The 144,179-nt window shown below is 40.3% G+C and overlaps 3 protein-coding genes across 5 annotated transcripts; all 3 read right to left on the reverse strand.

The window, feature by feature from the left end:
- Positions 1–5,232: 5,232 nt before the first annotated feature.
- Positions 5,233–102,470, reverse strand: LOC129770087 (uncharacterized). Of its 3 annotated transcripts, none has more exons than XM_055772714.1 (9): positions 102,428–102,470; positions 101,470–101,629; positions 83,077–83,437; positions 79,971–80,108; positions 59,297–59,431; positions 51,254–51,401; positions 23,024–23,293; positions 22,530–22,940; positions 5,233–10,517 (listed from the first exon to the last, which is right to left on the reverse strand). In XM_055772714.1, the coding sequence occupies exons 3-9, from the start codon at positions 83,279–83,281 to the stop codon at positions 9,641–9,643; spliced, it is 2,184 nt and encodes a 727-aa protein (XP_055628689.1). In that variant the 5' UTR covers positions 83,282–83,437; positions 101,470–101,629; positions 102,428–102,470; the 3' UTR covers positions 5,233–9,640. The 3 variants fall into 3 exon arrangements, with proteins under 3 accessions (XP_055628689.1, XP_055628688.1, XP_055628690.1); XM_055772713.1 differs by having other exon boundaries at positions 101,470–101,718; positions 102,428–102,468; XM_055772715.1 differs by lacking the exons at positions 79,971–80,108; positions 83,077–83,437; positions 101,470–101,629; positions 102,428–102,470 and adding an exon at positions 59,687–59,741.
- Positions 102,471–114,543: 12,073 nt separating this feature from the next.
- On the reverse strand, positions 114,544–124,822 carry LOC129770133 (intraflagellar transport protein 172 homolog). The gene is made up of 3 exons (XM_055772777.1): positions 124,730–124,822; positions 122,628–124,669; positions 114,544–117,757 (listed from the first exon to the last, which is right to left on the reverse strand). Exons 1-3 carry the CDS (start codon positions 124,766–124,768, stop codon positions 114,616–114,618), a joined length of 5,223 nt encoding a protein of 1,740 aa, XP_055628752.1. The 5' UTR covers positions 124,769–124,822; the 3' UTR covers positions 114,544–114,615.
- An 11,805-nt stretch (positions 124,823–136,627) lies between these two features.
- LOC129767646 (regulation of nuclear pre-mRNA domain-containing protein 1B) lies at positions 136,628–138,448 on the reverse strand. Its single transcript, XM_055768745.1, has 4 exons — positions 138,114–138,448; positions 137,417–138,033; positions 137,217–137,360; positions 136,628–137,149 (listed from the first exon to the last, which is right to left on the reverse strand). Exons 1-4 carry the CDS (start codon positions 138,262–138,264, stop codon positions 136,997–136,999), a joined length of 1,065 nt encoding a protein of 354 aa, XP_055624720.1. The 5' UTR covers positions 138,265–138,448; the 3' UTR covers positions 136,628–136,996.
- Between the last annotated feature and the right edge of the window lie 5,731 nt (positions 138,449–144,179).

The following is a 144,179-nucleotide window of genomic DNA, read 5'->3' on the forward strand; positions in this document are numbered from 1 at the left end:
ATCTCACGCCTCCACGAAGATCATATGACGACATTTTTAGATCGGGCGTGAACTGGAAACACACACCTGGTCTTGGCTCCGAGAACGGGTGTCGAAAGTGGCTAAGTGAGGGGGTGCGAGCGAGTCAGAGCGCTATATCTCTCCCGGGGAAGGCCTCCCGGGTCATGGAGGCCTTGCCAACCCGCTGTCTCCCGGGCAAAGGAGATACACCCAGAAAATGGAGCTACGTTCACGAAGAATACTCAGAATGCGATCGCCCGAGGAGGGTCCCCGAACTGGAGCTGGTCCTGGAACGGGCGTAAGAGCGAGCGGCCAGCGGCTGGAGGGCGATGTGCAAGAGCGGGCCACCAGCCGGGTTCAACCCGAAGAGCTACCGCCACACGGAAACAGCAGCCATCGACATCACCAACGAAACGCTGCGCCTACGAGGCGTGTTGCGACTGTCAGACGACAGTCGTCCACACTTGTGGGTACTACTAGGCGACGGATCATGTGGACACATGAAATGAATGAATTCGTGATCCGCGCCTATTACATCTGCACTGCTTTGGAGACGGACATGAGCGGTCGCCCTCGAATACTCGCAATGTTCGAGGAAGCGTATCCAGAGTTCGTCGGGAGGCTTGACCAAAACGCGATGAACGCGAGGCGTAGAGCGATTGTACGCAACAATATGCTCTCCCAAACGCAAGTCGACGAGATCAAGCAGCAGGTGCAGAGAGAACTAAGCTCCAGAACAAGCAGAGCAAGCGATGTGTCGAGACGAAGTTCAGTACGGCTGAGCAATTCATTCGCGAGTGGGGCACGCGAATCAGCACCAGTGGAGGCCACAGTACAACAACCCCCTGAGCCGGAAGATCCACAGCCAGATCAACAACTACTACGCGATCTGGTCTTCCATTACGACGAGGCGATCTCACAGTTCCGCGACACGGACCCTTTGTCGCGCCCCAGGATCCCGAAGTTGCAGCATTCCCGCAGGCTGACAAGTGCAGTAAAGCTCATGAACGAGCACGTTCTTCCGCTGCACTTGGTTGATGCTGAGAACATGGAGGAGCTGCAACTGAAAGTTTACTGTGCTGCTGTGGCGACCGCCAAAAGTTTAGGATACCGTATTAGGCCAAGAGGCGGACTGCTCCAACATCTCCGTGAAAGGCGTGAGCCTCCATGGCGAAGGAGATTGGAGCAACGGATCCTAAACAAGCGCGCCGCAATTGGAAGACTGATGGCGTACAAAAGAGGCAGCAGATCGGCGAAATTATGTCGCCAAGTTGCTGTGATCGTGCGGCCTACTGAACTTCGCCAGCTGGGAGCTCACCAGCTGACGGAAAAACTCGACACACTGGTACAGCAATTGAGCGTCCTAACTAAACGGCTGAAACGTTACTCTGACTCTGCAAAGCGCCAGGAACAAAATCGGATGTTCAGAGATAACGAAAAAGCGTTCTACGACCACATTAGCGACGAGAAGCCCGACTACCGCGAAGGTTTGCCAGATATTAGCGATGTGACGAACTTCTGGGCTGGTATTTGGGAGACCCCAGTAGAACATCGCGACGGGCAAATGTGGTTAAGACGGGAGGAGGAGAGTTGTGGTGAAATTGGAGAGATGCCAGCTATCATCGTCGGAGAGAACGATGTCCGCGAAGCCTCGCGGTACCTGAGGAACTGGGCAGCACCGGGCCCCGATGGTGTCCAGAACTTTTGGCACAAGAAGCTGACCGTCGCACATCCAAAGATAGCTGAGTGCTTCAACAAGGTGCTACGTGACCCACACAACCTTCCTGAATTCGCCACCCGTGGCGTCACCTTCCTCCTCCCGAAAGACAGCAACACATTGAACCCATCAAAGTACAGGCCGATAACGTGCCTATCGAGTCTGTACAAGATATTAAGCAGCATCATAACCGCCAAAGTTTCTGCCCACTGCGAACAACACCATATCATCGCAGAAGAGCAGAAAGGATGCAGGAAAAATACGCATGGCTGCAAAGACCAGGCCATCATCGACGCAGCCATAGTCGGCCAGGCGGTATATAACCAGCGGAACCTAAGTATGGCCTACATCGATTACAGGAAGGCTTATGACTCCATACCTCACTCGTTTCTCGTCCGGGTATTGGAGCTCTACAAAATTGATCCCGTCGTCGTTAGGTTCCTGCAGCATGCGATGAGGCAGTGGAGTACGTCTCTGCACCTCAGTGATGGGGAAAATGTGTTGCAGTCTAGAACGCTGCAGATAAAGAGGGGGATATTCCAAGGCGACTCTTTCAGCCCGCTTTGGTTTTGTCTGGCACTGAACCCCCTCAGTAGGACGCTCAATAGAAACGGTCATGGCTATAAAATAAGGTATGGCGACGGCGCCCACGAAGAAGTGACCCATACCTTTTACATGGACGATCTCAAGGTCTACGCTGATTCACGTCAGCGTCTAGGTGTAGCTATCCGGGTTGTCGAAGACATAAGCAGGGACATCTGTATGGAGTTCGGCCTCGACAAGTGTCGCTGTGTCCACCTGCTGAAAGGACAACTTACCGAATCCGGAGGCTACGAGGTCTATGACGGCGAGTTTATAAGAGACATGGTTCGTGGCGAATCCTATAAATATCTTGGATTCCGACAGCTCACCGGGATTCGCCACTCCGACATCAAGACGGAGCTGCGAGACAAGTTCTTGAGTCGAGTGAACTGTGTCCTGAGGACTTTCCTCAACGCGGGGAACAAGGTACGCGCGATCAACACATTCGCGGTTCCCCTGCTGACCTTCAGTTTTGGTGTAGTCAAATGGAGCAAAACTAACCTAGAGGACCTTGAGAGGAGGATGAGGAAAGCATTCAAAGAGGCCGGAATGCACCATCCTCAATCGGCACTGGAGAGAGTTTCACTACCACGCAAAGAAGGGGGACTTGGAATCGTCGACATTTCTGCACTGTGTGTTGCCCAGGTACGACAACTGCGCGAGTACTTCGCAGAACGCGCCAACCAAAACGCGCTATACCGGGCTGTCTGCGCCGCCGACAGAGGATACAGCGCTCTGCACTTGGCGCAAGCGGAGTACCAACTCAACTGCAATCTGCAGACAGTGGAGGAAAAGATTGCAGCTTGGAAGCAGAAGGCAGTGCATGGTGCCCACCCCCATCAACTGGACCGGCCACACGTCGACAAGGCCGCATCTAATCTGTGGCTAACGCGTGGTGAACTCTCTTCAGTAGTAGAAGCCGACATGATAGCCATCCAGGACAGGATAATGCCGACGAGAAACTGCAGGCGGTACGTCTGGCATCAAGACGTTGATGACATTTGCCGGATGTGCCATCAACCAGGTGAAAACATAGAGCACATTATGGGAGGCTGTCCCGTTTTGGCCAACGCAGCCTACACCGAGCGCCACAACAACGTGGCCCGTATTGTTCATCGACAACTGGCGCTCCAATGTGCTCTACTGGAAGACAACGTACCAAACTACCGGTACCTGCCTGCACCTGTCCTGGAAAATGACCGTTTCAAGCTGTACTGGGATCGCACTGTTCTGACCGACCTCTCGATCCACCACAACCGCCCAGATATAATGGTTTACGACAAGAGCGACCGCAAAGTCACCATCATCGATGTCGCTATTCCACTGAACCAGAATCTGGAGGAGACCCACGGTCGCAAAATCTGCAAGTACCGACCATTGGCCGTGGAGCTCAAGGAACTGTGGGGGCTAAGGGAGGTCCCAAGAATTGTTCCAGTCGTTCTCTCTGGAACTGGAATTATCCCGAAGACACTTCTGGAAGCGCTAAAGGTGTTGAACATCGAGAAGGAATTGGCCGGCATCCAAAAGTCGGTCATCCTTAGCACCTGCGCGATTGTCCGACAATTCCTCGGTCAGGACTAAAACAGCACGAGCATGCAGATACGTGCATTCCGCAGAGCCTAGTCCCCCTTTGGCATTCAGAAGCCCGGGGGCAGGTGAAAATTCTGGCTAGGTTCGCCTAGTTAAGAAGTGAGATAAGTCTGCCAAAAAAAAAACTACTTGCTAACGCACACCAGTGCGATGATTGCGGTAACGGCTGCTGCTCGATCGGATGATTGCAGACGCCGCTGCGATTGTGCACTTTTCAGTCCGGTGCTCGTTCTCACGTTCTCACTCACAGCGATTCACACGAGATGCACCAGTACAATTGAACTTAGCGATCGGCTGATCGCGTGTTGGGCGCTCAGCACAAATGAAATGTTGTATCACACCACTAAGCGCGTTCTTCCACACTGATATTGTGTGCGTGCGACTGACCACCGTGTCCGACTCCAATTTGCGATGGCGATGAATTGGCGAGAAATGAAAGCCAGCCACTTTGGCAGGCCTTGTTGCGGCTTCTCCACTCGCTGATTGCGAGGTTGAACACAATGTCCACAAGACCACGGTAAACGCGTGATAATAAAAACACCAGGGCGAGTAAGGTTAATAACAGCTTAAGCACTCGATCACGATTACAGGAACGCGAAAGTAAACGACTGATTGCTTGCGCTGTCCAGACTTGAATGATGAAGAAAGTAATTGTCGTTCTGGAATTTTGTATGTGATTAGGTTTCGCTTGCCCGTAGCAAAACTTCCTCAACTAAGGATGACAGCCGCGCTTATCTCGAGCATGTATTGTTCTACGAGCACAAGAATGAATCATCAAACAATTATCGTCAAATGATTCTAAAATAAAAAACCATTTCAGGGCGATCAAACTGGTAGAATGGTAATTTCAAAATTGTCGTAGCATTATAAAATAATATCCGCAGTTATAAACAAGCAACTTGAATTTTAACCACAGCGTAGTTCTACGTCAACAATGCGGTCGTGTCTTGAACACAACCTCCTATATTTTTTTTGAAATCGATTATTTTATTGTATTCGTGGTTTTCAATAGAAAGATTAAAATAAAAAAAAACAAATCGTATTTGTGGTCTCAAAGTTATTTTGTTTTTTTCAAAATTTCGAAATGCCAGAAAATCTATAACATTTTTTTGTACTGTGTATTTTTTTATTTTATTTTTATTATTAGATATTTGAAAAAAAAACAGTTTGAAGATATTTATCAATCTAGAAAAGCCGTAAGAGCACATTTAAATATGAATAAGAGTAGTACTGAATCTCTAAATCCCAAAAAAAAAATTTCAGAATTTAAATATTTTTTTTAGTACTAAAATTTTTGATGAAATTTTTTTTGATAATTTTTCTTGATACACCGTGGTAAGATGTGGTTCCCGGAATAAATCGCCACAGAAAACGACTGCAACAGAAACCACCGCTTATAAAATGTGTAGTAGGCTATAAATATTGTGGCGCGGTATTGTATTTCAAAACAAGAATTAACCGGGCAAACGTATCGCCCCAGGCAAACGTAACGCCCCGGGCAGACGTATACCGTCCGACGCTCGCTAGAGCTCGGTCGGACATTGCTAAAGGATCGTATCCTATGTTTCAAACTAACCGGGCAATCAGTGGATCCCAGGTTTGCGTGCGAGACACCGCCGCTTCCGACGGCGGGTCGGCGGTGGACTCGGATTGCGTCATCTTGGCGGCATGGGCCGCCTCGATTCCTTATCCTCGCCAAATGGGGACTTCGTCCCCATTACATTGTCCTCAGAATAAATTTCGAAAAACGAGAACAAGAGAATAAATTTATAATAGAAATGTGAGGCACATGATGTTTTTCCCGCGCCAAATATTTCTAGCCTACTACACTTTTTCTAAGCGGTTGTTTCTGTTGCAGTTGTTTACTGTGGCGATTTATTCCGGTCACCGTAAGATGTACATTCAGTATTTTTTTCAAATTTTTATCTCGGATTTATTGAGGATGGCGTGAAATAAACGAAAAAGTACGTTTTTCACTATAGATCCTACGTCAAACCACGTAGGGGTTCAAATAAACCACCAAAATTTCTTATTCAATATCCTTTACAATATTTGGTATACAGCTAGTGATTTGGTTTGGGGGCACTTTTTACTCCCTTACCTAACCACTCTTTGGAAATATAAAAAAAATATTTTTTGATACCGCGCAACACTGAAAAAAATCTCAAAAAAATCACACATATCTAGGAAAGCCGTAGAAACACATTTAAATATGAATTAGAGTAGTACTGAATCTCTAAATGTCAAAAACAAAAATTTTCAAAATTTCAATTTTTTTTTGGTACTAAAATTTTTGATGAAATTTTTCTTGATACACCGTAGTAAGATGCACATTCAGTATTTTTTTCAAATTTTTATCTCGGATCTTTTGAGGATGGCGTGAAATAAGCGAAAAAGTACGTTTTTCACTATAGATCCTACGTCAAACCACATAGGGGTTCAAATAAACAGCCAAAATTTCTTATTTAATATCCTTTACAATATTTGCCATACAGCTAGTGATTTGGTTTGGGGGCACTTTTTACTCCCTTACCCGGCCAGGCCCTTTATCTTGGCCTATCGATGATTTGTCGATATACTGACGGTTTCGTTCATATGCTTAAATGCTTCAAATGTCACGACCAGAGAAGACAGACGGACATTGTTATCGTACGGTTCCAGGGGTGAACCTGTATCATAAAAGTCAAATAAACAACCTCGACAAATTGAATGCATTTCAAACTAGTCATATTTCTCAGCATCACAACACAAATAATCCTACCTGTTTGCGTCGAATAACGATAAACAGTGCCTCGAATGTCCGAAGCACCACCGGCAAGGGGATAACATCAAACAATCCAATGCCCACCCACATAGCGAAACTGGCGAGCGATGATAAATGAATCCGCCTGTCACCCTTCGGCGGTTATCACCCGCTTGGTTAGCCACGATGGATGACTCGATTTTTGCCATCGTGTTTTCGTGGGGAGAAGGAAAAATGTTTTTCCGACCGCAAACGGTGGCCATTTTCCGATATAAGCTGTGTTAGTTGGGCACGGTGGGTTCAAGGTAAAATGAACATCAAACCACACAATCGGTTTGATATGTGGGTGTTTTGATGTGTCCGTACTTCAAGGATACTGTTGATTCATTTCATTTTTTTTTCTCGTGGAAACATAGAGGCAAAATTCCTCAAAACATCTTATATTCCAATATTTCCAACCCTCCATGTGGAGATTCCAAACTGCAAAGAAACGTAGCAATAAAATCTGTGGAAAAACGACAGATTCAGTAATCCGTGGAATCTTTCATTTCTTTTTTCAATCCCCCCAATGCCACGTTCACCCGTATTGGTGTGGCGAAGCACGAGTTAAAAACTCATTGTTCAATTTTTTTTTCTCCATTTCATCTAGGGGTAACTTTTACAACACCCAGATGGCATCACAGCTTACATGTGGACACATATAAGTGGCTCTCGAATCCGCTTGTTTTCACCCCATTGAACAGAGAATTCTTGTGACAGATTTATTTCCACTTTTTGTCGCTATGTTCCGAATCACTTTGGTTTGTCGGTTTGTGCTAGACTGGAAGAGCTCAGCATATTGCCACAAACATGTCTATTGGTTATGGTTATAGTACTTCGACACTTATACTTATTTTTTGGAGGTTCCTAGGGTTTTCGCTATTTGAATTTTTATAGGTCTATTAAGACTGTTTTCATGCTGCGCTTTCCATTCATTTAATCATGATATCAGTGTTGGCCGCAGCTACCACAGATAGGGGAAAGGCGGTAAAGACGGACATCTTAAGTAAAACTTACTTTTTTCGCGAATTTCGAATCAATATTTTGAGAAGCTATTAGTTAGTTAAGTTAGACGCATTTTTCATTTCGAACCAGCATTTAGTATGTGAAGTGTGTCAATTTTCGTAGTTCCTGATTCGAGTGCTATTTCTTTCGTACTTCTCATAAAAATATCTTCCAAAGGCTTCGTTGAACTAGTTTTATTGAACGCATGCTCATTAAAGCACACATGTTGGGTCTGTGACAAATGAAGTAAGTTGCTTACGTTTCAAAAACATTCAGTTACTGTACAAGAATGCTCATAAACTCTCTCGAAACTTTGTAAATACATCCGAATATCGATTCAAAGTGATGGAAAGAGTACTGTAAAGCTATTGAATCCGGACACTTTCTCATTACATTCAATATCTTACCTTAACATTTTTTGCATGTTGAATTAATATGACTGATTGTTACTATTATATCAATTAAGTGTTATGTCAAGCATAGTACCTAGCTGTTGACAAGAAAATATCAAAAATAAAAACAAATATTTGTGTCTCACAATTCTATGGCCGGAATAAAAAACACATTCAGACGATGATTTTAGATCCGGACGGATCAATAGTTAATGATGAAGTTTATTTTTGAAGGAGTTGCATACGAGTATGTTACAAACCCTAGAAAGTATGGATCAAAGATTTTCGATCTGGGAGACCACTGAGCTAGAGAGTACACTGGAAGATCGGATTATAAAACGCTACTCCTCGACGAAAAAGATGCAGCAGCATTCTTTTCAACGAAGGAGGAAAAATTATCGTGGAGTGAAAAAGTTAGGAAAAGTCGTCAAAAATCTCTGAAAATTGGATACCCTCATCTCAGCAAAGTGGATCAATAACATTGAAAGAAATGTTCTACTTTTCGGTTTTCGGTTTAATTTCAGTGGAAACACGGGAACATGGAAAAATACTTCTTTGTAAAAAAATTTGGCTGATTATTCCGATAAACAGTATATTGAATTGTAAGAAACTGTATTGAAGTTTTGGGAAACATGAGTTTCCAAAAATACAATTGAAGTTCTGTCCATGTCCGTCTTACCCCCACTCCCCTTAGTAGTGGTTGGTGATTGTTCGATCGATCATTCAATCTTCACGAATTTGTGCATTATTTCCGGATAAAAATGTGACTTCAAAGTAGAACACATTGCAAGCCGGATAAGTAGTAGAAATTTTTCAATATAGAGAACCGTGATCATCGGTTGAAAACTGAAGGTGAAAAATTCGTTCCATTGTAATTGCTACAGTTGCCGCCAAAGCAATTGAATCAGAATTTTAGATTATTTTTTCGGGAATGATGTTTTTGAGACCATGGGAGACATAATTTCGTAATAGATACAGAAATCTACTTGAATTTTCGATAAGTTGTTTCAATTGACAGCTCTTGGTGAAGTCCGACGTCTCTCCGGTTATGTAAATGTCCCAAACTTCACTTGCACATTTTTATCCAGAGTGTTTCTTAAATATGTTTTCAAACAAATGTCCCGCTGCGTACATTTGCCATAGGCCAATAATGCGACGAATTAAATCAAAATAAGGCTGGCAGAAAACGATGATATAAACCATGCCGGTAATTATATAACAACAACATCGTTCTGCTATCTATATTTGTGTTATCCCAACAATTCCAACCCCATCCAATAGCATCGACTAATCTGTTTCGGACAAATCTCGTCGCCACTCAAGCGAGGAATCAGGACACAACAGTGCAGCCATAATCTGATGAATACTGAATAAATAAACAGACAATGGCCTCACTCAACCCTTGTCATGGTAATTAACTTCTCTCGCTCATACAAACGCCTACACCTTAATAGTGTTATTACCACTTTCTTCTTCCTGACCGTGCATAGACTTAACTCTAGTGCCAACATCGTCACATTTCTTTTCACACTTTCATCCATTGCCTCTCGTTCATCACCATCACCAAGTCTTCTAGTCAGTTCTATTGCCCTCGACCGTCACCAAAGATGCTTCCTCACTCTCCACACTTGCACTTGCATTATAGATCACCGTGTCGTACCGTTGAATAGAGCTATTGAAATTAGTGTCCTGTATCCCACTGTCTTCTTTATCCGTTGAGCCTTCGCCCTGCTGGCTGAGCTCGGCGAAGCTTCCATTTCCGGCGTCATTTCGCGCCGGCGATGTTCGTTCGGCAATCTTGTCCGGGCTCGTATGGACGCTTGCAATCGCCGGGGAAATGTCAGCGACCACACTGAATTTGTTCAGCCCCAAACTCTCCCCCACCGGGCAGAGATCGTCACTTTCCTGCTTTCCACTTAACCGTTCCTGAGGTTGATGCTCATCTCCGCCAGTGTTGTTGAATTTTGAAAAGTTCTTACTGCGTCGCTCGTATATCACCTCAATCGAATCATATTCATCGTCGCGTGCGTGATGGAAATTAGGATAACGATTACTTCCGGCAGCCGTGGAAGCCTCATACTCGTTGCCGGAGCTACTGCTAATAACGTAAATCTGATCGAATTCGTTGCTCAGTTTCTTGCATTTGATTTTCGGCTTCGGTTTGCGGAAGCTTTTCGTCGAATTGCTTCGATAGAGGAAACGATTGGTCTTCTCAGCACCCAGCGGTCCATCTCCTATCCGGCCTAGGACAAGCGTATCCGGTCGATTGGATTTGTCGTTGGCGTGGGTCGAGTTTGTGCGCTGTTGACTGCTGGCGGACGCCGTCGCTGTCATGTCGTGCAGCACCTCTTCCAGCTCTGGACTTTCTTCCTCGGGCACACACGGTTCTAAGCTCGATTGGCATGAAAGTTGACGTCCGGTTGGATCGGAGCAAATCGATGGCTGACTCCTGAGAAAAGAGGGGAAAACTGTGAGTTAGCATCTGTTTAATTTCATTATTGAAAAAAAAACAAATAGTATGAATAACGTGGCGTGGCAAAGTTCAAGAAGTAATTATAGTTTCAGCAACGACAGGCAACAAAATGGTACCATTGGTTTCTGAATTTTTTTCCAGTCACCGACAAGTTCGTTGCCATTAGCATAGCAAAAATAACCACAATCAACAATACAATTTCCTTCTTCGGAATGAGCACGAATATTAGCCTGTTGAGTCTCCATAATCTGAAAACGGAGAAAACAATGTCCATTCGGTCGATTCATCCAGTCAACGGCTATATATAGCTATGGCACGTAGACTTTATATCGTCCCAAACACCCGTCCCGGATTGTTGGGCAGTGGCAGCATACAAAACTATTCCGCTCTTATCATGATCTTCGGGAAGGCGACAGCCAAACGGACAAATCACGACAACAAAGCAAAAACCACTGCGTGAAAAGTCGTATTTCAGTCTTTTTTGTCCACATCTTTGATAGTGGTGTAAAAGTTCCACGACTCCGATAATAATGGCATTTTATTTGGGGGTTAGTCAACTTGGCTTGGGGTTTTCTCGTATGGGAAACTGTTGCTCATGTAGGTATGAGGTTCGCACCTGCTGAAATTTGGGATGTGGCCAAAACATATCGACCACTCCGAAGCGGTGGGTGTGTGCGATGAAGGTGCGTTAGCGAGGGAGCGGAAAATCATTCTTAGCGCAGGAAAATGGTTTTTGCACACGCAACGGAACCAGTGATTTCCTCAAAAAGTAGCTATTCATAAATGTGTCTCCGATGGATAAGATATTCTGAAGAGGTCAACACTCTCTGCATTCAAGAGGGAGGCGGAGTACATAGCAAAAATATGCATGAGTAACGATAACTCCAAAGACTAACTCCAAAGCGAACGATGACGAAAATCTTCTACGAAGTAACAGAATCGAAGATGAGCCATAGAATTCCAACAATCTCTGAAATTATCCACAATGAGATTCCTCATGACTAAATTCAGACCGCGTTACGAACAGCTTCCATCACTCCGACAGCTCCGAACCAGGAGCAGGAGACTTGATTCGAGGAATCCAGGGTATGGTCACTGGCCGGCACAATCTTCAGCTCGTGTAGAGTTGTCATGAGCTGTGCAATCTTTGGCTCTTGTTGACTGATCAGTGGACTAGACAACCTTCGGTCCGTGTATCTGTGAGTGTGTGTGTGTATTGCCGCGACGAAGTAAAAGTTTATAGATCGGATATGAGGGATATGAAACAGGGATACAACGAAGGAAACGTCAATGAACGTTGACATCGGCGTTTCTGAGGAACAGGTATATATGAAGTAGAAGATCAGGATCACGGCTACCTAAGATATCCCAAACGGGAATATCCGATTGTCTGCCTTGTGCCCTGAATATTCTGGAGAGCTGAGCAGGGCTCTGCATAGTCATAGTCTACTGAGCATCTGACTGACTATATCCGTATTCAGTTAGTAATGTCTTTTGGTTTCTTCACGCAGTTTCTCCGCCAAAAAGACTAAACAGTCGGTCGGACGTTTCGCTATCTTTAGCTATCCTCTACCAACTCGACTATATAATTTCATTCTTCCCAGTCAAATTGTCCTCATTGCATTATGAAGTGACTTCCCCCAAAAAGGAATTCGTTCCTCTCTTTCTCTCTCCCATGTACGTGTGCATGCATCGATGCTCGAGTTCAACGTGGTTTGACATACGCTACAGGTGAGCTAGATTATAATGTATCGTACACGAAAATTACTCACACGTATAAAATAGCGTGCAGTGTGCGTGCGCTGTTTTGCACGCTATTTACTGATACTAACCCAAGGACCTTTATAGCATACTTGATAAATGTCTAAGTTCGTTGGTTTGAATTCACGATGGGTAGACAATAAACCGTCCATTGATGCGGTAACTTCTTTTTTGCATAAGAAATCATTTTTTAGTTCCTATATGGACGTAAAAATAAGATTGCGTACGCGGATATAAAATTAGTGTCAGGGAGAAAAGGAAATGTGGATTGAAGTCAGTTGAATGAAGAGGCAGATTTGTATTCATTAGTCTCGTCAGTTAAAATAACCACTGACTGAACTAGTTCACCAGTCATCCTCACTAGTAAACGCTAGTCAATTCATTTTCTAGTCAAGTCACTTTTTGTTGGCGGCGACTGCCGAAGTAGTTCTGGTCGAAGCGAAGCTACGGAGAGTAGAGTCGGTCTTCATTTTTCGCCTTCGAAGATTTCGGGCCCTGGAGCTGAGAGCGGGCAGTATGGAACCGGACACACGACCAGACAGCATGCTCGATGTCGTGGTAGCTCTCGCCACAATCACAAAGATTGTTTGCTACGATCCCAATGCGATAAAGATACGCGTTTAGGTTATAGTGATTGGACATAAGCCAAAATATCACGATAATATATATATATATATATATATATATATATATATATATATATATATATATATATATATATATTAATAATATAGGAAACCGATTACTCGCGGTCGACTTGAGTTTAGAAGGGTGACATATTTTTTCTTCAGGAATAGGAGGAGATATGAGAATATGTTGACAATGATCTCACTCACACTCTCAATCACACTCATCACACTCAATTCTTAAACCTATCTTATATATTATATATATTTGGCATAAATTTTTTTAAACCACGATTTTCTGTGATTTTGGGATTTTAAAAACAAACTTAAATTTTAACGTTTGTGATACCAGTAAATGAAGCCCGAATGAGCTAATATTTTGCATAAGGTAAATTATCGTGCAAATCAACATTTCGTAGCAAGCTCCGAATGAAAAATAACTATTTTTATTGGCACCCAAAACCATACTTTTCGTTTCGTGCTCCGAAAAAAACTTTGATTTAATTGGGTCAAACAACCGGAAGTCGGAGTCGGAGTCGGTACAATTTTTCCAACTCCGACTCCGATTTCTCATAATACGATAAAATTCCGTCCGACTCCGACTCCATAGCCCTTGTATCGCTCGGAAATCCATTTAGTTATTTTTTCGATGTGAGATGAGGATGGTCACATTCACACGCGTATGCCGATCTTTGACAAATTTTTTTTTCGAGATGACACTAGATTTCGATGTTTCATGTCATTTTAAAACATTTGGCATCAACATTTTTTTTTCGAAAACCCCGATTTCCTTTCCTTCCTGTCCCCTTGGGACCCTCGATTTTCAAAAAACTCAAACTTTGACCGCTTTGCGCCACTCTTCCTTAAGCCGCTTGCATTTGTTTTGATGACATTTGTACCGTTCGCCCCAAAGTATATAGAAATAGCCTCCAGGTATGCTACATTACTCAATGCATTATTGTGAGTTCTGATATTCAATGTGAGCGTTTATTATATTAATTGAAAATTTTACAACAAAAAATATAAATATGACAATTATATTGCAAGTGGTTTGTGTGGTGGTTGTCTCGTTCCAAATACACTGGGTTTAGCAGTAAAACATATACCTTCTATATTTGTTTATAGCTTGCGTAATGAAACACAGCATACCTGAAAATTTTATATGCGTTGCTCTCATGCGATCAATTTGTGTGACCAACTAACCCCTCTATATATGAAAAAGAATATTCATGAAAATTCAACAAAAATAATTTTAATAGCGATTTTCATTAACACTTAAAGCTTATACGTACAATAAAGCTTTGTTTCATGTTTGAGGCGATTTTTCTCATGGTTATTAACCAGTTTTAGAACACATTTTATAATGCGCAAACCGTGAATGGTTTTTGGCGAGATCGGAACCATGTCTGTACTTTTTAAACTACTTAATAAAAAGTTTTTCCGATTTGCTTTTTTTTTTGGATCAGCAATTCGCTACTTTTCATCCATAGATCGCTAATTTTTTGGACGCTCAGATTCCAAGATATCGTCACTGACCAACTTACCCATATGACCAACTTACCCATATGACCAACTTACCCATATGACCAACTAGCCCCGCCCTACCCTAATGGCTTTTGGCTTCTTCACGCAGTTTCTCAGCTAAAACGACTGAACAGTCAGTCGAGCGTTTAGTCGCTATCTTCCTCTACCGACTCGACTATATCATTTCATTCTTCCCAGTCAAATTGTCCTCATTGCATTTTGAAGTGACTTCCCCCAAAACGAATTCCATTCAGCTCGCGCAGTCCGAAGACATCGGTCGCAAATTTGTTCGCGTCTATTATAAAGTGGAGATTATACCGTTATCAGTTCGTGGCTGGTGAAGTTATTTCGCCCTAACGGGGTTCTCTTTATTGCGCGAGTGAGGAGAGCAGTAATCACTACCAGCGTGAGGAAGAAGTCCTCCACGGCGGACGCGGTGCGTGTGCCGTATCATCGCTGTGTGTGCTTTAGCATCGTCATCGATTCCATCATCGTGTTGTGGTGCGATATACCGTTGCATCTGTGCCGAGCGATTGCCACGCGGTTCGATTGAGACACCGCTTCATTTCATTCGCATTGGTGTGCGATTTAGGTATAATATATATTAGGTTTAGAAACACAAAAAAAAATAAAAATTATATTATTTTATATCTGCCGTAATGGCAGAAGGTCATATTGACATGGAGATTGAAACTACTGTTTCCTCCTCACTAGCTACAACGGGGGCTGGGAAGTCGCTTAAACGCGTTCCCCCCTCAGAAGATGTCTCTTCAGAGAAAGAGGTAATCTACCTTAACAAGCCCCCCTCAAGAAAATTGGCAAACTTTTCCTCTTCGCCTCCTCAATCTCCCGCTCCCGCTTCCGCTCTACTACCGAACTTGCCTCCCAGCCCTACTGATCCCGCTCCCGTTCAACAATCGACCTCGTCCTCCCCCTCAGTTGTTTCCTCTCCTCGTGTCAAGGTCTATCCAGACGATGCACTTGGAGCTGGTCCATGGGTTGTTTTTTTCCGGCCTAAACCAAAAGGAAAGGCAATTAATGTTATTCAGGTTTCGAAAGATCTGGCAAGATTATATTCCTCCGTGGTCGAAATCTCTAAGGTTAGACCGAACAAACTGCGTGTTGTCGTGAGTGATCGGAAACACGCGAATGCAGTTGTGATCGACGAGAGATTCTCCCTAGAGTATCGCGTCTACGTGCCCTCCCATGACGTAGAAATCTCGGGGGTGGTAACTGAAACTGGTCTGACGTGCGAAATGATAAAAGAAGGAGTTGGTAAATTTAAAAGACTCCCGTTGGCGGGTGTTAAAATTTTGGACAGCCGCCAACTAGGAAAAGTATCCCAAGAAGAGGGAAAAACTAAATTCACGCCGTCAGACTCGTTTCGAGTAACTTTTGCTGATTCCGCTCTACCTGACTACGTCATGGTGGGCAAATTGAGATTGCCTGTGCGACTCTTCGTGCCAAAGCCCATGACTTGCCAAAAATGCAAAAATGGTACCCCCTGTTAGCATGCCTAAAAAATCGAGTGCAGCGGACAAGCAAAATCAGGTTCCTCCTGGTTTCCGTGGGAATAATTCACCTTCGAATGGCCCAGCACTCGAGGGGACATCAAAAACCCCAACTGTCCCTGTTTTTCCGTCCAGTTCAACTTCCCAATCGGGATTTATAAAGTTGTCTGACATTTTGGACCAAATCTTCAAGTGTTTCCGACTCCATCAGAACCATTGTCATTTCAATGCTTCCAGTATTAAAGACAATTTTGCAACAATTGATGCAAACATGGCCCCTCCTTGCAATGATTATCTCTCTTGATGTCTAATTTAAATAGAGAGGTCGGAGATATCACTGTTTTACAGTGGAATTGTCGTAGTCTTATCCCTAAATTGGATACATTCAAATTTTTAATTCATAAGTTCAATTGTGATGTTTTTGCTCTGTCCGAAACTTGGCTTTCTTCGCGAGATGATCTCTCTTTCCACAATTTTAATATCATACGCTTGGACCGTGATGACAGATACGGAGGGGTGCTTTTGGGGATCAATAAGTGCCACTCATTTTTTCGAATTGACCTTCCACCTATTGGAGGGATCGAAGCTGTTGCTTGTCATGCAAACATCAGAGGCAAAGACCTCTGTATTGTCAGCTTGTATTGGCCTCCGAGAGCTGCGGTTAGCCGCAATCAACTTGATGACATGTGCTCACTCCTTCCTGAGCCACGATTGATCTTGGGAGACTTCAACTCTCACGGAACTGCCTGGGGGAACAGTACGACGACAATCGTTCATTGTTGATATATGACCTTTGTAATAGCTTCAATATGACCGTTTTGAACACTGGGGAAACAACACGTGTACCTAAACCTCTTGCTAACCCAAGTGCTCTTGACCTCTCGCTTTGCTCGAATTCACTATCGCTAGATTGCAAGTGGAATGTAATCCAGGACCCCAACGGTAGTGATCACTTGCCAATCAAAATTTCCATCACCATTGGTTCGAATTCTTCTGAATCTATAAACATGGCATATGACCTCACAAGACACATTGACTGGAAAAAATATGCAGACGCAATTGCTCTAGCCATCAATTTCAGAGATGGTTTGCCTCCATTGGAGGAGTATAACTTCCTTTCTCGTTTGATATATGACAGCGCGGTTCGCGCTCAAGCGAAACCCATCCCAGGTTCCACATTTCGTCAAAGGCCTCCCAATCCATGGTGGGATAGCCAATGTTCCAAGCTTTATCAGGATAAATCGAACGCATTTAAAGCTTTTCGGAAACGTGGAACCATTGAGAATTTTCAAACGTATTTGGACCTTGAAAATCAGTTCAAAAATTTGATCAAAGGGAAAAAACGTGCTTATTGGCGAAATTTCGTGGGAGGTTTGTCACGAGAAACGTCAATGAAAAAATTATGGAAAGTGGCTCGAAACATGAGAAATCGCTCTTCAACGAATGAAAGCGAAGAATATTCACATCGATGGATTTTTAATTTTGCACGGAAGGTTTGTCCCGATTCCGCTCCCGTGCAGAAAATTGTTCGAGATATACCACAAGATAGGTGCGATCTTGATTCCGAGTTTTCGATGGTAGAATTCTCTCTTGCTCTCCTTTCTTGTAACAATTCTGCTCCAGGAACGGATAGAATTAAGTTCAACTTGTTAAAAAACCTCCCTGATTTGGCGAAACATCGCTTGTTGAATTTATTCAATCGGTTTCTGGAGCATAATATTGTTCCAGATGATTGGAGACAAGTGCGAATTATAGCTATTCAAAAACCCGGAAAACCCTCGTCCGACTTCAATTCGTACCGCCCAATAGCAATGCTGTCTTGTATACGGAAATTGTTGGAGAAAATGATCTTGTTTCGCCCTGATCATTGGGTTGAAACGAATGGCTTACTCTCAGATACACAATATGGGTTCCGCAGGGGCAAGGGGACGAATGATTGTCTTGCGTTGCTTTCTTCAGAAATTCAAATGGCTTACGCCGAAAAAAAAACAAATGGCTTCAGTATTCTTGGACATAAAGGGGGCCTTTGATTCTGTTTCAATAGAGGTTTTGTCAGACAAATTACACTCTCGGGGTCTGCCGCCTCTGTTGAATAATATGTTATATAACTTGCTTTGTGAGAAACAGTTGAATTTTTCTCACGGGGATTCGACAGTAAATCGGGTCTCCTACATGGGCCTCCCCCAGGGCTCATGTTTAAGCCCCCTTTTGTACAACTTCTATGTAAGCGACATCGACAATTGTCTTACACAAAATTGCAGCCTAAGACAACTTGCAGATGACGGAGTGGTATCTGTCGTAGGATCAAACGAATCCGACCTGCAAGGACCCTTACAAGATACTTACAACAATTTTTCAACCTGGGCCATTGGGCTAGGGATCGAATTCTCCACGGAGAAAACAGAGATGGTGTTTTTTTCTAGGAAGCATAGACCAGCAAAACCAAAGCTTCAACTTTTGGGTAAACCGATCACTCATGCTATGTCATTCAAGTATTTTGGGGTCTGATTCGACTCCAAATGTACTTAGGGGGCCCATATTAGGTATCTGAGTAAAAAATGCCAACAAAGAATAAACTTTCTCCGTACAATTACCGGCACATGGTGGGAAGCCCATCCCGAAGATCTTATAATGTTGTATCGAACAACTATTCTCTCAGTGATGGAGTATGGCAGTTTCTGTTTTCAATCAGCTGCCAAAACACATCTTATTAAACTCGAGCGAATTCAGTATCTTTGTCTCCGTATTGCGTTGGGATGTATGCCCTCAACGCATACCATGAGTCTCGAGGTTTTGGCAGGCGTACTCCCACTAAAAGATCGCTTCAATTTATTATCTCTTCGGTTCCTCATCCGGTGTAAGGTTATGAACCCATTGGTGATCGGAAATTTTGAGCAGCTTATCGAGCTAAATTTTCATTCAGGATTCATGAGCTCATATCATGAATTCATCTCCATGCAGGTTGATCCTTCTTCGTATACTCCCAACCGTGTTTGTTTTCCTGACTACATCAATTCCTCTGTACATTTTGATCTGTTCATGAAGGAGAAAATCCATGGAATTCCAGATTATCATCGATCGGGGATCATTCCTACGATCTTCAATGCAAAGTATGGGCGTATCAATTGTGATAATATATACTTTACTGATGGGTCCTCTATGAATGAGTCCACAGGATTTGGAGTGTTCAACGTATTTTTTAGCACCTCACACAGTCTTCAGAATCCTTGCTCGGTATATACAGCGTCGCCTCACGACCTGTTGAACACTATTACATTGTAACGGATAGTCTGAGCTCTGTCGAAGCTATCCGTTCAGTGAGGCCGGAAAAGCACTCGCCGTACTTCCTTGAGAGAATACGAGAAAATTTGAGTGCTTTATCCAGACGTTGTTATGTCATTACCTTTGTCTGGGTCCCTTCACATTGCTCAATTCCGGGTAATGAGAGGGCTGACTCATTGGCAAAGGTAGGTGCAATTGAAGGCGATATTTATCAGCGTCAAATCGCCTTCAATGAATTTTATTCTTTCGTTCGCAAAAATACCATCGCTAACTGGCAACGCAAGTGGAATGAAGATGAATTGGGCCGGTGGTTTCACTCGATTATCCCTAAGGTTAGCCTCAAACCGTGGTTCAAAAGTCTAGACTTGAGTCGGGACTTTATCCGCACCTTCTCCCGACTCATGTCCAATCACTGTTCGTTAGATGCACTACTCTTTCGTTTCAATCTTGCCAGCAGCAATCTCTGCGTTTGTGGCCGAGGTTATCACGACATCGAGCACATTGTTTGGTCGTGCGAGGTGTATCTAGTCGCCAGATCGAATTTAGAAAACTCCCTTCGGGCCCGAGGAAGACAGCCCAATGTGCCGGTGAGAGATGTGTTGACTCGGTTAGACCTTGATTACATGTCCCATATATATGTTTTCCTTAAAGCTATAGATCTTCGTGTGTGATTGTCCCTACATCCTTATACCCTCCTTTCCTTCCTTTGCGGGTAATTCGTCCCCTTGCTATAAATAGTAGAATAAGTTGAAATATAAATAAACTATAGATATACGAATAGATTTAAGAATTGAGTGCTCATCAACATTGTTACAATTTCTTTATATCCCATCCTTCTCCTAAAAATATGTCACCCTTCTAAACTCGAGTACACCGCGAGTAATCGGTTTTCCACCTTACTAACCATAGATGTAAGAAAATTGTTTCTATATATATATAGTTTTAAAAATATATTTAAGAATTCGGCTCCTTTAAACTTAAGTAACTGAGCCTGTAAAAATAAACGAATTAAAAAAAAAAAGTCAAATATGCGCCGTTTTGTTCGCAAACTTGTTGCCATTTAGAAGGCAACTTAATTATTCACCCCCCACCCCCACCCCCCCCTTATTTGCAAAAAACTCAGACAGCCAGTTTTAGCAAGCCTCTTTTGTGGCCAACTTAGTATCACCAAGAGCGTTTTGCATGGACCGGAAGAGATGATAATCACTTGGAGCCAGGTCCGGACTATACGGTGGGTGCAATAGGATATTCCATCCGAGCTCCCGTAGCTTCTGACGGGTCATCAAAGATGTGTGAGGCCGAGTGTTGTCCTGGTGGAAAATAACACCATTCCTATTGATCATTTCTGGCCGCTTCCGGTCAATCGCCTGCTTCAAACGGTCAAGCTGCTCACAGTAGAGAACCGAGTTGAGGGTCTGGCCACAGTTGAGCAGCTCATAGTGGATGATTCCCTTCCAATCCCACCAAACACACAGCAAAACCTTCCTGGCCGTCAATCCGGGCTTGGAGATGGTTTGGCCCGGGTCACCGCGCTTCGACCACGACTTTTTTCGCTTTAGGTTGTCGTACGTGATCCACTTTTCATCACCAGTCACCATCTTTTTCAAAAATGGGTCGAGTTCGTTCCGATTAAGCAGTGCATCGCAGGCGTTGATTCGGTCTGAAAGTGTTTGATGCGTCAACTCGTGTGGCACACATACATGCAGCTTTTTTTTGGAATCCAATTTTCTGCAAATGGTTCTTCTTCTTCTTCTTCAATGGCACTAACGTTCCTAGAGGAACTTCGCCGTCTCAACGTAGTATTACTTGTTACTAGTTGAGATTTCTATGCCAAATAACACGCCTTGAATGCATTTTGAGTGGCAAGCTCTAGAATACGCGTGATCACAGTGCAAGTCGGAGGAAATTTCTTTGACGAAAAATCCCCCCGACCAGAACGGGAATCGAACCCGAACACCCGGCATGTTAGTTAAGACGCTAACCACTCGGCCAAGGGAGCACTGCAAATGGTTCCAAAGGGTTTTATGGTCTATACCCAGTTCCTGGCCAATCAAGCGAGTGTCCACATGCCGGTCTACTTGGATGATTTCAACGATTTTATCGGTTTCCACGACGATTGGCCTACCAGTACGGGGTGTATCTTCGACAGCCACTACACCAGAACGAAATCGATTAAACCAACGCTGTGCTGTGCGAATCGTTACAGAATCGGGTCCATAAACTACACGAATTTTTTCGGCCGCCTTCGGTGCAGTTTTACCTCGCAGCTAGTAAAAACGTAAAATGTGGCGAATTTCTTGCTTGGTGGACTCCATCTTCGACGCGCTATAACTTGAGACTAAAAAGGACAATCACAACACTGTCAAAACGACACTTGTAGCCAGTGCTTGGAAATATCTGTATCACATCAATCTTTTCAGCTGAATTTCTGACCACATTCGATCATTATACCATTGCATTCGGGATACCGAAAATGAACCAACGCCGAACATCACAATCACAGCAAGCCCCTCATAGTTGATTCATCCAATTTTGTTCATTCTCTTTTTCGTCATGTTCTGCGTTCACGGAATTTGAGCAAAAGTAAATATCCCTAGTTTTGTCATTCATTGATATTAATACACCAGTTCATTCACTATCAGCATCATTCTCGGACACTGGCCGAACGGAGAAATTCGTTGAGGAAGATAACGAAGTATAGAATGCTCATAATAGTGACAAGAAATAAAATTTTTCAAGCATGCAAGTTAAAATGCTTTCATTTTACATAGTGAATATGCGATTCCAATTTCACTTGTCAGAAATGATTCAAAATACTCCAATTCCGATGTAAAAAATACCGTATTGACTAAAATTTCAAACATTTTTTTTTTGGCTCGAATTCCGAACACACAAACATAAAATGGTTCCCCAATCCAATATGTTCATGAAAATTAACGGAGAATCAGTGCACTTTCTAAGAACTGTAAAGAATTATCCTTCGAATAAAGCCAAATTCATGTCATTTAACATCATTAATCTTTAATTAAAATAAAAAAGTTCTATGTAGCTGAAAAAAAGTTTATATTAATTTTGCCTATAATTTCCGAGCAGAAGCCTAGTGTTGACTAGAATCGAATTTTGTTTGTACACTAGATAAAAAATATCACATACTGAATAATGTCCCCCAAAAATTAAGAAAATGCCTGGATTTATGGATACGTGACCAAATACTAAAATGTGGTTTCATGTATGGGAAATGACAGGAAGCACTGAAGTTGCAATCGAAAAGCTGAAAAACTTACCGACATTCCTTTTCCATCGACGACGGCGACGTAGACATCTGTGCCATCGGATTATTGCCTCTCCGTGGTGTCATGGCCAGCAACGATGGCTCCGTGCTGGTGACCTCCACCGTCGAAGCCGCCCCCCTCGAGTCTACGCTGGGTGTTTTGGAAATGGTTGAGGCACGTCTGCTGCTGCTCTTGTTCAGCTTGGATGAGGCATTCGAAATGGTCGACGAGCGCCGACTGTTTGCGAAAGGGTTCGGCTTCGGACTGCCCGGTTCGTCTTTCTCTATTTTGGTTTGACGGGACAGAACGTGCTTCCGGGCCGTATCGGAGCGTTTGGTCCGGTCACGCAATTTGTGCACGATAGGCATATCGCTTGGGCTTCCGTAGTGCATTGATCCGTGCGAGCCAGTCTGCTTCAAATTCCTGTAAACAAACGACCGAGAGGCGAAACAGAGAAAAGAAAAAGTGAATATAATGAAATTTAGATTTCGTTGCAATTCAATTACGCCTGCAATGGTTCCGGTCGATCTACGGAAAGCGCATGTCGGTGGAATTGGAGCATTCCCGGGTGCAACAAGCTGCCGTTTGTTTCACGTGTCGATCTGTGAACCATACTACTCACACGGGACCCTCTGGGTTGCCGGACGAGGGACCGTACCCCAGCGGGGGATCCCGTCGCCAACGGGACCGTCAGCTTATCGGCTGTTAGATTGGGCACGGAATCACTTCGGGACATCCGTCGACCTTCGAGCTGTTCGCGTGTTGCCTTAGGCGTTCTGTAATTGTAAACAGAGAAACTTAATCAGTCACGATTTGTGAAGGTTTTTTTAAATTGATATAGTGTTTCCAAAGGGGACGACATTCATAACGGGCTGCCATCTTCAAAATTGATGATAATTTAGTGAGAAGGCTAATATGTGCTTAGTGAGTTTGCGAACGAACTATATAAATTTAGCTTCAGTCACGGAAAGTAAACACCGAGCGCGATAGATCATCAAACAGCACAGTCATCGGTCATCAAGAATCGTTCGTTTATGAGTTCACACTTACCACCTACCTGCTTATGTGTAGGTGGTGTAGGTTCTGTGTAGAATGTGATTTTTAGGGGCACTTCTAGCCCATTTTTGACGAAGGATTACGTTTTTCGAGAACATATTGGAGGCATCGTGAAAAATGTCCAATTTCAAACACTTATTGCTCATTCATTTCATGATGGATCGGTGAGATTTTTGTGTGAATCGATTTCGGCACTCCACTTCAATTTTTTACATTGAATAAAATGATACACGTCACGAAACTAACTATCGAACAATTGAAAAAACTACGCTGTTATTTCATATAAATCGTTTATAAATAACTTTGGATATTATTTTGTATCGCTGTGAAATTTTAGAAATAACTGTTTAGTAGAATGGTTTGATTTTTTTATTGTAGAATCAGTCGACGATAGTTGATTGATGATTCAATCTTGCCCTCGAATAACAATACACGAGCTGATCGTATGTCGCACTTCGTTTTATGTCAATGAATTGAAAATTTACCTCGAACGCTATTCCGGTGGCCTTTTTCGCAATTGACATAGACTCAGCTACAGTCGATTATATACTTGTTGTACAAGCACCATTCTTCCACATCACATAACTACATCAATATAACTTTGACACCGCATGGAAACAACAACAATGACAATACTTTCAATTAAAAAAAGTTACAGGAGGGTTGTGTCCGAGACACGACCGCATAGTTGACGTAGGATTCCGTTAGGCTATCTAGTGATTTTGGATATGTTTGAAGAATTACATCGTTAAACTCGTTGGTAAAGATTTGGTGGCCCTGAAAAAGGCAATTTTGTTTGGTTGTTGGGTATTGTTTGTTCACTCCACCAGTGTTTACCGAGTGATTATGACAGAAGCATGGTAAACAGTCGTTGGGTGGTATCAGATAGAAGATGCCGAAGTGGAATGAGATATGATGAAAACCGCCCTCTGTGATCCTAGATGAGATGCCTCCTGTTATGTATGGTTGAAATAAAAAAAAAACTCACCAATGTAATATAATATAATTACCAATACCGAACACAATTATCAACTTTTCTCATCAGTAAAAACATGATATTTTAATATAGAGAAAACATGTTTGAAATGGAAAAGGTATTGTTTGCTTTCTGAGTGTTTATTCAACCCAATGCGAACGTTATTTGGACTAACAACGCCTAATACTATATGTAGAGCATATGGGAAATCACTTTTCCGAGTATTTCTCAACTTTTCCAATTTTTTCTCGCCGCATGAACTTTCCTTGGGTGAAAATTAACACAACAAAACAGACAGCTTAAGCCAAACGACCCGTTCCCGCTCGAGACACCTTGATTTTTATTTATGGAAATTGAAATAAATCGTTTCATATTTCAAATCATTTTAACAAAACTGCTACCGTATACAATTTTACAATTACACTTGTGCTAAATTTTTCACAATACACGATCGGTCATTGATATGAAATTTCACTAGGCAACCATCATTAAAGTTCCAAATTTAAATTTTATTTGCTAGAATTAATCATATCACCCACCCTACTTGCAATATAAAAATGCCCCCGACTTGCATATATTTGCAATGCCGATTTTCCTCGGGCACCTTGGTTTTGATGTCTCTGTTAGGGAACACATTTCGGTGGGAACAAAATTTCTCCCTACTTTGATGTATTTGTAATGTCGATTTCCCACAGGCAGCTTGGTTTTGATGTGTCTGTTAGGGAACACATTTCGGTAGGAACAAAAGTTCCCCCTACTTTCATGTATTTGCAATGCCGAAATCGGCATGCTTGGTTTTGAAGTCTGTGTTAGGGAACCGCCGCATGTGTCGTCAATTTCGACCAATTAGAAGTGGATATTTCCGTTAGGACAGAGGCTGAGACTTTCCAATTGTTCGATAGTTAGTTTCATGACATATATTATTTTATTCAATATAAAAAATTGTTATGAAGTGCCGAAATTGAATGACGCAAAAAATTTATCAATCCATCATGAAATGACTGAGCAATAAGCGTTTGAAATTGGACAATTTTCACGATTTGCTCGATTTTCGATTTTCAATTTGTACCCCAATATGTTCCCGAAAGACGTAATCCTACGTCAAAAATATTATGCTGCATGTTATTTAGTGTTGCCTCAGTGGAATCGCACCTCTAGACTTCTTTCGTGCATCGTAAACCAAGCGCCAAACAAGCGTTCGTCATAGCATGCATACGGAGCCAAACATCGGTGGCTTGAAGCTACTAGGAATATAAACACTTCTCATCATTTTGCGCTATTCTCAATAGAAACGCTTCTGGTAATATTACCGGCCTCGAAAAAAGTTGCAATACTTTTCCATGCCCAAACGCAGCTGTCATCCTTAGTGGAGAAGGTTTTGCTACTGGCAAGCGAAACCAAATTACATACAAATTTCCAGAACGACATTTACTTCTTGGTTACTAAATAAATGAAATAAACTTTTTCCTGTTAATCTTAACAACCTTGAAAAGAGTAGTATGGCTTCATCATGATCAAGATTGAGCAAATGCAATCATAGTTGAAAGCGGTTTTGTTACTGGCACGCGAATCCAAATAACTTATAATTTTCCAGCACGACATCCAAGATGCTTGATATTCCCCAAATGATTTTTTGGCGCACAACCTTAACGCCTGCTTCGCCATATCGTCAGTTCAATTTATTGAATGTAATGTCAAAGGCGCTAACGAAGCCTTTACGATGACGGGAAACAAACAGTGTCAAATGCTTGGAAAAAGACCAATTTTTTTGCCTCAGCAGAGATTCATTACTAATACCCTAACGCAAATATTTCACTCCCGCACTATTTTTACATAAGGGTTAAGAAACACGCACGTACGCACATGAATATCCATATTTCGATGGAAGCAACTAAATCTACACACGCTTATCTCCGTTTCGCGCTTCTTTCAACAGAAGCCCTTTATGTTAATATTACCGGTCTAGATTAGCTTAGCTGCCATCCTTGGTGTAGAGAGTTTTGCTACCGTCATGCGAAACCAAATCACAGACCAAATTCCAGAGCATTTATTTTCTTGGTGAGCCGACGATAGCCTAGCTTGATGATTCCCCACACAATTGTGTAGCTCAGAACCTTAATGTAATGGCGTCAGTTTGATGCAATGACTGTAATGCCAGAGACACCAGCGATGAATAACTTGGTCGCGTCCACAGCCCTGCCCGAAACGAAGGCATGTGATGACGCAAAACAAGGAAGAACAAGCGATGTTCATTGCTTTGAAAACAGAACGAGACTGAAAGTTTGCCTCAGCGAGATCCTCTAGGCAAATATAGTTTTCATGAATTTTAACCATTTACACACCAGGGGATTATGATGTATAAAATATCAAACAAATCTTAGGGAATTTCCGATTCATTTGATATGTAAATCGCCAAAATCCGTTCGCGGCAAAAATAGATATTAACGTTAACTTTATTTCTTAAAAACGTGACCTGTTTTCTGATTTGGCAGCCTTAATGTAAGACGTAGTTCTACGTCAAAAATTTTTACCGTTTTCCAAACGGAAATACCACGTTTTGAATTGATGGTTAATTGTCTACCCACCGTGAACTCAAACCAATGAACTTAGACAGTTATCAGGTATGCTATAAATGTCCTCGCGTTAATATTAGTAAATAGCGTGCTATTCGGGATGAATTTTAAACAACATTTAGTTCACTTTGTCTCTGAGTTCAATGTTGTGGAGAAAACATATAGAAAAACGGGTTTACATCAACAAAACTCACAAATTTGTCAGTGTTTCTGAACACAACAATGCACACTATTTTATATGTGTGAGTAATGTCCGTGTATGATGCAAAATAATCTAGCTCACCTGTAGTATATGTCAAACCATTTGGATACAAACATCGATACATGTATACTTGATACTTGAGATAGAGAAACGATTTCATTTTGAGGGGAATCACTTCAATATGCATTGAAGTCCTTTTGACGAGGAAGAATTGAATGAGATAGTCGTGTCGTAGAGTAAGATAGCAACTAAAAGCCCGACTGTTGAGTCATGATGACGGAGTAACTGCTGGATGAAGCCAACACTCATTTATAATTGAATACGATGGCGAATTTCTTCGTAGTCTGCTTACTATCCTCAGTTGAATATTACTTTACCGAACCCTGGCAAATACATGCATGTCGGGGGCATTTTTGTATTGCAAGTAAGGTGAGTGATACGAATTAAGCAAGTAAAATTTAAATTTGGAACTTCAATGCTGGTTGCTTCGTAAAATTTCATATCAATAACCGATTATGCATTGTAAAGCCTTATTCCCGTTTCCACTTCAGCGTGAACACGAAATGAAGGGTCTTATTCCCGTATCCACTTACACTTACGTTTCCACTACGCTTACATCTCACTTCACTTCTTTGCACCTATTCCCGTTTCCACCGATCTTGAAGTGTAAAAAGGAACTTCGTGTAGAAAGTGGAGTGGATACCAAAATGACCCTGTGTTCATTTCCTAAGAGAAACGTCAGTTGTATTTTGTTTTGTTTATTCCCGAGTTGCGTCGATACACCCAGAAAATGGATTACTAAAAAAGCTTATAAATCTTTTGTAATGAAAACATTAGTGGAATGTACATATTTTCTGTAAATATTACCAATCGTTTGTAAAATGAATGTCAAATGCAATACACATCTCTACCAACGCCAATGATTCATTATACTACGCGGTAGAAACTGGCAACCGCGAAGAAAATGTAAATATAACATTATTAGCCAAATTCCCGTGTTATTAATTGAATTGAACGGCACTACTTTGCGATATTGATTTCTCCACAGAAGAAGGTCGAATTAGTAAGTAATTAGTGAGTAATATTCTTGACAATTCAATTTATGTTTATTCATTAATATTGATACATATTGGATAGCAATAATTCGTGCTCGTCTGCTGCGGGAGAATGCGAAGACATTACTTCAATAATGAGAAATCTGGCAACTTCAAGACACAAAAACGATCCCTGTCGAATCCTAGTTCTACCTTTATGCTGTAGTATTTGGTCAAGGACAACTTCATAAACGTTTTGCAGACGATTGTGATCGGTGGTTCGATCAATTGGATGTTCCGGATTCGTGACGACAGAGGTTCCGCATCCACTGACGCTGCGCTTCAAGTCAATGTTGCAATTGGGCATAAGGCTGGTCCCACCTAATGCCGCCTGGGTTTCGCCAGCTTTGTGGTATTTCCCAAATATGTTTGGCTGAGTAATTACACGCTGGTCATGGTAGAGGATAATAGTGAGGATTGAGTAGTCTGTCATACCTATTTGTAGTAATAATTGTGTATTTATTCCTAATTTTTAGCCGTGGATTAGACCCAATCGATGCAGGATCAGATGACGATAGTTTAGATAGTTAAATAAATAATTTAAATAGTTTAGATAGTTCAATAAATGAATAAAGATGCATACAAAAGCTCAATAAATTCATAACGATGTATGCATGTTGGGTTAACATAACATGTTTAGAGTTTATGTTAAACCAACGTTGAACCGACTGTTTATACTGGGTTATACTGGCCGATTTGACATTTGGTTACCATTGTTATCGTGTAATATGTACAAATAATTCGTATTGCAAAAATATACTAAATATTGGTAATTAAGGGTGTGTCACATCAAATTGCATCACGGAAAAAACGCTGTAGAAATTCGCCCAGTAGACCGATCCTTTTGAAAATTTTAGACAGTAAAATAAAAACTATTAAACAACTTTTGGCATTTTCTTTTTATTCATACTTCGAGCCCAAGCCCGTATGCTCGCACCTTCCTCTTTACCCCGTCCATAAGGTTCTGTACAACGTCAGGTTGTAGTTTTTTTTGCACAGAAATCCATTTTCTCTTGAAGTCCGCCTCCGATTTGACAACTTTTGGGTTCTTCCGGAGGGCCTGCTTTATAATCGCCCAATATTTCTCTATTGGGCGAAGCTCCGCCGCGTTGGGCGGGTTCATTTCCTTTGGCACGAAGGTGACCCCGTTGGCTTCGTACCACTCCAACACGTCCTTTGAAGCGAGATCCGGCCAGAAGATGGTCGGGCCCTCGTGCTGCTTCAATAGTGGTAGTAAGCGCTTCTGTAGGCACTCCTTAAGGTAAACCTGCCCGTTTACCGTGCCAGTCATCACGAAGGGGGCGCTCCGCTTTCCGCAAGAGCAGATCGCTTGCCACACCATGTACTTTTTGGCAAACTTGGATAGTTTCTGCTTGCGAATCTCCTCCGGAACGCTGAATTTGTCCTCTGTGGAGAAGAACAACAGACCCGGCAGCTGACGAAAGTCCGCTTTGACGTAGGTTTCGTCGCCCATTACCAGGCAATGCGGCTTCGTCAGCATTTCGCTGTGCAACTTCCGGGCTCACGTCTTCCGACCATGTTTTGCCTTTCGTCGCGGTTAGGAGCTTTCTGAACCTTGTATGTACGCAGGCCCTCCCGCTGCTTGGTCCGCTGGACGAATGAACTTGACAAATTCAGCTTATTGGCGACATCCCGGACCGAACTTCTCGGATCACGTCTAAACTGCTTAACTACGCGCTTGTGATCTTTTTCACTGACGGAGCATCCATTTTTGCCGTTCTTCACCTTCCGGTCGATGGTTAGGTTCTCGAAGTATCGTTTTAGTACTCTGCTGACCGTGGATTGGACGATTCCCAGCATCTTACCGATGTCCCGATGTGACAACTCCAGATTCTCGAAATGAGTGCACAGCATTAATTCACGACGCTCTTTTTCGTTCGACGACATTTTTCCAAATTTACGAAAAATTGACAGTGAAGCATGGCTAACGTGATCTATACACTCTTATCTGATTATAAGCGGAAGCTGAAGATGTAATTCCTAAAAATTTAATTTCTACAGCGTTTTTTCCGTGATGCAATTTGATGTGACACACTCTTTATTACCAAAAAGCTCGTCATATATACCAACTTTTCGGGAGAGTATATGATCGGCGATTATGATGAGCACGAGGAATCGCTCTGTTTACACAAACGAGAGCGTGAAGTGTAAATCAGAATAACATCGGTGGATGAACTAGGTGTATTTCATAAAGAATTCTACCAAATGTTTACAGGGGCGTGCCATCCGGAATAAGGTTGTACTCACTCCACATTGTTTTCACGTGTAGTGTATTCAGGAATAAGGCCCGAAGTACATCCGAGATGAAAACGGTACGGTGTTGACATTTGAATACGAAATTAGTTTTCCACTAAAACTCATCATTATGATATAAAATCATCTTCAGATACAATTTTTGTAAGAGATTATTTTACCACATTGAGTAAAACAAAATTTTCTATAAGGGGGTTTTCGTAGCCACTTGGTTACGCGTTCGCTTACCAAGCGATTGATCGTGAGTTCAAACTCAGGGCCCTCAATTGACCATCTTTGTGTTGTTATAGAATAACTACGTCCAAGCAACCATCACCAGCGATGAAACATCGGGCTGCTGTTCTATAAATAGTCCAACAATGATCAATATCAACTGTCTCCGCTGTCCAGTCTGCTGAACAATGGAAGAACAGAAAGAATACCCTTACGTCTAAATGGCTACTAATGTGTAATTTACCATAATGTACTGGAACAGAAAACTTAAAGCCTAAATGGCTACTACTAACTACTGTGTAATTTACAATTTATAGAAACATAAACATATGTACATTTACACGATCAAAACCCGGCTCTGCTACAGCTAAAATGTTAATGAGCCTAATAAATAAATAAATGGGATAAAAAAAAGTTTTCTATTCACATTGAACACTAATTTAATACGGAGAAGTTAATTTTCATTCATCATTTCTATTTGGAAGGTGTTCATTCGGCCTGAAAACATATTATCTTTGACGCTTCACTAACTCGTAAAACGTAGTTCAATGGCATGTCGTTCATTTCGTTTTCTCGTTTCGTGTGAAGTGTATACGGAAATGAGGCCCAACGTTTAGCACAAGTGTAAGAGTGAAATTGTATATGGTAGCGGTTGTGTTAAAAATAGCTTGAAATATGAATTGATTTATTTCAATTTTCATAAATAAAAACCAATGTGTGTTCCCACTCAAGAACGGATCGTCCGATTTAAGTTGTCTGTTTTGTAGTGTTTATCTTCACCCAAGGAAATGCGACGAGAAAAATTTGAGTGAATGAATATTCGAAAAGTGATTTATGAAATCGTATTAGGTGCTGTTATTGGACAAATTCGCATTGAGGCATAAAGTATCGTGTTCCGTTGATTTTGAAGCGAAAATGGTAATGGATTTATCCCGGAAGGTATAAATTATCAAAGAAAATTACCTTTTTCTATCTCGAATATGTGTTATCTCTATATATATATAAAAATGTTCTGTTCGCTTGTGTACGCGTCAAAAACTCGAAAAGTACGGAACCAATTGAGCTCTAAATTGGACACAATATACAACCCACTTCAAGGATTGTTGTTACGGCATAAAAAATTGGAAAATTGGAAGAAAAATGATTTTATATATGACCAAAGTACGTTTCTGAAATTGAGCTTCTAATGAAAATCGACTATTCAGTAATGAATATGTGTTCTATGTGAAGGAAACATCTTTTTCCACGTGTTTGACAAAATCATGAACTGAATTGAATTGTTCACAGCGGAAAGGAATTATTTACGCTAGAGTATTATTAGTAATGAATCTCTGCTGAGCCAAATATTCAGCCTTTTTCCAAGCACTTCACATTGTTAGTTTTCTGTCATCATGAAGGCTTCGTTGGTGTCTTTGACATTGCATCAATGCATTGAACTGACGCTATGGTGAAGCAGGTGTTAAGGTTGTGCACCTAAAAATTATTTGGGGGATATCAAGTTATTCAATAAGTTATAATAAGTCATAAATTTATTTGGGTTCGCGTGAAGATAGAGTTTATTTCGCTCATTTAGTCACCAAGAAAGTAAATGTCGTTCTGGAATTTCGGATGTGATTTGGTTTTGCTTGCCAGTAGTAAAATTTCTCCACTAAGGATGACAGCTGCGCTTATCTCGAGCATGTATTGTTCTGCGAGCACAAGAATGAATCATCAACAATTATCGTCAAATGATTCTACAATAAAAAAAACATTTCAGGGTGACCAAACTGGTAGAATGGTTATTTCATAATTTTCGTAGCATTATAAAATAATATCCGCAGTTATAAACAAGCGACTTGAATTAAACTACTGCGTAGTTCTACGTCAACAATGCGGTCGTGTCTTGAACACAACCTCCTATATATTTTTTTTCATAACAAGATATTGCGGATTCAGTATTGGATGACCATTTTTCAACTGGATAGAACAACATGCCATACAGAGCGTCGAAGCTAGTTGCAAACTATTGGGGAGCCACGGGTAAGACGGACAATGGGGGTATAATGGACTGGTGGTTGATTTGTATAGTTGCATTATGAATTTCAAATTTCTCTTGGTGGGAAACCCTTCTACATGCTATTCTATAATATTTAAACCATCCTATGACAATGAATACTGATCAAAAGTGGAATAGAGAAACAAAAACCGAAAATCGAACATGATTCCGCGTGTGGATGTAACTTTGGCGGCTTCGATATTAAGCATTTTGAGTAGTTTAATTGCAAAACTGAATTCGCTGATGGTTATATTTCGGTTTGTGAGTTGACAAAGAAGCGATATTAGGTATGTACGGAAAAGTAAATTCATTCGTAAGTGGTAAATTTAAATAAATGGAATAATTGAAATGGACAGTTACATCCACAGTGACATCCAATGCATGATGGAACGTAAAGGGGAGAATATCGAACTCTTTTTTATATTGCTTTCTCTTTCTGTTCTTTTTCAGTTACTGGACGCACAAACACTGAAAGAGAGTGAAATTATTCCTCTCGCGAGCGATAAACCTCTACGCTTCGTATATTATGAACCTGTCCATATTCCCCCCACTAGATGTCCATTATACCCGCACCGATAAAAATGTTCTGCTCTTCGGCTTGTTTTAATTTCATTAACATTTTTATAAAACATTTGGCCAGTTATTTCGAAAACCAGTATATTGAACTGTAAGAAACTGCTTTTAAATTTTTGAAAACATGAGTTTCCAAAGATACAATTGAAGTTTTCCTTGACATGTCCGTTAGGGTGCCAATGGAAATGGTCATCTCGAGTTCCAAAAAGTTACCCCATAAAAAATGTTCACCACCTCGATAAAACACCCTATGCCAAATATCAGCTCAATCGGACTTAAGGGAGAGTGGCGCAAAGCGGTCAAAGTTTGAGTTTTTTGAAAATTGAAAAATCACCCAAGGGGAAAGGAAATCGAGATTTTCGAAAAAAAATTTTTGATGCCAAATGTCTTAAAATTGCATGAAACTTTTTTGTTAAAAATCGACAGTCTGGGACTTAGTTTTTTTTTCGGCATGCGAAACGAAAAGTATGGTTTAGGGTGATAATAAAAATAGTTATCTCGATTTTTCATTCGGAACTTGCTACGAAATGTTGATTTGCACAAAATTGGGTGATTTTTAGATTTTCGAAAAATTTAAACTTTGACCGCTTTGCGCCACTCTCCCTTAAGTCCGTCGCATAGGGTTTTTTTTTCGAGGTGGTAAACATTTTGTATAGATAACTTTTTGAAATTTTAGGGTCGATTTTTTCCCATACATTCATTGGCACCCTAATGTCCGTATTACCGCCATCTCCCCTACACTATACAAAAATGAAACACATTGTACGAAACATACATAAAACATACGAAATACGAAATACAGTGGAATTGTAAACGCGAAATAATTAAAGCATCAATCAATCTTCGTTCAGAATGACAAAAATATACATTCAGAAAAACACAGTCCACAGAGAATCAATTAACACCTCCTATTCCGACTTTTACATCACCCTATGCGAGATAATCGCTGTGAGGAATTTAGTTTTTTCCTCGCTGCATCATCAATCTAACGAACCAAATCGGACAAACGGAAGAAATCTGACATCGATAATCACCACCGTTTTTGTTCTTATCGAGATTGTGATAAATTGCTTATCTCACAAAACGGGCAAATATTTTAAGCGATGTCATTTGTGTTTGCAGATCTGTTCGCCTTTTCCGATTACTGTTCGCAGCTTCCAAACATCCGAACAGCTCTCCATCGAGACTTCCGACTAATGGGAACCAATTTATCAGTCGAACTTTTCGCTCCGCCGCGGGAAGCTTTAAAATGTGGCTGCGTTTCGTCGCCCAAGCAAAGCTATTGCGTGATTTAACACAAGTTTTGATAAGCTGTGCACGCTAAACAGAATAACAAATGCTCAACATTCGAATTCCGTCGAAGACCGAAAGCCCGGGCAAGAAAAGGATCTACCGCAGTTATGTGTCTGTAATTTCTCGCTCTGAAAATACCTTCATAAATCAAGTTTGTATGGAAGTTGTGGTGGTGGTGCCATCGACACCCTGTATGGACTTGATTCCGAGCTAAAGCACCCCACCCTTTGTGAGTTGTACTGCTACGTGTTCACTGCTCGCTCGCTTATTAAAGAGTTCTCCGATAAAACCTAATTGTTTTCGCAAATGGTCATCATAAATCTTCTTAGCGACAGCCAAAAGATACAACAACTCCCTATGTGCCCATTTTGATGCAGTCCCCAAAAAGTTACATTGACCTGGGGACTCGGGAGGCAAACGGAGCTACAGTAGTGGCTGGAAGAAGACAAATTTCCATGTTTTTATCATCATCAACATTAAGATTATCATTGTCGTCAACGTGAAGTAATAATATACGTGATTATTGTTTATTTGACGGATGCTTTCAATTTTCATATGCCAAACGATTCGAGAAAGGGGAACTAAGTTTCGTCGTTCTGTTTGAACATGATGGGTGATTTTCGGTCTTTTTCTTTTGCTGAATTTTATCAGATACAGGTCGGACTCGATTATATACAGACTCGATTATATGTGATTCGATTACATACAATGTTGGGCTCGATTATATGCAGTTTGGAAAAAAATAAATTTTTTATATTTCAAATATGACTTATTTCAAAAAGAAATGTAACTTTTCAACATTTAGATGTAATTTAAATGGCTATTACATGTACAGTAGGGTAAAAATCGTGATTTTTGAAGATTTTGCTTGAATTTTCACCAGGAATTGTTTGTATCGATATTGCAGCCAAATCAAGAAAGATAGAAGTTGGGGAAAAAACAAATTGTAGAGCGGTTAGAGAGCTTCAATTTAATTGATATAAACAATCTAGTTTAATATAAATTTTTAGGATAAAATTAATAATAACACATTAAAAGTTATTAACTTTTATGTTTTTCACTTCCAAAATGTTATTAAAATCCACTAATTTAGATGTTCCGCTACTATATCTTATACTAAATTTTCTCATCTTTCCAACGAAAGTAACAGAATCGTCTTCCATAGCGTACTTTTTAATGTAGAGCCAGTTTGAGGCAACAGAGTCCGAAACAAAAAAAAAAGTTCTATAACTCTGTCATTGTTGAAATTCGAACATATGCATAGGAGGATTTTTTCCATCAAATATTATCGTCTATCACCTCCTGAGAGAAACTGGATAATTTTTTTTTTCATTTGAGAAAGGTGTTTTCTGACTTTAAGAGGATGAATCAAAAATCAAATTGCCTTTTTATATTCAAAAAACGAAAAATACATGCAAAAAAACGAATAAACAAACATTTTTCTTGACTCGATTATACAAAGGATTCGATTACCAGAAACCAGAAACTGTATATAATCGAGTCCGTGCTGTATTATGTTTGTAAGGATTATGAACATGGCATCAATAGAACGAGCGATTTGGTCGGTTGAAATTAACAGAACAAACAACATGTATTGTTCCAGTAGTTGTGTGTAAAGTTTGTTGGAGAACTTCAACGCAGATAATCAGTACCCAGCCCTACTGATTTAATGTAAAAATGCAGCCAACCCAGAAAATTTATCAAGGATCAGCCATTTAGCACGACCGCCGCAAACGCCGTTTTACTATCCTACTGCTATGTAGGTCCTCTTTCGGTTGAAGAGTTTTCCGTGTCACCCAGATCCGGTTTGTGAAGATAAACAACAGAAGACTCTCCGTTGTGAGCGTTACACGAGATGCAAGTTAATGCAATTATGTAGATGTCGGAGATAAAAGCACACTTTTCACATTACCTTCTGATGCTTCGTTTGCATGACGGTGGTGTTGTTCAGTAGTACGGAAGGTAATAACGCGTAGTTTGAATTAATCTGAAGTAAAAACATGGAAAATTTAAATATGTACATTAGGGTGGCAATGGATGCATGAAAAAAAAAACATAATCGAATTTTAAAAACCGACCATGTACATTTTATTTCTTGGCCCAAAAAAATGAGCTCTGCAAAATTTCAGCTCAATCGAACATGATTTAGGAGTGGCTCAAAGCACTCAAAGTTTTTATTTTTTGTACACTCGGGCTATGTCCCAAAAGGTTGATTTTTGGCCATTTTTTTCGAGATAACACAAGATCTCGACGCGTTTTATGCATTTTAATGCCATTCGGAATCGAAAACATTTTTTCGATTTTCAAAATTTCCTTGGGAGATTTTCGACGGTCAAAAAATCGAAATTTTGAGCATTTTGAGGCACCCCTAAATCATGTCCGATTGAGCTGAAATTTTGCACAAGCCATTGTTTTGGGCCAATAAACAAAATGTACATGGTCAGTTCTTTAAATTCGATGATTGATATTTTCCATATCTTCATTGCCACTCAGGCTAAGTCCCAGATGGTCGATTTTTGGCCAAAAATTATTTTTCGAGATGACACCAGATCTCTTTTTTTTTCCAAAAACGTTTATTAATCAGACTTAATTACTTATTGTCTAACGTTTACAGAGTCAAATTTCACCTTGAAATATAACTTATTTTCTATATACTTACGACTAACAATTTTATAATAACTAAATCTAACATTAGATTAATTGGACTGGATTAGGATGGAGCGAGTGGGGTAGTTTGGTTTGATGAGGAGGGAAGGAATCAAACTGAGATATCATTTCTATTAATAAATTGGTAAAGAGGAAGCATAAGGTTGAGGTTGCGACTAGCTAAGATATCTCTAACCAGTAAGTCAGATTGCTTTCCTAGTGCCCTGAGTGAATCCGATAGATGAGTCCTGGCAGAATGGAAGTTTATACAAGATCATACCACATGCTCGATGTCATGATAACAATCACCACAAACGCACATATTACTATCGAAGATTCCAATGCGATACAGATGTGCATCTAACAAGTGATGAGTAGACATGAGGCAGGATATCACGCGAATGAAGTCCCGACCTACATTCAATCCCTTGAACCATGCGTTCGTCGATGCCTTGGGAATAATTGTATGTAATCAGCGACCCATATTATCCTCACTTCAATTGTGTTGCCAATTGGAGAGAACTACGAGTAGTACAAAAAATTCATGATAAGTTATTTGTTGCTCAAAAATGATGCCTTCTAAGGGCTCGAGCCTAGCTAACGAGTTCGTATTCTCATTACCTGAAATGGAGCAATGGGCTGGGACCCAAGCTAATGTAATCCTATAAGATTTTTTTACTAGTCTACCCAAGAGCTGTCTTTTTCTCATAAGAAAATAACATGAGACTCTTAAAGGTTTTATCGAACGGATAGCTTATATTGAGCTGAGGCTATCTAAAAGATAAAATAGTGATCAATCGACAAGGATTCTATTTTCTCCAAAGCATGATAGATTGCAGCCATTTCCGCAACGCACACCGAGCATGGATTTCTCAATCAATAATAGGCACTGAAGTTTTCATTAAATATGCCAAAACCAGTGGAGCCATTAATGTATGATCCGTCAGTAAGAAACATTCTATTAGAACTTACTTCGCAAAATTTCGACGAAAACATCCGAAAACAACAACGTGTTTCTTGATGCATGGTTAAATTGAAATTTACAGCGGAATCACATAGGTACGATAGACAGTCTTTGTTTATGATGATTGGCGATGTTTGCAATCCTTGGAACTCAACATATAAGGTGGTGAACCATGACTCTGGATTCAATTGAAGAAGTTCTTCGAAATTATCAATTACCAACGGATTCATAATCTTACATAGAATGAGATATCTGTATGATAATTCTATAAGTCGAAGAGGCAGAGGAAGTACTCCACCCAGAACCTCAAGACTCATCGTATAAGTCGATTGCATGCAACCCAAAGTATACGCAAGCAACGATATTTTATCCGCTACATTTAAATAATATGAGTCTTAGCTGCCATTCGGAAGCAAAAGCTACTGTACTCGAGGACCGATAATATCGGTGTTTTGTATAAACTTATGAGGTCTCCTGGATGCCCATGTTCCAGTTATTGTGCTGAGGAAGTTGATTCTTTGTAGACATTTTTGTTTCAGATACACAATACGTATCCCCCAGGTACATCATTTTTTTTCCATACATACATTTATTGAATCTTCCTGATGTGGAAATAACAATATTTAGTTATGCATTTAGTTCTAACATAATAAAGTATTACGTTTGTTATCAATTCTTACAATTAAAATTTCACAGGTGTGCTGGAGCACAACACTAATGTTTGACCACGTTCAAATAATTAAGGTTTTTTTCTTCAGACGTGTTACCATAGGTTGACCGAGTCGCCCTGCTAATGGATTTGGATGATTCTTCACCTTTTCCGCATATTTTCTCCTCGTTTTGTGCAGTTCTTCTTTAACCGTCGCCATCCCTAAGTCTCGATGTATGACACTATTGCGGATGTACCAAGGGGCGCCTGTAATTTGTCTTAGCAGCTTATTTTGTACTCTTTCGATGATTTCTATATTACTTGCTGAAGCTGTTTGCCAAAGTTGACAGCCATAATGCCAAATAGGCTTCGGCATGGATTTGTATAGAAGTAGTTTGAACTTCAGTTTTAATTTCGACTTCCTCCAGATTAGCCAATTTATTTGGTTTGCTCGCAATTTCAATTGCGTTTTCTTTGCTTCTATGTGTTTCTTCCAGGTTAGACGGCGGTCTAGGTGTACACCGAGATAATTAATTTCAGTCGATTGAGGTACGCCAGATCCATTGAACTTGATTTGTGGGCATGTGTTCTGATTAAGCGTGAACGTAACGTGGACACATTTTGTTTCATTTACTTTAATTCTCCATTTTTGAAGCCACTTTTCCACGACCGTTATGTGTTCCTGGAGATCCCTTGAAGCAATCGTTCTGTATTTGTGACTGCTGATAATAGATAATAGCGCGGTCGGGAGATCAGCTGTGTAGATGAGATAGAGAACTGGTCCAAGAACACTGCCCTGAGGACCGCCAGCATAAATTTCTCGCTCTTTCGATAGTGTTTGGTTATACCGAACATGAAACTTTCTTCCCAGTAGGTAAGAACGCATAATTTCATATACTTGTGGTAGCATATTTTTAATTTTATAGAGCAGTCCTTTGTGCCTTCGTGCCAGACTTCAGACTTCAATGCTTGAGCTACATCAAGAAAAAGCGCTGAGCAATATCCGCGGCCTTCATATGCTTTACGAATTACTTCTATCAATCGGTGCACTTGTTCAATAGTGCCATGTTTTGCTCGGAATCCGAACTGATGATTCGGGATTAATCTTTCAATCTCGGGCGCTGGTTTTAATCGGATATTTTTTTCGAACACTTTTGAGAATATTGGAAGGATGCTGATAGGTCCATAAGATTCCATTTTCTGTGCGTCTTTCCCTGGCTTAGGAATCATAATGATGGTCGAAATTTTCCATGCTTGTGGAAAATATCCTATATGAGTCATTGTGTTGAAAATTCTCGTGAGATGTTTAATTGCTAGGTCAGGTAGTCCCTTGATCATATTTCCGTTGATGTGGTCGATACCGGGTGACTTTTTCACATTGATCTGATTTTTGATTACATGTTTGATTTCTCACCAGCCGATGTTTGATTTTCATTTTGTTTTGGTTTGTAGCACCAGAAAGTTCGAGCGTTTCTTGATTAGGTCGCGATTGATTCGGAGTGAAAACTTTTTGAAGATGGTTTGCAAAAGTTGCTGCTTTTTCATCGTCACTTCTGGCCCAATTACCAGAGGGCATTCTAAACGGCGGGACCTGTAACTGAGGTCGTTTTAGATTCTTAGTTGCCTGCCATAGTGAGTAATTAGAATCTTGATTTGGCGACAATTCAGTTAAGTAATTATGGAATTTTTCATCTTTCTCGTCTTGTAATAGCTTTCTTAATTTACGTTGTGCCATATTGAATTGGTTTTTAGATTCTGGCGATCGTTTGTTTTGCCAGATACGACTTAGTCGTCGCTTTTCTGCAACTGCTGCTTCTATGTGGGAGGCAGTAATAATTTTTTTGTGTTTCTGGGTTTTCATAGGGGGGGTAGCTATCTTCGCAGCATTCTTCATGAGTATATCGAGCTGGTTTACTGCGTCCTCGATATGATGTTCGTTATCCAGAGGTAGATCGAGAATGTTAGAGGACATATATGTCTTATATGTTGTCCAGTTCGTTGAAAAGTTAGTGAGATTGGATGACGTCTGCTTCACTTCCTTTTCTATGAAATATTCCAGGAGTATTGTTGAGTGATCAGATCCAGAAGAAGCTTCGATCTAATTCGTTTACTATTAATATTTTTTGTGACAGCGAAATCTAGCAGGTCCGGAAGTCGTGCGAGATCCTCTGGCCAGTGTGTCGGTTCGCCGCATGATGCAATGAAGGGTGGTGGTTCGGTGAAGAGTAGAGTGCTGTTAGTACTAATTTCTCTGATTTACTCTCGATGCACACAGTCGCTGCTTGGATATTTAGAGTACTGTGACGGTACCATAAATAGTGTGGAATATCTCGTTTGATGAGGACCACAGCCCCTCCTCTTGCTGACCCGTGCAGGTGATTTGTACCATAGAAATCATATCCCGTGACTCTGATGTTGTAGTGATCCGTCAGATGAGTTTCATTGATGAGAAAAACGTCAATGTCGTGTTGGTTCAAGAATAGTTTAATTTCATTCAAATAATTATATATCCCGTTTGCATTCCAATAGCAGATTTTCGAAATATTCAAAAAAAATTTGAACATTGCAATTTTTGGATGAGAAATTGCTGGCTGCGCAACATTTATTGCATCATTGTTTGCATTGATGTCATGAGTTGCATAATTGAACCCATAAATACTTGTAATTGGTCCGCGGGAGGAATTATTGGTGTTGGAGGTTGGGAGAGTAGAGCATCCCTATACGATGTGCTAGGTGTAGGTGTAGAACCAGGAGGTTGAGGTTTCGGGTGTGTGGCTGAATTGACCATTGGTTGCAGGGTTGGCTGATAGTTTGCAGGCCTGCTAGTTGCAGCTTTTTGTCGAGATTCTAGCGCTTTTTTCTTTAATGTTGTGTATACAGGGCACCCCTGTAGATACCAAGATGTATTGCCACGACTAAGTAAAAGTTTGTAGATCGGATAGGAGGGATACGAAACAGGGACCCAACGAAGGAAGCACCATTAAACGTTGACATCAGCGATTCTGAGGAACAGGTATAGATGGAGCAGAAGATCAGGATCACGGCTACCTAAGATATCCCGGACGGGGATATCCGATTGTCTGCCTTGTGCCCTCAATGCTCTGGTGAGCTGAGAGCGGGCAGCATTAAACCGGATACACGACCAGACTGAAGGAGCAGAGCACTACCGGAAACCTTAGAAAAGGGACGAACACTTGGGAAACGATTAAAACACGCGAACAACATACAATAATGATCAATGCGTTTATTCTGTTGTACCGATTACAAAGGAATGATCTGAAAGAAAAATAACTGTAATATTTACTGACAGAATAAGATCAAGGTTCACTAATACAGGTGGCTGCCTTTATTTGTATCGTATGTGTGTATCGTAGTGTACAGAGACACTAGTGGTCATTCCACTCCCACACTCCTCCTGAATGACCACCGACTTTGCCTATGTCGATAGTCCAATCCGCTTGATGAATTTGTTGAACATTAATCGTCCTAACGGCTTTGTTAATCCATCTGCAGTCATCTCACTCGACGGGCAGTAAACCAATACGATGACTTTTCGTTCGCACAAGTCACGAATGAAACATTTCTTCGTGTCGATGTGCTTGACTCTTCCGCTCGTTCGCTCAGCTCTCGCAAAACATATACATCACTGGTTATCCTCGAATATGGTAATATTATCAGCTTGAGGTTCACCTAGATCGTTGAGCAATCGCTTAATCCAGACTGCTTCCTGGCATGCCACGGTGAGTGCGTTATATTCTGCCTCTAATGACGAAAGTGCGACTGAATCTTGCCTCTTGCTCGCGCAGCATATCGGCCCACCACCGTAGAAAAATATGACACCAGTAGTAGACTTTCTTGATAGTTGATCCCCGGCCCAGTCTGAGTCAGTAAATCCGGTTAACTTCCACTCTTGTCCTGGTCCGAATGTCAACTTCTGATCTTTTAAATCTGATCTTTTAAATACTGCACCACTCGTTTAGCTGCAAGCCAGTAGCTTTGGTTTGGTTCTGCTACCTTCCGTCCAAGCAATCCTACGCTGACTGATATATCTGGTCTTGCATTCACAGCCAAATACAAAAGAGCACCCACCAGACATCGGTAAGACGTCTGATGCGAAAATGGCTTGCTATCATTATTTTCAGAAAGATACCCTGGGTCCATGGGTGTTTTCACCGGTGCTACCTTGCCCAGTTCGTTCACCAACTTATTAATATACACAGTAAGTCGCATAGAGTAGATTCCATTCTCCTTCTGAATCTCCAAACCCAAAAAATGTCGTATTGGACCTAGACACGTCAGCTCGGATTCTTTCTTCAAATATCCGTATATTTTATTTATTTCTGTTTCATCCACGCATCCGATTAAAAGATCATCTACGTATACTAGAAGATACGCCGTAACACTCTGCACATGAAGCACGTAGAGACATGAGTCTGATTTACATTGCTGAAATCCTAGCTTCTTTGTTAAAACAGCGTGCAACGCTTTGTTCCAACATCGCGCTGATTGTCGCAAACCGTATATACTTTTTCGCAATTTGCACACCTTCTCCTCCTGTCCGGTTACGGCAAAACCCGGTGGTTGACGCATGAATAGTTCTTCATCAATTGTTCCATTCAAATACGCGGTTTTTACATCGTATTGTTTCAACACTAGTCCTTTCTTCCCCGCAATAGCAAGCAACGTACGCAGCGTAGTAATGCGCGTTACTGGAGCAAAAACATCAGTATAATCAATTCCGAACATTTGCGAATAGCCCTGAGCAACAATCCTCGCTTTATATTTCACCACTTTTCCGCTCTCATCACGTTTTAATTTGAATACCCGCTTAGCACTTATTAATCTCTTTCCAGGCGGTAATTTTACCAGCTCCCACGTTTTATTTTGTTCGTGAGCCTTTAGCTCATCATTCATCGCCCGTCTCCATTCTGGCAAATCCATTGCCTCACGATAGTCCTCAGGTTCTTCATCGTGTGATGCTAACCCAACCACGAAATCGTTATATTTTCTGGGAAGAACACCCCTCGTAGAACGCGATGCCGTTCCCTGCGCTTGCTGTTCTGATTCACGTACACTTTCATCCTCGAAACCAAGTAAATCATCTTCTTCACCTGCGTCCTCGTATACCGATTCACCTTCTTCAAGCTCATCGGTTAACTCTTCATTTTGTTTCGGATTCAGAATTACTTCATTTTCTTCTTCATGTACTTCCGCTGGGACATCTTGAATCTCCGGTGTTACGACTTCTTGCTCTGAGCCGTTGCCAGTCTCGATAAATCGTGCGTCGCGACTGATAGTAATCTGATCAGCCTCGCGATCCAAGAATCTCCAACCCTTCTATTGTTCTGAATATCCAACAAATAGGAGTTTCTTCGCTTTTGGATCGAACTTCTTACGCTTACAATCTGGAATGTGGACGTACGCACAGCACCCGAAAACTCGAAGACGGGTCAAGTCCGGTTTAATCCCAGTCCACATATCATATGGCGTACGATCCACGACACGAGTAGGCAGTCTATTATGTATGTAAGTCGCAGTTAAAACTGCTTCTCCCCAGTAACGTTTTGGTAGTCCTGCATCAAGTAGCATGCAGAGAGCCATTTGTTGAAGCGCTCGATTTTTGCGTTCCGCTACCCCGTTTTGTTGCGGAGAGTAGGGAACCGTGTACTGCGCCTCGATACCTTCGGATTTGTAGAATTCCTGCAAGTCGTTACTAGTGTACTCACCTCCGCCATCAGATCGAATGTTGCAGGGTTTCCGTCCGAATCTGTTTTCCGTCCAGCGTACATACTACTTGATTTTTCCTGCTGCCTCATCCTTGGACTTCCAGTAGAAAGACCACACAGAATCTGCTAAAATCATCAATCATGGTCATTAGGCATTTTTTACCACCCGGCATTCGATTCTCCATAGGGCCACAAAGGTCCGTGTGGATCAGGTCCAAAGGCTGCTTCGATTTACGTTCAGTCACCACAGAGAAAGGATAGCGCACCAGTTTCCCTTTCAGGCAACATTCACAAACAATCCGTTCACCACAATCTTCGGTATCCAGTCCACTATCCAGATCTTTCGTTTTAATCAACTCTATGACGTTAGGATCCCGATGACCAAATGTTCTATGCCAGGTATGCTGGCACGACACATTATGATTTCCAGCCGCTGCTACTGTGCACCACTCAGCTACTTTCAATTTGTACTGGTTGCCGACGGTTTCACCTATCGCCACAATGACGCCATCCCGAGATTTAATTTCACAACGATCCACTTCGAATATCACTGAAAATCCTTTAATTGCTAGTTTTCGTACTGAGCTTAGTCCTCCTTCCAGTGATGGGACGTATAATACATTCTCGAGCATGATTGCGATCCGATTTCCATTTCCGTTGACACCAAACAAAACTCCATTACCGCATCCAGCAGACATCGTTTTTGTTCCATCTGCCAGAGTCACTTCCACAACGACGTCCGACTTCATCTGGTTGAAAAAACTTCGGTCGTTGGTCATATGACACGTACAACCACTATCCACATTCCACGCTCCTGGGATAACTCCTCCTGCAATTAAGCATGCAGCTCCGCTAATAACATCTGGATTCTCACTCGGATTCCTAGCATCTCGCCGCACCTGGATCGCTTGAGTTTCCACCTGCTTCGCTTCCTGTTTATTTTCTTGTTGACTTGGTTGACATGAAACCTGTTCTTTCTTCGCATATGACCCGGCATATTACAGAAGAAACATTTTCTGGTGTCGCTAGTCGGTATTACCACCGTCTTCATAGCTTTCTCCGTTTTGCCACCATGCCTTTGCTGGCTCTCCCGCTTTTGATATTCATCTCGAAGTCTCGTCAGCACTAAGTCGATAGTTAAATCCTCCTGAGGTCTGTTTTCCAATGAAGTTACAAAGCTGTGGTACGAAGATGGCAAACTTCGAAGCATCATAATTATTCTCAACAGTTCACTCAGCGCCACACCAGCGTTAACCAAACGCTCAAACAGGTTTTCCATCTCCTCGATGTGCTTTTCGACGTCTGCTCCTTCGCTGATATTCAGCGAGCAAAACTGCTGTAATAACAGCGCCTGATTTCCGATGGTCGCTTTTTCATGGTATGATTTGAGGTGATACCACATCTCGCGAGCCGTTTTTGCTTTCTTTACGAAGCGCAACTGGTTGTCCTCAACGAATAACGCGATGGTCGTACGGGCTTTCCGATCATCTTTGATCCACTGATGAACTTCTTCGTCGACCTCCTCCGGTTTGGGTTTCTCAATAACATCTCAAATCTCCTCGCGTTCCGGCATTGTCATCATTCTGTACTTCCATGATGCGTAATTGCTGCCATTCAATTTGACAAACGTTACTTTCATGCTTTCGGCCATTTAGCCGCACTAAGCGCAAATAAAAAAAAACTCTCGGAAAGAAAAAAACGCGATTCTTCCGGAACACCTGCTTCCACCGAAAAAACTGTCAACTTTTCTCTCTTGAGTCCACAACCTGAAGGAGCAGAGCACTACCGGAAACCTTAGAAAAGGGACGAACACTTGGGAAACGATCAAAACACGCGAACAACATACAATAATGATCAATGCGTTTATTCTGTTGTACTGATTACAAAGGAATGATTTGAAAGAAAAATAACTGTCATATTTACTGACAGAATAAGATCAAGGTTCACTAATACAGGTGGCTGCCTTTATTTGTATGTGTGTATCGTAGTGTGCAGATACACTAGTGGTCATTCCACTCCCACACAGACAACATGCTCGATGTCGTGGTAGCCATCGCCACAATCACAAAGATTGTTTGCTGCGAGCCCAATGCGATAGAGATAAGCGTTAAGGTTGTAGTGATTGGACATAAGCCGAGATATCACGCGAATGAAACCACGACCTACATTCAACCCCTTGAACCATGCACTCGTTGAGACCTTAGGGATAATCGTGTGTAACAAACGACCGAACTCATACCATACCATACGATACCAAGATATTTGAAATTCATAGAGTGGGTTATTGTTTTGCCGAATGAATGAAGCGGAAATATGGCGGGTTTGTGATTTCTATAAAAAAAACTACCATCTCTGTTTTCTCCGTAGAGAATTCGATACTCAGCTTGATAGCCCATGTGGACAAATTGTCCAAAGTATCCTGTAATGGTCCTTGCAGATTGGCGGTGGAGGATCCCCTAATGGAAACCACTCCATCTTCTGCAAGTTGTCGTATCGTGTAATGTCTCGAAAGGCAGTTATCGATATCGTTAACATAAAAGTTATATAATAGGGGGCTCAAACATAACCTTGTGTAAGGTCCATATAGCTTAGTCGGAAGACTGCCAAATTTCCATGAGCAAAACTCATGTGTTTTTCTGACAGCAAATTATACAAATAATTATTCCAAGTTGGTGAGAGTCTACAATTATGTTGTTATCTGATAATATATCAATGGAAACAGAATCAAAAGCCTCTTTGATATCAAGGAAGATCGAAGCCATTTGTTCTTTACGAGCAAATGCTATTTGAATTTCAGACGAAAGCAACGCTAGACAATCATTCGTTCCATTACCTCTTCTGAACCCAAACTGCGTATCTGAAAGCAAATTGTTCGTTTCAACCCATTTGTCTAAACGAAAAAGAATCATTTTCTCCAGCAGTTTACGAATTCAGGATAGCATTGGCGATTGACCTATATGAATTGTGGTCGCAGGCTGGCTTGTTGGGTTTCCGTATGGCTATAACTCTAACTTGTCGCGCGGGACAATGTTTAGCTCTAGAAATTTATTAAACAAGTTTAGCATACGTCTTTTGACAGAATCGGGAAGATTCTTCAATATATTAAACTTTATCTCACCCACTCCAGGAGCAGAGTTATTACACGAAAGAAGGGCAAATGAAAACTCTACCATTGAAAAATTTTCATATTCGCTTTGAAGCGGAATGTCACGTACGATATTTTGTGCTGGAACGGAATCTGGGCAAACCTTTCTCGCAAAACTGAACAACGATCAGAGTACTCCTCCCTTTCGTTACTGTGGCTTCGACCACGCATTCTCCTAGCCGATTCCCAAAGAGTGTTCATAGCGGTCTGTCTCGATAGGCCATTGACGTACTCTCGCCAGTACACACGTTTCTTTGCTCTAGTCGAATTCTTAAGTTTGCGTTCCAGGGCAATGTATGTTTGGAAACAGTCCATCGTCCCGAGTTTTCTGAATTCCTTGAACGCAGTCGATTTTTCAAGATAAGCTTTGGAGCATTCTTTATGGAAGACGGCGTCGAAATAGAATGGTAGGAACACATCTTGTTTGGGCTTGTAGAGCGCTATCATAAATCAAGCCAGAAATGAAATTATATTCTTCGAGAGGAGGTAATTCATGAACCGAGTCAATAGATTCAGACACTATTTCTCGAAATTTCATCCAGTCGATATTTTCATTAAGTCATACGGAATATCAACTGTCTCACATGGAAATGAGTCATTGGCAATAGATGAATGTATAGGAAGGTGATCACTACCATGGGGGTCTTGGATAATCTGCCATACGCAATCCTAGTAGCCTCCCCAGTGTTTAGAGTCGTCATGTTGAAATTATCGCACAGATCATAAATCAATGAGGCACGGGGGTCATCATATAGTGATCCCAAACCCATTCCATACGAATTGAAATCACCCAAAATTAAACGAGGACCTGGCAGGGCTTCGACAATATCTCTGAGCTGTTGACGGTAAACTCATTCGAGCTAACTTTTAATCGATTACCAGATGATTATTTGGCACGTAAATATTGAGACCTTTTCTGGATTACAGCACTTATAAATATTGTAAACATCATGCTTGCTCACCATTTGTATCGGATTTACATAGCTAAACCATTAAATTAACGCATTTTGATGAACTCAATTCTGATCATGAGTTGTCCAATTCAATAATGTTGTTTTGTCCACATGATGCCTATGGCAACCGCTTGGCGCGCTGCAGTTTGTTTATGTTTGTTTATGGTGTGTTTCGCGCATAGCAGAAGTATGGTTTTTCTGTGTTGATTGTGTTGAGGTGAACACTTCTAAAATGCCCAAGAAAAGGCAATATTCTGAAGAAAGCCTAAATTATGAATGAATCAATATGATGACAGTAAACTCAAACAATGATAAATGCAACATCTAATTGTGAATTCGAATGTTTTCATTCAAAAATGGAGATTTCTAAAACCGGACAAAGCATGTCATTTTTTTGGGCAAACCATGATCAGAGGTGGTCAAACCATGATCATAATTCTTCTTTAAGGAAAATCGTTAAAAAACATAAAAATTTGAATAATTTCAACACCTTATGGTAGTATTAGCAACTAGAGACTTGGGGCTTTTCAAAGAGTGTTCATAGCGGTCTGTCTCGATAGGCCATTGACGTACTCTCGCCAGTACCCACGTTTCTTTGCTCTAGTCGAATTCTTAAGTTTGCGTTCCAGGGCAATGTATGTTTGGAAACAGTCCATCGTCCCGAGTTTTCTGAATTCCTTGAACGCAGTCGATTTTTCAAGATAAGCTTTGGAGCATTCTTTATGGAAGACGGCGTCGAAATAGAATGGTAGGAACACATCTTGTTTGGGCTTGTAGAGCGCTATCATAAATCAAGCCAGAAATGAAATTATATTCTTCGAGAGGAGGTAATTCATGAACCGAGTCAATAGATTCAGACACTATTTCTCGAAATTTCATCCAGTCGATATTTTCATTAAGTCATACGAAATATCAACTGTCTCACATGGAAATGAGTCATTGGCAATAGATGAATGTATAGGAAGGTGATCACTACCATGGGGGTCTTGGATAATCTGCCATACGCAATCCTAGTAGCCTCCCCAGTGTTTAGAGTCGTCATGTTGAAATTATCGCACAGATCATAAATCAACCTTTTCTGGATTACAACACTTATAAATATTGTAAACATCATGCTTGCTCACCATTTGTATCGGATTTACATAGCTAAACCATTAAATTAACGCATTTTGATGAACTCAATTCTGATCATGAGTTGTCCAATTCAATAATGTTGTTTTGTCCACATGATGCCTATGGCAACCGCTTGGCGCGCTGCAGTTTGTTTATGTTTGTTTATGGTGTGCTTCGCGCATAGCAGAAGTATGGTTTTTCTGTGTTGATTGTGTTGAGGTGAACACTTCTAAAATGCCCAAGAAAAGGCAATATTCTGAAGAAAGCCTAAATTATGAATGAATCAATATGATGACAGTAAACTCAAGGAATGATAAATGCAACATCTACTTGTGAATTCGAATGTTTTCATTCAAAACCGTGAAGTGTATTCGAAGTGTATTCGAGAATCAGACCCTAATTACTTATCGAACCGCCCTCGTATTATTCTTTTCATTAAATTGGAAAAATTGATTTTAAAACTGCACGAGGTGAAACAGTAGTACATAACCTAGTGAATAAATGAATAAGCGGATGGTCTTTGTTCGAATTATAATTGTTAATTATATAAGTTATGCGGGATCAATACTATGACCGATTTTTACATCCGGAACTGCTCACTGCGATATGATTCTAAAATAACGTATATTTCATTTTAGCATCGGTGTAAACAAGATAAACATTATCTAAATCCTGTGCAACCTTTCGGATTCCGAAAAAAGCATTGTTATGCATTGTAAATTATATGCTGATTTAATATAGAAGCAATAAAAATATGATTGAATGAATGTTGACGCCAACGCAGGTTATAGAGCTATCGAAACGAACCGAGCTATCATGCGTCTCTTAAAATGTGTCATAGAATTACCAAAGAGATCATTTTAATGCTCTTGCTGTTAATTTATTCGGATTTAGTTGCACTATCGTCATTCATAAACTTTTCTATTCAGCAAGACACCTTTTTAAGCAGTCAGACAAATTTTAGCTCGTTTGCTCGCCGGGTGTTAGTTAAGAACAAAAGCATGCTTTACCACCTTTTTTGAGTAGAGTTTCCATCCATAAAGTTAGGCAGGGACAGGAATATAGAGAGAGAAAGCCATCCGGTAAAGGGTAGCTTTCTGACGGAGACCCAACTTAATAGAAGGAAGGATGGTTCCCATTTACATAACTTCTATCACCTACATTATTCGGTGGGGTGTCCGAACTGAATCAGGTGTTACAATTCGGATCAATTCGTTAATTGACACGTCTGGTATTCATCAATTTACGTACCCTAGCGCCCTGGAGAAGTGAACCAACGCCGCTGTCAATGCTTTCCGGTCTGGAACTTGTTCTACGGCCGGAGATGTTCTAAACACCCCTAAATGTTGCTCCCATCTGGCGGTTTGCGGTCCAACCGGACCTGGACCATTGGAATTGGCTGTGGAGTAAAGATAATAATAATGGCATTATCATGAGAGCCTAAATCTCGGCAAAATTGCTATGATAACGTATTTGACGTGCCGTATTTTAATACGACTGCAATCACTGGAAATTAATTTTCCACCCTTCACACACAATATGCACGTTTTGATAATTTAAACGTCGTTGATTGCCATTTCACACCTGTCTACACCTCTTGCATTCCCATATTCCTCCTGGACTGAGAGGAGATGTATGTGCAGAATTTTCATATAAATTTTCAACATTTACGCCTCTCGAGCAGCCACTCCAGCAGTACTTAACGTTACTGGGAGCTAAAGTGAGCTTTAATAGTGCCGAATAGGGAAAACCAACCTGTCCTCGTCGATGAAGATATTCCAGTTGAGTGGGTTTACCCTTCGGCAAACAGAGGGAGAGAATATGAATTAATATTCTTGGAAGGATTTCCTTGCTGATAAAGCATAAGTATTTCACGAGCAAGAACCATTGATTTGTCTCATCCGTGATGTAGCTGTATCATCCGATTTGTTGTGCCTGGCGGAACATTTTCGCAGAAGTTTACGTTCCATATTCATGGCGATTGAAATAGATGCTCAACAGACAACAAGATTTATTGTTTTCTCCGGTTGATACTGTAGAAATTATAGACAGTTTATAATTTGTAACGCATATTCTGGCTTCCAAGTTTCAAATCAAATTGAGTAATGATACGTAGACCCGGCAAACCCATAAAACATAAAACAAATGGACCGAAGCTTTGGGTTCAGCTTGGGGTGCTGAATATTTATTTTCATTATGTACTGTCTAATATGTAAACTAATGGAAAAGTCCAGTAGCCTCGGGAGTGATTTTGTGGGTTAAAATGACGCTCATACCTGTATAATCGGCAGAACGAAACATGTGCGGGTATCATGTCAAATAAATTACAACAGTACTTTGTTTACCAAATTTGCTATAGTGAAACTTATCATCATTGGGCTTTTCATTTATCACAACTATCCACTGCTCCACTTTCTCGAATCAACATTGAAGTAGAAGTGCAAGAGCAATTAAATATAATTAGACGGAATTAAATTTGGGCAATGAGCAATGGAACGAAACTTTCGTTTGCCAGGATTCCATGTTACCGCTTGGGACTTCCGGGGAAACACATACAAATTAAACTCAAAAAGAAGAGTTCTACACAAACAGACTCGATTCGGGGAATGGCAATAATTAAAAGATTGGGCTGACTCTTGTTTGTTAGGGTGGAAACTTTTCATTTCCCTTAAAGCATGGAAATGGGATGCGAGAATGTGAAACTTGCGCTCGTTTTACACCAAGTCAGCGTGATTTTGAGGAAATTCGTTGCTTTCAACTACCTACGTTAAACAGGAAGGTATAGAAATAATGAAAGTATGAAAATGGAACATGTAACAACATTATGAAAGATCTCGAAAGCTTATAACTGGGGTACCCGGGCATTGAAAATAAGTACTGACGAGGAGGCATTGGCAAATGTATGAAGAAAAAAAATACAACTATACGGTGCATTTATAGGAATGGAGAACATCCTTCCGCAAGTCAGTGCAATTCCAAATGAAATCGAACTAAAAATGCCGATTTCAAAAACTTGTATTTTTGATTCGAACGAAAGTTTGTATTCCGTTTGGGTTTGAGTAATCCACAGCATTTGGGATTTTTTTTACTTTAGTGTAACTTTTGAAAAGGGCGTACCGATTTTAGTAAAAGAAATCTTTGATAATTTATATCTCAAAAAATATGAGTCGTATCGAAATCGTGTCTTAGAAAGAGTTATAGAGTATTGTTGTGTTGTTATTGTGAAGTATTGTTAAAACATGAAAAAAATATACACTGAAAAAAAATTAGTACTTTTTTTTATTTACAAAAAAAACCTTAATTTGCAATATCCAATATACATATTTTTTTATTGTTTTCATATGGAACAGAAGTTATGCAGACAATTTGAAAAATGGGTCCAAGATGGTAAAACTAATTTTGACGAACTTTGTAAAACATCGAATTTTTATGAATTTTCGAAAAATTTCGAATTTTTGTATGTTAACAATCATTTTCAGCCACAGATTATGAATATTAATGTGATTTAAAACAAAAGAAGCTCTTTATCAATTTCCTCCTAGATGCAGCCATTCTCGAGATATTTTTAAAAAATATTTCTAATTTATTTTCTTTTTTTATAGTAAATAGGCTCTTTTCATATGTTTGTCGTGTTATACCGCCACGTTCATGAAATTTTATGAATTTGCTTATAATTTTCAACAACTTTTCCAAATACATCATTATGGTAAAACTATATGAAAGAGCTTGCTAGTCTGGTTTACACTAAAGTAAAAATGACACAGACCGCGCATCGTGGGAACACAGTTTCAGCAATCGTAAATTGGTTGAAAATTATCTGCGTTCTAAAATGAATTAATTTTCGATCGATAATGAATCGATCTTTTTTTTTATCTTCGCTTATTTTTCGTCGGCCTATTTCCGCCACTTCAGTGCCAATCACCGATATCAGGGAGGCGACTTCACCTGTTCCTACCTATCAGACTCAGCAACTCATGAGCCGGGCCAACTTATTTTACTTCCCCTCCGAAGGAAGACGTAACCAGAGATTTTTCGCCTTAGAAAATCCCAACGACGCCAGCTGGGATTGAACTCAGGCCGATCGGATTGTGAGGCTGTTACGCTAACCACACAACCACTGGCGCCGTCGTTAGCAGATCTTGATTTAAATGCAATTAAAGATCATTTTGCTTCAGTTAAAACACGCATAGCAAATATTTGACAACAGAATAAGCGAAGCTGGTGATGATTTTTCCTAACTTTCTTAATACGGATAAACTGCTCAAAGTGAACTTTGGCATAAGTGAGTTGCTTTCTCAAAACATCACAAACTCAAAGTTAGTGAAAAAATCGAGGGGTTGTATCCGAGACACGACCGCTTAGAACGTAGGACTACGCAATCTATTTTTTTTTCAAATTTGTTGGTATTATATTATACCAATTCGGATATCGGATATCATTTGCGAATATGTCGAAAGTTCATAAATAACTCTTTAGTAAAATGTTCCGGGAACCCTGAAAAGGTTTAATGACTTGCGTGGTTTGTAGAATCATTTCGAGAAGCAACGATTCTTTCTTGCCTTTGCGAGAACAGTAAACTAATTGGTCATATGTCGCAATTTGTTTCTTCATATCAATGCACGCACTGCACTGAGGCATCGAGAGGCATCTTCCGTGCATCGCAATTCAACAAGCATCAAACACGCGTCTAACAGATGTACACAGGCGCAGCAATAAACTTCAAGTGGAATATTCGCTAGCGTTTACAGCTCGAGATGAAACATAAAACACAAAACGAGCAGAATAAGCGACCTTTGTTGTTTCGGGCACAGAAAGTTTCCGAGAATTTTCCTCAGAGGAGATGCGATACTTATACGCTAGCGACAACTTTCTTCGTAAATATTCTCTTTTCGCTATCCCCCCTTCGTTGTTTCTATTCTTCTTCTTCTTTTTTTCAGTTGTTTACGGAGACTTTAAATCCAACGATTCATTCATCTCGGACTGTTTCTATTCTAGTGGTTGCATAAGTTGCTCGTTATTGACAGCTCTGTTCGGGAAAGCACATAAATGGACAGAACAAATGTATGGAGGAATGGGAATGGTTCCAATTTTCATCAATTCAAACCATATGCAGACTATGGGATTGTAATGTATAGCATATCAAACAAATCTTAGAAAATGTTCGATTCGATTGATATGCAAATCGTTAAAGTCCGTTCGCAGCAAAAATTGTTATTAACATTAACTTAATCTCATAAAAACGTGACCTGTTTTCTGATTTGGCACCTTTAATGTAAGACGTAGTCCTACGCCAAAAATCCTACGCCGCTCGTCTCGTTTGTTTTCATATTCCAGAAGCCGAGCTCGACTAAAAAACAGACGAGTAGCTCGTCTGGCTCGACGATCGTTTGGCCGCGCTCGTCGATGAATCAGTCGAATCGTCTAGTTTGTTTGATGTGTTTGTTCACCTTGTTGATTGAAAGCATCGGCATTCTTCTGCTCCGCCTTTATTTTCAAAAATTGTTTCACGGCTAAACTAGTGTTACATAAGCAATGTATGTTTTCAACTGCAACCATCAGATTCAGTTCAGTAATTGCTAGATTTTACAGATTTTCAAATGGGCCTCTTCCAAACAACACAACCAAATGTACAAATTGAACTCATATCCAGGGATGCTAGATGACTGAATATTATCACACGGCACGAAAAGGGTCTTCACATATTGAACGAAAATGAGTAATTAAAAACAACTACTTTATTGGAAATAAATATATATATATATATATATATATATATATATATATATATATATATATATATATATATATATATATATATATATATATATATATATATATATAGATTTAAAACTTTTCTTGATAAATCGTTGATTTGGTGAACAAACATTGCCCCCAATAAATCCATAGTAACAAAACGTCTGAGTGATGAACCCATATGCTCGAGGAATAATAACAATGTAACCAAAATATATATGAAACTTATTCCTTTTTGTTATGTTTTTTTAATATTATGGCACTGCGAAAAGAGTATCGATTGATCAATTTTAAAACTGTTTGTGGTTTTCTCAAAACAAAAACATGTGTTCTCATCTGACATTACTAATCATACCGAGAAAAACTGACTGAAGTCTTTCCAGTCTACCAAATAAATCATTACAAAGAAGCTCGTGTACTGGAATGGGATATTTTGCTCGTCTCGACAGTGACTGAAACCGAGACGAAACGAGACGAATTGTTCGTCTCGTTTTCTGGAATAGGGCCCATAGTGTAACACCATTGCAGTATGTCTATGAGAAGAATGAAACTTACATACCACTTCAACTCACTCAAGCTGTTTGGGCTGAAGAAAGGATGTTTGATTTCCATGTTTTTTTTTGTTTTTTTTTTTACGTAGGACTACGTCTTTGATTTCTATATAGAGGGGTCACTCTACGAAAAATGTAACGTTTATTAAGAGTTTTCAAATGCATATTACGCAGAATCGGTCTTACGATATATTAGACGGCAGTTTAACAAATAGAAGAGGTATGTTTTGCGAGCGGAGGCGAAGGTAAATCATGTATTATGCATTCTTTCTTCCAACTTCGTTCCCACGAATTGTTCTAACATAAAATAATTCTTTCTATCTAGCAAGTTAGTAAGATGTTAAAGTAATCAGATGCAAGATTTCATGCATCACTCAAACTTCATGCAAGATTTCATCAAAGCAACGAGGAAAGTGTCACCCAACGTAAATAGACAGTGACCAGGTATGCTAGAAAGGCCCCCGTGTTAGTGTTAGTAAATAGCGTGCAAAATTGCCTGAATTTGTATGGATTTTTTAAAATTTTGTATACGGAAATGGATATATATAAAATCCTGATTTTTGATGTAGAAATATGTGTTTTAAACGATTTCATATATTTTTTCTATATATTCACAATGGAAAATATGATTTACCAACGTTTCTCTACTGCAGTCTTATACGGCTGACGTAAAACCCAGCATCGTATGCTTTGTTGACAGCAATCATTGAGTTTTCCACCATATTCGTACATTTCACAACTCCTTAGGGTTCCAACACACTCTCTTGTTGACACCTAACAGTATGTAATCCGATATGTTTTTGTTTAAATTCGAGGAAAACTTTTTGCAAGTTTTATTAATAAAATATTGTTGTTCCGTACATATTCCTCTATATCTTCAATTACACTTCCATATCATACTAGGAATCATCTGCAGCAATTGATAAACTTGAATCGTTCATGTAATTTTTTGTTTCTGTTTCAATTTCTAGGAGTAGCATCTATTTTTTTCGGCATTTTTGATGAGCAAAATTCACGCATTTTCTGAATTAAAACACGGTAAAAGTTATAACTTTATAGTTAGTTTTTTCCTCGAGTTTAATTCTGTGAGAAAAAATAATCGTAAAACGGGTTGGAATAGACAAATTCATGAATTTGTTAAATTTAATGAACAAAATGCCTATTTTATCTGTGTGATTAATTTTCGTGTACGATACAAAACATCTGGCACACCTGTAGTATATGACAAACCACGTTGAATGTCACCTATACAGTGATCGTTCATTAATTAAGAAGAGGCAGCGATTATCATGCGAAGACTTATTGAGATCTGCATTACATCGCATCACAAAAATTAAACGAAATGAAATATTAATCCCAAAGTTTTTCGCTTCATTGTGGAAGCTACCTTACTTTTCAACTTCTTGTTGATACCCGAGTCGATAACATATGAGGACACGACTTCAAATCTCACCTAGTAACAAACTATAGTCACGCCATTCGCCTACGGGAAAGCAGTGACTTGAACCATCTCACCTCATTCGCCGCGCGGAATAAAGGGGAATATTTTTCATGGCTCATATTCATAATTCTCAATGACTCAGTTCCTTCTATGATAGATTGAGCAGTAGAACCAATATGACTTGATTGTGATAGTCTGCAAGCGAACATTATTTCACCGAAAAAGCTACTGCTCTCGATGCCTTAGAATAAGACTAATGATAAGAATAAGACAATGGAAAGAAATCACCATAGCTATCCACTGAAAATAAAGCAGCTTCATGATTTCATGTGTATTTTACCCCAAAATATCACGAAATCGTGAGTATTTTCAACTTGTTTTTTTGTTTCTTCCCCATAAATTTCATATTCAATGTAATCAATTACGATATTTGTTTTTGTTTACTGATTCACATATACTTCATCTACCATTCCACCCTGTTATTTGTCCCACTGATATTCAATAATCATTTTCAGTTAGACAGTTGAACTTCCTGCCAGAAGCTTATTGTCTTTTTTTGTTCGTTAGAAACCGTTTGAAGGTTATGAGTACATACAACAAACGGTCCTATTCAGGGCCACTATTTAGAGTTTCAAAAAAGTTAAACTAACAGATATCAGAACAATGAAAAGAATTACCTTTAAAATAATAAGGTGTTCTGAACAATCACAGTCCTACGTCAAACTTCCGTCCGTACCCCTAGGCTCAGACCCTTCTACTTTTTTTTGTATAAAAACCAATGTACGGTATGTAAAACTGTCAGCGATTCGTCTGATGCCACATCTGGTAGCACACTAAAGATCTTTTATTCCAAATGCTTGAATACAAATTTGTGCCAGAGCAGCCGGTTTCACTGTAGGATGGTTAACAAAGAGAAGCAATCGTCTGAAGACACTTATTTGAAGAAGGCTGGCCACTTTTGCATCTTCTTTCGTCAGAAAGAGAATTTCTTCATAGAAGCTACGTTCCAGCACTGTAGCAAATACCTGCTATTTGTTTAATCAACGATATTATATCGCTCATGCAAGTAAAAAACTTTTCCAAAAATCTCGTTTGTCCCAGCCCTCAGCAATAGCCATCACGCTTTGTCGCTGCATTCTTCCAAGTTGATGAAATCACGGAACGATTACGTGAATGTCTGAAATAAGCAAGAACCCCGAAACGACATCGTTTGCATTGAAAGTTGGAAAACTACCGCCAAAATTGCTTCATTAGTTCGTCGTAATAAAATGAACATCCCAGAGCGTCCTTCCATTGAACCTCCGACGACTGTTTTCACCCAACCGAAAAGCTAACGTTTGCGGAGTACGGTTTTCTTCTGCATGAAGTGGCAGAAACAAACATTGTTCTTCTATGCTTGTCAGAGGATATATTTTCTTTGTCATGAACAAACCGAAACCGAAGATGACATAACTCTGGGGGATGGGATAGCATAACATTGTTCGCTGGTCCGTTTGAGTGGGGGTGGAGGGTGCAAACATAACAAAAGAGTCGCTACTAAATACTCACTCGTGGATCGTCGAGATGTGTTATTGCGGCTGGTGTTGCGGGCGTTGCCACTCAGCTTAAAACGAGCCGGCACCACTTTGGCAGCTGAATCGCGAGCCTCGAACGTCATTACACATGATGCCACAACGATAAAACCTGAAAAAAAAATGACAAACCAGACATTATAGAGTTGAGGACTTTCTGGAATATAAATGTTTAATTCGGACGTAGTTTGGATTGTGCTTCGGCGGACTGCCAAAAAGCTGAAGTTGAATTGAAGAGCTTGGGTTTTTATTATAATTGTATCATGAGCCCAATTTCTGCACCAGTGAAGAGGTCAATAGATTCGATTTTCTTTTATATGCGGTACATTACCACAAAGATGGAAAGCGATAAAAACCAACAACTCACACTATAACTATAACTCTGATAGCATTAAACTTGTACAGTACTGTTCGTTCGTTTCAACCGAGGTAAACCACTGCATACAAAGCATCTGGTAAGCCAGAACCACAAAAAATAAAGCAACAAGTAGCCAGCCAGTGCACTTTCATTCGGCTAACTTCTTAATGCAGGAAATTGTTCTCACTAACTTTTGTGCTTCTCCCTTTGCCAGTAACATAGTATTGCTTGCAGGGGCGTAGAATATACAATTACCTTTGTGAAGTAAATTCTTCCTAAAGTTTTTGGAGGATGTTACTTTGCAGTTTTTTCTTCGGTGGCTTTTGACTTGAATTATTCTCTGTTAAATCGGGATTTATTTATTTATGGTCTGATGTAATCAACCACGAAATATTTTTTTAATCTAAATCAATCAAGTTACCTCAAAAATAGACTCCATTTTAAGCGAGAAAACAATTCATTTATACACTTTTTGGAATCGTATTTCAGCGTTACATTAAACGTTTCGCTTCATGACACTGAATTCGATCACTGTGTATTAAATTGTGTTCAATAGAACTCACCGATGTGGTTTTTAATGATTTAAGCGATTGGATAAATTACATGGAATACAGCAGCGAATGTGAATAATCCTTTAAGCTATAAAATCGAGCCACACCCATGGTCAATCCATTGGACCAAAAAAGACAATATCGAGCCTGACTCGTGATGCATTTACATGCCACAGAATGCTAGGACCCCCTGTAGTGTAGGAATAGCTCAATGCGTAATCGACCAATGCGTTTGAGTTTTGTTCGCTGTGTTGGAAATTGTTAAGGGTTTAACCATTAACATCGTACAGTCTAAAACCGTTATTTCCTGTATTATACAAAAAAGTCGTCTCCAGTCTCCTTGGTCCATGGTCACGGCACTCCAACCACGTCGCTTTAAAAAGACCTGTAAGTGGCCTTTCTCCTGATCCATTTTGATGAATTAGCCTAAGTACACAAATGCATCGTCCACCTCCATTTCATCACCGTCGATCTGAACTGATGGTTTGCATTAATCTCTCTGGCCTCTCCCTCTTATGTACTTAATTTTCGACGCGTTGATGGCAAGACCTAACCGTCGAGTTTCAGCTTTTATTCTGATGTAACGATCTCGATGATATCGGCGAAGACAACAAGCTAGACGAACTTCCTGAAGATCGCGCCAATAACCGCTATCATTACCACACCTTCCAAAGCTATGTTAAACAACACAAAAGCACAAAAGCCCATACCCTGGACCTTTTCGAGATTCATAGAGACTCAAGATTCAAGATCATTCGATGTTTCATCGCCCTGATCAAACGCGTAAATTTATCCGGGAAACCGTAGTTTTAATTAACTTGCCATAGCTGGTCTCGATCGAGTGGTTCGTACGTTGTTTGGAAGTCGATGAACAAATGATGTGTGGTCACTAGGATGGCAATGGATGTATCGGAAAAATTTCATCATCGAGTTTCAAAAATCGGCCTTGTACATTTTGTTTATTGGCCCAAAAAATGATCTGTGCAAAGTTTCAGCTCGATCGTACATGATTCAGGGGTGCCTCAAAGCGCTCAAAGTTTTGATTTTTTGATCCTCGAAAATCGTCCAAGGGGGGAGTAAAGGAAATTTAGAAACTCGAAATTTTTTTTTCGATGCCAAATGACTTAAAAATGCATGAAGCGTAGAGATCTGGTGTCATCTCGAAAAAAAAATTTTTGGCCGAAAATCGACTTTTTGGGACTTGGCCTGAGAGGCAATGATGGTATGGAAAAAAATTAATTATCGAATTAAAAGAACCAACCATGTACATTTTATTTATTGGTCCAAAAAATAACCTGTGCAAAATTTCAGCTCAATCGGACATGATTTAGGGGTGCCTCAAAGCACTCAAAGTTTTGATTTTGCTGTCCAGTTTCTATAAGACCACTTCAAAATTCATAAGTATTATCAATGAAAAATTCAAAACTATTTCATGATAAACATGTAAATAATTGACAACCTTGCCATTTCGGCTAATAATCTGGAAAATTCATGTTGGATTACTATTTACCAAATTCTGCTGAACGGATTTCTCGATATTTTTCGATTGTTCCGAAATTGCGACCTTGAGCTCTCCAATAGTGGTGTACCGCTTTCCCTCCGTGTAGATTCTACGTACAAGGATCCCCCAGGATTCAACAGGATTCCAGTCTGGAAAGCGAGCCAGTCAGTCCAGAAAATTATGTTTTTGGTCCCTAATACATTGCTTAGTTTCCTTGCTGGTATGAATAGTAGCACTATTTTGCTGGAATGTGACGATATCCTCGCAAAAACGACATGTGAGAAGATTTCAGAACATGTATTTAATCCTAGAATGATGTGAAGGCTATCTTGAGCTTTCCAGTTGCACAGAATTCCACCCAAACCATGCAAGAGCCTCCACCAAAATTCCTGGTTGAAAAATACTATTCCTTCTTTCGTAAATCACGCCAATACCCATTGAAACCATCAGGGCCATCCAAATTGATTTTTTTTTCGTCACTATAGATAACCTGGCGAAGTTAGAAGTAAAAAAAACGAGGAACTTTTCGTTATGGTATATAGCAAAATGTATTCTTTTGAAAACGTTCTTTGTCATGACATACCAAGTTCCACTGTTGTGAGCTTTGGCTAAACTCAGACGTCTTTCGATGTGAGATGGTGTAAGATTAGGAGCTTTAACCTTTTTAGTCCTCCTTAAGTAAGGACTTTTTACCAAAATTTGACGAATTGTCTTCCATGAAACATTTAAATTCAAAAAGGATGTATTGAGGATGATTCTCTCCAAAACATCCCAAGAGTGCCCAGCAGGCATATGTGTCTATACGATGCTGGGTCATTCGGCGTCTTTCCTGATTTGAGTAACAGTACTAGCTTTGAACTTCCATCGGTTCGGAAAGTAGTGCTCGTGTAGACACTTCTGCATTGCTGTCCTGAACATATCAGGGATAGGACTACCGCTTTTAAAGCTACATTGGGGATTCCATCTGGGCCAGGCGCTTTCTTCGTTTTGAGACGTTTCATAGCTGCAACTAGCTCGTCGTTCGACACCTGTCTGCGTTGGTAGTCAGGTCGTTGGGTTGTGCTGCGGGAATATGCCTTCCATGATAATTTTTTAGTTTTTCGGGACACAAATCGGAGGGTGTCATTGAGCCCCTGAGCTTCGCCACCACCACTCGGTAGACATTGCCCCATGGATTGCCGTCCATGTCCCGGCATAACTCCCTGAAGCAATTAGATTTGCTCCGCCTTATCGCCCGTTTAAGGGTATACCTAGCCTCTCTAAATTTCACTCTCCGCTCTTCTCTGGTTCCGTTGCTTGACTCGATGCACGACAAGTGGCTCGTTCCACCAATAGGCTGGAGGTCGCTTGGCATTGTTATATGACATGCTTTTACTAGCGTTTTCGTCAGTTCATCCGCGTTCATGTTCAAGACACCGCTCTCCACGCGTGGTTCTTCAATGAAAAGGTCCTTGTCAAAAGTTTTGTCTTCCACCTGCGCGGGCATGTCCTATTTATCCGTACAGCCACGGAATTTCGTTGGCCAATGGTATAACGGATGATCACTGTGGGTGTATCTTTCGCATATCCTCACCCTTATTTTCGTCATTAACGACGAACTGTCATCCCACCGTTGACTGGGGGTGACACAATGGTTGAGATTAATTTGGGTTACCTCCATCACTGTTGGCTTGCTCTTGCCTGTTTCTACACAGGGCAATTGAAGCCTTCCGTCGTATGGTCGTTACTGTCCCCTTTTTCGCAGAGCATACACCATGGTTGCCCCTTGCAGTCGCTGGCAAAGGGTCCCTCCATTTCGAATTTCCTACACAGTGGCCCCAAGCAGTCTTTCGCCAGGTGGCCGAAGTTTGAACACCTGAAATATCTCTCCAGTTGCTTGGGAATAGGCGGAACGATTCTAAAACGACCCACAGCCCAGTAGACGTTCCGTCGTCCTGCTGCGTCCGTCGTCCCGCGATACGCCTTTCATAGTCGGATTTCCATCGGAACTTTGCCCACATTGTTTTCCTCCTCCAACTTCTGACGCAGGTCCATCTCAGTGGAGAACAGACTAAGGTTCCTACATTTTATCAATGACTCGGAGGATAAGGCCCTTACGTTCGCTCCGTCGCCAAGAACCCTTTCGACAAGATCTTTGAGGACGGCGCCAGTGGTTTTATGGTTAGCGTAACAGCCTCACAATCCGATCGGCCTGGGTTCAATCCCAGCTGGCGTCGTTGGTATTTTCTGAGGCGAAAAATCTCTGGTTACGTCTTCCTCCTCCAGTTTCTTGAGGCCAGGGTTCTCTCGCATTTTTTAAGGAGGTCAGAGTATGATACGTCGCTCTTGGCTTCGACGATGAGTGCATCGCATTTGCCTCTCGCTCGCCGAGGATGAGGCTTCTTGTCTTTTGGCCCTCCCCTTTTTTATTCTCTTTCTTTTTTTTCTCACTTCTTCCTCTACCTTCTCTCTCTCCTTTTCCTTGCTTCTCAGTTTCCTTCTGTTTCTTTTCACGACCGTGCTCCAGCCACTTCTTTTGTTATCGGTGCCACTCTGGTCGCCGCTGTTACCCAGCTCTTCGCTGTCGCTATGGCCTGTCCATATGCAGCTCTCTGCAACACTTTCGCGAGTGCTTTCTCGGTGGTTTTCGCCTTTTCGACGAGTCCATAATGCTCGTTCATAGCTCGTCCCAAGAGAGATTTTAGACCCAACATCCTGAACTTAATTTCCTTATGCACGTTGGGTTTGTCCTGTACGAAGGTATCGGCCCCGATTCCTCATCATGATCGTACTTAGTATGCTACCTCCGGTCAGCCCTCCTTCCTCAGTTAAGCTACCGCTGCACTTTGGCAGGAACAGAGGATTGATCCCCCGACTTTGCTGAGTCTCTTGTATTCCTCCATTACAGCCACTACAGCCTGGTGTTTCCACTCGGTTGAATACTGGCGATCGCAGCAGCTTTCTACTACTAGTGAACGCGTTGACTTGGTCACCTGTATCCATCGTAATGTTTCTTCGTTCTTCGTTGTTTTTGTTGGTTGCCTCCATATTGGTTGGGTCCCAACTGTCGTATACTCTGTCCAACTTCTATAAGACCACCCTGATTCTATTTCATTGCAACACAAACAGTTACAATTTCAACAAGATACATTCATACATTGATGAATGCTTAGAATATAGTATATTTGAAGTCAATGACGAAAAAGGATCTGAGACAGAATTTTTAGGCACAAGACCAGGATCGTGATAGCACGGTAATTCCCACAATCCAGCTTATCCTTTTTTTTTTAAAGATGGGGAAGATTACTCCGTCCTTTCACTCCTCCGGAAGCTGTTCAGTATCCCAGATCCTGACTATCAACCGGTGCATACATTCTACATTTCCGGACCTTCCATGAAGAGCTCCGCTACGAAGCCATCCTTACCAGCTGCTTTGCGGTTCTTTAGCTAATCAATGGCCTCCTTAACTCCACCCATAGTCAGGGGTGGTACATCGTCGTTCTTCACTGCACCGGTGTAGTCCTCATAAACCCCGTCTTGGCCTCCTGTCTGCGCACTGTTCAGGTGCTCATCGTAGTGCAGCCTCCACCTTTCGATACAGCATCCCTCCTGTTTCAGGAGCGCTCGGCACTCGTCGTCAAACCACTCGTTCTGTTGTCCTCGTTGTTCATACCCGATGACGGTCTCCGCTGTGCTGCTAATTGCTGATCTCAAGATGTTCCAGCATTCATCGAGGGGAACAGCATCCATTTCGTCTTCCCCCGGTATCGCAGATTCAAGACGCTGCGAGTATGTTGCAGAAACGTTCGGCTTCTGCAGTCGTTGTAGATGGTACCGTGGTGAGCGCTGGTGTCTTATGTTATTGACGACTGACAGTTTAGAACGACGCTTGACCATCACCAGGTAGTGGTCTGAATTGATGTCAGTGCCACGACAGGTTCTGTCGTCGATGATATTCGAGAGGTGCCGACCGTCGATCAAAACATGTTCAATTTGTGTTTCTTTTTGCTGAGGTGATCTACAGGTGTAACGGTAATTAAAGGCTGTGCTGGAAGAAGGTGCTACGTGTGGCCATGTTCTTGGAGGCAGCGAATTCGATAAGTCTTAGGTTGTTTTCGTTGGTTCGCAGATGGGCGCTGAACCTACCAATAACCGGTCGGAACTTCTCCTCTTAGCCGACCCGAGCGTTCCAATCACCGATGACGATTTTGACGTCGTGTTTTGGGCAGCGATCGTGTTCTCGCTCTAACTACGTGTCAAATTCTTCTTTGTCGTCATCGGTTCTAGTCAGATGGGGGTTGTGAACGTTGATAATGCTGATGCTAAAGAAGTGGTCACGCATCCTCAGTTTGTACATTCTTCTGTTGATCGGCCATCAGCCATTCACTCGTTTCTGCGTCTCCCTCATCACAATGAAAGCTGTGCCCAGCTCGTGTGTGTTGCCGCAACTCTGGTAGTTGGTATAACCACCTTGAAACTATCGCACCATCGTACCTTTCCAACACACCTCCTGCAGAAATTGCGGGCTCTCAAAATTTATGAAATAATTCGGATACTTGCAAGAAAGTTGAGAGACTTGCAGCTCCATGTTCAGAGTTTCCAATCTCTATTCGTTGTTCTTGGCGTGTGTCTAGTACGATTGTCGAATTTCTTCATGATTCTTCATGTGCGTTTTATGTTTATGGATGGCTTGTAGGGTCTACCCCTAATATCCTGTCTCGCCGGAGAACCGTCGGGCACAGCTCCTATTAGAGTTCCCGCTGGTATGAAGACAGTGATCCCTTCCCTGTCAGCGTACGATCAAGATCCCACCGAGGTTGGTGGCCCGATCTTCACTATGGTTATTCTAACCTCAGCCGGCACTGCGGGAAGGTAGACATTAAATATCTTGGCGTGCTTATTAATGACAAACTTAGGTTCAACACTCACATTGACAAAATCATCAAGAAAATTGCCAAAAAATATGGAATCTTATACCAATTGAAAAACGATTTCACTATTTGCAGCAAAATACAACTATACAAATCAATCATCCCTCCTCATTTAGAGTTTTTCTCTTCCATTTCATTTTTAGCCAATGATACACGAATATCGAGATTAAAGTGCTTGTAAAACAAAATACAGTCATACCTCGATATAAGGCAACCTCGATATACCGTAACTCGATATAACGTAACTTTTACCTCGATATAACGTAACTTTTCAAGATGTCTTAGGATAAAAAATAAACAATACAGAAATAGTTTTTGCAGTATAAATTATTTCGAATAAATGTTTCTAGTAAGCTTTGAAACACAAATAAATACCGTAAAATGGGGTAGCATTGGTCTTTTTCTCAATGTTCTGTGAATATGTCCTATCTAAAACCAATAATATTATGTTTCATATTTTCAAAACAAGTACTGTCCTTGTTGAAACGGAAAGAAATAAAGCTCACATTTTTGAAACATTTAAACATATTAAAATAAATATTTCACGTCCAGTTTTTATTTTTGATCTCAATCTGGGTAACGGAATTATTCAATAAAGTTGAATCAATGTAGGTCTGGAATCTTCCGACGCATATCGATACATGGTTGAATTTGTATTCGATGGACATTTCACAAACGTAAACAATGACGCCGATCGGTACATTTAGCTGAATTGAAACATTTCAGGAAATATGTTTATCGATTCGTGAATTTATTTCATTATTTTTTAATAAAAAAGGAACTTGTGGAAAACGGATGTACGGATTGTCTTGTATTATAGTCCATGATAATTTCTCTTATGAAAGACGCATGCCTTCAACCTGATATTCTTGGGCGATCTTTCCACTTGGTATTATTATGGCATTTTTTAGCATAACTTTGAACATGTTTCAAGAACAAAATTCAGAGGAATTTCCATTTGGAGATAAAGTAAGTCAAACATAGAAACTATAAAATAAACATTGAACTATAGATGAAACGGATATCCAGCCTATCCGGCCAATATTTGCTATTCGGCCGGTACCGGATATTGGAAAAAATCTACAATTTCTCATTAACACAACATAAATCATAATAAAATAGCTCATTAGCTAGCTAGCATAGCATAGCAAAACCATTTATCCCTAATTAATTTTTTTTAATTAAATTAATATTTACTCATAACATTAATCTATTTTAAATTTAAATAAAGAACAAACTTGACATTTCGAAAAAAACACTACTTAAAATTACCCAGTGATGAATTATGATGAATAAATAATAAATTTTTTGATATTGATGATGACAATCGTTTACGCTATGCTTCGTACACCAGGCCAATTTCAGAGAACAGTTTTCACTCCAAAACTACTGCTTATTATTTATACTACTGCAAGGAGCTGCAAGATAAACTCTAGCAATCCTTGCGCTCGATTCACTGCTTAGATTTTAATGACCACCTAATTTAGAATCGATCGCAAACATGATTCACATTTCGTTGATTTCGTTAGCAACGATATTTTTTTTCCTGAAATCGACGCTAACTTTTTTTTTAGTTTGCCACATCGTTGAAAAAGTCCTAAAAGCTGTGCCGTGAGTTTCGTGTATAAGGTTTTCAGTTTCATCTCTTTTGTTTCACTTACAGATCTTGAAAACTATGATGAGCTCTTACTCTCAGAAGAGTCGTCGCAAGATATCTTATATACTCCAATAACATTGCCAGCAAGACTGTTTACGTTTTAAGAACTCCTAAATAGCTGATTTAATCCTCGGGTCCAAAAAGGTTACAATTAAGTAATTCTGATCTAAGTAGTTGAATCCTTATCAGAAAAAAACCCTGTTGAAGATTACTTGCAGAATATTTGAATCTCTATTGAAGGATATCCACGGAAACGGAAAGTTTATTCATAGTTCATCATTTTTATCTAAATATGTGTTTATTTCTTCTAAAATGTAATCCTCTATTTGCTTCATGCACACATGCAGTGTCTTCCAGTTTCGTATTCGCAAATATAAGCATAAGAAAGGCATAAGAAAGGTTTATAAAATACTGCTGGGTGATAGAAAATTATTTTTTCCACATTTTGAAGTAATCATGAACAGTTTTGCTTCAATAAAAAAAATATTTTTGTTTCGACATAATGTAACTCGATATAACGTAACGTGAAAAAAAATAAAGTTGCTTTATATCGAGGTACAGGGTTTTCCATTTCGGGCTTCCGAAAGTATACAGCCCTGCGCTGACAACCGTTTGACATAGCTGTCAACCACAGCGTCATATTGTTAGTTGAATGTCTGCCATTTTACAATATGGATCGTTTTAGCATCGCACAACGTGTTAATTTTATTTATTTTTTATTTTTTTATTTTTTATTTTATTTATTCATCGTCTTCGAGAGTATCGTACAGACTGGTTATACTTATGATATATTCTTAATCCTAGCTTTAAAATAATCTTTGGTCATGTTGAAATCAAAAATTTGACAGACATTGTTGAAGGCTCGAAGGCAGGAACTGAATGGATTATTGTAGCCATAGCATGTTCTATGTCCGGGAACAGCAATTAATGCGGAGAAACGCAGCTGACGTTGAGGAACGTTTATTGGAATATGCAGAAGAAGATCGGCACACTCGATGTTTTCACTGAGGATGTCGAATACAATCAGTCGTTGCATCTTCAGTCGCCTTGCCGTGAGCAATTCCAAGTCGATTAGACGACAACGTTCCGAATAATGGGGAAGATGGACGGGATCATTCCACGGGAGATGTCGCAATGCAAATCGAATGAAACATTTCTGTACACGCTCGATACGTACAATCTCGGAAACGTGGTATGGGGCCCAGACCGGTGCAGCGTACTCTAAGTTGCTCCTCACTAAACTACAGTACAAAGCTTTTAGTGCATATACGTCGGTGAACTGTGACGCATTCTGACGTATAAATCCCAGGATAGAGAATGCTTTGGAGGTGATAGCTGAGATGTGATCGTGGAAACGTAGCTTTGAGTCCATGATAACACCCAAGTCACGGATAGAATGTACACGATCCAAGAAAAGAGTGTCGATCTTGTATCGGTAGTCTATCGGCTCGTAGCAACGACTAAAGGTGATCACCTTGCACTTACTTGTGTTCACACGCATGCCGTTGTCTTTGCACCACTGCGCTAGAGAATCGATATCGGCCTGCAAGCTGCAGCAGTCCGCAGCTGATTTGATGACTCGGAAAATTTTAAGGTCGTCGGCAAACAATAGTTTTCCAGAAGATATTCGTAGGCACAAGTCATTAATGAAGATTACAAATATCAATGGCCCTAGTACACTTCCTTGGGGGACTCCGGACGCTATATCGAATGTTGTGGATCGTGCTGAGTTCACCTCAACAAAAGCTTTCCTACCGGTCAGGTAAGACATCAACCAATCGGATATCCAATCAGGAAAACCCATGTGCTTCATTTTTCTCACTGTAAGAATATGCGGAACAGTATCGAAAGCCTTCGAGAAATCAATATAAACAGAGTCCACTTGATTTCTGTGTTCAACTTCACGAAAGAGCACGTTGGTGTAGCATAATAAATTGGACGTTGTGGAACGATGGGGTACAAATCCATGCTGGAACTCAGATATCATCGATTTCGCTGCAGACAGTAGCACTGTGTGGATCAGTGATTCGAGTAGCTTCCCTATCAAGCATTGTCCAAATGCTCTATGTGCCCATTTTTGATTGGTCCATTTTGGGCTCCTCAAATCGTACCGACCAAAACGGGCAACCAGAGCAGCAGCGAAATAGAATGAAGCACGATTGGAAAGGAAAAAGAAAAAAATGAACGAAACATTGGTCGCAGTCTCACACATGCGTAATTCTCGAGCCAGCCAGTCAGCTTAAAAATCCCCGCTCCGCTGCCGTAACGATCATTCTTTGTGTGGACATCGACTGGACAACATCGTTGCTAGACGAGCTGGACGGCGAGGGATCGAGTGCCTTTCTCAAGGTAAGAGGGTGGAGGTGGTAGCGCTGGAGTAGAGTAGAGTAGAGTTTTCAAAGGGCTAGAGACGAATGAACTGCAAAAGTTTAAAGTCTCTATAATACAATACCTTCCTTCCTTCCGTAACGATCATTCTCATTCAAACCGTACACCACATCGGTTCGCATCACAACACATCAACAAACCAACCCAAGCAGCCATGTCTGGGCATGGTAAAGGAGGAAAAGTGAAGGGAAAGGCAAAATCCCGCTCAAACCGTGTTGATCTGGAGTTCCCCGCAAGGGTAGCTAGGCCGAGCGCGTTAGTACCAGTGCACCAGTCCACCTAGCCGGCGTTATATAGTTTCGGCCGCCGAAGTGATCGAGTAAGCTGGCAAAGCTGCTCGCGACGATAAGAAAACCCGCAGTCGGAACAGAACACATTCGGTTCGGTGGACATCAAGACAACAGGCAGTTGCAGCGAGTGGCAAGCGCAATCGCAAAACGGCACCAGGTAGCAGAAGAAAAAAGTTTGTTCTTTATACAAACTGCTTTGGCGGCAAATCCAGAACAAGGCGGCATCGAGGGCGTTCGAAATGGTTTTTTTCAAAACCACGAGTACTAAGTTTTCTAAATTGGAACCATTCCATAAAACAAGGCGCTTTTCAGGGCCATTAAACCTTCCAAAAAAGAGTTTAGGAAATACAGTTCAATGCTTTCTAAAACATTATCCAAAATAATAATAAAACACAAATTGATTTTTTCATAATTTGTTTGCCAGGATCTGATGAGTATGTGAATTTGGCAGTTGTTCTGAGCTTATTGATAGTTGGGGACTTTCCTGATTATTCAATTTTCACCAATTCTTAAATTGTTTCCAGATTGAAAGTACAGTAATTTACAATTAGTTCGACATTTAGCTAATTGGACGGATATGTAATGCGACTTATTATTTTTGTAAACATAGAGATCCAAATTATGACCCCACATTGAAAGTCGACACTGTACCACTGTCATCGCAAATGTTCAATTACAGGTTAAAATCGCCTCCAATGCGACACTGAGTGGTGCTTCGGCACGTCGCATTGAATGTAATTTACTGTACAAAATGTCACAAAGCTGGATGGGAAGAAATTTTCCAACTGTGAAAGCTGTGGCGAGTGGCAACAAATCGCTAAACAGGAAGGTTTAGCCGAACAAGATGGGGATATCGAGTGATAACAAAACAATAAACTCTTTAGATTGAAGATAATTTTGTGATCCTGAAAAGGACCCTTTTTAGCCTGCATGTGAATCCAACGAGCGAACAAATCGTAATGAATGTATTTTTTTTGCCATCGCTCCCTTTTAACGCTCATTCGTTCGTCTCGTTGGACTCGCCCCTCTGGCTGAGTCTGCCGATTTGTCTCTATCCTGTGAGTGTGTACCGCTAGAGTATAAAACACGCGGATCCCAAAAAATATCTTATTTTCTTTCAAACCGTAAACCCGTGTGGTATCGGCATCGGCATCGTGGACGTAACAAAGGAAGACAAGTTAAGGGAAAGGCAAAGTCTCACTCGAACCGTGCTGGTCTCCAGTTCCCTGTTGGTCGCATTCACTGATTGCTCCGCAAGGGTAACTAGGCCGAACGGATTGGTGCCGGAGCACCAGTATACCTAACAGCGATTATAGAGTTTCGGCCGTCGGAGTGCTCGAGTTGGCTTGCAAAGCTGCTCACGACAATCAGAAAACCCGCATCAAGAACAGAGCAGCTTCGGTTCGGCGCTCTCAAGGCAACAATTAGTTTCAGTGAGTGGCAAAGTGTTTCTCCGGCACGTCGCATTAAATGTAATTTACTGAACAACATGTCACAAGCTGGATGGGAAGAAATTTTCCAACTGTGAAAGCTGTGGCGAGTGGCAAACGCAATAGCTAAACAGGAAGGTTTAACCGAACAAGATGGGAATATCGAGTGATAACAAAAACACAACACCAAAGGTTCTTTTCAGAACCATCAACATATTCATAAAGAGTAAACAGTAAACTAATCCATTTTTCAGGTAGATAGGAAGGTATTCACGAAGGAGAAGAAAATAAAACAGTATATTTAAAATATATATTTAACAAAAGCTGTCCCCTTTGTATAGTCCTACGTCACTCCGGTTATGTCCCCGACATTACCCACCCGTCTTTTTTTTTGAGATTATTGCATTATTGTTAAAATCAATAATAGATTAGAAATAAGACAAAAATTTTTGTAAAATGGAGAATAGTGGAGGATCTCCAGAGATGGAGATCTCCGATAATGAATCCCATTCAAGATCTGGGAAAAAACATAAACGAGTCCCTCAAAAAGAAGATAATTCTTCTGGGGACGAATCTGCTCATCCTTCCAAGCCCCCCCTCTAAGAAAATAGCAAGCCTCCCTTCTGAACCCACTGTTACTTCCACTCCCCCTCTCCCATCATCGATTTCGCTTCCCCCTTCTGATGTTTCCGATCCAACCCAATCCTCGTCCTCATCCTCATCTTCGTCCTCGTCCTCGTCCTCGTCTTCTCCCTCTGTTGTCTCCGCTCCACGTGTCAGAGTTTATCCAGAAGATGCACCTGGAACTGGCCCGTGGGTTGTTTTCCTCCGGCCAAAACCAAAAGGAAAAAGCCTTAACGTGATTCAGATCATGAAAGATCTGGCCAGATACACTTCTGTATCTCAAATTCGCAGGGTTAGACCAAACAAATTGCGGGTTGTCGTGAATGAACGGAAACACGCAAACGAGATTGTTGCTGACCAACACTTCACTCTCGAATATAGAACATTTATACCCTCCCATAACGTAGAAATTGAGGGGGTGATAACTGAAACGGGTCTGACGAGCGAACAAATAAAAAAAGAAGGAAAAGGCAAGTTCAAGAAGCTTCCCTCAATGGAAGTAAAGATCTTGGACTGTCGCCAACTCGGGAAACTCTCCCATGATGAGGACCAAACTAAATTTACGCCGTCAGACTCGTTTCGAGTCACCTTTGCTGGTGCCGCCCTCCCTGACTACGTTATGGTGGACAAATTGAGACTACCTGTGCGACTCTTCGTGCCAAAGCCCATGTCTTGCAACAAATGCAAGTCAGTTGGTCACACCTCAGATTATTGTGCCAACAAGGAGCGCTGTGCCACTTGCGGAGAGCAACATGAGGGGAAATCCTGCAGTGCGACTGAGCATAAGTGTCCATATTGCGGAGGATCCCCACACGCGCTCTCAGCTTGTGAAACTTACAAGAGTCGCTGGGAGAAACAGAAGCGCTCTTTAAAGGAACGCTCGAAGCGCACTTTTGCGGATATTTTAAAGGGCGCTTCTCCACTGACCCAACAACAACAACAACCAATCTCAACACACAATATCTTTTCCACGTTGCCAGTTGATGAAATGGAAGCGGACACAGCTAGCGGGGGCACACCGTTTATTTTCAAAGGGAATCCCCGGCGCAAAAATGTGACCACTCCCAAAGTTCAAGAACAAGTCCCCCCGGTGATACCCCCAGTTAGCTTGCCTAAAAACCGAGTGCAGCGGACAAGCAAAATCAGGTTCCTCCTGGCTTCCGTGGGAATAGTTCACCTTCGAACGACCCAGCACTCGAGGGGACATCAAAAACCCCAACTGTCCCTGTTTTTCCGTCCAGCTCAACTTCCCAATCGGGATTTATAAAGTTGTCTGACCTTTTGGATCAAATCTTCAAGTGTTTTAATGTTTCCGACTCCATCAGAACCCTTGTCATCTCAATGCTTCCAGTATTAAAGACAATTTGACAGCAATTGATGCAAACATGGCCCCTCCTTGCAATGATTATCTCTCTTGATGTCTAATTTAGATAGAGAGGTCGGAGATATCACTGTTTTTCAGTGGAATTGTCGTAGTCTTATCCCTAAATTGGATACAATCAAATTTTTAATTCATAACTTCAATTGTGATGTTTTTGCTCTGTCCGAAACTTGGCTTTCTTCGCGAGATGATATCTCTTTCCACGATTTTAATATTATACGCTTGGACCGTGATGATAGATACGGAGGGGTGCTTTTGGGGATCAATAAGTGCCACTCATTTTTTCGAATTGACCTTCCACCTATTGGAGGGATCGAAGCTGTTGCTTGTCATGCAAACATCAGAGGCAAAGACCTCTGTATTGTCAGCTTGTATTGGCCTCCGAGAGCTGCGGTTAGCCGCAAACAACTTGATGACATGTGCTCACTCCTTCCTGAGCCACGATTGATCTTGGGAGACTTCAACTCTCACGGAACTGCCTGGGGGGAACAGTACGACGACAATCGTTCATTGTTGATATATGACCTTTGTAACAGCTTCAATATGACCGTTTTGAACACTGGGGAAACAACACGTGTACCTAAACCTCCTGCTAACCCAAGTGCTCTTGACCTCTCGCTTTGCTCGAATTCACTATCGTTAGATTGCAAGTGGAATGTAATCCAGGACCCCAACGGTAGTGATCACTTGCCAATCAAAATTTCCATCACCATTGGGTCGAATTCTTCTGAATCTATAAACATGGCATATGACCTCACAAGACACATTGACTGGAAAAAATATGCGGACGCGGTTGCTCTAGCCATCAATTCCAGAGATGGTTTACCTCCATTGGAGGAGTATAACTTCCTTTCTCGTTTGATCTATGACAGCGCGGTTCGCGCTCAAACGAAACCCATCCCAGGTTCCACTATTCGTCGAAGGCCTCCCAATCTATGGTGGGATAGCATATGTTCCAAGCTTTATGTAGAAAAATCGAATGCATTTAAAGCTTTTCGGAAACGTGGAACCCCTGAAAATTTTCAGATGTATTTGGACCTTGAAAATCAATTTAAAAACTTGATCAAAGGGAAAAAACGTGCTTATTGGCGAAATTTCGTGGGTGGTTTGTCACGAGAAACGTCAATGAAAAAATTATGGAAAGTGGCTCGAAACATGAGAAATCGCTCTTCAACGAATGAAAGCGAAGAATATTCACATCGATGGATTTTGAATTTTGCACGGAAGGTTTGTCCTGATTCCGCTCCTGTGCAAAAAATTGTTCGAGATATACCACAAGATAGGTGCGATCTTGATTCCGAGTTTTCGATGGTAGAATTCTCTTTTGCTCTCCTTTATTGTAAAATTCTGCTCCAGGATCGGATCGAATTAAGTTCAACTTGTTGAAAAACCTCCCTGGTGTGGCGAAACATCGCTTGTTGAATTTATTCAATCGGTTTCTGGAGCATAATATTGTTCCAGATGATTGGAGACAAGTACGAGTTATAGCTATTCAAAAACCCGGAAAACCCGCGTCCGACTTCAATTCGTACCGCCCAATAGCAATGCTGTCTTGTATACGGAAATTTTTGGAGAAAATGATCTTGTTTCGCCTTGATCGATGGGTTGAAACGAATGGCCTACTCTCAGATACACAATATGGGTTCCGCAGGGGCAAGGGGACGAATGATTGTCTTGCGTTGCTTTCTTCAGAAATTCAAATGGCTTACGCCGAAAAAAAACAAATGGGTTCAGTATTCTTGGACATAAAGGGGGCCTTTGATTCTGTTTCAATAGAGGTTTTGTCAGACAAATTACACTCTCGGGGTTTGCCGCCTCTATTGAATAATATGTTATATAACTTGCTTTGTGAGAAACATTTGAACTTTTCTCACGGAGATTCGGCAGTAAGTCGGGTCTCTTACATGGGCCTCCCCCAGGGCTCATGTTTAAGCCCCCTTTTGTACAACTTCTATGTAAGCGACATTGACAATTGCCTTACACAAAATTGCAGCCCAAGACAACTTGCAGATGATGGAGTGGTGTCTGTCGTAGGATCAAACGAATCCGACCTGCAAGGACCCTTACAAGATAAATTGAACAATTTTTCAACCTGGGTCATTGGGCTAGGGATCGAATTCTCCACGGAGAAAACAGAGATGGTGGTTTTTTCTAGGAAGCATAGACCAGCAAAACCAAAGCTTCAACTTTTGGGTAAGCCGATCACTCATGCTATGTCATTCAAGTATCTTGGTTCGACTCCAAATGTACTTGGGGGGGCCATATTAGGTATCTGAGTAAAAAATGCCAACAAAGAATAAACTTTCTCCGTACAATTACCGGCACATGGTGGGGAGCCCATCCCGAAGATCTTATAATGTTGTATCGAACAACTATTCTCTCAGTGATGGAGTATGGCAGTTTCTGTTTTCAATCAGCTGCCAAAACACACCTCATTAAACTCGAGCAAATTCAGTATCTTTGTCTCCGTATTGCGTTGGGATGTATGCCCTCAACGCATACCATGAGTCTCGAGGTTTTGACAGGCCTACTCCCACTAAAAGATCGCTTCAATTTATTATCTCTTCGGTTCCTCATCCGGTGTAAGGTTATGAATCCATTGGTGATCGGAAATTTTGAGCAATTGATCGAGCTAAATTTTCATTCTGGATTCATGAATTCATATCATGAATTCACCTCTATGCAGGTTGTTCCTTCTTTGTATATTCCCAACCGTGTTTGTTTTCCTGACTACATCAATTCCTCTGTACATTTCGATCTGTTCATGAAGGAGAAAATCCATGAAAATCCAGATTATCTTAGATTGGGGTTCGTTCCTACAATCTTCAATGCAAAGTATGGGCGTATCAATTGTGATAATATATACTTTACTGATGGGTCCTCTATGAATGAGTCCACAGGATTTGGAGTGTTCAACGTATTTTTTAGCACCTCACACAGTCTTCAGAATCCTTGCTCGGTATATATTGCTGAATTGGCAGCGATATACTGGGCGCTGGACAGCGTCGCCTCACGACCTGTTGAACACTATTACATTGTAACGGATAGTCTTAGCTCTGTCGAAGCTATCCGTTCAGTGAGGCCGGAGAAGCACTCGCCGTACTTCCTTGAGAGAATACGAGAAATTTTGAGTGCTTTATCCAGACGCTGTTATGTCATTACCTTTGTCTGGGTCCCTTCACATTGCTCAATTCCGGGTAATGAGAGGGCTGACTCATTGGCAAAGGTAGGTGCAATTGAAGGCGATATTTATCAGCGTCAAATCGCCTTCAATGAATTTTATTCTTTAGTTCGCAAAAATACCATCGCAAACTGGCAACGTAAGTGGAACGAAGATGAATTGGGCCGGTGGTTTCACTCGATTATCCCTAAGGTTAGCCTCAAACCGTGGTTCAAAAGTCTAGACTTGAGTCGGGACTTTATCCGCACCTTCTCCCAATGGTTATCCGTGAAGCAAAGAATTGTATATTTAACTACGGTGTTCATTTCCGAAGTAGTTAACCGTTTGCTACCACGATATCTGTGGGATCGAGTTGAAAGAGGAAGTAACTTTCACAGTTACAACGCTAGAAGCGCGAATGCATTGAGAACACCCCATTCCTTGACATGTGCTTCACAAAATTCGTTGTATTTTAAAGGAATAATTGTGCTCAACTCGATGCCAAGACATATGCGCAACAAAACAACACAGGATTGAAAAGGCACTGTATTTCACACGTGAAAGCTATGTTTTATTAACGGCGGAACGATTTTTTATTTTATTTTTTTTTTCAATTTGTATTGATTTCTATTATGTCTGCCATGATCCTGGTGATGATGGACTATTTTTATTTCTATTTTGTCATCTTTATAGTTGTGTTAGTTGAAAAAAAACAAAAGTAGTCTTCAAAAGTTTGAGCGTCGCGCGTGACACAGATATAACGGATATTAAATTGATTTTTTTTTACGTGCCGGTCTAGAAATTTCTCGTAAAGGAAAATTTCTCCATTTCTCTGAATAAGGGTATTCATAGTCAATCCAAAACAAGGCTGGCGGTTGGACTTGTGCTCTGGTGGACCACTTGACTGCAAGGGCCTCGTCGGGACCTATCGGATCTGTGGCGTACATAACTGAGTATCGGCTTGTCATTTGACATTGCAATTTTTTTAACGTATCTCTGTAAATAAATTATTATCTTATTATCTTTTAGATAACTCGTCTTGCTCAAACCTCTATAGGAGAAGGATGCGGGACCATCATCATCATCATCATCAAAAGGAGTTACTGGACGAGAACCTAATGACCACGACTGGGGTGTATTTTATGCCTGAAGGTAATCGAAGTACAGGCCGTTTACCAAGTCGTGTTTCTTGAAATAAGCCATATTTGAAATATGAAAAAAAAAATTCAAACTGTATAATCGAGTCTAGAATTTTATATAATCGATTCGTATATAATGAAATCAGTATATAAGCGAGTCCGACCTGTATAATGAAATTCCGGAATGTTTGGGACGACACAAAAATATGACTGAGTTAATTAAACCACTGGCTGCCCAATTAGCACAATTCTCAAAAGCCGTAAAAATGCGAGAGAGAGTCCAGCTGTCCACATGTCATTAAAATGCATTACACGGATGAACAATTTCGGTAATCATGTTTCCTCTTCCGGATCCGATCAGAAAACACGTAGTTTGCATCGTGTTGGTACTTGTTAGCTCTGGATGGTGATAAAAAGCATTTCCATCTTGGGAACGCCTATACCCTGGGTACGGTCTCCTGTGTGATGTTATGCTGTCACATTCGTCCGGCATTCATGTTGCGGAAAAAAACAGATATTCCAGTGCAAAATTTGTGCAGATATACGTTCTCAGTTTGCTTTTCTCTGCCATGAGCCATGCTAGGCTTTTCCAGAATTCATAACTCAGTGTTGGAACGAGAACGTCACAGTTCCGCACGTTGCAAACAAGGCAATATGATGAATATAAATCGGGTACTTCCAGAATAGATGTGATCAATTTATAATGGAAATTCCTGAACAATATGCATATCGCAGCGAGAAAACGAGACACGATAGATGTCGTGCTTTTTGCGGTAGAGTCAATCTCTGCAGAACAATGTGTGTCAAATGTATCACGTCTTGTTTTCTCGGGAAATAAATAAAAAAAAGTATGAACCTGCTGTAATGAATTCATTCTTGAGTACCAAAGTTTCTTCCGAGAAATGACATTGATAACAACAAACACATTTAACAAACAATAACAATTGCCAGTTTTCCAACTTTGCATGAAGTTTCACCAAGAAAATGTCAGGATATCAGTGCCACGAATGACCTAACATAATTCAAAGGAGTGCTCTCTAGCTCCTTTATTTACCGTATAAGAAAAGTTGGTGTAACATCCTTCGGTTAATCTCAGCTTCACTCTGGAAATGCCTCCATCACATTCTCCTAACGAGCCATCAATCAAAATGAAACGTCCGTTGAGGACAGGGAAGTCATATGTTGTTTGGAAAGTTTCATACGTCCACATTCACACTACCAAACACACCCATACCTATACAGCACATTTTCGTCTTTCTTACCTCCAACCCCCATGATGATGGGGCCAACGTAGGACAGGTTGTTCAGATGTAGGCCCCGATGCTCGTTTTTGACGCGAATCGTCGAGGTGCTGTTGCTCTTAACATCGGAAAGCGACGGGAAGTTGTTGGCGTAATATCCTGTGGGGCGAGAGGAAAATAACGAAGCCTATCAAAATTATGATTATTAGCTGAGCTTGCTGAGAAGTGGGGCACTTGGGCTAATGATAATGTGGGAAATTGAGCGAGTAACCGACAAGGAGTGATATAGTTTTTACAGATGAACTTCACCTATGAATAACGAGAGCCAACATAAACAGAAAGTTTTATTGACGCTATATATAATCGGGTCAAAGAGCGGCAAGAAAAATATCAATGAAAATGTTATCCACACAAATACCAGCTGTATTCCCTTGTGTCTCACTTTAAAATTATTTGTATTTATTGACAGCACTCAAATTGTTCAAAGAAAAAAACTTCACAGTAAATATTGTCTTTGGGTAATAAACCAATTATTTATTCTTACTATACCCAGTGTAGTTATTGAACATTTTTCATCTCTATTTTAGAAAAATATTAAAAAAGTAAAAGTATATACAGAAGGGTGCCAATGAAAATGGTCATCTCGATTTTCAAAAAGTTACCCCATAAAAAATGATCACCACCTTGAAAAAACACCCTATGCCAAATATCAGCTCAATCGGACTTAAGAGAGAGTGGCACGGTCAAAGTTTGAGTTTTTTTTTTTTTGAAAATCGAAAAATCACCCAAGGGGAGTAAAGGAAATCGGGGTCTTCGAAAAAATGCATCTTCTCAAAATTGCATGAAACGTCGAGATCTTCTGGGACTTAATTTTCTTCGGAGTACGAAACGAAAATTATGGTTTTGGGTGCCAATAAAAATAATTATCTCGATTTTTCATTCGGATCTTGCTGCGAAATGTTGATTTGCACGAGAATACACCCTATGCAAAATATTAGCTCATTCGGACTTCAGTTACTGGTGTCACAAATGTTAAAATTTGAGTGTTTTTGAAAAACGAAAAATCACCGAAAATCGAGGGTCTCGAAAAAAGATGTTGATGCCAAATGTTTTAAAATTGCATTAATCGTCGAGATTTACAGTTATCTCGAAAATTTTTTTTGTCCTTTTATTAAAAAATATTGAACTTGCTAAGAAAATGAATTTTATTTTCGTGAATATTGATTGTATTCGTATTTTATTTTTTTCGTGACTTTGGACTAGAGGGCACTTTATTATTTTTTTTAATTTTTTGTTGAAGGATTTTTTAATTTTTTGCTGAGGATTGTTAGCGAACAAATCCGTAGTTATTCCGAAGTTCCTCTGTGCTAGATTCTTTCTCGCTTTCAAGCATTCTCGGGCAATTGTCTTTGGCTCCCGAGCGCAGTTAAAGTCGGTTCGCTCACCGGGTTCAGAGTTTAAGGACAATAAACCCCACCGAGAGATTTGCGGAAAAGTATCCATAACGAAAATGAACAGGGTGTATTTGATGATTTCAATTAGCGTCCTGGCCGCCGAGTCACATCTGGCACTCAAAATGGTTAGCCACCCAAATCTCAAAAAGGTGTGACACTCGCCTTGCCGTTCATCCAAGACACACACTTCTGATGAGAAGAACTCATACTCACATAACTGAATTGTGTTGAATTTGGATTTCAAATATATGGAACGAGGGGATCTACAATGCTGGAATATATGGTACCACGCTACAAGCTTCAGTTTAATATGTCGATCATCTGAATCGGTCCAGTAGTTCAAAAGTTATGGATCTTTGTGTCGTAAAAATGGGGGAAAATTGTTCGATCCATTGGTTAACTTTAAAAAATCATATCTCAAAAACGAAAAAAATTACATCTCTGATATCGAGATATGTTATGTAAAAAATGAAGTTATGAATTTTTGAAAAAAGTAATTTTTGGGAAAAAGTGGAAAAAATGATTTTTCGGACCACCCTGAAATGGAAATTGGGACCCGGATGAAAAAATTAAAATTACGGGTCAAATGTTTTGCGATAAAGAATAAAATTACCACGTTTGATGGAAATCGGAGAACCACTATATCGGTTTCGTATAGAATGGCTGTATATGTGTTCACCTTTTCACCTGATATTTTCACTGATATAATCCCCTTTATTCCGCGCGGCGAATGAGGTGAGATGGCTCAACTGTCGTGATCTCGCAAGGTTTTTTTTTTTTTTTTTTTTTTTATATCTGTATTATAGTGATTTTCAACTCATTTGGCTGGTTCGTCACTTTTACTCCCATTTTTGGAAGAATGTCGGGAGTGAGAATTGAACCCGTGACCTTCAGCGTGAGAGGCATGGATGTTACCACTACGCCAGATCGCCTCCACATCTCGCAAGGTGACGCAAGCGCCAAAATTGACATTTTACTTTTTATGTTATAAATCGATAAAGAATACCAAATCCTTTCAAACGACTGCGAAGTTTTATAGAAATGTGGAAAAATGACCCAGTAAAAGCTTGAAAACGGAATGGCGTAAGCGCCATTTCCACTGTGATGTGGCGCAAGCTCCATTTATAATGTGACGTAATTTGGAATCTGATGCGATATGATTTTTAATCCGTTCTGATGGCATAGAATGAACGAGAAGGAACAAAACATTTCAATCGAGCCGATTGTAATGTTTTTCCATCAATTGTACACCATTTGTACAGATCAGATTCTCGTAATGTACGCGTATGCTGATTATACATGCAATTTTGCGAAAAGTCTCGTACTGAAAATTTCTCCCTCTGTCACTAGGTGAGATTTGAAGTCGTGTCCTCATATGTTATCGACTTCGGTATCAAAAAGAAGTTGAAAAGTAATGTAGCTTCCACAATGAAGCGAGGGACTTTGCTATCTCACGTCACTCGCCAAGTAGAATAAGGGGGAATATATGTTCAATCGTAGTTACGCAATTATGGCAATAACAAAAGTAATCCTCTGTAATTGAGTAAATGAAATCTTTGTTATAAAATGAAATTGCCCAATGGTATGATCGAGAAAAATCACACAAAGCGTAACAATAAACGGTTCGCTACGTTCAAGGTGAGTCATAATGTAATCAACAAATCGTTACTTACCGACGGTAGCCATCCCGCCGCCGACCAGCATGAGTACGATGCCTAGGACCAGGGCCCGACATGCGTGCCAAAGGCAGCGTGATGTCATTTTGCCACGCACAACTTGCACATTCCAGGTTGCACCGGACGCGGGATGGGCGCGCCGCAGCGGGCCCAGAGAATTTTTTCTTCGACTCTGCCATTGTGATCCACCGCGGGCATGCATAGCCCACACACTCACACTTCAAGTTCGAGCTTCACTTTCCGATGGCGCTGCAGGATATGTGTCATGCGGATTCTGGCAAGTTCCCGGAGCTGCAGTAGGAGAGGCTAATATCCAGCCGGGCTGATTTCGGCCAGTGTGAATGCTTCGTATTGAGGCCTGTGAAATTATACAAATAAATGTCATACTGTCAGTAGCGATTGGGCATTGCTATTTGGTATTGTATAAAATAAATTGTTCGTGATGATAGTGATTTATATAGTACTAATAAAAAAGTAGTTTTTTTTCAACTGCAGCTTTCTTCGTCATCCTCTTTTGAAGAATGATACATTCATTCCAACTGTTCTCTATCTTATCAGTGATTTGTATGGTGATTTCAAATATTGGTGGCTCCCGAAATTGAAACCACTTCTTCATTGGAATCAACTCCTTTCAGATGTCTACAAAAATTACAGTCGCTATTTTTTCATTTGTTCACTCTTTAAAACTCAATGATGTAATAAAGATTATGTTCAATCATAGTTACGCAACAACAGTAATAACAAAAGGTTTTCTCTGTAATTGTGTAAATGAATCCTTTGTTATAAAATAATATTACCTCCCTAGAGATACGGTGGGTTAGAGAAAATCCTGTCTAGTCCGCTCGCAGCTAACAACAGTGCTCAATATCATCGAAGAATTTCTTTTTTTTTCTGTACACAAGCTTTCATCTAAAATCTGAAAACAATTAAAGAGTAACATCCAAGACAGGACCGCATTGTTGATGTAGGACGACAGAATTATTGTATTAAATCCGCTTGTTTAAAACGTCGGATATTGTTTTAGAATTTTGAGTATTAAAGCAATGAATTACGAATATTAAAATATTACACTGCAAATCGCGGGTCGATGAATGTACATGAGGTACACCGGGACAGTCCGTTGGAGTGTTTATTTTATGTCACTTGGCAACGCATTTTTTTTAAATTTGGTAGATTTAGAGGTGGAAAATCCATTTATCTTTCAGAATTTAATGCCCCGCTAATTCACCACAGCGTTATCAACCCTAATGAAGAATATTGTCTGCCCGCTGGCTGGAACGAAACATCAGTTAAAATCATTCATGTTGTTTTATTTGTGTGTTAGACAGGCTTCAAACTTAAACTTCGAATGGAAATCAAAAATAAAATCCCTTTGATACTCTCGCCTGGTGCAAACGCAGACCCTAAACTACAGATTTTCTCTTTTACTTCACTTCTTTGCGTAGCTGCAAGCCTTATATCCAGTACATTCGTTAGCAGAGAATCATCTGACGGTACGCCGTAGCTTCTTATTCTTTTATGGGTATGCTGTTGATTACGAAAAATCTATTCACGTTATTGACATTATTGACATAGAAAACCCAGAATGAACTGGGGAATCGTAAAGTATAGAATTTCAAACAATTTTCTTAAAACATCCGATTTGATTGATTTTAACGAAAATCAGATTTTAGCAAAAAAAATTATAGATTTTAAGATTGTTTCATTTCTTACATTTATTTTTAATTTCTTACATTTATTTTCTTGTATCAACAGCTAACGTATAAAACCAACAGATACAATGAAAATGGTTTTAGGGGGTAGTACACTATGAAAACTTGAAAAAATAGGAACGAAAAATTCCTGGCTTTAAATCTTCTATGGCAGGGGTTTTCACATTTTTTTTATGGCAGAGCACTTTTTATAGCAAAATAATTTGACGGAGCACCTGCATTTTTCAATCAATAAAACAAATCTTATTTGCATTGACATTACCCAACTGGAAACAACTCTATTTCGGTTCCGAGTCGCTGTTACACGACATCTGACCCGGAGTAACAATATAAATCTCTATATGCCCAGTAAAATGAAATTAAAGAATTGTTTTTTTCAAGGTGGGTTTTCAGGCGGGAGCATTTGCTATAACTTCGCGGAGCACAAATTTCCCGCGGAGCACCATTTGAAAACCCCTGTTCTATGGGATGTCTACTCTACTGTAGTTTTCGTCCCAGGTTTTACCGATGCTTCATTCCAATGTTACAAGCCAATTAGTGCCTAATAGTCTTTGCGTAAGGAGCGCGTGAAGGATGCGCGCAACGCATACATCAGTTGATAACGGAAATGGATATCCTTCTGGTGATTCGTCCATTATACGAGAGCTGAGTCGTTATGACTTACTGGAAAAATGCTTCGGAGGCTGCACACAAAATGCAGTAGAAAGCTTTAATACTTGTATTTGGCCGATGTCTTCAAAAACCATTCATTGTTGAAAGAAAATTTTGGAAATTGCAGCAAATATAGCAATTTGTAACATAAATGATGATTTACTAGGCGTTTTGGAGATAACGAAATAACTCAAACTTGAAATTGGATCGGAGTGCAACAATTTCTGTGGAAAATCGGATAAGGAACGAATCGAATTAGCAGAGATGCGAACGTAGTGCACCCGTGGTCGAGTGGTTAGCGTCTCACATTATCATGCCGGGTGTTCGGGTTCGATTCCCGTTCTGGCCGGGGGATTTTTCGTCAAAGAAATTTCCTTCGACTTGCACTGTGGTCATGCGTATTCAAGAGCTTGCCCCTCGGAATACATTCAAGGCGTGTTATTTGGCTTAAGAAATCTCGACCAAGTATTAATAAATGACGCTAGTTAATGCATACGTTGAGACGGCAAAAGTTCCACAAGGGAACGTTAACGCCATTCAAGAAGAAGAGATGCAAACGTCAAGAGCTGCTAGAGAAGCTCGCGAGTCCAATGTTGCAACAAAAAGGCGACAGGAACATCACATTTCAAGCGTTTTTTTTCCCTTGTTGGGTGTGAACCACTGCGTCCATTAGTTTGAACTATTGTGGTATGCCCCATTTTTTGTACTACGCTTCAAGCTTATCTACTGCTTATTGATGAAGAAGTAGACTGAAAGCTATAGCGAGATAGGTGCCAATCAGGAATAATCTGTTTGATAAAATTTATAGTCCTGATCGGCGACACAGACCAAACTTCCTTGGGCTCCAGAATAGCCTCATCAAGGTGTTGAAGTCTGCGTCTTGTTAGTGCTCCGCATTTGCAGAGCAAATGTTCCGAGGTTTCGCTTTCGGCATTACAAAAGCGACAAATATCATCTTGCACTAAACCTATGTTTTTGAGATGGTATTTACTCGGACAGTGTCCTGTTATAAGAGCAGTGAATGTGCTGAAGTCTTTCTTATTAAGACTCAGCAATTGTTGAGTAATTTTAATACTCGGCGTGATGAATTTTTTTGACTGGTTGAGTTGTACAGCCATCCAGTTGGCCATTACTTCCCGGTCTTCCCATTTCTTCAGCTCACTCTTCAACACACATTCAGAAATACCACAGAATGGTTCTGGACCAGTGAAGGGTGAGCTTGAGCCGCGTCTTGCGAGTTCATCTGCTTGTTCATTTCCCTCTATACCGCAATGGCCAGGAATCCAGTACAGTTGTACCGAACTTCTCTGACACAGTTGTCGTAAAAGGCAAATGCATTCCCAGACAATTTTTGAATAGCACTTGAAAGCATTGAGGGCTTTAAGACTGTCTGAGAAGATGCAAATGTTAGCATGTCTATAATTTCTTTTAAGGCAGACATTTATACATTCTATTATTGCAGCTACTTCTGCCTGGAAAACTGTTGGCCAGTTCCCCATAGCTACAGAAATTTTTATTCTGGAACCATACACTCCAGCACCTGTTCTGTTACCCATTTGCGACCCATCGGTATAGAACAGGATTGAACCATTACGAATATCGGGACCACCCTCATCCCATACTGAACGAGAAAGTTCGATCACTCTGTATGGAATGTCATAATTGATCCTTGGTTCCATCCAATCGCTGTTCATCTCTGAGGTTGGTCCAACGGGTAAGAGATTCAGGATGCTCAAGTGACCAGTTTTGTCCCCGTCTAATATTTTTTTATATCTTTTTAGCTTTAGAGCGCTTCTATTAGCCTCCAGCTGAACATGTTGACCCAAAGGTAACAAGTGAAGGATAGCCTCCAATGCCTTTGAGGGTGTGCTTCGCATTGCTCCTGTTACAGCAACGCATGCCAGTCGTTGGAGTTTGTTTAGCTTTTTTGTAGCTACAGTCTCCTTAGTCTTTGACCACCATACTAATGAGGCATAGGTTATCCTAGGCCGCACAATTGCTGTATAGACCCACATAACCATTTTTGGTTTCAGGCCCCATGTTCTACCTATCATTTTAGAACATGCCCATAGGACAATGTTGGCCTTACTGATAATTGCATCTAAGTGTGCGTTCCAGTTTAGTTTAGCGTCTAGGATTACGTCTAGATATTTCACTGAAACGCTGAATTTTATTTCCTCTCCTCCAAGATTTAGAGTCTGCAGATACAGTTTCTTCTTTTTGGTGAAAGGAACAATTGTTGTTTTTGATGGATTTATGCTCAGACCTTCTTTGATACACATAGTTGTGTAAGGTTTAAGGTCATCTGCATCCTGCTCGATATCACATCGTCGAATTTGCCACGTACCATTATGACTAAATCATCAGCAAAACCCACGGTTTCGAAACCATTCGCATCCAATCTAATCAGAAGGTCGTCAACCACCAGTGACCAAAGTAGAGGTGATAGAACCCCTCCTTGTGGGCAACCTTTCGTTGCAATCACAGATGTCGACGACTCACCCAGCTCCGAGGTGATTTGTCTATTTGTGAGCATGCCTTTGATCCATTCGACTATGCAGTCATCGAAATGTCTTCTTCTCATAGCCTGTACCATTGATACATAAGAAGCATTATCGAAAGCCCCTTCGATATCAAGAAACGCACATAATGCTGTTTCTTTTGACGAAAGAGATTTTTCAATTTTAGTCACAAGCGTGTGTAACGCTGTGACTGTGGATTTGCCTGATTGATAGGCAAACTGGTATTTAGATAAAGGGTATTTGGACATGAATACAGACTTTATGTATTCATATAATACTTTTTCCATAGTTTTCAGCAGTATTGATGATAAACTAATTGGTCTGAATGATTTTGGGAGTGATTTATTACGTTTCCCAGCTTTTGGAATGAAGACCACTTTAACGAGTCTCCATGTGGAAGGAATGTGCTCTAGTATCAGACTTGCCTTAAAAATCTCGATTAGAGATGGAATCAGCTTAGATTCTCCTTTTTGAATCAGGGCTGGAAAAATTCCATCTGCACCTACGGATTTGTATGGTTGAAAGGATCTCACCGCGCTTTCTACTCTGGCCCTCGTGAAAACCATTCCAGCAACTATCTTTGCGACATCCTTTGCACTTTGAGAATACCTTCGAGAGCATTTCGCGGTTGTAGCTAGAACTGGTATCAGAATGAACCCGGGAAGTGAGTTTTCATCAGTAAGTCTAATACTTCTGAGGGTGATTTTGTGAACGAACCGTCGTCCTTTTTGAGGGAACCTAGCCCGTTCGAGTGGTCTTTTGCAAGAGTCTTGCTTAGTCTTGCATCGATTGGGGTACTTTCAATGCTTTCGCAGTTATTTACCCAAGATTTTCGTTTAGATCGTCTTAGTTCTCTGTTATATTCGGTTAGGGCGCTCCTATATTGAGACCAATCCAAAATAATTTTAGCTCTGTTGAACAGCTTCCGCGCTGTTTTACGTAGCCGCTCGAGCCTTTTGTTCCACCATGGAACGTTTCTTGTCGAAGAAACTCTCTTAAGTGGACAATTACTGTTGTAGACAGAAACTATCGTATCATTTAATTCTTTTGAAGTTGATTCGACCTGTTGAATCGACCTTATTCTTGTGTTAAGAGTTTCTGACTCGAGTTCAAGTGAATATCGTTCCCAGTTGGTTTTTCTTGGATCACGATATTCTCTCTGTACTGTCAAACCACCATCCCATTCGAAGATAATGTGTCTGTGATCAGACAAAGATGCCTCTTCCGAAACGTGCCAGTTGTGTATTTTCGAAGAAATTACCGGACTGCACAGTGTTAGGTCCAGGACTTCTTGTCTGATAGCGTTCAGAAACGTTGTTTCATTGCCTATATTGGCAATGTTGTTTGAAGAGAGAAATTCTAAAAGACAGTTACCTCGACTGTTTATGTCAGTACTACCCCACAAAGTGTGATGAGCGTTGGCATCACAGCCGATGATGAAGTCTTTTTTGATTTCTCTGCAATAATTTACGAACGCCGCAACCTCTTGGGGAGGTGCCTCAGGTACGTCACCAGGGAAATAAGCCGACGCAATTATTATGTCGGATCTTCCTTTGGCGGTTGGTATCTCAACTCTGATCGCGACGATGTCCCTTTGAATGAACTCTGTTATAGGAAAGCATTTAATATTTGCTTTTGCTAGAACAGCAGTTCTTGGGGAGTCATGCTTGTCGTCGTAGAATAACTTGCATGAACCAGTATGAATACCAAGTATTCTTCCTTTGTGGACCCAGGGCTCTTGAATTAAAGCTAAATCCATAGCGTCTTCAATAAACCTCCTAGACAGCACGCTAGACGCTGCTTTAGCGTGATGGAGATTTATTTGCAGAACCTTAATGTTCTGCGTTATTTTCGACCGCTCGTTTTGTTCATTTGAATGTGGATTATTCATAGAAGTCCCACGAGTCTCGCGGTAAAAAAGGTCCACTGCTTCAGTGGCCGGCTTAATGCAGCAAGGGCAGACTATACTGTGGAGGGTGCCCTGGTGCTCCACAGGCTCCGTTAACGGCAAGGTTTAAAACCCCCCCTACCATTCATCCCTCGGCACGGGTCACTTCACACCTTGGTTTAGGGGTTTATCCATTACTTCCTTTCCATAATAACCATGGATAATAGCTATTACAACCATCCTCCTTTTCTGGGGCTTTGGACCCACTGCTCTGGTTTCTCAATAATTTCAGGTTCTTATTCGGACATGCTATTATTGAGATCCGTCATTCGCAGGCGGAGTTCAAGCGTTGAAGGACAGTTTTATGGTTCAGGGATTGCGGACTGAAGATACGATGTAAAATAAACGAAATAAAAGTATCCAAAATTCAAAATGCGTTTTTCCTGAAACCATGTTTCGCAAACTGGTGGGAATTCTACCTTCGGAAATGTCCATCCGATTCTGGTTAAATTTTTCTCCCAGATTCTCTTCTAAATTTCCAGTCATCATACGTAGGATGTTTTTATATATTTAGAAAAATAAAATTTTGGTGAATGTCACAATTTTTGAGACAAAAACGCAATTTTTTTACCAAAAATGTCCTCGCCATTATTTCCTACAAACCCTTAGCACGATGACAGGAAATATATTCAGGATTACGTAAAAAGATTGGTTGAAATTGGTCCATTAGAAAACCTTGTAGAACTTCCTCCGGTTTACGAGAATTTGGCTGCACGGGTTCAACAAACCGATTGCAGCTATTCAGGGGACAGTTCAATTGACACCATTTTTTTGTTTGCTGATATCGGATTAAGGGAGTATTCTAGTCTAGAAATTTGAAAAACAAAAACATTTTTTTTCCTTCATATTTCTGTAGTTTAGGCATTCAATAATATACTCTAGAAAGGACTTATCGAAAATCCTATTATTTACCGAGTTAGAGCTATTTTAGTAATGTGGTATTTAACCTGGTACGGCCATGACAATGAACTTCAAACGCGTTTTTCTCGAAACTAGTTTATTCAAACTGGCGTACACGATAACTCAAGTTCTACTGAACCGATTCACGTCAAATTTATATGGATACAATCTGCAGGCATCTCTCTATCGCATGAATCTCTGAAAAATGATATGTTTTTAAATTTTTCTATTTTTAAAAAATCGGGAAACGTAAGAAAAAACGTTTTAAACCGCATTTTGTTTTGACTTGTTCGAGGCTCATGCGATATCGGCATCTTTACTGATTCAGAATCTGTTGGTTTTTTTTTTGTTTCAGATAGCCAGAAGGGCTGGAATCGTGTACGCTGTGGCACAACTTTTTTTGAACCCTCTCACTTCATCGGCTCTTAACTATTCTAGTTATGATTTTTTTCTCCGTTCAATTTTTGTTTCATTGTTAAAAGACAGATGAACAAATAATGATATACTGGATAGTAAAAATATTCTTTTTTTATTTTTATGGAGCTCTAAAAAAAGTCCGAAATTCGTGTCTCTACACTAGAATACCCCCTCAATAATAGCAAATGATTTTTTCGTCGAAAAAAAGGCGAAAATCACATACTTTTTATGGTGTTCATAGTGTACTACATGTTTCTGCTTTGGTCCCCTAAAAATAAAACGTCGTCCTACGTCAAAAACTATTCCAACTATTTATTTCGAACCAAGAAAAACAGAGTATGACTGTCTTTCGGTCGATGTCTCTTTAAATTGAAAATTTCTCTTGAAGGTACGTTATCGTGTCGATTGAATCATTTCCGTTTCGATTTGCTGGCATTTAAATTGATTCGTGGTTGCGCGGATCCATAATTTATGATCATTAAAACATATTAAACCGATGCCAGAAAGCAAACAAAGTTCAACAGAACAACAATGTTCAAATTAATTAATTGATACATCCCGCAGCAACAGGAAAAATATATATATACTGTTATGTATAACTTTAGCCATCCAATCCGGACATGTTTCTATAAGCGAATCATCGCCCGGCAAACCGTCGAATAATTCGAACTGTTTGTGGCGTTCTGCTTTTCGAAGTGGCGGTAGAAACTCCGCCGCAATGATATTTCACAATCGTTGATAATCAAACCAATCATCGATGTTTGAGCATTCTACCGATAATAATGTTATATTATATGAGCGCAAAAAAAAATTGACGTCAGGTTGAAAATATTCTTGAATTGGCTTCAATCAAACCAGCTATTAAAAAAGAAATTACTCAATAGAAGTATCACCTTCGGAACGTAATCAATATTCGTTTATCAAGTTCCTTTTTCATTTCGACTTAAGTAAATTGATTTGAAAAAAATCCTATAAATGTCGATGTGAAAATTTACAAACTGATTCGATGCTGCAAAATTACATACGAGATCAATTTGGATTGAAACTCTCCTACACACTCTGAAACACTATCCCTACCGCTTGCACGATAGAAACAGTGTGTTGCCTATCTTGTACTTATTCCACATGCATGTACACGAACGTCATATTGGTACCATGATAGCTGTAATCTCTCGAAATTTGTTTCTTCCCCTGTGTAGTAAGAGTGTGTGCTGGCAATCATAAGATATGCTTACGCTTATGAGCATTGGTGGTGAACTCGGGCGGGAAATTGCCTTGCCGGAAAAGAAGCTTACAGATATTCACCAACCATGCGACAGAGCTTTAATACTTCTGAACCGTTCTTTACGTGCATATGGTAGATTAGTTGTCACTTTTGTACCTTTGGAACGCTATGCTCGTGTGGCTTAAATTAAACTTTTATGTCGAATTTTACTTAAAAGTTTTTCACTGATAAACCACAGAAGCTCAACCGACGGAATTCATCAAAAATTGAACAAAAAACCTAGAATGTTTTTCAATTGACCCAATACATAAAAAACAGCGGTACCAATCCGAAGTTTATAATGAAACCCCAACCCCAACAGCTGATGAATGTGTTTTCAATCATCGCAAATAAATAGTGAGTTTTTTTTTGGAGCAGAACCGCAAATACACCACTTTCATACCATGATATGTAAACATGTAACTTAATTGTATTGACCTCTCTTGACTGCAACAAAACGAAAACTGTGAATATATCACACTCATGATTTTGGTTATGTATAAATGACAAATCTGAGCCCAAAAATTTTAAGTAATTAAAATTCATGTTCAGACACAACATTTTATTCATAACATGAAAGCGTGCGAAAAATTAAATAAAATATGTAAAAAAAAACTTTTTAAGTTAAACGGTTTCTTTGTGATTAAACATAATAATAATAATACAGATAATGTACTAAAAGCTAGAAAATAATTGGGCAAATAGCAGTTAGTAGTTATCATACCCCTTCCTTCATTAACACGTTGAGCCCCGAATTTGTCTTGCTGCGCCTTCCATTTGGCCCACATCAAGAGCGTTTTCACAATATCAGTGTCGGTCTCAGCTTCCAAAGATAATTAATTTATTAATAGAAAATAGTCAGAAATTCGACTAGAAAGAAGTCACATTTTGTAAAACATCCGAAAAAAGCCGCAAATATTTTTCTTTTCATATTTTGTAACTGTCAGTCCCAGTCAGTCAGCGCATTTCTACCAAAAAGCTCAACGTCGACCCCTAGGGACCGACGCTGGGATTAACATGTTAATCAAGGACATTGATGAGAAAATAAAACCACGGGGCATACGATGAAACCATTAAATGCGGATAATGGCTATCCAACATGCCCCCCATTTTGTTTTAGTTTCATCAATGTCCTTGATTAAATATGATTAAGATGTACTGTATTCTATTAGACGAATCATTTCGTTTAATACAAAATTTGTAAAAATACATGTAGGTACCCCACAGACATTTAAATATACATACAAACAGGTCAAGCTGAATGACACCATTTAAAAAAGTAATTGGTTTTTTGAGGACTGCGGCCATCTTGGATTTGAATTTTTCATGATCTACTGCGTTCTAATAGCACTTTCATTTGATTCCCATATTGATACGATTTTGAAAAAAAAATATATATATGGCGCCATTTTGTGGTGGCGGCCATTTTGGATTTGCATTTTTCATAAATTATGTGTTCTTCTATCCAAGCGCTTTCATTTGATAACAATATTGGTGGGATTTTGAAAAAATATATATAAGACGCCATTTTGGATTTGCATTTTTCGTAAATAAATGTGTTCAACTAATCAAGCCCTTTCATTTGATACCCATATTGATGGGATTTTGAAAAAAAAATATATATAGGGCGCCATTTTGTGGTGGTGGCCATTTTGGATTTGGATTTTCATAAATAACTGTAATCTACTAGTCAAGCCCTTTCGTTTGATACCCATATTGATGGGGTTTGGTAAAAATCTATATTGATGAGGTTTTTATGAATTATGTGATCCACCATTTTGTAACGGTCGCCATCTTGGACTTTCAAGATAATGAAATACGCAGTTTAACAGTGACTGCAGAGATAAAAGTGTGTTCCAAATTTCAGATCAATCGGTCAACAGAAAGGTCAAATATATATTAATGTGGAACAGCGCTACAGACAAACATGTTACATAACTAACTAAAACCGTTTAATAAAAAAAGGTTGACAAATTCCTGATTCAGGTTGGATGAAAACGATGTGTTATCATGTTACCATCAATGAGAAATGTGATTGAATCCAAGACTGATAACACTCATAATATCACACCATTCGTCTCAATCATGTTTATAAATCATTTAATCATTATCATTCGTCTTAAGCTAGCGTTAAAGGAACCGAAACAGAACGAAATGTTAATATCGCATTCTAGAAAGCCAACCGCTCATCCCTCTAACGGCTTCTGGGAGAACAGAACCCTGTTTCAGAGGTGCTCTACATAACGAAAAGGAGAAAAAAAAACGAAATGACGGACGGAATAATGATAGAAAATGATGATGGAAAGACATTCACAGCATATTTTTAATGGTGAACCGGAAGGCGAGAAGCTGCAAAAAGGATGGATGGGTGGATGGTCATTTTATGGCTTGACGGTCGTTTCGCTAATAGGAACTCTCTAGCGTTCATTACAACTTTCCTTTCTAGAGCAGTGAGGTTACAGGGTGTGAACGTGAACTGGGAGATTCATAGGATTTCAGTAGAAGCATTCATGTAACGGGCTTTTATTTTCGAAAAATAAATAGAGTAGTGAGGGGCAAAGGTGCGCACGAGGCAAATGTTCGCTTTGGACTTTTTGAAACATACAAGCATAAAAACTTTGCAGTACTGTATGCATTTAATACATTATTGCACCTGTAGCCCGTACCTAGAAACAAGATACATTTCATAACAGTAGCGGTATGTCTTAAGCTAAGAAGTGTAATGCGTTGTTTTGAACTAATATTATTTCGGAATAACCGAAGTCCGAAACCACAGTGTCAAGAATTCTTTCATTCTATAGTAGTTCATAATGCGTATTCGTTTTTGTGAGAAGCCTCAAGAGTTTTTTTTTGTAGAAATCGTATTTGTAGAAGAACTGCTTTGGGGGACAAAAGTTCGCATCGTTGTGCCGTTCAATGTTTCTAAGTATTTTCAGAGCTTTAATACTTCTGAACCGTTTTTTACGTGCATATGGTAGATTAGTTGTCACTTGGGAACCTTTGTTTTCTTACAGGACTAACAAGAGAAAATACATTAGGAAGAAATGCACTCCAGAAATGCTCAAAATGGTCCGAAAGATGCATCGAGAGCGAAATTCAAAGCGTGGGATTGTGGCAGATCTCGGCGTTTCTGAATAATAAATTTTACGGAATTGTGTGCTTACTTTTGACGTAGAACTACGTCTTTCATTAAGGGTGCCAAATCGGAAAACAGGTCACATCTTTGTGAAATAGAGTTAACGTTAATAAATATTTTTGCCGAGAACGGATTTAGACGATTTACATACTATACGAATCGGAAATTCCCTAAGATTCCCCTGATGTGTTAACGGTTTAAATTGATGAAAACTAGAAGCATTTCCATTTCCCATACATTTGTTCTGCTCATTTGTGACCTTCCCTACCCATGTCGTCAATAGCGAGCAACTTATAAGCAATCAACGAAGGGGAACTATTTAAAGTCACCGTGAACAAATAACAGAAGAAGAAGAAGAACTAAGGGGAATATTTGTCTGGAGCATAAATATCGGATCTCGCACTTTCAGTATCGTTCCTGCAATAAACAATAAACAATAAGCAATAAACATCGCTTGTTCTTCAATTGAATCATTAAACTAGGCTATCATCGGCTCACCAAGAAAATAATTGTTCAGGAATTTTGTGTGTGATTTGGTTTCGCATGACAGTAACAAAATCTCCACCAAGGATGACAGCTAAGCTAATCGAGACCGGAAATATTTATAGAAAGGGCTTCTGTTGAGAAGAGCGCAAAGCGTGTGTGTAAAATAATATCCGAAGTTATTGAGAAGTGACTTGAACAAAATAACAGCGTAGTTCTACGTCAACAATGTGGTCGTGTCTTGGACTCAACCGCCTATAATTTTTCTCGTCTCCATTTGTCACAATTTTGCACCATTCAAATGTCCGCTTTGGACTTTTTAAAACATACAAGCATAACATTTTTGCAGTACTGTATTCGTTTAAAGGGCGAACACGAAATTATTGCGACACATTCAACAGGGCATAACGATTGGGTAAAAATCAACCAAATTTTGCACACTTTCTCATTGATGTGTATTGTCTACATGCTGTCAAACTCGAAGTCGTGTTTTTCGATTCAACGAAAATGGAGGTGAACCAACGCGAGTCGAGAGAACAAATTCTTTCCAAACACCTGGAATTTCCTGACCTGTCGCACCGGCAGTTGGGAAAAATGTTGAACATTCACCATTCAACCGTCTCCAGAGTGTTGAAGCGGTTCCAGGAGCGGTTGACGTTGGACCACGGCAAAGGAGCTGGAAGAAAACCGGGACCGGAAAACAAAAAGACGGAGGGAAAGGTGAAGCGGATGATTAAAGCAAATCCCAACGTCTCAAGCCGTGATTTGGCTAAAAAGATCGGCATGTCACAGAGCTACGTCCAGAATGCAAAGAAGAGAGCTGGACTACATACATAAAAGGTACAGAACTTCCCAAACCGCGAAAATTGGCATGACATTTTCGGTGTCGCAATAATTTCGTGTTGGCCCTTTAATACATTATTGCACCAGCAGCCCGCACCTAGAAACAAGATACATCCACAACCATTAATGAAATGTACTGATGCGGTGACGGCAGACGCAAAGGTAGAATTTATTTATTTATCTACTAGCTGACCCGGCAAACTTCGTCCCGCCTAAAACTTATTTTTCGTTATCACATTCACGTTTTCTTACTAAGCGCTGTTTATGAGTCCAAACGCAGAATTATTCATTGATTGGCCTTCTACCCTTCTACCCTTTAAAATTACCTTTTACTATAAAATTCAAAGTACTTCTACCAAAACTCGACATTATAATATCAGATTATTTTCAGACACAATTCTCGTTCAAGATTTTTCAACCACTTGCAAATAACATGTTTCTCCGTTACGTTACATGCCAAATTTAATTTTATTTCCTTGATTAATTCTCGAGTAATGCAGAAATTAGTATTTCATTTGTATGGTAGCCCCCTCTTAGAGATAGGAGTGGAGTGTCAAAAAACATCTTTGACCGTATCGACGCATGTGAATCGCTGCAGAATCGCAACAAAATCGACCCGTTTCTGAAGCGGATGGTGACTGGCGATGAAAAGTGGGTCACTTACGACAACGTGAAGCGCAAACGGTCGTGGTCGAAGCCCGCTGAAGCGGCTCAGACGGTGGCCAAGCCCTCATTAACGGGCAGGAAGGTTCTGCTGTGTGTTTGGTGGGATTGTCAAGGAATAATCTATTATGAGCTGCTTCCCTATGGCCAAACGCTCAATTCGGACCTGTACTGCCAACAATTGGACCGCTTGAAGGTAGCACTCATGAAGAAGAGGCCATCTTTGATAAACAGAGGCCCCATTGTCTTCCATCAGGACAACGCCAGGCCACACACTTCATTGGTGACGCGCCAAAAGCTCCGGGAGCTCGGATGGGAGGTTTTTTTTTGCATCCGCCGTATAGTCCGGACCTTGCACCAAGTGACTACCACCTGTTTTTTCCATGGCGAACGAGCTAGGTAGTCAGAAGTTAGCCACAAAAGAGGCCTGTGAAAATTGGCTATCCGAGTTTTTTCCCAATAAGGAAGCGAGCTTCTATAACAGGGGTATTATGAAGTTGGCCTCTCGTTTGGAACAAGTCATCGAACAAAACGGCGCATATTTGACTTAAAACAGATGATTGTAACTAATTTTATGAACAAATGAAAATTTTAAAAAAATACCACAGAACTTTTTTGACAGCCTAATGTTAATGGGGAATGTCTAAATCGATTGATGCAAATATCTCGAAAAGCCTTAAGTAAATGATTAAGCAATGAGCGCTTAAAACTGGACAATTTTCGCGATGCAGTAGATTTGCCTTTTTTCACTTTGTATCCCAATATGTTCCCGATATACGTAATCGTATGTCAAAAATGTTTTACTCAAATACAATATACGAAAAAAATGAATTAATTATGATCAGAGTATGACAATTTCAAACAAGAAGCTGAAAATGATTTTTATACTTCATCTTTTCTCATTAGCCAGAATCTTTTTCGATTGTGAGTATTCTCTACTCAAACTGAAACATCGATTCTTCTACATCGTTCTTTTCTGCTGTAATTTCCTTTGAATTCTAAAGCAAACACTTTCTCTTGAAGATTGAACCTGCTCGAATTTATTAGTATTCGAATGGGCTATATGTCAATTTCAGTTTCACATGTTAATGGACCATCGTTGCTTCCAATTGAATGTTTCACTCGGTTTCATTTCTCTAAACTGGATTTTCCCGGACTGTTTTTCCAAAACAAAATTGAATTAATAAAGGGTGTGTCACATCAAATTGCATCACGGAAAAAACGCTGTAGAAATTCGCCCAGTAGACCGATCCTTTTGAAAATTTTAGACAGTAAAATAAAAACTATTAAACAACTTTTGACATTTTCTTTTTATTCATACTTCGAGCCCAAGCCCGTATGCTCGCACCTTCCTCTTTACCCCGTCCGTAAGGTTCTGTACAACGTCAGGTTGTAGTTTTTTTTGAACAGAAATCCATTTTCTCTTGAAGTCCGCCTCCGATTTGACTACTTTTGGGTTCTTCCGGAGGGCCTGCTTCATAATCGCCCAATATTCCTCTATTGGGCGAAACTCCGGCGCGTTGGGCGGGTTCATTTCCTTTGGCACGAAGGTGACCCCGTTGGCTTCGTACCACTCCAACACGTCCTTTGAATAGTGGCACGAAGCGAGATCCGGCCAGAAGATGGTCGGGCCCTCGTGCTGCTTCAATAGTGGTAGTAAGCGCTTCTGTAGGCACTCCTTAAGGTAAACCTGCCCGTTTACCGTGCCGGTCATCACGAAGGGGGCGCTCCGCTTTCCGCAAGAGCAGATCGCTTGCCACACCATGTACTTTTTGGCAAACTTGGATAGTTTCTGCTTGCGAATCTCCTCCGGAACGCTGAATTTGTCCTCTGCGGAGAAGAACAACAGGCACGGAGGCTGACGAAAGTCCGTTTTGACATAGGTTTCGTCGTCCATTACCAGGCAATGCGGCTTCGTCAGCATTTCGGTGTACAGCTTCCGGGCTCGCGTCTTCCCCACCATGTTTTGCCTTTCGTCGCGGTTAGGAGCCTTCTGAACCTTGTATGTACGCAGGCCCTCCCACTGCTTGGTCCGCTGGACGAATGAACTTGACAAATTCAGCTTATTGGCGACATCCCGGACCGAACTTCTCGGATCACGTCTAAACTACTTAACTACGCGCTTGTGATCTTTTTCACTGACGGAGCATCCATTTTTGCCGTTCTTCACCTTCCGGTCGATGGTTAGGTTCTCGAAGTATCGTTTTAGTACTCTGCTGACCTTGGATTGGACGATTCCCAGCATCTTACCGATGTCCCGATGTGACAACTCCGGATTCTCGAAATGAGTGCGCAGGATTAATTCACGACGCTCTTTTTCGTTCGACGACATTTTTCCAAATTTACGAAAAATTGACAGTGAAGCATGGTCAACGTGATCTATACACTCTTATCTGATTATAAGCGAAAGCTGAAGATATAATTCCTAAAAATTAAATTTCTACAGCGTTTTTTCCGTGATGCAATTTGATGTGACACACCCTTTAGAGGCATATGAGGACATATTAGTCTTACAACCAGCGCCAGCAACTGATTATGCCTGCTGGCATACTGCACATCCTTCCACATCGTCATACTCATTACTTTCAGCGAATACAGTTCGAAATCAAACACAATTTTCATTCAGATATAAGACACTTTCATCTTCATTTGACGATTTTATAACTTTGCTTGATTGTGAAGGATGAATCAAATGAACGTGGAACGAAACAACGCTGTTCAGAGACGAAGAGTTATTCTTTTTATTGAGCGTGAAGTTTGCAGAAAATTGAAAGGCGATAGGCTCATTAGTGAGTGAGGCTGTGTCAAATGAAGCGAAATTGTGAGGACCTAATTATTCAACAACATAATTGAATTTCTTATAAAAATCAGGACAAATGCAAGAATATGAAAAATAAATCAGAACGCCCCAAAAGCATATCAAAATCAGGACAGATGGTAACTCTAAACGAGATACCGCAAAAAAGTTCAATTGTTCTCACCAGTACATCTGCAAAACATTGAAAGAAGTCAGAATATAAAGTGCTGAAAGAAGACAAGATCCCCGGAATAGACTGAGAAACAGATTTCGGAAATTCCCATGTCGTTGGTTGATATAAGATTGTTCCGAAAAATGTTTTGGTTTGGAAGACGAAGGTTCCTTCCCTCTTTCGAAAACGCACATTCCCGGAGATGATCGATACTCTTTCATGAATATAATATAACGTTAGTTTAAACAGAAAGTGATGCTGTCATCTGCCATTTCCTAGAGAGATATTTCCAAACGATAGTTCAAACCCTCTGGTTTCACTATAATTCAAGATGTGTACCAGAACGAATGTCTGGAGTAAAATAGGATCCCGTTTCAACAAAAAAACATCATACAAATGGACAATTCGCGTTTTGGACGGATAAAGCGTCAACGCATTACACATAAAAAACACAATCTTTCAATTTGTACCACAATAATTTTTTTTTTTTTTTATTGTATTCACAATCAAAATTTGTACCTGAAAACCGCAACCCGACAAATCTGCCTCAGTGTCGCTCAATCGAAGATTTCTTCGGGATTTTGAGCTCCTTGGTGTACCAAAATAACTTGAGGACAAAGAAAGTTTTTCAATATCCTTACACCGAAAGAATGACAGCCTATCTAAAGAGTACCATTAATACACAAATAATCTCTCAATTACACCAATGCATGTCATTATACCTTAATAATCATACACAATCAACCGAAACATGTGTAATAAATATACGACCAAGTACTTATCCCTGAACATGATTGCAAGCTTAGTTTATTTAATTGAAACATTCAACCTGTCGCTCTCGGGGTCCTTACGTATCTTATTAATAGTTAATTCCCAACTCACCTTCCTGCCTAATTGCTCTCCACCATGAACAATTCGTTTAACGACCTCAATGACTCTGCTCCAGACAGCACCTACACACCATCTTTATTCTCATTTGCACAATCGTGTTACCTTTTTTAGGGTGTTTCCCCCTTATTCGCACTGATTTTGAACATCCTTTCTGATGTGTGAGAGCCGACGGAGAGGAAAATAAACCGAGGTTATGGTTTTATAACACGCGTTATCTTCTATCACGGTTGTCACTGAAAACTAAATGCTCTTTATTTAATCATCACATTATGCAGAAAATTTTAATATATATGAATACAGAAAAGCTAAGCTTATCCCAAACAGCTCTTACAGCACTTATACACTCGTAGAAGATTTTTTTCATTAACAGGCGCCTCGTCTCATATATGTGCCCATAATAACTCACAGCATTAACAAAACTGTTGCTTCATCTCTAACTCTCATGTGAATTTTATCGGTGTGCTTCCGTAATTTCACATTGGTTGAGCCTTTATATCCACTCGTGGATGAAAACTTTATTCCTTTTTCACTGGTCGTTTCCAAATTACACCAAACTTATCACTCGACCTAGCAGGTCTCGCTTAGGAAAGTAAAAGGCTCGCTCAGTTGAAAAAAAGAACCACTGCGATAAACTTTCACTTTCGCTTTCCATTTGAAAAATTGGAAGGACTTCGTATAAATTATCGAGAACCCTTGACGCACACAGTCCGATTGAAAAAACACTCCACCCGCAAAAATCCGGTCGAAGCTTCGATTGATTTCCTTATCCTTCCATCTGTTTTATATAGCTCTTCATTGGCTGTCTGCAATCATTCGAATACATCCCCAACGCTGTATGTGCTGCTGCTGGTTGGCACTCATTATTCCCACCCAGGTCAACTTGGGCTATCCAAAACAGATTACATTCATATTTCACCAAAGATATAAAGACCACGTAGCGCTTACTAACCGTCTCGGGGGCTTGCTGTTTTCGAACCGATTCTCCCGACCGTAGCCTGATAACTGAATCCTGTTTTGGTCCATCAACACACAGCATCTCTTTTCTTCTGCTGCTCACTCCGTATGTACACAAGCTGATAACGATGTTCTCTCATGACTCTCCACTACATTTTACGTTTTCACAAAAGATAAAAATGTTTTCCACATCCTTCAAATTTGAAAAATCATTATTTCTGTTTTAAAATATTTATTGACATATGAATTATAATCATGATCATTCATTTTGACTTGAAAAACCACCTTCAGCAACATTTAAATGGATAAAACACTACCCGCTCTCACGTACCCACGGAGAGAGGAGATACCTTGCTGCTCCATCATCTCTCGAACCAAAACAATGCTTTGGCACATGCAAGCGAACATGCCGCCTTTCGGAGACGCCATTATCTACGGCGTGTCGAGAACTTCCGTGACTCGCAACAGGTGACATGCGCCATTATCTCTCGTTCACTTGACACATCTCTCATGAGTTTCAGTAGAGACGGCTCCAAACACACCACCCACCCCCCACCCATCCAACAACACTGCCAAGTCCACCCAAGTCCTGTTGTTGTTGTTATCATCATACTCTTTGTTCTCGCATCCCAGGAAGCAGCTCCTACCGGAGATAGAGGAAGTAACAAAGGTGCGGTGCGGAAAGAGAGTTAACGCCAGCTGGGCTGAGAAGAACGAACATTCGGCGCGATCTGTTTCCGCATGTTTCAACTCTCGACAACAACGACACACAAATGGTGTGTGTTCGTGTGAACGTGGAGAAAGTTACATGGAAAGGATACTTGGCTGGGAAGTTTTCAGCATTTGCACCCAGCTGATAAGGCTGCGAGTAAAATTTTTGGGATGGTGTGCACCAAAATGATTTAAAATTGATGTTTCATGTTGTATTAATTCATAGTAATAATAAATTGGCACGTCCGCCTTGTTGACGTAGGTTAAATTCGTTTTTCTCTCACTGATATTATAACTATAATTTATTACTATTATACAATATAATACATTATATAACTAGCTGACCCAGCGAACTTCGTCCCGCCCAAATTTATTATTTTGATATGAATTCTTTAGAACAAATTTCAAAACTTTTTCTCGTCATAACATTGTTCTATGGGCAAAATACAACGAATACAACAAAATGAAGACGGTGGAAAAGGGACCTTTCCTTCTTCGGGTTTTGCGATTAGCAACACATTTGTCCTTCTTTTTATATATATATATATATATATATATATATATATATATATATATATATATATTTATATATATATATATATATATATATATATATATATATATATATATATATATATATATATATATATATATATATATATATATATATATATATATATATATATATATATTCAAACAAAGATCATTTTCGTTAGCGCAAAAATCGAATGGACTAACAACGCTTATCACGATGTTATTTTCGAACATATGGGTATCAATTTACCGAATTTTCCGAACTTCCTTCAGGGTTTTCCGAAAATTTTACGATTTTTCTATCCGCTATATTGATCTATGGGTCAAAACAAATACAATAAAATAAAGACGACTCAAATCGGACCATTCCTTCTTCGGGTTTTGCGCTTAGCAACACATTTGGCCTTCATTTTTTATTTATATAGATATACTGCCGTTCTACACATAGTTGTCCCATGTTCCAAAATGAGCAACTGAGAGAAACGCAATCAAAGTTTTCTAGCATATTTGTCTACCAGAAGCTTTAAGCATTTCAGTTTAGCAATACACCGGGTTTTTTCATGAGCAGTAAACTATTGTCTAATGAAATGTGAAAAGTTTCCCTCACTTGAATCGATCAAGCTTGATTATAAGTTTAAAAATTCATGGTGGAACAGGTATGCCTAGAATATCAACATGGGACAATTGAACTTGATGTTGTTTTTTGAAATACTGAGAATAAACAATAAGATTTTTGTTGTTTTCCCGAGAAATAATGCATGAAAACATCGTTTATGAAAAAGAGAGTGACTTGCAACACCTTTGCAGAATATAAATCTCATTGTTATTAGGCATTCGTTAACAAAATGTACGCGTGTTCTGTTAAACTTTTTGTTATTTTTTTGTGAATTAGTTCGTTCTTCCAAATCAGAAATGAGTGCATTAGTCCTGCTTAAAATGTGACATAAAATTCTTGTACTTGAACCGATTTATTTATTACTAGCTGACCCGGCAAACTTCGTCCCGCCCAAATATAAGAAGATATAGAATGCGTTTCATCACATTAAATTCAATTCCATTAAATTCGAACAAAGATCAATTTCGCTACAAACGCAAACATCAAATGGACTAACAGCACTTGTCACTATATAATTGTAGAACATATGGGAATTTAATTTTCCGAATTTTCCCTTTTACCTTCAAAGTTTTTCGAAAATTTTTAATTGTCATGTTTGGTTGGAATATTTTAATATTTTAATTTTAATTTAATATTTTCTTCATCCCAGAGGAGGGAGGGGTGTCATACCATTAAAGAAACATTTCTCATACCCAAAAACCTCGAGTTATGCAGAAGTTTGTGTTTCGTTTGCCTAGCAGCCCCCCTTAGAGAAGGGGGAGGAGTGTATTCACCATAGAAACGTTTTGTGCCCCGTAAAACCTTCACATGCCAAATTTGGCTCCATTTGCTTCATTAGTTTTCGAGTTATGCAGAAATTTTTGTTTCATTTGTATGACAGACCACCCTTAAAGAATGGGGTGGAGAGTCTAACCACCATAAAAACATTTATTGCACCCTAAAACCTCCATATGCCTAATTTGGTTTCATTTGCTTGATTAATTCTCGAGCAATGTAGACATTTGTGTTTCATTTGTATGGCAGCCCACCCTTAGAGAGAGGTGGAGAGTATAACCATCATAGAAATATTTATTGTACCCTGAAACCTCAATATGCCCAATTTGGTTTAATTTGCTGGATTAATTCTCGAGTAATGCAGAAATTTTTGTTTCATTTGTATGGCTCAATAACACTAATCTAGGGGTAGAGACGAATACATCAAAATAAGAATGGCTCAAATCGGACGATCCCTACTTCGGGTTTCGCGCTTAGCAACACATGCATTTTTATTTATATAGATATACCATATTATTTTACAAAGGAAACAGAGTTAAAGATTAACTCTTTTCTAGAATAATTCCTTTCTCTATATTTCTTTCCACTACCGGGAGCACTCCCAATTTGTTGTTAGCATGCATCTGCTTCAAGTCACCAACCAATTCCGCTTGATAACGGGTGTGGGGAACGGGGGACACACCTGCTCAATTCGGCATACCACAAAACGAGGGTTGAACTCGAAAATATTGCTAGAGTAAGAATTCACGTTTAATTTTTTCTATTTTTAATATATTTTATTGGGTTTCTTGCTTATTGCGAAATCATTCAATATTTCATCTCATATACCATGGGATAGACCATAATTCAAACTTTTCGCCGAACATGTCCCATTACCCTATTATCATTCACAGATGTAAAGTGTAAAAACACACTGCCAGAAAAGTGACTGCAAAATTTCATTTTCCCTCCTCCTCGTCGCTTTCAATTCCACCCATCTTCTTCACTTTGCTCTTCAAAATCAATATGTATTCCTCATCGGCCTTAGCTCCAGAGTGCTAACCAGATTCCAGCTTGAGAATAAAATTGACGGAATTGTAGTTCTACCAGCGTTTGATCTGATTAACACGTTCGTCGCCAAACGCGACGTTTTTGAGTTTCTTGCAGGGCCCAACTTGCGAATAAATTATTACATGAAGATCAAACTTAGTTTGTAGATAACTTTTACATGATCTAGCAATGTTTGTTTTCAATTGAAAACGAATTAACACATGCCAAAGTCATATTCTAGGGGTCTTGCAAAAAACTACAGTACAAACCATCCGTACTATAAATTCATAAAATGTATAGTATAAACAGTATAATATTATGGTTATGATTTTATTACTTTTCTTCATATCCTATAGTTACATTTGGCCTATTCTATCAAATTCCTTCTAAAAATCATATTCAATTTGAACGAGGAAAGTGTCACCCATATGTGGGTGACGGGGCGTCGAAAGTGTTAAAATAATAACAGGCCATCTCAATCTAAACCCTTAAGGGAGTATTCTAATCCAAAAATTTGAAAAAAATCAAATTTCAAAATTATCGAAAATCTTATTATTTACCGAGCTGCAGCCATTTTAGTAAAACGGTATATAACCTTGTACGGCCATAACAATGAACTTCAAACGCGTTTTTCACGAAAGTAGTTTTTTCAAACTGTCGTACACGATATCTCAAGTTCTACTGAACCGATCCATGTCGTATTTATATGGATCTCTCTATCGCATGAATCTCTAAAAAATTATACTTTTGAAATTTTACTCTTGAGCTTGAGCTTGAGCTTGGGTAGACTGTACACTTCGTAGTTGCTCTCCGTGATTGACCTGAACCAACCAAATTGCACAAAGAACACACAGAATGACGCTTGGGACTAGCAAATCATTCTCGTTGTGCAATTTTCGGTGATTCGAGCTTTAAATGGTCAATAACGACGCCGGCCACGTCCTTACAGTCACCAGGGGAAGGGAAGGAATGTTAGTACGATATTCGCCGCCCGAAGGCCAGAAGGGTCGCCTCTATAGCGTGGTTCCCTAGCGTTTATCAAGGAAGGGATAGTTGTTAGTGGGAAATGTTAATAATCAGGATTCACTGCGATAAGTGATGTGATTGTAAGTAAACATGGACGCTCAATTATTCAATATATGGCTTATAAAAATAACCTGAACTACTCTTCTAAAACTAATTGGACAGTCGATACATTCCATTAATTATCGAGTGTTCGTTTTAACAAATTCAAATCACGATATCGCAGAACTCTTTTAAAATCAATCAGATTGTAGTGTACGCTTTATACAACTCCAATCGCGATGGTGAACAAATGAGTATATGTACAATACTAAAAACTAAAAAAATATGTATGTAACACTAAACTACAGATCAACAGTACATGTCAAAACTACTCGAATCTATTTTAAACCCAATCATTGTAACAGTTTAATCTGGAGTATAATTTCTATTAGTCTTTGAACATAACTTAAATAAATTACATAATACAAATTATATTACAAACACAAAATATTATGAAAACACACACTGCATAATCACTCCTCCATATAAATCAACTAAAATTACACAATATAATGAACATTCATTGAATTGCCATTTTTATCCATATTAAGGCAAAAGAATGGTAGGGGGCTTCCGTAGAAAACTCTTACGCCTAAATGGCTGCTACTGTGTAAATGTGTACCATATGGAATGGTATACAAGGAAATACTCTAACGCCGAAAAATGGCAACTGTGTAATGTGCTAATTATAGATATGACAAACATGTGACATGTACACGATTAAAATTCGGCTCTGTTACAGCTAAAATGCCAATGAGCCTAAAATAAATAAATGGGACAAAAAAAGTTATAGGAGGTTGTGTCCAAGATACAACCGCATTGTTGACGTAGAACTACGCTGTTATTTTATATAAGTCGCTTGTTTATACCTTCGGATATTATTCTATAGTGCTGTGAAATTTTAGAAACAACTACTTAGTAGAATAATCTCTGAAATGTTTTTTCATTGTAGAATCAGTTGACTATAATTCATTGATGATTCATTCTTGCCCTCGCAGAACAATACACTAGCTGATCATATGTCGCAATTGATATCATGTCAATGTATTGAAAATTTACGTCGAACGCTATTCCGGTGGCCTTTTTCGCAATTGACATAGACTCGGCTACAGTCGATATACATGTTGTACCAGCACCATTATTCCACATCTTATAACTACATCAATATGTCTTTGGCGCCGCGAGGAAACAACAACAATGACAACACTTGCAAGTATCAAATATCATGCTATATGTTATTTAGTATTGCCTCAGTGGAATTACACCTCTAGGCATCGTTCGTACAATGTAAACCAAGCGCCAAACAAGCGTTCGCCATAGCACGCATACAGAGCCATATATTGGTGGCTTGAATCTACTGAGAATATTGACACTTCTCAACATTTTGCGTTATTCTCAAAAGAAACGATTCTGTTTATATTACTGGCCTCGAAAAAAAGTTGCATTACTTTCTCATGCTCGCGATAAGCGCAGCTGCCACCCTTAGTGGAGGAAGTTTTGCTATTAACAAGGGAAATCTAATCACATACAACATTCCAGAACGACATTTACTTTCTTGGTGTCTAAACATGCTAAATAAACTCTTTTTGTTACTATCAACAACCTTGAAAACAGTAGCATTGCTTTATTATGATCAAAATTATTTATTGGCGCGCAAACTTGATGCCTGCTTCGCCATAAAGTCAGTTTAATGCATTCATGCAATGTCAAAGGCACCAACGAAGCCCTTATGATGACGAAAAACAAACAATGTTAACTGCTTGGAAAAATACTGAATTATGGCACACGGCTTGTACTTTGCTGTAACACCCATCGATGCGAATTCGCTGATGAGTTCGTCTAGAGCGACCGCCTTCACCACCAGCGGGGGGAGATTGATTTTGGTTGCTGCCTGGGTAAAGGCGTTTACATTTTCGACCGACGCGCCGAAATCACCTACTTCGCTGTTGTTCGATGCGGTGTCACACTCACGAAGGCACGGTTCAGTGCAAGCGCTTTTCACTGCACCAACATCGCGTGCATCATTAGATGACGCTTGCCTCGAAATTTCATTGCCCCTGGCAATGCGTTCGTTTTTTGCAGGGCTCGAGCCTGCCTTCCTCTTTTTCTTGCTCATCACACACTACGCGAAGCGTCCAATATATGACGCGGGAAGAAAAACACACGATTCGAATAACGAATAACGAACAGAAAAAGCAAACGATGAAATCCAAGTTGGATTACCACTGGTGGGGTCCAATCTTAGATCGAAGCGCAGCGAAAGCAAAGTGAACTGGATTGCTCAACAGTCCGATGCCGAATGAAAGTTTGCCTCAGCGAGAACCACTGTTTATACTCTAGGCAAGTATTCCCCTTCATTGTTCTTCTTTTTCCTTGTTCACGGAGACTTTAAATCCTACGATTTCCCCTTCGCTGCTCGTCGATTAGTTGCTCGTTATTGACAGCTCTGTTCGGGAAAGCACACAAATGGACAGAACAAATGTATGGGAAAATTGAAACGCTTAAAGTTTTCATGTATTTTAACCATTTACGAACCAGGAGATTCTAATGTATAGCATATGAAACAAATCTTAGGGAATTTCCGATTCGTTTACTATGTAGATCGCCAAAATCCGTTCGCGGCAAAAATAGTTATTAACGTTAACTTTATTTAATAAAAACGTGACCTGTTTTCTGATTTGGCACCCTTAATGAAAGACGTAGTTCTACGTCAAAAACGGCAAAAGAATGCAACTCCCATAGAACCGCAGTTATTTTCAATGGTGCCGAGATAAGTATGAATATCTGGCAACACAGATGCTATGCTGTCCCTATGCTGTCCCTATGCTGGAAAAGATGAAAAAAAGAAAAAACTCCCCTAGAGATAGTTGCACATTCCAAATAATTGTTATTAAAACACACGCCACAGAATATAAATGGCTACGGAAAATTTCTAACTATAGAGAGAAATAATAAGAAGACTTAGCGTGTTCGTTTCTTTGTGCCACTTCTGTAGGTGCTATATTTCTTGTGCTCGGTGATATTTTCACTGCATACTCTCATTCTCGCAAACCAGCACTACAGGGTGCACATCTAAACGCTTAACCATACCCTCATTTCGCTTCAGTTTACACTCGCTGGCATATACTGATAGAAAGAGAGCAAGAGTGTGGTGCTGCTGTCTTCACATTGCCCGCTTCTCCCACTCATCGAATAGCACATATGGTCGCCTATCGAAACACGAAGGCAGCGAAACATACACCCCTATTCTGTATTTCGATCGATTCGAAATATTTCGAACGACTTGATTAAATTCCATTCTGTATTTCGTTCGAGTTGTATTTACATTTCGTTCGATCTGTTTCTCTTAGAACATTAAAGGGGCAAAACGTTCGGAATAGGTGAAGCGAAATTATAGCTCGAACGAAACAACGATTTCGAACGAAATGGAAATCCGTCGGAATACAGAATTGGGCTGATAATTTCCACTTCACTCCGGTAGTAAGAAACACGATGCGATCGCGAATTGAAAACGAACTAACCCGAACGGAAAAATTTCACCAACACCTTAGTATTAGATATGTTGGAGCATGCGTTTGGCTGGAAATAAATCTGGCTACAAAGCTAAAATAATCCAATTCTATGCTCTTTCACTTTGTTAGCATGCTACTTTTCACAAAACCAACACCATCTACTATTGTTCACTCTGCAGCACTTAAGTTTGACGACACCTCCGATATGCAGAAAATTAAACACACAATACACAGAACAAACGGAACGATAAAAAAACACGACTGCACGCGACGACTGTTCGAACATCTCCTCTCTATACTTTTGAAATTTTACTCTTTTTAAAAAACTGGAAAACGTAAACAAACGTTCTAAATCGCATTTTGTTTTTTTCAAACGGTCGCCATTTTGTCAAAAAAGATGGTTTTTGACTTGTCCGAGGTTCATGCGATAGCGGCATCTTCACTGATTCAGAATCTGGACGATATTTTTGTTTCAGATAACCAGAAAGGCTGGAATCATGTACACACAACCGAATTCTCGTCAAGCCATCATCTGCGTTGCTTCCAGATTTCACTTGGCGTTAAGGCCACTTTCAAATGAGAGAATCAACTGCCCAATTACCAGGTTTTCTGTCGATGGTCGGACGTTCCTCATATCTTATCAGGGTATCACACCCTGGATTTAGGATTATTGATCTCACGTGTGGATCGAGATTTCCATTCCGAGCGCGCAGGATCGATTCAAGACACGCTTGTTTTGGTAACGTCATCATGTAAACAAATGAGACTAATTCCTAAAACAAATGCCACTCTTAACACAATGCAGTGAAGTTTAGACAATTTTTACTCATTTTTAAAAAAATAAAATAAATGACCCATATAGCGCTTTTTTCCTCAGCCCTAACACAGGGTCACCATAAAAAAAAAATGTTTTATATTTGAAATTCTTCTTGTAAACTGTCTCGGAAATACTTTTAGAGCTTACTGAACAATCATTTTGCGACGCAGAACTTGTCAATATCTCAACTCTAATCAATGTTATTGATATTTCTTCCAAAAAGTAGGCTCTCTTCATTTGTTTGTCATTCTTTCAGAGGCAAACATAAAACATTGTTTATTGGCAACATTTGAAAAAGTATAATTCACTCTAAAAAAGCTTAACACAATGCAGTGAAGTTTAGACAATTTTTACTCATTTTTTATAAGCAAATTGTAGTATTTATCTGTGTAAGATGGAGGAAAATGTGCCAAGTGCCCAGCCCACTTGATCGCTAAGCAGACGATGACCGTGTTGCCAGAACTGATCATGCTACATTTCCTCTCTCTTCTCCGAAAAAATAGAATTGAATAAAAAGACGGAAAGAACAAAAGCATGTGGATTTTGTTTCAGTGTATTTTCCGTCACAGAAAACATTTGAACCACATTTGGGATGTATGAGCTAATTGATGGCGTTTAAACTAACATAATATCGAGAATACGGTGGCTGGGGCAGCAGTTCGTAGTGCAATTCGATCAATTTGGCTGTGTCGACGGTGGAATTTCTATTTTTTCCATTTTTTAAAAATCCGCGGATACGCCCGAGTCCAAATCAGCTGAAATTTTGACAGCAGCCGTTTACGAGAATATACTACACGATAAGTAATCTCTCTTGCGATACTGACACCATCGGGCGATGAGGCTAAGTACTTATCGGACCGCCCTTGTAAGTTGAAATTAGCATCTAGAGCTCAACAGTTATTCTCTAGAAAAAAAAAGTCTTCGACAAAGTTGTTACATATGATAGAGCGCTCATTTTTATGTTCTCAAAAATAGGGTGACCAAAATTGTCGATGAAATAAAAAATCTAACTTTTTTATGTTCATAGATAGAGGTAAAAATAATTCACCAATGTTGTAGTCCCAGTTATTGTAAACAACTTTGTGGAACAAAGATTTTTTTTGCGATGTAGAACTTGTCATTATCTCAACTATTATCAATGTTATTGATTTTTCTTCCAAAAAATAGGCTCTCTTCATTTGTTTGTCATTCTTTCTAAGACAAACATATAAATTTGTTTATTGGCGGCATTTGAAGAAGTATAATTCACTCTGAAATCATGAATTATTGGGTGAAAAACTATCAATAACCTTAAGTAGGAGTTGGTCTTTATTGGTTCTAAAAGTCGTACGAAGACAATTTTGATGCAGAATTTGAAATATTAAAGTTAGAGCAAACTTTTTGTTCATGGTCGCCCTAATGCAACTTAGATAGAAATGAAGAAAACGTACTTTTTGGGAAGAAATAAATTATTGAGTATAATTGAGCAGTTGAGATATTGACAAGTTCTGCATCGCAAAATGTTTGTATTAGTAAGCTCGAAAAGTCTTCCAAAGACAATTTGAATGTAGAATTTTAAATAGAAAAGTTGGAGCAAAAAACAGTTTTTTTTCATGGTGATCCTAACGCAACTTAGAAATAAAACCGTTTAAAAAAGCGCTATATCGGTTACTTCAAGAGACAGAAAAATACTTTGTTCTACAAAGTTGCTCACAATAACTTTTTTATTTCATCGAAAATTTTTGACAACATAATAAAGAGCTATGGTGAATCATGGACGAAAACGGCTTTTACGTGAAGCTGACAAAACTGATTAAGACTAGGATGGATAGAATACAGTGCTGTGTGCGAATATCGAGTGGATTATCTGATTCATTCGAGTCCCGCAGAGGGCTTCGACAAGGTGATGGTCTCTCTTGCCTACTGTTCAACATTGCGCTAGAGGGTGTTATGAGACGAGTGTCGTTTAACTTGCGTGGTACGATTTTCAATAGATCCAGTCAATTCATCTACTTCGCTGTTGACGTAGACATTGTCGGCAGAACATTTGAGACGGTAGCTGAACATTACACCAGACTTAAGCATGAAGGTGAGTGAATTGGACTAAAAATCAATGCGTCTAAAACCAAATACATGCTGGCTTCCGGATCCGAGCACGACAGGACCCGATTAGTAGTGTAATGATCGATGGCGATGAGTTAGAGGTAGTGGACCAATTTGTCTACCTCGGCTCAATGGTAACATCTGACAATGATACCAGCCGCGAGATCCGGAGACGCATCATCAATGGGAGTCGTACCTACTATGGTATCCACAAACACTCAAGGTCAAACAGACATAGCAGTCGTGCGAAATGCTCCCTGTACGAAACCGATTGTCCTCTACGGGCGCGAGACGTGGACAATACTCGAAGAGAACCTGCGATCACTCGGAGTCTTTGAACGGCGGGTGTTAAGAACCATCTTCGGCGATGTACAGGGGGACGGCGTATGGAGGCGAAGGATGAACCACGAGCTCACGCAACTCACCGGCGAATCCAGTATCTAGAAAGTGATCAAAGCTGAAAGGATACGCTGGGCAGGACATGTTGCAAGAATGTCGGACAACTATCCTGCAAAAATGTTGTTCATCGGGAATACGGCTGCTACGAGACGACGAGGAGCGCAAAGAACAAGGTGGTTAGACCAAGTGGAGCATGACATGGTGAGCACAGGGTGCCTGCGAAATTGGAGAGAGATAGCTACGAACCGAGTTAATTGGAGAAAAATTATGAATCAGACATATATAGACATTAGACTACAAAATTAATGCATCTCTAGCTCAGTAGTACGTGACGTCAGTGACGAGTACGCGAAAGCCCTATTTTTCACGGCGAAAGACTTGAGATGGGATTACCAAAAATTCATATTGAAAAGCTTATGAGGAATAAGTATCAGAATCTCAACGTGAGGTAGAAAAATAATAACTGAAAGTAACACGTGTAACACGTAAATAGGGATAATTCCATTCAGGACGTTTCTTTAACGATAAACTTAAACAGCTCTTCTACCTAAACGAAATATGTAAGTTATACCTTTTATTTTGCAATTCATTCAAACAACATCAAACTTTGTTCTTCATATTTATCAAGCTAGATAGGCAAATATTTATCCTGACAGAAAATTAGCCGGACCACACCATGCCTCAATGAACTCAATCACATTCGGAATATCCGTTTGGGGAGCCATTCTTGCCGCCACGGTGAGCTTGCTCCAGGCATCTCTGTTAGCTAAGCGATGCGTACGCTGAAACACAACCGGTTGTCTACCCATCACCGGGTATCCGCTTACCAGGCAGGCCTGATCCGAGATACCCAGGCTGGACTCGTACAAATTACGATCGTCGGTCGGCAGCACCTGGTCGACCTTCTGATCCATACTTACGGCCAGCACCCATTCGCGGATTTCCTCGTGCAAGTTTAACTCGTTCTTCAAATGCAACTCCGAAGGTATCGGAACCGAACTGGGGAAATCCGTGGACGAAAGGTCAGAGTGATCGACCAGGTTGCCGGATCCTTCCTCGATCGCTTCGCACACATCCAAATAGTGGTTGAGAATAACGAACGCCTCCGATTCGCGCCCCATCCCACGTAAGTCCATTCCAGCCTCGTAGTATCCCTTGTCACACGGGATGATATCTGTGTGACGCAACATTGCCACGGAAATCTTGACAGCAATCGATTGCAAGGCGGGTGCTTGACGGCATGCCGCTCTTGTGCAGTAATAATGGGCAATCATAAGCAGTTGCTCGAAACGGTCAGTTGCATCGGCTTCCGATTTGTCCAAACCACGTAACGCTTGAACCAAATTTAGGAGGAAGTTTCGAAGGTGTTTCCAAACTTGTCCTCCATCCGGCTCACGCAACGCAAAGCACTCCAGTGCAATTCTGTTATAAATGTTGAAATTCTGCGCAACGGGTGGAACTCCGTGTTCCAAATATAAATTCAATGCGGCAATACAGTCTCCATCACGAATCAACTGAGCAGCATATTGAGCCAAGTACCTCTGAAGCACCGGGACGCTATGTTGTTTTGCCTTTTCAATGCAGCGCGTCCACTGGCCTTGTTCGGCGAGCAAATCCAATGCGCCCATGATATCGATATCTGCTAGCTGTTCGACATTCCCCTGATTTCTCAGTCGAGACTTCTGCTGAGTATCCACATAAACCACCAACTGTGGATCAATTTCTTTCGCCAGTCGACGGGCCTTGTTCCAGTTATCTGTCTTAATAAACACATCCACGGCTTCGCGAGGTAACTCAGCTGCCAAGTACAGCTGAGCTGCCGGTCCGATTTGGTTGATCTCTATGAGACGTGGACCAAGTTCACGAGCAATTTCCACCGCCTCTGGCCCTTCCAGAAACTGATTACAGATTTCTGCCGCACGCAGCATGGCTCGTCCTACCGTTGCTTCATCTGCGTTCCCGTCATTGATCTGTAAGAGACACTCCGTGGCTTTTTTGAATTCCTCGCCTCTGGCGAATTCAGATGCTTTTTGAAGGAGATACCGGGAATCATTCGAACCATTGCCTCGATTCGCTCTGGCGTTCATCTTCTGTAGCTCTGCCACCGCAGATGGAACATATTCCTTAGCAATTCTCAATGCATCATTCAGCATGTTGTATTCTTTGTAATGTTCCAAGATAAGATCCGGTCGATCTGCTCGTACCATCAGCGCTTCATATTCCGGATAGTTTCGTGATTCCAACGCTGAAGCAGCCTGGCTGAGCAAAACTTCTTTAAGGGCTTCGGGTAGATAATTCTCAGCTATACGGATTGCGGATTTCCAATCGCCGCTGTGGGTGTGCATCATAATGGCTTCTTTGGGTTTATTCGCTAATAAGAATTCAGCCTCAGCTTCGGTGAACTTACCATCATCTTCTAATGCCATAGCTATTTTCAAATGCACTTCGTCCGATGATTTTCCGCTAGCTTTGCACAGTTCAAGGGCGAAGTCGAACTGTCCTGCTTCGCAGGCATAGGCGATTGAGTTATCCGTGAGATTCATCTTAGTGAGCAATCTAGCCGCTCCTTCAATAGGCAGAGACTTCGCCCACATGAAAGCCACCTGATTGGAAGCTCCTTCCCCGCCCTTCTGCTTAGCAACACGATGTGCATCTTCCCACTTATTGGTGTTGCAATACATATGCACCGCAGCTTTCCAATCACCAGCCGCAAGGAAATGCACCTCGGCATTCTTCAAGCGACCTTTGCCCTCCAGTTGACGAGCCAGAGATATGTGGGTTTGTTCAAGGAGATTTTTGTGATACCGTTCGACAAGCCGAATCATTGAATCGTACATCTCCAGTTCCTTATACATGTTGATAGCAATGTCAGGTTCGCTAATGGTTAGCAGCACTTTCTCAGCATCTCTGTACTTACCGTCCTTTTCAAGGCCTTTAGCAAGCTCTATGAACATGTCGCGTACTTCGTCTGCCTCTAGGAATTTCTCCGCAATGTCAAATGCTTTCTCCCACTGCCCGTGTTTGTTCAACAGATCCACAGCCTGCCTGTACATCTCAGCTCGAATCAAAAGTTCTTCCGCTGTTCTCACATCTCCAATCATGCACAAATGTTCAGCCAACTCAACGGCGTACTTTCGGATCTCCTCTGGAATATCAATCACTTTGGCTATTTGAACAGCCTTACGCCATTGTCTCGCCCCTACCGCTGCCTCCAACGCTTTAACGGTACAACCAGCCTCGATGTAATGGCTTATGGAGGCATCCAATTGACGCTTCGAAACCAACCAGTCGCCCCATTCCTCCTCTAGACTGATAACCGCATCCGGAGAAACGTAACGAGCCAAATCGATGGCACGTGCGTAGGCTCCTCCTTTCCGATAAAGAGCAATCGCGTTCTCCTGCTGACCGGTTCTGTATGCCAATTCAGCTGCCAGCTCGAACAACTCGGACTTCACCAGTGAAGCTGATATTCGCGTTACAATATTCTCGTTGGACAATAGATGGGGCGTCTTCAGAGCTAATTTTGCTGCCTTTACCGGTTTGTTGGCCTTCATGTACAGCGTCATCGCCTTATCCTTTTCTCCCCGTTCCTGCAGCACTTCACCTGCCTTTTCCTCTTGGTTCGTATTCAGCAGATACTCCATCTGTTGAGTCTTGAGCTCTTCCAACCCATGGTATCCTCGACGTTCCGCCAGTTTTATAGCGTCGTCCCACCGGCGAAGCTTTTTGTACATGTCCAAGGCTGCTTCAATATCCCCTTGCTCGATGTAAATTCGTTCGGCAGACCTGGAAAGGAAACATTGTAAACAATTGAAAATATTAGTATTAATATATATGTAGTAAAAATCAATTTATTTTAACGTAAGATTAAATATATTTAAGAATATATTAGGGGCACAAATTTAAAAAAAATCAGAGCAGATTCAGTCTTTTCTTGATGGATTTAAGAGATTCTTGCACCAATCTGTCTGTACGTTTCCTAAAAATCTATTGCAATATAGAGAATTTTAATGTTTGTAATAGTTAATTTGTTATAATAATCTTGAAATGAGAATTTCTATTTTCCCATATATTTGTGAAGACCAGTTTACTTATTTATTTCTGGAAACCATCTAACTTACACTTGGTCTTAATGATTTGTCTATATTCATCCGCACTACTAAATCTAATGCAATAGTCACATCAATAAAAACGATACAAAATTTCTCGTTTACTCGTCAGTGACAGGTGCCCGACAAAATATCTAAGAAGAAGTTTCTGGCACAAAGGATACGCTCAGGCGTAAATATATTCATCTGTGTTAAAAGTGCAGGCAAATATCAATGGATGAGAGCAAGGAGGTGATTACAGTTCGTGGACCTCGCCCATCCACCGTATTCACCAGATTTGGCCCCGTACGACTTTTTTTTCAAACTTGAAAAAGTCACTCGCCGGGCAGAAATATGAGTTCAATGAGTCGCCGCCTCGGAGGCCTACTTTGCAGACCTCGGGAAAACGTATTTTTCAGATGGATTAAAGAAGTTGGACCATCGCTGGGTCAAGTGTAGCGATCTAAAAGAAGACTATGTTGAGAAAGGAATGCTCATGCTGTGTCCTATCGGGCATAAGCTTGAAACGGGAATCAACTATAAAGGATCTTGGATTACTTATTGACTCCAAGCTTACATTTAAGAATCATGTCGCCTATGTGGTGTCAAAAGCTTTATGCGGGCTTGGGTTTATATTCCGCTTCGCTAATGATTTCAGAGATACATATCGCCTGAAGGCTTTGTACTGTTCTTTAGTGCGACCTATCCTGGAACATTCGGCTGTAGTGTGGTGTACATACTATCAAAACGAGATGAGCCGTATCGAAGGTATTCAACGGAAGTTCATCCGATTCGCTCTGAGGCGCCTTCCTTGGAATGAAATCCACAACTTACCCAACTACTAAGGTCGCTGTATGCTTATACACCTAGAACTACTGGAGGTGAAACGTAACACCGCGATGGCATGCTTCATTGGGGATCTGCTTCAAGGCAACATCGACTGCACTTCGCTGGTGAGTTGTCTTAATATCAACAGCCGCAGTCGCTATCTTGTGCAATTGTCTCTCACGAACCAATTACGGTTTTCATGAACCCATGCGGAGGATGTTGTTTCCGTAGAATTTTTGATTAATATGTTTAGTGTAAGTTGAAATCTGTGTGTCATTTGGGTGGTCATTTCACCTGTTGAGCAGACGTTGGTGTTGTCCTCAACGGAAGCGTAGCTCACAACTCTGTGAAACTTAGCTTGTCAAAGATTATGGTTGACAAAACATCTGTGTGACCTTGGTTATGAACTTACCTTAGATATCCCTGGAATACTATAATACGAAACATCAGAGGTCTAGATGTATCATGGACGTTATAACATGTTGATGTGAAATTTCATTATTTTCAGGATCTGATCAAGCCGAGCCAGATTGGTCAAAAGATTCTTCGAAAGAATGAGCATGATGATGGCAAAGTAACTACAGAGAGTGGCGTTCTAGAGACACTGTGTTGGCATAGGGTTGGCAGTACGACTTCTGACAACACTGATTTGAGCAAATACACGATTAAATTTTCGATCTCTAACACTTTTGTTTTCCGAGTTTTCTCTGTAGAACCTATTCTAAAATCTCTTCAAATTGCGTGTGATAGCCTGTTTCAGTATCAAGACAATAGATACTGTTCATGCTTCCAGCCGCCTGGCCTGGGGCTTTCGCCTTTATCGAATCTAAACTGTCAAATAAGACATATTTCTTCATCTATTGTTTGAACGTGTGAATTTTAGAACATTTGAACTGCAGTATCTACATCGTCACAATCTAAAACATCTTCCCAATCGATAGTAGACAGGACGTTACAAATGGCGTTATAGTCAGCTTTTTTGAAAGCATAGTACACTGCAGTTGCGATTTTGCGGAATTGATTTGAAGCACATGATCCAAAACAAGGCGCAGAGCGGGATGGTGAGGATCGGTTTCAACTAGCGGAGCAGCTGCTGCTGAAATAACTAGAGCTGAGTCACTGCTAACGAAGAAAAGGTCCAGAATTCTTCCATTGTTGTCGTGATCTATTTCGTAACATAGATCAGAACTGGCTAGCAAATAATCCTTAATACTACTAGTCATGCCACCAACGTTTTGGTAGTACACACCATCTATATATATAGGGTTGGGGAAAAAGAAATGTCGTATTTCTGATCGAAATTTGACGCTTTATTTAACATATTTAAAATTATCCAATTTAAGTCAAATATGCGCCGTTTTGTTCGCCAACTTGTTGCCATTTAGAAGGTAACTCCATTATCCCTCCCTTACATTCCTATTGATCATTTCTGGCCGCTTCTGGTCAATCGCCAGCTTCAAACGGTCAAACTGCTCACAGTAGAGAACCGAATTGAGGGTCTGGCCATAGTTGTGCAGCTCATAGTGGATGATTCCCTTCCAATCCCACCAAACACACAGCAAAACCTTCCTGGCCGTCAATCCGGGCTTGGCGATGGTTTCGGCCGGCTCAGCGCGCTTCGATCACGACTTTTTTCACTTTAGGTTGTCGTACGTGATCCACTTTTCATCACCAGTCACCATCTTCCTCAAAAATGGGTCGAGTTCGTTCCGTTTCAGCAGTGAATCGCAGGCGTTGATTCGGTCTAAACAATTTTTTTTGCGTCAACTCGTGTGGCACCCATACATCCAGCTATTTTTGGAATCCAATCTTCTGCAAATGGTTCCAAACGGTTTTATGGTCTATACGCAGTTCCTGGCCAATCGAGCAAGTGCTCTACTTGGATGATTTCAACGATTTTATCGGTTTCCACGACGATTGGCCTACCAGGACGGGGTATATCTTCGACAGCCACTACACCAGAACGAAATCGATCAAACCAACGCTGTGCTGTGCGGTTCGTTACAGTATCGGGTCCATAAACTACACGAATTTTTTTACCCGCTCTCGTTGCAGTTTTACCTCGCAGATAGTAAAAACGTAAAATATGGCGAATTTATTGCTTGGTGGACTCCATTTTTGACGCGCTATAACTTGAGACTGAAAAGGACAATCACAGTAATGTCAAAACGACCCTTGAAGCACAGATTGTCGTCTTTAAATAGTCGTATAGTATGACCCGATGCGATAAGTACAAAAAAAGATATGTTTAAGTGCTGCCATATATTGACAATATACGACATTTCTTTTCCCCCAACCCAATATATAAAAATGGATTTCTGTCTGTCTGTCTGTCTGATTCTTATGGACTCGGAAACTACTGGACCGATTGACATGAAAATTGGTATGTAGGGGTTTTGGGGCCGGGGAAGGTTTTCGTGATAGTTTGAGACCCCTCCCCCTCTCTAAGAAGGGGCTGTCATACAAGTGAAACACAAATTTCTGCATTACTCGAGAATTATTCAAGCAAATACAACCAAATTTGGCATGTGGAGGTTTCAGGGTGCAATAAATGTTTTTAGATACTCCTCCCCCTCTCTCTTGATGGGGGGGAGCTGCCATACAAATGATACACAAATTTCTGCATTACACGAGAATTAATCAAGCAAATGAAACCTAGTTAGACATATTGAGGTTTTAGGGTGCATTAAATGTTTCCATGGTGGTTAGACTAACCCCCCCCCCCACTCTCTTAAAGGGGGCTGCCATACAAATGAAACATAAATTTCTGCATTACACGAAAATTAATCAAGCAAATGAAACCAAATTTGGCATGTGAAGGTTCTAGGGTGCAATAACTGTTTCTATGGTGGTTAGACTCTCCACCCCCCTCTCAAAGGGGGAGCTGCCATACAAATGAAACATAAATTACAGGAGACACACAAACACAAGCTTCTGCATAACTCGAGAACTAATCAAGCAAATGGAGCCAAATTTGGGATGTGACGATTTGTGGGTATGAGAAATGTTTCTATGATGGTATGACACCCTTCCCTCCTCTGGAATGGAGAGGGAGTCACATAAAAAGATTACACATATTTCAACCAAAAATATTCCAACCAAACATGGCAATTGAAAATTTTCGGAAAACTCTGAAGGAAAAAGGGAAAATTCGGTAAACTAAATTCCCATATGTTCTTCAATTACACAGTGACAAGTGCTGTTAGTCCATTTGTTGTTTGCGCTAGCGAAATTGATCTTTGTTCGAAACTGGAAATGGATTTTAATGTGATGAAACGCACTCCTATATCTTTTTCTATCTATACCAATAAAAAAGTATCGACGAATGTGTTGATAAGAGCAGAACTCGAGGAAGGAATTATTCGGTTTAGGGCTGTCTTTATTTTATCATAATTTCTATATAAAACATTAATTTAATGTAACGGAGAAACATGTTATTTGCAAGTGGTTGAAAAATCTTGAACGAGAATTGTGTCTGAAAATAATCTAATATTATAATGATGAGTATTGGTAGAAATACTAGGAATTTTATCGTAAAAGGTAAATTCAACGGGGTCGATTAGAAGATGAATCAATGAACAGTTCTGCGATTGGACCCATGAACTTGCTCATAGTAAGAAAACGTGAATGTTTGAAGGTATTGATAACAAAAAACAAATTTTGGGCGGGATGAAGTTTGCCGGGTCAGCTAGTGAAATATAAATTACTTACCCCAACTGTTCACTGAACCTCATATTTACCTCAAATCGCCTCCCAGTAGCGCCATCCTTGCTCTTACTTCAGGGCAGCCCATCCCAGGATTTCCCGTCGATTCCTCATATTTTTCCGCTATTGCAATCATTTCACCGATATAGAATGTTTTGGATGCATTCTCCAACGCTGCAAAACATCTCTGCGCCACCCGTAGATTTTGCTGAGCTAGGGCGATGTTAGCTAGGTTATGCCACATAGCTTTTGCTGCAGGTCTATCCCCAAGTGATTCCAGGTAGAAAATCGCCCTTCCGAAATCGCTATCATTTACAGCAGTCCCAAACTCGACCAATCCTTCATCCAGATTGTAAACATGTTCCGAAACTCCTTCCCGGGTGTGTACCTCCGTCTTGCCATCTTCCCGAATCACATCGAACACATCTCCCCGAACCGCAAGAATGGTCACATGCTCCGGCAAATCTATATTGTACCAAACTGCCAAATTTGAATCGCTTTGGGCTACGGCAACGTCACTCGAGGGAACCCACTGCACGAAGGAGACTTTGGCGAGGAGACTTTGCTTCTTTCCGGACGAGATGTCCACAAGTATCAATCGCATCTTCTTGTCGCGGAACAAGAGTTTGTGACCAGTTTCACTCAACTCCAGCCAATCAATCTTTGAGTCGTGGGCGATTTGAGTGATCGTGGATTGAAGAATCAAGTCAACAACGCACACAGTTTTCATATCGAGCAGATAGGCAAGCTTTTTATTGTTTTTTGAGCTGCCACGCTCGTTTAGTCGAACGGAAATGACATGTGGATTGACGAACTCGGTTCGTACCGAACCCAAAATGTAATTATCACCGTATTCGATGAGTGACAATTCTCCGGCATTAAATATCAGGGCTACGGTAGGATTTTCAAAATAAAATCTCTCATGCCGACCGGTAGCTATCCACGGTATTTCACTTGTTAACGAACGTATAAGATCACAGAGAATCAACGAATCCTCGGTTCGTCCCACCAAATAGCTATCCTTGCCCATTATACGAACATCATCTATCTCAAGACCCAGCTGTGACTCCACCATCATCGTGAACGAAGGTTCGTGAAGCGATTTAAGCAGCACCTGGCTGGGTGCAACAAAGGTCAACTCGAACTTGTCCTGCCAAATAGTTCGACGAAGCACAGACTCGTACGCAAGTACTGCTCCACAGAGTGATCCAACACATAATCGCGAACCATCCTTTCTCCAGGCGATGGCTGTTACCGTGTACAAGTTCGGTATGCTTTTACAGAGGGATTCTGTCCAAGTGTTTTGACGTGGGCTCCATGTAAAAATGCGAATTCTGTCGAAACTACCGACAGCAACGGCTTGTCCGTTCGGGCTCGATGCAGCAATCGAGAACTCACGCTCCATATCATCTCTTGTGTAGTCAAAATTTCGCATCAATCGCCCTAATGTATCATAAAAGCAAATTTTTTTGTCACATCCTGCCACCAGTATACCGCTTTGAGGCCAAGCTAAAGAAACCGGTGCGACAGGATGCTGAAGAATACGCCCGGAAGATTCTCCCGGCTCTTCAATAATGTAGAACTTAATAACCGATCCGTCCTCGTGTCCAGATAGAATGCCTGTTCCTCTGGAATTCGAAGCCAGCGCTACAACCAAACTCTCGGCACCATACAGCGTTTTCGATTTGTTATTCTTACAATGTAGCGAACGCACTTTTCCATCCTCCAACCCGGCGATGATCATCCCCCCGGACAGCCACGATACACATGTAACAGCAGCGCCCTGTGGGAACTTATTGCAGATAACCTTCTTCTCGTTCCAAGTCTCTCCCAGCTTGTAGACATAAACAATATTGTCACTCTGAGCGACCGCCAGCCTGCTCGAATCGGGACTGAAAGCAATCCCCCGGATAACGTACGAGCTCTTACCGGCATTGGGATCGCCTGGTTTCGTAGAGAATTTATCCCTTCGTTCACCATTTTCGTCAAACAGCAAAATAGTACGATCCGCGGTGGCCACCGCTAGTTTCTGGTTATTCGGAGACCAACACAATCCTGCCACGCGGTACAAATAATCCTGAGGGAGGAAAGTCGATCTTTCAAATCGGAAACTAATAATAACAGCAATGGATCCTACCTGCGCTTCAACCACGGTTTTCATAAACTTTAACTGCATTTTTATTTCCAGAAAACTTTTACGTCTTATCAAATTGATGCTCAACAACGTATATTGATTTTTCACTCACTGTTTGGAAAAATATCATCCCCATTGTTTTGTGGCAACGGTTACCCTGGATACCACGTGGTGATAAAGGACAACGCACGAAATGAATCAACAGGTGGTGTCTAGGCGAGCACTTGTATCTCAAATAACAACATCATGGATAGTGATGATATCAACAGGTTTCAACACAAACTTATATTATCACTGGACAATCGCATAGATAAGGCTACCAACAGAAAGCTCTGGCCGGCGTAACAAAAAGGACTTGATCAGTGATTCTCAAACCTTTTTTTCATGCGGGCCACAAACAAGGTGTCGCGGGCTGCACACCTCAGCTCGTACCTGTTATATAGGACCTATTTACTCAGGGCGCTTTTGTTTTTTTTTAAATTAAAAACAGAAAAGTGAACTCAAGAAAATAAAGGATATTCGTTTTTAAAAATTGATTTATGTTTTTGGCCGCGGCGAAAATGTTTAAGACCACAGGAGATTCTCAGCTTCAAACTCGATTTCCCGGCCACATCATTTGAGCTTGATTGCTCTCCTCAAAGTTATATGAGATTTCTGATCACTTTTGGTTGAATCGCCCAGTCGTTGTTTTCAGTTCGTTCAGTTTGTCGATAACATGTAACATGTAAATGTACGAACGATGTGTTCCGATGAACAATTGCAAATATAAATATATATAGAAGGTGTATTTGCATATGAAGTAAAATTCTGATCATACGCGAGCGTAACATGAGCAAATTTATAACACATGCGAATTGGGGTTCTGTTGGTATTAACAAGTTCTTTTTTTTCATTAAAGTATATTATATTTGTCAATTTGTTCTGGGATACATTTTTAAGTGATACATTTCAATTTTCAACCTTCATTACAAAATTTACATATTTTTCAAATATGGAATTGATTTTTTTTCAATGTTTGATTTTGATATTCCTACATCAATGATATTTTAATTTTTTATCCTACTTAACCTAACTTTAAATTTCAATAAACCTAATTTATCAACGCTCGTATGAGCGGATATTCCGAGATTCTAGAGCTCATGACAAGTTTTTCAACTGATGCTTCAATACGTTCCTCGATTGTTTTGCAGTTGGCAGCTTTATGCAGTTCTCTTATCCGGGTGTCGTATGGGGCGTCGAGGATCATTCTTAGAAGACGATTCTGAATCACCTGCAGCTTTTTCTTGTGGGTCGAAGCACACGCACCTCATACAGGCATCGCGTAGCTAATCACTGGAGCAATAATCGCCTTGAAGACTGCCAGTTTATTATGTCTAGACTGTCGTGAACGTCGGGATATCAGCGGATAAAGCGCCTGAGTAAGCCTCGTGCACTTCACTACCAATTTGTCTGTGTGGGATCTATATAGCTGCTTGTCGTCGATGGTGACACCAAGGTAGAACACTTCCTTCAACCATCAACTGGACGGTCATTTACTTTGAAGAAGCAGTTAGCAGGCGGAAGCAGTTTCGGTGATCGCGGTGTCAGAATAAAATGGCTTGGCTTTTCGACTCATTGACCTTAATATTCCAGTCATTCAAATATGACACGTACGCAGTTATGCTTCTCTGGAGTCTGGATCTGTAAACCAAGGGAAGGTGACCATTTGCCATGATGACACTGTCGTCCGCATACAGTGCCAGGTGGCAGCCATCTGGAAGTGGCGGGATGTCCGATGTGTATATCATATACAAGATTGGACCGCGGAGGCTGCCTTGTGGTACACCAACCGTGACCAATTTTAGCTCTGAAGAGGCTCCTGGAAGATTGACTCTAAAAGCTCTATAAGTGAGATATTCTCTTACCATTCTGACGAGATAGTCCGGAAAATTTATCTGGACCAACTTGTGAATGAGCCCGTTGTGCCACACGTTGTCGAACGCTTTCTCGACGTCTTGAAGGACCATAGCGGTGTTGTTGGAGAGCGCTCTGTTTCGCCGAATGATGTTTTCAACACGAACCAACTGATGAACCGTTGAATGCCCCTTTCGAAAGCCAAATTGCCAACATGTTTTCAGGTACAATGATATTTCTTTCTTCGATGTGGAGAATCAGTCGCTGGAGAATTAGCCGCTCGAAAACTTTACTCACTGCCGATAGCAATGTGATGGGCCTGTAGCTTCTGGAGTTGCATGGATCCTTACAGGAAGAGGCTCCAGATGGGGGAAGTAATCCCTATCCAGTTTCAGGATAGGGATTACTTACCCCATCTTCCACCTAGATCTGCTCTTCAAGTTGCAGAATGGTGTGCAGCACAGCTGGTTCATGACAGCTAACCATGCCAGCGCCGATGGTATGTGCCTCGACTAGTCTATCTGCAATTTCATTCGCCTTCTCAGCAGGCTTTACGAGAATGTGTCCGGTGTCATCCTACAGTGGCGGGATGAGAGAAGGCCACTGCTTCAAAATTTTGGCCACTTTCCAGAACGGCTTCGAGTAGTCGCTTAGTTGTTGTACACTGCTGGTAAAGTGTTGATTTCTGATCATCAACATTCGATCTCCTATCACGCTGTTGAGATAGATGACAACCTGTTTTTTCTGAAGGCAGCCAGTGCGCTGGAATTGCCACCTGACGGTGTTACGTTGCTGAATGAGTCGTCTTGTGTCAATGTCAATTCTGGTGAAATGTTTTCTCACTTGGACTTGGCGAATACATGTTTCTTCTGCAGCGTGTATGGCATCCTCGAAGATGCCCAACTGGTGGTCTATGGCTTCAACGGATGAAAGGTCCGGTTCGTCGGATAAGCCTCTATCCACTACACGACTGAAGGCTATCCAGTTGACATGATGAAAATCTCGGGTCATCGCTGGCGGACCTGGAGTGGTACAAACTCAGATCATTATGCGTGACCGGTTTGGATAGTTCCAGATCGGACAGATATATATCCAACGTAGAGGTTATTCCAGCTGGCGATAAGAAAGTTGGTTCATCCGGGAAGTGTACAACGCTAGTTCCTGAGCTGAGATGGTCCGCAAGAATTTCCCCATTTTTATTGTTTCTGTGATTACGCCATAATATGTGGCGCGCGTTCAGATCACCGGCCACCACGAAGTTGGTTTGCATATCTGTAAGCTTACGTAGGTCATCCACGAAGAATTGAGAAGTGCCGTTACTGTCCACACACTGCCTTGGTAGGTAGACGGCAAATAGGGTGAAGTTTCCACTGGAAGTGTGTATTTTTACTCCGATCGCTTCAACAACGGTGGTTCTCGGATGCGGAATAATTTCGTAGCGAATGCCCTGTCTGATGATGATCGCCACACCTCCACCGCTTGAGTTGGGGCGGTCCAACCGGATAACTATATGTGCTGGAAGTGAGAAGCTAGTCGACGGGTTAAGCCGGCTTTCGGTGATCACTCCTACATCGACGTGGTGACGAGATAAAAAGCAATTTAGCTCAATCATTTTCGCCTGAACAGAACGGGCGTTCCAATTTAAAATTTTGATGCGGGGCTCAATTGACTCCATATTTTCACCCCATGTATCCTAGGACCTTGAATTGTTCCGAACGAGATTTGCATTGATTCAATCTTCCACATAGCTCATTAAAGATGGTCCACAGCTCGGAAGAACTGAAGAGCGATTGTTCGTTTTGCATCGAGGCGGTACTGGCTGCTTGCTCTTGCATCCTAGCTTGGATACGGGGATCGAGGACTCGTGCGTAGCTTACGGTATTGCTTGGAAATTGGAAACCAGCTGAATTGGTTGATGTAGCTTGTTCCGAAACATTTGACATCGGCGGAAACTCGTTGTAGTTTAATTCAGGAACTACTGGCCTTTTCTGAGGCTAACGAAAAGGCCAGTAGTAGTTTGTTCTATTCATATTCGTTGCTTGCTGTCTAGTGCGGTATAATCGGTACGTTTAGAGCAGTTGCGATCTGTGGCTGGGTGAGCCCCACCAAAATTTGCACACCGTTTAGTTGTATCGGTACTCGTGGGACATTTTTCAGTTGTATGGGCGGCCCCACAATCATTACATCTGCTTTTTAGGTGGCAATTTCGTGTGCCATGGCCGTGATGAAGACAGTTCAAGCACTGTGTTACGTCAGCACGCTTATTCCGATACGCTTGCCAACGGCCAACAAGATTCGCAGCGTATACTACCTCTTGCAACTTCTTAAGGGTTGTATATCCTTTCGCAAATTGGATCAGGTATTGCGCATCGTCTTGATTCACTTCAGCTTTGCGATTTATCTTATGTACAAATAGAGTCTCTAGATTGCATTCGGTTTTCAAAATACCTTGCAGCTCCTTTGAGTCAACAAGTGGGAGACCGCGAATAACTACACGATAGGGCCTCTTCCCAGGTTTATCGTAAGTATAATATTCGAAATTGCATTTCTGCAAATAGTTTTCGATTATATTGAAGTATTCAGCAGAATCGCAGAGAAGTTTTATTCCAAAACGCGTGATCTTGAACTTAGGAGTTACTCCACTTTTCGGAATCGACTCCATTAGAGATGATGGGCCCTTTTATAGAAATCTTGGCGAAAAGAATTTTTGCTCGTTAGCTCTATTTTACTATTATATAAATCGAGCGATTCGATAGCACCGAACGAGTGATAGCTATCGATGCAAGTGTCAGAACCTTTCGAGCTGTTTGGTTCACTTATTGCATATCTTCAGAGAATTATTTTTTTTTTGGTTTGCGTCCCTGATATTTTCATTTGGGAAACATTTCAGAAACGCTTAAATATATGCAATTTTCAGCACATGTTCGTTTGTTTTGATCAGTATTTGTTTTGCGTTGGTGCCAGAATAGTCTATACAAGGTAAGTGTTCAATCCAGCATTATTTATATTAATCATGTTATAATTTACAATGCAGAACTTACTTCCAGTGCATATTTCAGTGGCTGAAAATGAATGGACATACAAATCACCAATCACTCTAGCTTCGTTATTCGTCGTTCGTCATCGTTTGGCGTATCGCATGTGTTAGTACATAGGGGACGTGTGCCACTTTTTTTTACACTTTCGGTCTGATACACCGACTCTGTTATAATTATCAGTGCGCCCCTCGTTATTCATGACTGCGCAGCAACATCTTACAGCGGAGCCAAAGTATTGCCAACCGTTATGAACAAAATGTGTAAAAACGTTCGTTCTTTCATTATCATTCGAAGATTAATTCTCAAGTGAAACGGTCGCTAATAAAAGTTAAACTATTAAGCTTGTTTTTTTCTTTCGTGGTTTTGTATTCCGATCCACTTCGTTCCACAGGTTATGGGTCCAGGAACGCGGCGCGTGTGTGATTTGTGAATTGAGCAAGAACCAGAAAGAAAAAAAAAGTGTATTTGTTTTTTCATTCGGACTAGTACGAGTTAGCAAAATGGCGGATACAAGAATCGTGATGGAACGTCTCAACAACTTTAACTGGGCTAGCTGGAAGTTCAGACTCGAACTGCTGCTGGTTACAGAGGAGCTGCACGATGTTGTTATGCAACCGAAGCCGGAGGAGGAAACTCCTGTGTGGAAAACACAAGACGGAAAAGCTAGTGCGATTATTGGTCTTGCGTTGGAAAACGACCAACTGTGTCACGTTATGAGTGCAAAGTCGGCGAATGAAATGTGGTTAGCATTGAAGAGCTATCATGAAAGGGATTCTCTCACCAATAAAGTTCACGTTCTGTGTAAGTTGTTTTCGTTGCGGTTGTCAGCGGGTGGTAACATGTCGGAACACCTGATGCAAGTGACAGAATTAGTGCACAGGTTAAATGCGATCGGTGAAAAGTTGGAGGATCACCTGATTGTTGCCATAATATTGTCGAGTCTTCCCGAGAACTATAGTGCTTTGCTATCGGCATTGGAAAGCCGGCCGGTAAAGGAATTGAAGCTCGAGTTTGTTAAGGGAAACTTCTGGACGAATGGCGACGGCGTAGTGAAAACAAAATGGTGGACAAAGCGATGAAAGTGTCAGGGCGAATTGAAAGTGGTGAAAAGAAAAAGTTTGTTTGTTTCGCCACCAGTGCAGCCGTGCCGGGGGACAACAAGTGGCTACTAGATTCCGGTTGTACCAAGCACATGACCGGGAAAGCAGAAAACTTGGAGGTGTTTTCAGAGTCATATGATGTTGTTTGTCTGGCAAATGACAGGAAAATTTCAGCGAAAGGTGTTGGTACAGGTAAACTAAATGTGGTCGGTGGCAATGGTGAGTGTAAAACCGTTTCGATGTATTATTCGTGCCTGGTTTGACTGGAAACTTGTTGTCGGTGGGCCGTATTACCGATGAAGGATACGATGTGATTTTTAATTCCGATGGATGCCAAATATTACTCAATGGCAAGGCGGTTGTTGTTGGCGAACGGAAAGGTAGCTTGTATTATTTAAAACAGCCAAACCAGCAGTTTCTCTTGTCTGCAGTTGGGCATTCAAATATGTGCCAGCATCTTTGGCATCGGCGCCTGGGTCATCGTCATCCGGAGGCAGTTAAAAGGATCGTCAATGAGAAAATGGGAGCAGATTTAAAAATAAGCGATTGCGGTGTTAGATCGGTATGTGGGGTGTGTTGCGAGGAAAAGCTGTCAAGAGCATCGTTTCCGGTTTCGAATTCGAGATCAACAGCTGTTCTAGATCTCGTACATTCTGATGTTTGTGGGCCTATGGATATTACAACTCCTAGCGGCAATGAATATGTTATGACAATGATCGACGATTTTAGTAAATTCACTATTGTCTACTTGCTGAAACACAAATCAGAGGTTTATGAAAACATACGCATCTACGTGAGCATAGTTGAAAATTTGTTCGGGAGGAAACCCAAAATCCTTCGCACTGATGGCGGGGGCGAATATTCGAGCAACAAATTGAAACAATTTTTGAATGAGAATGGAATTACGTTGCAACAAACTGCTCCTTATAGTCCCCAACAAAATGGCAAAGCGGAAAGGGCAAACCGTTCTCTGATGGAGATGACACGGTGTTTGTTGCTGGAGGCGAAACTGAGTAAAAAATACTGGGGCGAGTCAGTGATGACAGCATGTTATATTCAGAATCGAGTACCGCCTGCCAAGCTGGATCGTACACCGTACGAGTTATGGTTTGGTAAGCAACCCAAATATAGTCATATGCGAGTATTTGGAACGGACGCTTGGGTACGTGTTCCGGATGAAAAACGTAGTAAGCTGGATAGTAAGGCTATAAAATTAAAGTTCGTGGGCTACGCAGAGAACAGGAAGGCTTATCGTTTTTTGAATACATCCACCGATTTGTTGATTAGTCGAGATGCAAAATTTCTCGAAATGGAGATGGATTCAAAGGAGTCGGTGCGGGAGGTAAATAAACCAAAGACAACGGTAATTGAAGAATCTCTAGTGACTAATAATCAATCAGAAGTGGAATCAATCCGAGAAGAGGAAGAGCTGGATGAAACGATGCGGCCAGGTGAGGCGGAAACAAGCTATGACAGTGCTTCAGAAAATGAGTTTTTTGGGGATGGGTCAAGTGAATCGCTACTAGATGGTTTTTCTCCTGAATTGCGAAGATCGGCGAGGAACAATAAGGGTAAACCACCAAATCGTTTTGATGATGAAGTCAATGCAGTTTGCTGGGTGACGGAGGAACCACGAAGCGTACAAGAGGCAAGAAAATCAAACAAGGCAGCCGATTGAGAGATCGCCATGCAGGAGGAGATGTCAAGCCATGATGTGAATGGGACATGGGAGTTGACACATTTACCCGCTGGAAGAAAAGCTATCGGCAGCAAATGGGTTTATAAGTTGAAGTACGATGCGTCGGGAGAGGTAATCAAGTACAAAGCTCGTCTAGTTGCGCAGGGTTTTACGCAGCAATATGGGGTGGACTACGAGGAAGTGTTTGCGCCTGTAACAAGCCAGACCACATTTCGAGCACTACTTGCTATTGCGAGCCGAAGTAACATAGCTGTACATGCGACAACCCCCTGGGTACGTAGAGACAGGGAAGGAAAATCTAGTTTGTCGTTTGAAGCGCAGTATTTATGGCCTAAAACAGAGTGCTAGATGTTGGAATCGACGACTACACGAAATACTGATACGGATGGGTTTTCATCAAAGTTCGGCTGACGCATGTCTATATACGAAGTCATTTAGCGGTAAGTTGGCATACTTACTAGTGTATGTCGACGACATGGTTCTAGGATGTGTTGATGAAACAATTACTACGCGAATTTTTGAGGAATTGAAAAAGCATTTAGATATTACGAATCTGGGAGAACTGCAGTACTTTCTTGATATGGAAATACAGCTTGAGCTTGTGTGGATACGTAGAGAAGTTGGCGGCTCGATTCTGAATGTCAGATGCAAAATATGCGAAAACTCCGATGGACGAAGGGTATTTGAAGTTAGAATGTGAGAACAAATTAGAAGATCAATCGATGTACCGAAGTTTAGTCGGAGCGTTACTCTACATATCAGTACATGCACGGCCTGATATATCAGTGAGCACATCGATTTTAGGCAGAAGAGTTAGTAATCCTACACAAGCTGATTGGACGGCTGCGAAGAGAGTGTTACGCTACCTGCTTGGTACCAGATCTTGGAAGTTGAAATTCAATGGCCTGACAGGAGAATTGGTTGGTTTTGCGGATGCTGATTGGGCAGGAGATGTGGTGAGCAGGAAATCAACTTCAGGATTTACGTTCTTATTCCATGGAGCGGCTATTTCCTGGATAAGCCGAAAGCAATCTTCTATAACACTCTCCTCTATGGAAGCAGAGTACGTATCTCTCTGTGAATCTTGTCAGGAGCTGGTATGGTTAAGGGCTTTGTTAAAGGATATGGGTGAAGAGCAGAAAAAGGCAACAGTAATCCACGAAGACAATCAGAGCTGTATTTCATTCGTAAAATCGAAACGAGCAACGAGACGGTCCAAACACATTGAAACCAAGGAGCAGTATGTGAAGAATCTATGTGACGATGGGAAAATTGAACTAAAGTATTGTCTAACGGATTCTATGGCAGCAGATTTGCTTACAAAACCATTGGGAGCGCAGAAAATTCGACGGTTTGCAGAAATGATTGGAATGGAACTCGACGGTGCACACTGAGGAGGAGTGTTATAATTATCAGTGCGCCCCTCGTTATTCATGACTGCGCAGCAACATCTTACAGCGGAGCCAAAGTATTGCCAACCGTTATGAACAAAATGTGTAAAAACGTGTGTTCTTTCATTATCATTCGAAGATTAATTCTCAAGTGAAACGGTCGCTAATAAAAGTTAAACTATTAAGCTTATTTTTTTCTTTCGTGGTTTTGTATTCCGATCCACTTCGTTCCACTGACTCGAGTATAGGAGTAACTTTTTTGGACAAGCGCCTTTTTTCATATTCTAGAATATTGTTGAATGAAATGTATAAATTAATGTTAGTGGCGTGGAATATTTATTGAATATATTGCAAGATCATTACCAGACTATTCTTATTTGATTTCAGTCCCTTTTGTAATCCGTATCTTAACTATTCGTCGATATATTCATAGTTAGATTCATACGTTTAAAAGCAAAATATAAATGTTTGACTTTATAGTATATAACGGTCATATATATACACACTTGTGAAAGAATTTCACTTGTGGAAGAATTGTAAACAGTAAACTATAAACAAATCGGTGGCTTATGGTAATTTTTAACAATAATTTTTTTTTAATTTTATACCATATGCTAAAGCTGAAATGTCTTGCTAAACAATAATGATTTTTTTTAAATTACAGATTTTAATTGACATGAGGTGAAAGGTAAAGAAAACACTAGCGCACAACAAGCGAGAATTTAGGGCCACAGGTGGTGGCTCAATTCAATAAAGCTATTGACGCCAAGAGAATTACATGCAAAAAAATTGTTTCGTTGAAAAAAGTGGAATTCATTCTAATAATTATATTTTTTGTAAAGCAAATTGTTCCATGATGTCGTTTTTATTACACATTCATGCATGCATTACGCCTATTACGCTTCATTTGTTGAGGGAATATCAGTTTTCTCCAAAACATAACCATATTAACACTTTTGGAAACATAGGTATTTAAAATTTTCACAGCAGATGTCTCAAAAAAAGATTTGGCATCCTATTTATAGTGCTTTGTGAAACATTTCAAACTCGCTTCAGAATATTTCGGCACCGCCACTGACATTGGAGCAGAGTAATGAATCGAGCTGTTTTCCTCGATTTCTATAATTCCAGATTTTACTCGGTGTGATAGTGATAGTGATTGTATCGAATCCTCGATTCGATTTCTATAATAGAGCCCGATATCTGTACATTTTTAACTACCAGCGGTGGAAGCTTCTTTTTCCTAGATGAGTTTTTCGGTTGTGCAATAGTTGAACTATCCGACTCCATATTAGAACAGTCCGATAGCGATGCGTATGGATTCTCCTTGAGTATCTGTTTTTCCATGTTGTCAGCTGGGCCAACTTTTTCCTTTTCAACGTTTTTAATGTGTGATCACATGAGCCATGAGCCGCATCCGAAGACGATTTCATTCCGAAATCACGCGGTTTATTGTATGGAGAAAAAACGCCGATTTGCCATGAGAAAGGAAGCTATAACAACACTTTTAGAAAATCGACAAAGCACTTGTTTACGCGACGACGGTTAAAACACGAATGATTAACAATTTCTTCCACACAGTAACTCTCTGTTGATAATTCCTTAATATTAGCTATCGATGCAGCTTTTAGATTTTTTCGAGTTGTTTGGTTTGCTTGTTGCACACCTTCAGATAATTATTTTGTTTTGGTTTGCGTCCCTGATATTTTCCTTTGAGAAACATTTCGGAAACGCCTAAATATTTGCAATCGCAACACATAAAATTCGAGTTCGGTAAGAGATTATCTCGATTTACAAAACACAAGATTTTGCTCGGTGTGATAGTAATAGGAATCGATACATTCCTCGATTCGATTTATATAATAGAGCCCATAGTTTACTTCTTCACGAGACCAGCATTTCAGGGCAAAAAGCACAAACCCCAAATGGGAACACACTTCACCTAATCCGGCTATTCAAACGCAATATGCCGTTCACACTGTTTCTGTGAAATTTTTTAAATAATCAATCTGCTTCCATTAATATGAATTATAGCCATAACAGAAATTTCTATTTTTCTCCGTTTATATGGCTTTGACGCTAAAAGTAAATATTTTCATGCAAAGAAACATATATTCATATGTTAATAATAGAGAAGCGCGTAATTTTTATAAATAGCTCAATCTTGTCGATCCATATAAATCCTATGAAGTGATCACTTTTGCCTGCCCAACAGATTACTAATACATATGCACGCTGCAAGCGCCCTATGAAAAAAGGTTGAGTACCGCTGTTCTACACCTATGTTCGAGCACCACAATGTCAAATGGAAAAATCAGTTTTATGTTCTTCACTGACAACTGATGAAAATTTAGGGCACTTTTTGAGCACAACCAGTCTGATAAACAGTGTCACAAAAATACTCAAGATGGGCAGACATTCAAAAATTCGACAGATTTTATTTGTTCATGAATAGATGTGAGTGAATGCATCAATAAAAAGAAAATTATTTTACGTGTCCACGTGTACATTACAAATACACCTTCTCTCTTCACCGTGGACAAGCGTGGTCTTTTTCACGTGATCCGGTCTGACTTAACAATGAAGCCCCTTAAAAAAAGCAAGAACAGAACAGTCCGACTCAACACCAACCAAACTGGCCTGCTAATCTGATAAAGAATAATTTGTGTCACTAAACGGAAATCGTCACCAGACGTCGACACTGTACATCTTTGATCGCGGATAAAGTAAGCATTATTTCTTCTCTAGGGATGTCAGTGTTATTAGAATGCAAGATACAATTAAACAATAAAACTATATTATCATGTACACGGTCCACAGTACATTTTTTGCTGTATTTGTGGGGGGATAAATCAGTGTTATTCTCCAGTCACATTGAATCAACACAATATAAACATACATCTGGTAATCTGAGGTGCATCAGCAATTATCGTGACATCTTTTCTGAACTTCTATTGTGACAACCGGACTTCTTCTCTCAAGAAATCTAAATCAAATTTAAGTGTGCAGAAACCCATGTCATACAAAATCATAACATGTCAAAACTCATGTTAGCAAATCAGTACAAAAAATGTAAAGCATCTCGTGTCTGTCAAGTTGGATGAATTAGAATGTTTTACGTCTGAGATCCTACTATTGTTTCTCTACCGCTAGTGATGAATGTTGAAGAGATCACCTGCTGATGGCAGCGGAGCCAAGCCTCCGGTAACATCAGGCAGAGCGGTCAAGTCCGGCAGGTTGTTCATATGATTGCGCACTTCTCGCTGGACATCTTTAATTTTGGATAGTTTTGTTTGATATTCCTGTTAAACCAAATACAAAGGTGGTAAAATCTGTTTCGTCGAGGATAGCCAATAATAGAATAGTCACCTGCAATCTTTGCTCGGCTTGTGCAAGCAGCTCCTGTTGCTCCCGCTGAAAATCTTTGAGCATTGTCGTTAACTTTTTTCGTTCGTCCATTTCTGATGCAAGTCTGGCGTTGTAATCGTTCAAAATTTTTATGGCATCGTTAACCTGGAACGATTAAAATGTTAAAGAAACAAAAATATATATATATTGTATAGCTCTACCTTCATTGCAAGCCGCATTGCGGCTTCTTTGTCCTCCAATTTGGCGAGAGCCGACAATTCGGACACCTCGGGAGGCAAATTGGCAATTCTCTCCCGTACAACTGCGTCGCTTGATGCGGAATTCTCCAAATCTTGTATTATTTTGAGCAATTCCTCGGGCTCGGGAGCTTCACCATCAGGCTGGTGAGGACTAAGCGTAACATGCGTTTCAACTTTCCCATTCACTTCGATCGTTTCGCTTTTGGGTTTCTTATCGCTAGATGCACTCGAACTGCTTTTGACTTTTTTCTTGCTCGTTTCGTCTGGTTCCGCTTCCGTCTTTCGCTTTTTCTCCTCTCCATTTTTGCTAGGCAGGGCAGGACTTTTTTCTCTTTGGTTTAGCGCTCCGGAAAACTCCTTTATTCTGGCCTCGTCATAAACTCCGCGTTCAGCCCAAATGTTGAGAATGCGATTCAGATTGTGTATCGTTTTCTCTTCCGGTCCCGATTGAGCGATGTTTTTGAATGCCTTTAGCAAAACATTTTCGTACTCCTTACCAAATTCAGGGCCCTTCTTTTTGCTGTTTTGAATGACGTCGTTTGCGAGGTACATAAACGTGAGTTTTTTGGATGCAGCGGCTAGCAGATGTCGATTTCAAAACAAGATAAACAATCAAAGATGAAGGTTATGTACCGGAAGTAGGAATTATGATATTTACCTTTTTGCAACTCTTTTATCCATGTCTTCACAATAATTGAGTGATGTTTCCGATGGTGTATCAACCATAAAGATAGAGTTTGAATGCTTTGCTGGCTGGGATTCAACTCAAGCAGTTTCTTCACCAATCCAGACTCGGTGAACGATGACATTGCCGCACACAAACGAATTGCCGCTTATATCAGGATAACTAATGCAAACCACAATCCATAGATTTTTCCCGTTTTCAATCTATTGCGTAAATAATTAGTGATGATTTTGTAAGCCGCAAATTGCGAAACTTTCGTCTTATACTGCTGCTTTGCCGAATTCGCTGCCACTATCAGTTCAATGAAAACAAACAGAACAAACGTCAAAATAAATATCCAAATAGTACTCGCAGGGCTGTGCCGAAAGTGATAGATATAAAGGGCGTGTAGCGCTCGGAAATATAATCGCGCAAGCAATATTACACTAATAAAAATAATCAGTAAATGTAACTCCTTGATACAAATGATCAATTTGCTGATCATTTTCGATCGTACTATCAATTAATCTTGCGCTAAAAATTAATAAACGCGCATATTTTTTGAACAGAACTACTATTTTTCAGATAAATAACGGTTCAAAATCAAACCAACTGGAGATATTTCCAGGAACAATATTGACAATATATTCGTTGGTTGAACATCGATACAATATCAGTGTACGGAGTAACAAGACAACATATTCCAAAAAAAAATATTAATATTAATATAGGAATAATAATATGACAATGGTGTATCCATTGATTTCTATACAAACTATACAAACAGATTTGGTGAAGTATTCTCTAATTTGCTTCTTCTTCGCTGCTCTTTTTCCACAACTCTGCTCCGCTTAATCATTAAACCACAACAAATTTTCATCTCCGAATCTTTAATCTACAAACAACTGTCAGTCGTAGCCGTAGCAGAAGTAAAACTATATTCATGTCTATGGTTACACAAAAAACATGCCCTTCATCCAGGGTTACCCTCCATAATTTTCAAAAATCAGGAAAAATGGAATTAAAAATCAAGAAATCAGAATAGTTCATATTGGGTTTTTTGGAAAGTTTGGGCCGATTTTTAGAAAAAAAAAGCATCATTTTTATATGCAGGCATACATTTGTTCAATTTTATATGCACAGTTTTGTTTCACAATGTATTGCCGTTCTCCAGCTAAAAATTTTATCCTTCCAGAATTTTTTTGCTTTCTCGTCGAAATCTGTTCAAGGTATTTTTCATGCTGTCCATAAAGTCGAAGTTCTTGCCCTTAACTTAACTTAACTTAATTTAGCAAATGGAATGACACATCTTAGTAAGACTCCAGAAATTTTCGTTGCATTTATGAAGCGAGTCGTTTCTCAGACGCAATGAAGATTCAATCCATTTAAGATATTTCGATCAAATTGTGTGGCACTGCCACAACCACTGATTCCTACCGGTTCATTTCTTCATCAGAATCAACTTTTCTTCCGAAAGTTACTGACTTGAATGATTTCCTGTGATTCGAGAATGATAAATGGATTCAGCTTCGAGATCATTGGCGAAAGATTACGCAGGATTTTATTTCAACTACCTGCATTTCAAATTTCGAATTGTGATAATTCGTGACAAGGAATAAAAACGTCTTGTCGTTTAGCCGGCCGTAATTCAAGTGAAAGAGTTTATTGAATATACTCTCAGATGAGCTCATCCTTCAGTTAGTGTTAGTATTCAACGTATTAGTAATGCCCAATTACAAAATTCAAAAATCGGAGCCTATGCAGCAGACGGGATTATGGCATATATTACATCTCCCCCTCAAATGAAGAATATAAACAAAATCCTTACACTTAAAAACTAACAATTTTATGTATTTGAGGAGATGTAATAATTTCAATTGAAAATTCAGGAATCTAGTTCAACAAATCAAATTTGTGCAAGTCAAAGAAATCTAAATTGGATCTCACTAGTGTTTATTCTTCAGTCGTTCACTTCTCCTAACTTCGCGTTGGCATCCAGAGTGAGAACTTTCGGAATTTGTTTTGACTTCACACGAAGACTGCTTATTGTTACCCATACTAACATGACCACTCACGTTCCGATCCGACACACAATCTGGATTAAGTGATTGACGATTGGTTATTTTTTTTAAGTGATGCTTATTTCTCCGATAAACTGAACCTTCATAGTTGCGTATCCAGTAGGATCTGGGGGTATCGGCCAGCGATATGATTGAAGCCTCGAGCCAAGTACCATTTTTGTCTAAATAAGCCACCTTATCTCCCACCGCAAGTTCACCTCTGCCCTTGCTGTTTCTATCATAATAGTGTTTCTGTTGCCTAGAATGTTTAATTCGTAACTCGCGACTAGAATTATTTACTTTTGGGATCAGTAAGTTGTTGGAAGCAGGTAAGTATGTGTTGCATCTACGACTCATGAGTAACTCAGCAGGGGAAGCTTTTAAACTTTTCAGGGGTGTGTTCCAATACTCTAATAGAGCTTTTCGAAAATCGATATTAGATTCTTTTGATTTTCGTAGTATATGTTTAGCGATGTGCACATACTTTTCAGCAAGACCATTTGATTTGGGGTAGTGTGGACTAGATGTTATTAGATCAAATTCGAATTCTTTCGAGAAGCTTCTAAATTCTTTGGACCCAAATGGCATATTATCTGCTATAACTGCTCGTGGATGTCCATGAGTGGCAAATAAATCAATTAGTTTGTCAATAATTGAGGATGCTGTTTTGTTATTCGATTTAATAATATCAAGCCATTTCGAAAAATAATCCACAACTACTAAGAAAGGTTTGCCTTCAAAGTCAAGCAAATCCATTCCAAGCTTATGATAAGGAATTTCAGGAATTTCATGCTGAATTAACGGTTCCTTGATGTTCTGTTTTGAATATTTTGAACATAATTTACACTCACTTATTTTGTTTTCCACGTCTGTCGACAAGCCAGGCCAGAAAAATAGTTCTCTGGCTCTCGCTTTGGTTTTTTCAATCCCGAAATGACCAATATGTAGCCAGTTCAATACAGTCTGGCGAAGGCTCAATGGCACAAATATTCTATCGTTCATGAAAACGATATTGTCTTCAACACATAAATCATTTTTGTACTTCCAAAGGTATCTGATATTCTGATGGAGAGCTTTTCTATTCTTAGGCCAGCGCTTGTGGTAAATTTCTAAAAATTTCCCAAGTGTGCACTGAGAGGAAAATTTAGTATATATGACGAATTTTTTCGTAAATGTTACCAATTCGCTAGTCATTTTCTACCCTACTAATCATTGGTACATCTTACAAAAGAAAATTGGTAGGCATTATTTTTGTAGTATGGTGGGCATGTTGGCCCACCATTGGAGCAACATCAGTGAAAACGTTGTTTTTTATTTGTAAGAGATAATGATAAGGGATAATGACATTATGTTGTTGATAATTAATTCTTATTTATAAAGCTGTCTTCAATCATACATTATCTTTTACACAGTAATTTCCTACATCCTACATTCTATATCTAAACATTGCTCGTGCAAATAGACAGATTTAATCGCAGCCTCGACCGAATCAGTCTCATATGTTTTTTCAAATCCTCGCTCATCAAGATTTTGCTCCTTTTCCTGTTGCACATTTTCATCCTTTAGGTCCCATCAACTGCCAACCAGAAGTTGGCAGTTAATGGGACCAGATCGCAGTACATTTCATCCGCATTATTTGCTCTCCCGTTTCCTGATTATGATTATGGTTAGTTATAAATATGGGTTTGTGATGAAATATATGTGATTACCTGACATTTATTTGTGTTGCAAATGCTTAGTCTAGTATACATTGAATATTCCACCAGTCAACTGTGCAATTTTAATCCAAGGTTAGAAACTGAAAATTAAAAGGAAAAGGATTGTGTTGAAGTTTATTTTTATAAAATTCGGTGTATTAAGATTTCACTACAACGAATTAAACTTTTGTTTTCCTGCAGCGAAAACAAGTTCTCGATATCTTGTGGTCGAGAATTTGTTTTCGACGAAGAGAAACAAAAGCTACATATATTTTAATCTAATATAAACCAAAAAACCTTGCCTCCGAATGGCTTTGTTTCCTCAAGAAGAATGACGACTGCGAAGTACGCACCTTACAGTTTCTAGAAATGAAAACAATCAAGGTTACACATGCTATGAAGTGAAATGTACGAATCTTTAGTAGGTATGTATATTGCATAAGACATCCGTTTTACAAAGTTTTGGTAATATGTACAAAAAATGCGTACATTTTACCAATGTTTCAACTACTAAAGATTTGGTAGCTGCATTTACTAATGTTTTCCTCCAGTGTGGGATAATTTTGTGTAGCAACAGAAAACTGTTGTTTCCTATTGTCACTGATATTCAATGTGTGAACGTATCTAGTGATCCCCGATTTTTGAAATTAATCGTTCATCCACTAATCGAATACTTTTAAGCAGTTTCTTATTCGATACGATTAATCGATCCAAATAATCGATTAATCGATTAATCGTCACACTGAGAGAAATAATTAGTTAGACTAATATTTCTCATTCGTTAGAAAGCCATCTGGAATCAAAAAAGTGTTCATTACGCCTGAAAATCAATTATTATCTTTTACGCTCCCCTAAACTCGTAAACGAAGCTCATCTCGCATCGACGGCATTGAGCTTCTTTTAGGAGTTTAGGAGAGCGTCAAAGATTATGATTGATTTGGGACTACGTCTAACCGGAATATATGGAGGGTTAAATGAAAACCTAAACACAGAACATACAGGAAAAAATGAAAGATTTCGAATGCTTATAGCTCGAACATTTCGTACTGGATAGGAGAGATGTTTGCATCACTTGATAAGGAATATTTCTACGCATCTATCGCAACTAACAAAATGTTGTTTTTCATTAGATAAACAATTGAATAACTGTAAAATATTAGGCGTTATCTAAACGCCCTAACTGCATCGTTTTGATTGGCCCGATTTACGGTTTCCCTAACACAGCCATCAAAACCAAGCAGCCTTGGGGAAATCGGCATTGCAAATACATGAAAGTAGGGGGACTTTTGTTCACATCGAAAAATGTTCCCTAACACAGACTTTAAAACCAAGCAGCGAAATCGGCATTGCAAGCACACGAAAGAGCCTAGAGGCGAGTGAACTGAAAAGTTTAAACCCTCTTAAAGCCAAAAAGAAGAAAAAGAACACACGAAAGTAGGGGGAGCTTTCGTTCCCACCGAAATGTGTTCCCTAATAGAGATTTCTAAACCAAGGTGCCTGGAGAAATCGGTATTTCAAATTCATGCAAGTCGGGGGTATTTTTGTTCCGACTGGAATGTGTTTCCCTAACACAGACTTCAAATCCATGAAGCGTGGGGAAATCGGCATTGCGAATTCATACAAATCGGGGGTATTTTTGTTCCGATTGAAATGTGTTTCCCTAACACAGACTTCAAAACCGAGGTTTCTGGGGAAATCGGCTCTGCAAATAAATGCAAACTGCGAGTACTTTTGTCCTCGCTTGCCTTTGTGCAGAGTGGAATATGTCTGTCCTAACATGATCTTCTAAACTTAGGAACCTGGGAAAATCGTGCAGCCACTAGAAGCGAATGAACTTCCCAGTTTCAAGCAAATTCGAGATTCGAGAAGTATGTACACTTTTGGGATGTAAACTTCAGAGGGAAATGTAAAATAAAATAATCGTTTGATAATTTTTTTTTGTCTTTATTGGAAAGATTTTCAGCCTTAGGCTGGTTCATCAAACGTTTGATAATTCTTCCGTACATATATTTTGTTCTAGTCATAATACCAAACGTAAAAGGTCCGTCATTAAATTTACTTGTAACGAAGAACAATCAATCACAATAAATGAATTGACTTTACACGGCATTTGTTCATTTTTTTCACTCACAGAGCAAATATATTGAATTCAATTGAATTCGGAAACTGTTTCATTCAATCAAGAATTTAATCAATACAAACGAATGATTGCTAAGCTAAGGTAGTTCCACGTGAACCTTGCGGTTATATCATAGATATAACCCACTCATTTTTTTTTTGCTCTGGGTTTGGATCGATTAATC

Source organism: Toxorhynchites rutilus, chromosome 2 (genome assembly GCF_029784135.1).
Source record: "Toxorhynchites rutilus septentrionalis strain SRP chromosome 2, ASM2978413v1, whole genome shotgun sequence".
NCBI lineage: Eukaryota > Metazoa > Arthropoda > Insecta > Diptera > Culicidae > Toxorhynchites > Toxorhynchites rutilus.

Bases quoted from the DNA above. Each gene is read 5' to 3' on its own strand.
- LOC129767646 (XM_055768745.1), bottom strand. From the start codon at position 138,264: ATGTCATCGTTCACCGAGTCTGGATTGGTGAAGAAACTGCTTGAGTTG. The intron at 138,034-138,113 runs GTAAATATCATA...GACATCTGCTAG, and splicing joins GATAAAAGAGTTGCAAAAAG to CCGCTGCATCCAAAAAACTC. The intron at 137,361-137,416 runs GTAGAGCTATAC...TAATCGTTCCAG, and splicing joins CAATGCGGCTTGCAATGAAG to GTTAACGATGCCATAAAAAT.
- LOC129770133 (XM_055772777.1), bottom strand. From the start codon at position 124,768: ATGCAGTTAAAGTTTATGAAAACCGTGGTTGAAGCGCAG. The intron at 124,670-124,729 runs GTAGGATCCATT...TTCCTCCCTCAG, and splicing joins AAACCGTGGTTGAAGCGCAG to GATTATTTGTACCGCGTGGC. The intron at 117,758-122,627 runs GTAAATATGAGG...TTTCCTTTCCAG, and splicing joins CTACTGGGAGGCGATTTGAG to GTCTGCCGAACGAATTTACA.
- LOC129770087 (XM_055772714.1), bottom strand. From the start codon at position 83,281: ATGCATGCCCGCGGTGGATCACAATGGCAGAGTCGAAGAAAAAATTCT. The intron at 80,109-83,076 runs GTAAGTAACGAT...CTCGCCCCACAG, and splicing joins CGGCGGGATGGCTACCGTCG to GATATTACGCCAACAACTTC. The intron at 22,941-23,023 runs GTAATTGAATTG...GTTTGTTTACAG, and splicing joins CGACCGGAACCATTGCAGGC to GAATTTGAAGCAGACTGGCT.